General features: G+C 43.1%; 3 protein-coding genes and 1 long non-coding RNA gene across 5 annotated transcripts; 3 read left to right on the plus strand and 1 right to left on the minus strand.

The window, feature by feature from the left end:
• The first annotated feature begins 3862 nt into the window (after nt 1–3862).
• Nucleotides 3863–25803, plus strand: LOC309532148 (putative lysosomal acid lipase/cholesteryl ester hydrolase). Its single transcript, XM_082222157.1, has 9 exons — nt 3863–4132; nt 4686–4803; nt 12032–12230; nt 13017–13126; nt 15103–15242; nt 18256–18402; nt 20960–21031; nt 22859–22930; nt 25544–25803. Exons 1-9 carry the CDS (start codon nt 4004–4006, stop codon nt 25775–25777), a joined length of 1221 nt encoding a protein of 406 aa, XP_082078283.1. The 5' UTR covers nt 3863–4003; the 3' UTR covers nt 25778–25803.
• A 12540-nt stretch (nt 25804–38343) lies between these two features.
• Nucleotides 38344–62018, plus strand: LOC309532149 (putative lysosomal acid lipase/cholesteryl ester hydrolase). Of its 2 annotated transcripts, none has more exons than XM_082222158.1 (9): nt 38344–38553; nt 39485–39602; nt 49280–49478; nt 50015–50124; nt 53150–53289; nt 55620–55766; nt 56462–56533; nt 58363–58434; nt 61684–62018. In XM_082222158.1, exons 1-9 carry the CDS (start codon nt 38425–38427, stop codon nt 61915–61917), a joined length of 1221 nt encoding a protein of 406 aa, XP_082078284.1. In that variant the 5' UTR covers nt 38344–38424; the 3' UTR covers nt 61918–62018. The 2 variants fall into 2 exon arrangements, with proteins under 2 accessions (XP_082078284.1, XP_082078285.1); XM_082222159.1 differs by having other exon boundaries at nt 50015–50076.
• On the minus strand, nt 50852–52955 carry LOC309532205. The gene is made up of 2 exons (XR_014219648.1): nt 51591–52955; nt 50852–51553 (listed from the first exon to the last, which is right to left on the minus strand). It is a non-coding gene; the product is annotated as an uncharacterized lncRNA (long non-coding RNA).
• A 15969-nt stretch (nt 62019–77987) lies between the features above and the next one.
• CH25H (cholesterol 25-hydroxylase) lies at nt 77988–79528 on the plus strand. The gene has a single exon (XM_082225210.1). The coding sequence runs from the start codon at nt 78056–78058 to the stop codon at nt 79016–79018; it is 963 nt and encodes a 320-aa protein (XP_082081336.1). The 5' UTR covers nt 77988–78055; the 3' UTR covers nt 79019–79528.
• Nucleotides 79529–144179: the final 64651 nt, after the last annotated feature.

The following is a 144179-nucleotide window of genomic DNA, read 5'->3' on the forward strand; positions in this document are numbered from 1 at the left end:
AATAATAATAATATATTTATACCCCATACCCCACCCATCTGGCTGGGTTTCCCCAGCTACTCTGGGCAGCTTCCAACAAAGTATTAAAATACAGTGGTCTGTTAAACATTAAAAGCTTCCCTAAACAGGGCTGCCTTCAGATGTCTTCTAAAAGTCTGGTAGTTGTTCTTCTCTTTGACATCTGGTGGGAGGGCGTTCTGCAGGGCGGGTGCCACCACCGATAAGGCCCTCTGCCTGGTTCCCTGTAACTTGGCTTCTCGCAGTGAGGGAACCGCCAGAAGGCCCTCAGCGCTGGACCTCAGTGTCCGGGTAGAAGGATGGGGGTGGAGACGCTCCTTCAGGTATACTGGACTGAGGCCGTTTAGGGCTTTTAAAGGTCAGCACCAACACTTTGAATTGTGCTCGGAAACGTACTGGGAGCCAATGTAGATCTTTCACAACCGGTGTTATATGGTCTCGGCGGCCGCTCCCAGTCACTATTCTAGCTGCTGCATTCTGGATTAGTTGTAGTTTCCGGGTCACCTTCAAAGGTATTATTATCATCATTAAACTGTGTATTAAAGTAGAAACATGAAGAGTTGTAGCCAGCACTGCACAAATGGAGTTCCACTCATGCAAAAGGTCTTGCCTTGACTTACTTATTCCCACCAAATCAGTTCCAGATGGTCCTGCAACACTCTGGAGCAGCTTTTGAGGATGCACAAGAAGCTGCAGGGGGAAGAAGAGTACATGGAATTCCATTTTGGAAGTAGAGGCCTGTTGTATGAGTGGAACAGCAATGTTGGATGCAAACTAAAGTCTTTGTTATGTACAGAATTGAATAGGATCCAAAATGCAGCAGTCTGGTCCTAGAACAATCAGATTCAGAATGCAGCAGTCTGATTGGTCCTAGAACAATAGGATCCAGAATGCAGCAGTCTGATTGGTCCACAGGAGCCACCCAATCCAGCTCCAGGTGGAAGTGAATCAAGAACCTGATTGGCCTACAGGAGAATCCCAGAATTCGCCAATCATGTGGGCCCATTGTGTAAATAATGTATATAAAGCAGACATTTTGGAGGAATTTCCATTCCTCACTACTATGAGCTGAATAAAGAGCATGAAATCCACACTCGACTCCAAGTATATTTCAGTCTTCCTAATGTTTCTTTGGGGTGTTGCTATTTCCTTCTAATTTGTGAATAAGTAGCACCCTGTCAGTTACATAACTGGCTGTTGAAAGGTGGTTGTTGCTGCTATAATGATAGCCACATCCCAAGTTTTCAAAGGGCCCTGAGCTAAAAAGTGTTGCCTAAACCATTTGTGGTTCAATAACCTTTCGTGCCTTTGTCTCAGATGGTGTTCTTGGAGCATAATTACAGTTGCAGGAAAACATTTTCTATGACTTGCCATGAGGGGTGTGCAATTTTAGTGTGCATGTTTTAAAAAAACATTTATAGAGAACTACAGTAAAAATCATAACAAGAGTCTATGTCAAGACAGAGGTTGAACTGGAAGATGGAAGGAAATCCACTTAATAGTCTGTTTTCCATTAATTCCCTACTCACCACCCAGTCCCCATACATTAAAATAGGAAACATTGACACAACCATCAGTATATAATTTCTGACTCTTCCCATAACCTCATAAATAAATGTTCAGATATTCAAACTGGCTCTATGAACCAATCTCTTATTTAAAAAACAACATTTTGAAGAACGCTTTCTCTCCCTTAGAACATCAGAACATAAGCAATGGAAGCAAATCTGTAAAATTCCAAAGAAAAATGAAACAGGAATGGGATCACCTCAATCAGCCATAGGAATTTAAACTGGATGTTCAAACTCTGTCCCATTTCCAATGGATCCTCCACAGGGTCCAAGTTGGCATCATTTACTCAAAAGCAGAGACAGGTGTGCTGGGACTGAGAGAAAGAAAGCAACTCCCTCCCCAGAGGGCAATTTGACTTATGACATCTGTGCCATACAAATACAATCAGGTTCTCATTTCATTATGAGAAAATAATTCATTTTTATTTCTGCTTTCAAGTGTCTTTATTATTTTAGCCATCTAAACCATAGGTAAAGGTAAAGGGACCCCTGACCATTAGGTCCAGTAGTGGCCGACTCTGGGGTTGCGGCGCTGATCTCGCTTTATTGGCTGAGGGAGCCAGCGTACAGTTTCCAGGTCGTGTGGCCAGCATGACTAAGCCTCTTCTGGTGAACCAGAGCAGCGCACGGAAACACCGTTTACCTTCCCCCCGGAGCAGTACCTATTTATCTATTTGCACTTTGACGTGCTTTTGAACTGCTAGGTTGGCAGGAGCAGGGACCGAGCAAAGGGAGCTCACCCCGTTGCGGGGATTCGAACCGCCGACCTTCTGATCAGCAAGTCCTAGGCTCTGTGGTTTAACCCACAGCATCACCCGCAGCCAAGGCAAAAGCCTACAGCACACAATATTCCCAGGCGGTCTCCCATCCAAGTACTAACCAGGCTTGACCCTGCTTAGCTTCCGAGATCAGACAAGATCAGGCGTGTTCAGGGTAGTATGGCCGTAGACATCTAAACCATACTTTGATAATAAATACTCACAATATAAAAAGGAAGAAAAGGAGGACAAAGAAACAAATAATAACAAACTACATCAAAAAGAAAAATGTTACATAGATAATTATCATATCTGTTTAACAATATAGCTAAATTATATCTATTCTTATTCCCCAAATACATGTCATTCCATGCTATTGGGCAATAGAGGAGCATGGCTTCTAATTCTTGCATTAAATGAAGCCATTGCATGCACTTTCTGGGTGTGCATGTAATTGAAAGGCATCATTAAGAGCTGGATCCTGGCATCCTTTACATGCTAAACAGGAAAGGCCAAGGGCAAGATTGGCTTGTGCATATCCTGATTTATTAAGGGTAAGTAACAGTTTCAAAACACCTCTCTTGGGTAGTTTTGAGTTATACATTATACAATATACATGAGGTTACCAGTAATTGCTGTATTGATTACAGTCCTGTGGAGAACCAGTGACCTCCAAAACTCTCTGGAAAATTCTAGAAGCAGATTCACCCCATGGAGTGATTGGGAGGTGGCTGCCTCTCTGTGTGGTTGCTGTTGTCATGTAATCAGCTTTCTCAGAAGGTCTGTTGTGCATGCCAACCACATTTGCAATGTGTTCTTTTTCATCTATCCAACATTAACTCCATATGCCTGGGACGCGGGTGGCACTGTGGTCCAAACCACTGATCCTCTTGGGCTTGGTGATTGGAAGATCAGCAGTTTGAATCCACGCAATGGGGTGAGCTCCTGTTGCTCTGTCCCAGCCCCTGCCAACCTAGAAGTTTGAAAGCATACCAGCGCAAGTAGATAAATAGGTACCACTGAGACGAGAAGGTAAACAGTGTTTCCTTGTGCTCTGGCACTTGTCCTCTCTGCACCAGTAGCAGTTTAGTTATGCAGGCTACTTGACCCAGAAAGCTTTCTGTAGGCAAAAGAAGGCTCCCTCGGCCTGAAAAGCGAGATGAGTGCTGCACCCCACAGTCATCTTTGACTGGTCCAGGGGTCCTTTACCTTTACCTATTAACTCCATATGATTATGGTCTGAAAAATAATGTGCCTCATGCCACCCAGATGAGCTTTGAATCAGCTACCTGCAGATTGAGCATTGCACTCTTATCTGCTGTACTAAATGATCTGTTACACGTTGACTAATCTTTTGTTGAACTGAGACTGCAGTCCTATGCCACTTGCCTTGAAAGGTGCCACATGGAAGTCAGTGGAAATACCTTCTGAGAAGTTTGCGTAAGATGATATTGGGAGTTGGGCAAGACTGAACCAATGATATCAATTAGAGAGGATGTTTCTGTTCCTTCCAGGAACGTGTTGTACTTGGTGAAGTGTGGCAACCTATTTAAGCCACACTATCTGCCAATTCATTCTCCAGTATATGATATAGGTTAAAGCTCATATTCTTTAATCCAGCTTTGTGGAGCCCAGTCTTGTACTCTACGCAGAAAGATGGATTTGCTTCCATGCACATCAAGGATGTGCCTCTTCATAATGGGGGCAGGATTGGTCCAAGCCCTTGTTACTTCAGGAATATTTATGAAAAGAAGAACTGTACACCCAGAAGCTACTATGGATGTTGTAAGCCACCTATCTGTTATTCTTTTGTTTGCTTAACTCAAGGCATTTATGGTTATTAGTGCTGCTTAATTGTGCTATATTCCACATACCTGAAATTTGATTTTTATGGAATGCTGGGATTGCCGGGGGCAAGGAAATGATGATGATGGTGATGATGATGATGACAATGATTTTGAAGTATGTACCCTGCCCTCTTAATGCATCATTGCTCAGGGCAGCGTGCAGCATCTTTTTTTGTTTTTTGTTTTTTAAGCATTCCCAAAGTAGCTCCCCACATCTGCTTCGCGTAACCCCAGCACTCTTTGGGCTTCATTTAGGTATCAGCAGTAGCAAGTTTAGCATCTTGCCTATGCATTATTATTGCTCAGCAGCATGAAGAAAAATCATTAAGTGGTTCACAAAGACCTTCAGCATTTTTCAAGTGGTCCAAGAGGATTGGGTGGAGTTAGGGAACCATTGCTATTAAAGATGTAGTCTTCTGTGGGAAAGAAGTGTCCAGGAGTTTTACACTCCCAGCCAAACCTTGCCTTTTCTTTTCTCCCTTTCCGCCAAGGGTGAAATGATTTCCTTCAGAGGATATCCCAGTGAGACATATGAAGTGGTGACAGATGATGGGTATATCCTGAGTATTAACAGAATTCCTCATGGGAAAAGAAATAACTGGGAATCAGGTGAGTTTTTTGAGGTATTTATTATGTATACATGGAAATACTGTGAGGACTTTAAAAATTATTTAAAAAATGATAAGTTTTTGCTTTGGAATTTGTTTACTTATTGCAAGAAAACCTCAACAATCTGTTTGGTTGGGGTGATTATTAATATGATTTTATTAATTATATGTTTTGGTCCTATTTTTTCTATAAAATTCCAAAAAAGGCCATAGATTAGGTTAAACACATTTTAGTCCTTTCTTGAGCTATTAGGTACTCTGCATGGAGAATATGGAGGTATGCTATTGGGTGACAGAGAAAAGTCAGAACTGCTTTGCCTTTGTCTTCTTTTTTAATTTTTTTAAAATTAATTTTCACATTTAAACATTAGCATCATATAAACCATAAGAAACAACTTCAATAAAAATAAAAATAGAAAATAAAACATCTTCACACCATATTAAATCCATATTTTGGGATTACTCAGATCGCTTGACTTCCCTCCATTTCCTCTCCTAGTTCTTTTATAATATCTTATATTATACATGTCTATAATTTATTAAATTTATTAAAATTTCCAATTTTAAACATTCTTAATATTACAAATGTTTTTAAAAGCCTGCTATTGTATTAAGTTCTTTTACAATGTCTTTGTAAATATGCAGTAAACATTTCCCATTCTTTTTTATATTTGTGGTCTTCTTGATTTCTTAGACTTCCTTCCAGTTCATTTAGCTATTTCAGCATATTCCATTAATTTAAATTGCCAATCTTCTAACAGAATGAAAAACATATTATTACAAATAATACATAAAGACCAAACAGGATTTCTGCCAGGAAGACATATGAAAGAATATATAAGGACTATAATAGATATTTTTGAATATCTGGTAGTAAGAAATGAAAAACAAGCAGCAATTATGTTTGTAGATATGGAAAAAGCATTTGATAATGTTTCCTGGACCTTTATGTTAATGTCCTGGAAGAAATGAACTTTGGAGAAACATCTAAAAGAGGAATAGAAGCCATATATTCAGAACAGCAAGCGAGATTAATAATTAATAATGTAACTGCAGATGAGTGTGAAATAACAAAAGGGACAAGACAGGTGAAATATACTCAGAGTCGCAAAGTGATTTCATGCTCTTTATTCAGCTCATAGTGGTGAGGAGGAATGAATGAATGTCCCCTCACAGTATCTGCTTTATATACATTATTTACACAATGGGCTGCACATGATTGGCTAATTCCGGAATTCTACTGTAAGCCAATCAGGTTGTGGATTCACTTCTATCTGGAGCAGGATTGGGTGGTTCCTGCCAACCAATCAAACTGCTGCATTGTTCCAGGACCAATCAGACTGCTGCATTCTGAATCCTATTGTTCTAGGACTAATCAGACTGCTGCAATTTGGATCCTATTGTTCTAGGACCAATCAGACTGCTTCAGTTTGGATCCTATTGTTCTCAGTACATAACACCCCTCCCCTCTAAGTTCCAGTCCTGCCCGGGAGGTCGCATTCATAGTCCTCAAGGTATGCCGGCGGCCTACGTGTGCGTTGCGGCCTGTGGTGTTCCCTGGTCCGGGCCCCAGGTTCTGGCTCATGTTCCAAGGATGCTGGCTGTGATGGGGTTGTTTGGTCTGGTGCAACCGGCTCGCTCAGTCGTGGTTCTGGTTCTGGTGTCCTTTCGGCCTCACGGGTCCTCTCTGTATTTACTGATTCTGCCTCTCCTGCTGGCCCCTCCTGCTCTATGGGCCTCACTGTCCCGCTGTTCCCTTGGGACTCCTCTGACCTGTCCTCCTCCTGGGTTTCTCCCGGGAATCGTCGCCGTATCTGGTCGCAGTGGCGGCGCCAGCATTGCCCCCCATCCGTTAGCACCTCGTACGACACTGGGCCAGTGACCCTGGTGACTGTGGCGGGTACCCATGCCGGGCCTGCCCCAAAATTCTTTGCGTACACTGGGTCCTGGGCCTCGAAGGTCCGGGGGTTCCTGCCTTCCCCCACGACTACCTCATCCTGAGCTCTATCGGGGTGAAGGCGGTCCAATCTGATTGCAAGGCGCCGACCCATTAGTAGTTCCGCGGGGCTCCGGCCAGTCGTTGAGCTGGGGGTGCTGTGCTGTGCTAGAAGGAATGTGGCAAGGCGGTACTCCCAGTCCCCTTGCGTCATGCGGCGGAGGGTGTCCTTGGTGGTCCGCACCATGCGTTCTGCTTGGCCATTGGTGGCAGGGTGGAACGGCGCTGAACGGATGTGGCGGATGGAGTTCTGTGCTGTGAAGGTTTGGAATTCTCCTGACGTAAATGCAGTCCCGTTGTCTGAGACGAGAGTGTCAGGGAGCCCGTGGGTTGCAAACAGCCTGCGTAGTACCCGGATGGCTGCGGACGTGGAAGTGGACGGTACCAGTGCGACCTCCAGCCATTTGGTGTAGGAGTCCACCACTATGAAGAATGTTTTTCCCTGAAAGGGGCCAGCGAAATCCACATGCAGGCGTGACCATGGTGCTCGGGCGGACTCCCAGGACTGGACTGGGGCCCTTGGGGGATCTGGGCGGGATTCTTGGCAGGCCTGGCAGTGTTTGACCCAAGCCTCTATCTCTCCATCGATCCCCGGCCACCACACATAACTCCTGGCAAGGGCCTTCATTCTTACTACCCCTGGATGTGTCTCGTGTAGGGCTGTGAGGACCCTTTTGTGGAGGGGCTGGGGAACAACGACTCTGCTTCCCCATAACAGGCACCCCTTGTGGGCCGACAGTTCATGTTTGCGGGTTGTGTAGCCGGCGAATTCTGGCCCGGGGCTGCTGCAGGGCCATCCCCTCCACACCCAGTCCAGGACCCGGGAGATGACCCTATCTTTCTTGGAATGGTGTGCAACTTCTTGTGCCTGAATGGGGCGGTCAGGAAGCAGCTCCAGGCTCATAACCTCTTGTGCAGGTGCTGGGTCAGGGCCTGTTTCCGGTAGTGGTAGCCTGCTGAGGGCGTCCGCATGGCCCATTGCCTTCCCCGGGCGGTGAATCAGTGCATACTGGTAGCTGGCAAGGAAAATTGACCACCTGAGGACGCAAGGAGACAGCACTTGGGGGGTCTGCTTTTCGGGGGCAAACAAGCCAAGCAACGGCTTGTGGTCAGTCACCACGGTGAAGGGCCGCCCGTACAAGAAATCATGGAATTTTTTTACTCCCTTCACGATTGCCAGACCCTCCTTGTCAATTTGCGAGTAGTTCCGCTCGGTTGCGTTGAGTGTCTGGGAAAAGTACGCCACCGGTACCTCTCTTCCATCCGGGAGTTGGTGCCCCAGGACAGCGCCAATGCCATAGGGTGAGGCATCGCATGCTAGCACCACTGGCAGCCTCTCGTCGAAGTGTGCCAAGACAGAGTTTGAGACAAGCAAGTCCTTGACTGCCTGGAATGCAGCCTCCTGGCGCTGGCCCCACACCCAAGGGGCCCGCTTGTCCAGGAGTCTGTGTAGGGGCTCCGCTACCGCCGCCTTGTGGGGAAGGAAGGAATGGTAAAAGTTCAATAGTCCCAAGAAGGCCTGAAGTTCAGTCTTGCTCTTGGGCGCTGGGGCATCACAAATGGCCCGTACCTTGTCCCCCGTCGGGTGGACCCCTTCTGCGTCCACCATACATCCCAGAAAGTCCACCTGAGGCACTCCTAGTAGACATTTTTCTCGCTTCACCTTGAGACCCGCCGTCTGGAAACGGTGCAGAACGGTGCGGAGGCGGTCCTCAAACTCCTCTGGTGTGGGCCCGGCAATCAACACATCATCGAAGAAGGGGGTGACGCCAGGAATCCCTTTAAGGAGAGAGTCCATTAGATTCTGGAATATGCCTGGTGCCACGCTGACCCCGAATTGCAGCCGCTTTACCCTGAACGCTCCTCTGTGCGTCACAATCGTCTGTGCCTCTGCTGTGGCCTCATCTACTGGCAGCTGTTGATATGCTTGGGCCAAGTCCAGCTTGCCAAAAATTTTCGACCCAGCCAGGGTGGCAAGGACATGGCTGACCACTGGCACTGGGTATGCGTGGGCCGTGAGGGCCTTGTTTATGGTACATTTGTAGTCTGCGCAGATGCGGACCGAACCATTAGGCTTGACGGGTGTGACGATTGGCGTTTCCCAGGGGGCATTAGGCACCGGCTCCAGCACTCCTTGCTCCACGAGTCGGTCCAATTCCTCGTCTATACGGGGTTTCAAGGCGAACGGGACCCGGCGGGCCTTGAGCCTGACCGGTCGTACTGCGGGGTCAAGCTGTAGCGCAATGGGGGGGCCCGTATACTGTCCCAATTTTCCGTCGAAAACCCCTGGAAATTCCTTGCATATGGCGTCCACGTCCACTTGTAAGCTAGTGTGGTTCACCCCGGTGACAGCTAGCCCCAGTGGTCCAAACCATGCCAATCCCAGTAAGCTAATGTAGGGGCCCTTGACCACAAGCAAGTCCAGTTGTCGCGTCCGCCCTCGGTATTGCACCCTGAAGGTCCCCACCCCCATTGTGGGGACCTTACGTTTCTGGAAGTCCCGTAGGGTGAATGGGGCCGGCCTGAGTTTGGGACCCCCAGTAGGACACAGTTTCCTTAAGGTCTTTGCCGAGATTATGGATAGAGTTGAACCCGTGTCAAGCTCCATGCGGCATGGGGCCCCCTCTATCTGTACCTCTACATAAATTTTCTCTACGTTGGGGTGGGGCAACTGGTATACCTGGCAGTCCGTGAGCTCCGTCGAGTTGCCTTGGTGCGTTGGGCCCCGGGACCTGGGGCTCTTGGGTTGGTCATCTGATGCCTGGTGTCGGGTGGGCCGAGCCCGACACACCCGGGCGATGTGTCCCGATTTTCTGCACTGCCTGCACTCTGCGTTGCGGAAACGGCAGGTCCTCCTCTCGTGACTCTCCCCGCAGCTTGCGCAGTTTCCTCCTTCTCGTCGAGGCAGCTGTGGTCTGTGCGCTGCTTGAGTGCGCTGCTGTACTCGGTGCACCTCCTCCCTGTCAGATCCTGAGTCGTCGGTGAGGTCTTCATGGTGGACCCTCGGTTGGGATGGCAGGCTCGGCCGTGCCTCTTGCGTCGACCTCTCGGCAGCTTCCGTTGCCAGGGCCTCCTCCAGAGCGACGTGGAACGTTAGGTCCTTCTTAGCGTAGAGGCGTCGTTGCAGCTTCTCATCCTTCAGGCCACCGACGAGACGGTCACGAAGCATGTTCTCCAGCTCTGAGAAGTTGCAGAACCGGGCGGCTTGGCGGAGAGAGGTCACAAACCCAGTTATGGTTTCCCCAGGGGCTTGTCGCTTTGCGTAGAAGGCATTTCGACGAGCCACCACTGAGGGCTGCGGCGAAAAGTGCCCCTTCAGCTGTTCCATTATTGTTTTGTATGGAACAGTAGCGACGTCTTCAGGCGCAAGGAGAGCCCGGGCGATTTCAAACGTCTCCTCTCCGCAGACGCTGAAGAATATCGCCCTCTTCTTGGCATCTTCTTCGTCGGTGACCCCTTTGGCTTCTAGGAGGAAGGTGAAACGGGAGGCGTACGCTTCCCAGTCTCCAGATGCTGGGTTGAATGGCGAGAAGCTGCTGTTGGCTGCCATTCTGAGTTCCTTGTGTCCCGGAGCTGAAGCCTGGATACACGGTGCGAGGCAGCAGTGCGGCAGGTGGCGGTGCTGCGGTGCTGTGTGTGGCAGTCAGCTCAGCGGGATCCCACCTTCGTCGCCAGTGAAATATACTCAGAGTCGCAAAGTGATTTCATGCTCTTTATTCAGCTCATAGTGGTGAGGAGGAATGAATGAATGTCCCCTCACAGTATCTGCTTTATATACATTATTTACACAATGGGCTGCACATGATTGGCTAATTCCGGAATTCTACTGTAAGCCAATCAGGTTGTGGATTCACTTCTATCTGGAGCAGGATTGGGTGGTTCCTGCCAACCAATCAAACTGCTGCATTGTTCCAGGACCAATCAGACTGCTGCATTCTGAATCCTATTGTTCTAGGACTAATCAGACTGCTGCAATTTGGATCCTATTGTTCTAGGACCAATCAGACTGCTTCAGTTTGGATCCTATTGTTCTCAGTACATAACAACAGGGGTGTCCCCTATCACCTTTATTGTTTATTTTAGTCTTAGAGGTACTGGTGAGAGATATAAGAGCAGATGATGATATTAGAGGAATAACTGTAGGAAATAAGTCTTATAAATTAAAGGCATTGTGGATGAATTAATGCTCATGATAGAAGACCCTGGTCAGAGACGAAGAAGAAGCAGGCACCAGCGGGGTGGGGGGGTGGATCTCCTGAACATAGAAGTGCAAGAAGCTGAAACAAAGAAACAGCTAGAGCAAACAGTTCCGCTGAGGCTGAGTTCAGACTTGGAGGGGGGGGGGGAAGTACAGTCAGCTCTTTTGAGGCGTGCGCCAAAGAGGTTGGAGGTCAAAAGGAAAGCCGTAAAGCTGTCACACTTGATGAACATGATGAATCGGAGTGAATTACCGGAGCTTGTGTTGACTTTGTAAACAGTGTACAATAAGGACCATAAAATCATTAAGCCGTGATTATAAACCAGAAGTCCCTTTGCCTCTGTCTCTAACTCACAAAGAAAGTGATCCCCGACCTGGTGATGACATATTAAATAATGTAAGGATAGAGCTACAGCCCAAGATAGGAAAAGAGGTGGTAAGGAAACACCAAGCTACTTTAAATGAATTCAGATCTGCAGGGCCTGGTGAGCTGCGGCCCAAAATACTTCTGCCTTGCATTTAGAAGATACTCGTTCCAGACTTGAATTCCAGACATGTGAAATTGCTGGCATGCTCTGCGTCCCAAGTTTATAGTTGGTGATACGCACTAGTGGCCAGTGAGGCCGCACATGTGGGGCATCGTTGCTCTCCTGGCTTCTTAACACATCCGTCACTGGTGATTATTGGGAAGGAGAGCAGAGGTGCGAGGTGAGGAGAGCTTGGCCAGGTGAGGATGCATCTTATTGGATGGAGACACTGAAGTTACTTATTGTAACTATGTTTAAAACAAGGAACTAGGCAGAGGGCCTTCTTGGTAGTGGCACCCACCCTGTGGAACGCCCTCCCATCAGATGCCAAGGAAATAAACAACTATATGACTTTCAGAAGACATCTGAAGGCAGCCCTGTTTAGGGAAGTTTTTAATGTCTGATGTTTTATTGTAGTTTTAATTGTGTTGGGAGCCTCCCAATGAGGCTGGGGAAAACCAGCCAGATGGGCTGGGTACAAATTCTTCTTCTTCTTCTTCCTCTTCAGGTCCCAGGCCCGCAGTGTTCTTGCAGCATGGCGTGTTTGGTTCTAGCAGTAACTGGGTGTTTAATATGGACTACAACAGCCTGGGCTTTATATTGGCTGATGCTGGTTATGATGTTTGGCTTGGAAACACCAGAGGTAACACTTGGTCCAGCAAACACATCAACTATACTGAGAAGCATCAAGAATTCTGGCTATTCAGGTAGAGTGAGCTTTCTAAACCTAATTTCTTGTTTCTGGTTCCAGTTTACCATTTGGGGAAAACTTTAATTAGTCACGCTCTTCCTATTGGAGCCATGTTTTTCCACCTCCTCTTATAATATATGATATCGAGGTATAGAAGTACATTTCCAAGTAAGTAAAATTGGTAGTTGTCCCTTTAAACAAACAAACAATTTGTTTGTTCCTGGGGAAAATATGGCCTTGGTGAAATGTGGCCTTGGTGAACTCCATAGAACAGATGATAGCAGATCAGCTTAACTTCAGGTACAATTAGACTTGATCTGGAGAGACTCAATATTGGTCCTTCTGAATCTCTGCTGGAATTTGAAGCTCCTCAGACAGACATGGGTTGGAGGGAAAGCAGAGTCCTCTCCTGCCCACAGCATAAGTACTGTTCCTCCTGAAACTGACTTTTTCAAAATGTTTTTGCTTTCCCCGTTGCAGCCACATGGTTGCTCTTAACTGTCTGGTGGGCATTTTCAGTTTGCAGTGAACAGCTCATAGTGTGGCCCTGCTTGCTAGTGAACAGTGAAAATGGAAATATATAAGGAAGATGAGTCATGGCTTAATTCAGATAACTGTTTCACAAATGTTCATAGACTTGGTGACTTGATGGATCCATGGAGGAGATGATCTCTGATCTGCCAGATCCAAGCCTCTTCTTGTATTGAACTGGTCGGAGAACAGGGCATTTTAGGCTTACACAATGTAGATCCCACTGCATATACGTGTCTGTTAAACATAGGCTGTTCCTTTTTCTTTGCAGTGTTGATGAAATGGCTAAATACGACCTTCCAGCTTCAATAAACTTTGTCCTGAACAAAACTGGTCAGGAAAAAATATTTTATGTTGGTCATTCCGAGGGCACCACAATGGGTAGGTTTGCAAGATTCTTAAACACATGCGGGTAATTCTATTTGCTACATAATTATATGTGCAGTTGCTGTTGTATATTAAATTCAAGAGACATCTTGCTCATGGTACAGTGATGTTCCATGGAACCTATGGACACCTATGGAGAAGCATCTTGAATAACAATCCCTACCTTTGGGTTTCCTGCACTGCGTGGACAGGCAGAGTCGCCAGATCCCAAGCGCCCCCCCCCCGGTCATGTGAAATAACAACTCATGACAACGTGCTATGGGATTAAATTGGCCACAACTTTATTAAATTTCAAATGTGGGTAGACCTTGGCTCAGGCATTGGGCGTTCTCCCTCCCCAGTCCCCAGCTGGGGACCTAGGGAGCATCAGGGTTATCCAGTGTGTGTGTGGGGGGGATGGGCTGGCTCTGGAGAACATATGTTCAAGCAGAGATAGCCGCCCCTGTTACGCCGCCGCCGCAGGGGAGAGCAATAACAACCTTTCGGCGTATGGTCAAAGCCTCCCTTCAGAAACCACCTGCCAATGCAGAGAAATTCCTTTCCGGCCATTTAACAGCGACCTTAACGTAGCAGTGCCCGCATACCTGTGAAGATAAGTTAACCTGCAAAACCTATGAAGAAAAGTTAACCTGCAAAAGAAGACATTAACTGAGGGTGGGTAGGGTGGGAGAAGCTCTGGAGCCAAGTGAGGATTCCTAGGTAAGATCCTCCCTCTATTGTGTGGGCAGGTAGTCCTTCCCCTACCTGGCCTGATCTCCTTGGCAACGCTTCCCCCAGGTGGGATTGGACAACTGACTGAGGTAGGCGGAGACCTCCAGGTATCCCACCTGAGGGAAGGCAAAGCCAAGCCTATGCTGATGGAGCCGCTCCAGATCTAGGGGCTGTGCGCATCCACGCAAAGGGCGCCCCCCCATTTTAAGCAGGGAGCGGTCATTTTCCTCCTTTGTGATATTTCCCATATAGGTGATGATTCAAATTGGTTAAGGGGCTTATAAAAAGTGGTTTGTCTGGACTGAGAAACTGTTAAAATCCTGGATTGCAAACCAGTATCAAGCCTAGTTTGCAGTCAGAGTTTAGGGAACAGTTTCCCAGTCTGGATGTAACAGCAAGCTATAGTTTAACAACCCCGTGATATAATGTGTTAAGGCCCCTGAGACAAGAGGAGAAGAGAACTTGTTGGCTGAACACTCCTTCTTGGTCTCATAAATCATAGTTCTATAACCAAAGCGGTTTGAAAGTCACCTCACCTCTGACTGTCACTTCATGTTTTATTGGTTCTTAGTACAGCCTAGAGTGGCTTGAGAAACCCAGACAGATGGGCAGGGTATAAATAATGAAATTATTATTAATGTTGTTATTAGCTATAGTATGTATTAAGCAAGTGAATTTACAGTTATTACACCACTGAGGAAATATATACAGCATTATAAAGTTTTAAGTAGGTCAGAAACAAGGCAGGGCCTTTTCTGTTGTGATGTGTAGATTATAATACACCGTTTCTAGTAGGGTTGCTACCAGCGGTGGAGTCTGCCTGCCTCCTAGTAGGGTCCTAGGTCAAAATAATCCCAGATCCTGATATTTCAGGGCTCAAACCTGAGACCTAGTGGAGTTGTTATAGGGGTGGCTCTTGGTGGTGTCAGAGAGGTGAACCCCAGGGATGTCATGAAAAATGGCACATTAATCATGGTCTCTGAGAGCATGTCATTCAAATAAAAAGCTACTGTTTGGAAATCAAGACAGAAACCTTAACTGAAGGGGTTGTTCCCAGCTACAGCTGCTCTACGAAGTACTAAAGATTCTTGCTATGAAGAGGTTGAATAAGAGTGGTACTGGAGAAGTCAGTATAAGGTGCATTTTCAGCTCTGCTGAAAGTCTGTAAATTTTGATAATATACACAATTTTGTTATTGGGTTTTTTCAAGACTGCATTGCTAACTCTATTTATTTTTCTCCTCCCCCCCCACCCCACAGCATTCATTGCATTTTCAACCATGCCACACCTAGCCAAGAAAATCAAGATGTTCTTTGCATTGGCACCAGTAGTCACTGTTAAGTATTTGACAAACACGGCTTTGACCAAACTTGCAATGGTTCCTGAACCTAAGCTCAAAGTATGTATTTCAGAAAAAATACTTGTTCAAACAACGGAATGCAAATATTGCCTAATGTAGCTAGTACAGTATTTGGGGATGTCTGTTTCATTTTACCTGAGGCTATTCACAATGCTCTTAGACATCTAAAGAGCTCAAGCTAGCCAATTCTGCAACTTGATAACACAGTGTTGCTTTGGCTGTTCTGTGCCAGGACTATTTTGGGGAAAAAAATGAGGGGCTGGTACTTCTCCCTTGCTGTATGTGTCATGGGTTCCAGTTTCTGCTGTGGGCAGAAAAAGAAAGGTGTTGGTATTCTATACTCATGGATACTGTTTGCATCTGGGGCCCATATTAAAGAATTTGGCGCAATTCTCTACGGTTCCTAATAAAATTGCCATGAGAATCTTGTCAGTATGGTGGCAGATCACACTTGTGGGTAACTTAGTTGCCTTTAAAGCAATAATGCTGAGCCGTTATCATATTTTTCGCCCTATAGGACACACTTCCCCACCCCCAAAAAATGAAGGGGAAATGTGTGTGCATCCTATGGGTCGAATACAGGCTTTCACTGAAGCCTGGAGAGTGAGAGGGGTCAGTGTGCACCGACCCCTTTTGCTCTCCAGGCTTCAGGAAGCTATCCGCAAGCCTTGCAAGCCCGGCGGGAGTTCCCACGGGCTCGCAAGGCTTGTGGGCAGCAGCCTGCAGCCCAAACCATGGGGCGCCCTCTGGAGGGCACCCCGTGCTTCGCGCAGGTGTCCTCAAGCCTTGCGAGCCTGGCGGGAACTCCCGCCCTGAGCTCGGGGGACAGCGGGGAGGCGCAGCGCCACCACCCTGCTGTTCCCCAACCTGGTTTGGAGGCTGCCAGCCCCACAAGCTCGGGGGACAGATATCCACAAGCCTGGGGAGACCGGCGGGACTTCCCGCCAGGGTCCCTAGGCTTGCGGATAGCAGCCTGTTCTGGGGGCTGGGGTCGGGGGAAGCTCGGGCATCCCCCGCCCCAGCCCCCCGCCTAGGGGAAAAATAATTCCCCCCCTTTATTCCCCCCCAAAAAACTAGGTGCGTCCTATGGGTCGGTGTGTCCTATAGGGCAAAAAATACGGTACGTGGGAATGTATTTATTACAGTATTGCTTTCTTTATAGTACAGTAAGCCTATGCTCCAGGGATCTAGTTTAATGGCAAAACCTAGTAGAGTCAAAACCTTTTGGGTTCAATGGCAGGTGGGATTGCCAAAGCCCTTTTTCCTGAAACCCTGCCCCATTTCCACCTCCCTCCCTCCCTCCCTCCCTCCCTCCCTTCCTTTCTTAGTTGCGGACTTACTTCCTTACCAACAAGGAATGGCTGTAAGGGAAGAGAGCCATGCTGATCAAATTACAGGCACATGCGCCCATTTTTAGGGCTCAGAGATACTCACTGATCATGTTGGAGGCTGTTTGCTTGGGTCCCCTGTGTTGTCTATCTCTTCCACCCTGCTGCTTTTAGCTCTGTAATCCATAAAACAACATTGGAGCATGGTCAGTTTTATCCCCATGCTACAGTCACCCTTGGTTGCTATGCTACACTCCTGTCATTTTCAGATTGGAGGACTAGCTACTTCTCGTATTCTTAGCCTAGGTTCAAGTCCGGAGACATGACATTAAATTAAGTCACTAGGCATACAATAGAGCAGTAACAGATAGGTAGCCGTGTTGGTCTGCCATAGTCAAAATAAAAAAATTCCTTCCTGTAGCACCTTAAAGACCAACTAAGTTAGTTCTTGGTATAAGTTTTCGTGTGCATGCACACTTCTTCAGATACCAAGAGCAGTAAGAGACTTTTGCTGAAATTACCGGGTAATTAAATGATTTCTAGCACATCTATTTAGCTCCTGGACATTTGTCAAAATGTCTGCATAACTCATGTGCTTTGTATATTTGGGCTCCTACTGAAATAGTATTCATGTTGTGGGAACCATTATAATCTAGCTTGTTCCTGAACCACTTTAGAAGGACGCCAAAAGTCTAGAAATCAATGAAGATGATAGACTATGCGGAATTACCAAAGCTGACAGGCAAAATCTGAAACCTGAGTGACAAAGCGTTCCAGAGAGATTGGAGTAAATTTATTCAATAAATAGACAGTTATTGTAAACATGTAAAGACACTTGCAAGACTGTGATAAATCTCACAAAGCTCATTGGAAGGAACTTTCTCCTTGTGCTTTAAGACTAAAATAACCAAGAAAAAAAGTGTAGGATTGAGATGGTATAAATGTGTGGAAATATGATGTTGTTATACAAAAACCAGATAACGGAATAGAGGGAAGCCGAGTGGTTCGGTAGAGCTATGAATTAGTAAAAGGAAATAACATGTTATAATAATGTTAAAAATGGAAAATAATAAAAAATATAAAATAAAATAAAGAAACCAATGCCCTTAGAGGCTATGTTTGCATAACTCATGTCTTTTGCATATTTGGGCTCCTACCTAAATAGTGTTCATGTTGTGGGAACCATTACCATGTAGCTTGTTTCTGAACCACTTTGGAAGGTTTCATTCCATTCCATTCCATTTATGCCCCAACCATCTGACTCGGTTGCCCCAGCCACTCTGGGCAGCTTCCAACATATATAAAAACATAACAAAACATTAAACATTTAAAAACTTCACTATATAAGGCTGCATTCAGATGTCTTTTAAAGGTTGTATAGTGACTTATCTCCTTGTCTTGGGGGCTGCAAAACTCCATACCCTTCATCATTTCTCTGGTGAAAATAGGGAACTTTCTGGGATCAAATCAGAAACCAGGATGGCTTCTGTAAATCTGGGATAGCCTATGGAAAATAGGGACACTTGGAAGGTCCAGAGGGTCATTCTGTCTGACTGTGCTTGTGGGATTTGAATGGGTATTCTATCCTATATGTCTGAGCGGAAGATTCTCATAACAGTTTTTTTTTTTTGTAATATTTTGTTTCTACTCGATAGAAGTATCCATAGGAAAAAAGAGAACTGACTAACAAAATAGCATATGTACTAATATTTTTGTTTTGGCAGAAAATGTTTGGAACTAAGCAGTTTTTAGCTCAAGACAGAACAATGAAATGGTGTGCTACTTACTTGTGTAACCGTTTCCCAATGGATTATCTTTGTGGCAGTGTTGTCTTCATCGGAACTGGCTTTAATGTGCTAAACATCAATGCGGTAAGATTTCTAATTACTTAATAGGTGTGTGCTCTAAAAAAAAGGTAGGTGTATGGAGGCTTCTCTGAAGTGATTTCTACTTGTTCCATTCATAACTTAATTACATTCAGACAAAACACAGAAGATACCTGCACATTTTGTCCCATCATTTTGCATCAATGATGGAGAGAGATCTATTTTTTAAAGGAGAGCTCAGATTCTGGACCACTAGTAAAAGCTTGTGTGGGTGCCATGGTGTCTCTTGCACTAGGAGCAGTGACATAATAAGCCTAATAAGCCTCATGGCTGTGCTCAAGTACAGCAGCACACATGTGCAACCACTGCCTATCCTCCCTCAAGGCCTCCCAGCGCATTGACCGGCATCTTCTTGCCTTTGCTGTGGCGTTGTTTAAACAGGGACCACACAGAGTGGGATGGGAAGGAGGGAAACGGACAGAATATGCGTGCACATTCAATCACATAACGACATCTGTGGCATCCAGGAGATTGCAGCCACAGAGATAAGAAAGGAAGAGTCATTCCATTGTCTGGAGAGGTCACTTCCTGGTTTGCATGGAGAAGCTGTTTGCGACTGAGCCCAGTGATGGAAGAGCAGAGCTGTACTGAGGCATTGCTGGGTGTTGAAATTTTGCACCCCTAAGAATTTTGCACCCTGGGCAACTGCCCCACAATATGCCACTCAAGGGAGTGTCTAAATCCCCTTCTTATGTGCAAAGCTAAAGTTCCAGAATACTGTACATTTCCACTGCCTACAAGATATTGGCCGTATAAAGCTTCCTGTAAAAAAAAGCACAAAGACTTCAGTAGACCTCATAGTCTCATGCATATTTCTTCCTAATCTGGGATTTTGTCTCTGGTGTAAGCACTGCATAATGGCTAACTATTTATTTAAGTATTTAGATATCACTATATCAGCAAAATGTATCAAAGCAGTTTACAACAGTAGAAATAAGATTAAAACCATTTCATAAAAGCATAAAAAGTGAAAAACAAGTTAAAATCAGAGATCAGTAACCATAGTGGTGGGTGTACTGGCAGAACAGAGAAGTTTTCAGCAGGCATTTCAAAGTTGGCCTAGAAGGTGCCTGCTGAGTATCTATTGGTAGAGTATTCTGCAGGACTGGGCTGATGATGTTAAAGGCCTAGATTCTCACTGTTGTCAAGTGAGTCTCACCAGATTATCTCAGTTCATGCAAACTAGTAGCATCTCACTAAGCACACTAGTAACATCTCACTACATTTGTGTGGATTTTGCGGGTGATCTTTATGAGGCTGCTTATTTGTCTTTGCCCTTTCTTGCTTCCTTTCCAGCCAATATTCCTCTAAAATTATTCATTATTTACATTCTAAATTTCATCAGGTGGTCACAGGGTGGGATACCATTTTTAAAAAAACAACAACATTTTTTATATGTGCTGTAAGCTGCCCGGAATGAGCGGGAGATAAATAATACAATTATTATTATTATTATTATTATTATTATTATTATTATTATTATTATTATTACAACAATAAATAGCAATCAAAAAACAGGCAATCATTTAATCACACACTTAGGTCCAATATTTGTATAAGGGTTTGTGTGCATATGCTTGCAAAATGGAACTGAACATTTGTGTGCATTGAAAGATGGTGCATATCAGCCCAGGAACATGAAGTGAGAAGCCATAAGTGCACACCAAGGCCAGGTTTGGTACTCAAGCAGCATAGGGTGAATTCATGTCCTGTAGGAGGAACATACACAATGCAATGCCTATTGCATCAATCATTGTTAGTAACCGTACCTGGATTGGTTCTAGTTGTACTGTATGATGAAAAGCATTATACTTAGGCTGTAATCTAACCAGAGAGCCAGTGTGGTGTAGTGGTTAAGAGCGGTAGTCTCGTAATCTGGGGAACCGGGTTCGCCTCTCCGCTCCTCCACATGCAGCTGCTGGGTGACCTTGGGCCAGTCACACTTCTTTGAAGTCTCTCAGCCCCACTCATCTCACAGAGTGTTTGTTGTGGGGGAGGAAGGGAAAGGAGAATGTTAGCCGCTTTGAGACTCCTTTGGGTAGTGATAAAGCAGGATATCAAATCCAAACTACTACTACTACTACTACTACTACTCTTCTTCTTCTTCTTCTTCTTCTTCTTCTTCTTCTTCTTCTTCTTCTTCTTCTTCTTCTTATCTTGTGCAAAGGTACATGGGATGAAGCCTGGTTGAACAGCGTACAATTTGCTTCTTAGTAAATGTGCATAGAATAGCACTGCAAGAAATTTGATATATAAAATGTAAAAAAAATGCAGTTAAGTTCTGGGACAGTTAAAACTGAAATGCCTTGCTCTAAGATAATTTCTGGGGTTTTTTTTGTTTGTTTTTTTTGTAACATCATATTGGGATTAGTAACCAGTTTAGAGCGTCAAGTTGTGTTGTTACTATGTAGACACGGATTCCTGTGTGATATCCCGATGTTGAGCTCTGGTGCACTGCTTTTGTGCAAACAAACCAAATGGAAGGGAAGTGGCTGTTGCAATTTGTGATAAATTAAGCTAATCACTTTGCGCTTTCTTACAGAGTCGAATCGATGTTTATTTATCACACTGTCCAGCTGGGACATCTATCCAGAACATGCTTCACTGGGTTCAGGTAGCACCGAAATCCTTCCGTATCGATTGAAGAATGGGCAATCAGGACAGGCTTTTACAAAGACTTTTAAGAATGAAAATAATAAATATGATTGAAAGAAAAATTCTTAATAACTCCGCCTCTCTTTTTACATATTCCAGAAATATGTTTTGTTTTTATGAGAAAGGATTTAAAGCTGAGAGAGTTTTATTGTGTTTAAATGTTTCCAAACAGGAGTATTTCAAAAGCTACAGATACAATAATATCCCCAATGGATTTGTTTTTATTGTCAAAATAGTCCCTCTGCATGTAGATGGACAAAATACTACATTTCTGTGGTATTTTACTGAATTGTGTCTCAGTGAAGAACCCAGTGCTACTGGAAGCTTTGCCCGCCTGTTTGGCCTCCAACTCCCATCAGCCAGGCCACGCTGCCTTTTGCTGATGGGAGTTGGAGTCCAAAGCATCAGGATGGCTCCAGGCTAGACCGGCACTTTAACTTAGTGTCATCTGAATTATTTGTATAGAAACACAAAGGTGGCTTGCTAAAGCCACACAGTAGAAGCTTGGAGCATCTAGCTAAGATGTCCTTTCTGATCGGATATACATGGTGGAAAAGAAAATGAATAATGGCTTTGGTAGCCCCTCCTCGCTGGACTGTCTTAAACCCATCATGCTAACCTATAGAGCTAAACATGCTGGTTATTTGAGGCTCATATATCCCACAATCAAGTTGTTTCTTCCTAGCCACTGCTTCCCTTGAAGCTGCTCTCTATTTTGGATCAATTGTGTGAAATAATCTTTAGGATGGAGTTGGTGTTTTCTAACTCTGATTCTGTGACTTAGTCTGCATTTCTAGAAACACTTCCCTGGGAATAAGTCCTATTGAATGGATCTGAATAGAAATGATTAGACAGATGTATTTACATTTTAAAGTGGCCTATATCAATTTTGACTGTGTCACAAGTGGGGAACCTTTTCCTTTGTTCCACAGCCCCAATTCTTATCAGGATCAGTTTCACATGCAAAGTTTAACAACAGGGTGGGGCATCCAACCTGTCAATTACCTATTAGAACAATCAAGGATGTCAAAGCTCCTTGCAAGCTGCTCCTTCTGGATTCCAATGCAAACCTCTTCCTGATTCACTTTAGTAACACTTCCAATGCAAACTCCTTCCTTAATCAGGACGAGGTTTGCATGGAATACTGCAGAATTTAAATGAGTGAGATCAGCTGATGGGCAAGTGGGTGTCTTTGTGGGAAAATGTTTGGGTGAGACTGGATCCCCTGGCAGACTAAGTTGGACTGTGGAGTGGAAATTCCTGATCCCCACACAATATTCTGATTTCTGAGCAATGGGATACCTGGGCTACTTATCCAACCACCCAACTTAATCCACCTGCCCAGAGGCAGAGAGGAGAATTCATATTAGATCTGAAGAGAAATTTTCAGCCCAAACCTATGTGTGTTTAATAAAGTTCCCCTAAGTTAGATAAGAGTTGCTTCCAGGTAGGTGTAAAACAGACAACTCATATCTAGTAGGACACATGTCAAACATTCTCAAGATATTAGATACACTGAGGAGACGTAGAAGGTTAAGCAGTACTAAAAAACAGCTCTACTGCTTTCAGATGTCTTTGTATAGCTTTCTTTGTATGTTTACATTAACTTTTGTTCTTCTCACTAAAGATGAAGTTAGACATTATTGCATAGCCTTAATCATTGCATGGTTTTTGACACGTTCAACATCATTGTTTATGCCGGTACCACGGTCTATTCATATCACACACTTCTATATCATCTGCTTTTCCCATTTGGTTTTTCAAAGTATGGCACACCTTTTTTCAGATTGTGAAGGCTGGGAAGTTCAAAGGCTTTGACTGGGGAAGCAAGGAAGCAAACATGGCTCACCACAACCAGGTAGGAATTTATCACAAATTCAGTATTTCTCTCTGTAGGCGTTTATATGAGGGTAGATACTGGGTAGCTTAACATAAATCCATAGACTGAGCATGTATCAAAAGAATCCATCTCCAAGGTGTGAACAATCAGATTAAAAAGAAACTCTTTAGATAGCACATGAGATGTTCTTGTAGTTCTTGTTAGAGATTTAGGGGAGGGGTCTCCCTAAACCCTAGAAATGAAAAAATGCTAGGATTTTGATTAACTGGGATGTGGATTAAAGTACAAGTTGCAGAGCTGTTCCAGACAGAAAATTCCTGACTGGCAGGCTTAGTGAAGACCAAACCTGTTAACATGACAAAAAGTGTTTATGGCCCATTGGGGATAGAAAGCTTTTAGCCTGGGGAATGAGATGTTGCCAAGGTGATAGAGTGTATTTGAGGGGACAGGAAAAGGGTGTTTTTGAGCAAGGGTTGCTGGGATGAAGAAGCAGGTAGAAGAACAGAGACCCATCTTGATCAGGCAGGCTAGAGGCTGCCCACACCACTTCCTCTTGAAATGACCATGCCATAAGATCTGGCCTCCCTCCAGGCAGACTCAAAGCATAAATAGATGAATAAAGCATATTTCTTAAAGCCATGGAAGTGTCCACCATGTCTTCAATTCCCCAAAGGGACAGAAACCCTGTATGGGTGCCTGGGACCCCATGGGCTATAGCCACCACTCAGCAGTGGGAGGAACGGGCACCTGACTTTTGTCACAGTATGCTCACCAAATCAGATCCAAATATCACCTTTGCTTATGTGAAGTCAAAAGCCAATAACTTCAGTTGATACAATAGCAAAAAATGTATCTCAAATGTAAATTTGTTGACAAATCTGCCATATGCCAGGTGTCTATCTTTCCTCCCCTGTCATATAATGAAGATCATCACACCAGTATGTTCTTTCAAATTTATCCCTCTACAGATTAGCTAACTAAGATATGTCTTGTTCTAAGATATGTCTAAATTTCAAGCCATACTTGAAACTTGCCAGAACAGTCTGTCTTGAAACTGCAATCATGTTTCTTCAGTGCTAACAAAACTGGTGCAGTAGGAAGAATCACAGTGATGGCAGTTGGGAATAATGAGTCAAAGACACTGAGCTGGTTTGTAGGTGACGGTAAGCCAAATCAAAGCTTGCCATGAATGCTGGTGTGGAAGAGCTTCCTGAGAGGAGATCTGGCCACTTCACCCTTCCCTTGACTCTCCTGCTGCTGCTCTTCTGCACGCTAATCCGTAGTTTGGTTTAGCAAGTTGCTCAACCCAGGCATGTGGCTTGTATTTTTCAAGACACTGCATGAGTTGTAAATATGAGAACAAACTTTGGTTCCATCTTGTGGTTTGTTTGGAGTGAGGCAAAGCATGAGCCTGGGTTCCTTCTTAATGCTAAAGCAGCAGTAGTGAGACCAGAGAAGGGTCAAAGTGTCTGTGCTTTCCTCTTAGGCAGAGTGCACATTCATGCTCAGTCATAGTTGGGCTTAATGTTACATGAAAACCATCTCATTCCTACAGAACAATCAGTAAATCCAGACAATCAGTGCTGGATTTACAGCCAGGCAGAGCAGCCTGCAGCCCAGGGTCTCGGCCACTTGATATTAAAAACAAACAAACAAACAGGCAGATGTTACTATCTAGGCTCAGTTGGTTAGTAACAGTAAGGACAAGAACAAAGTTCAGGTAGAATCTGAAGTTCATAGAATCACCAAATAACAGAGTTGGGAAGGAGGTCATTGAGTCAAACAATGCAGGAGTTTTTTGCCCAGTATGAGGCTGGAAGCACAACCCTGAGATGTAGATTGACAGGCATTCTGCACAATTTCCTCTTCATGGATGGATTATGTAGTAGATAGGTAGCCGTGTTGGTCTGCCATAGTCAAAATAAAAAGATTCCTTCCAGTAGCACCTTAAAGACCAACTAAGTCTAACTACAGACTGATATCTTCTTTCTTACTAAATGCAAGAACCTGGACATTTTACCCAAGGGTCTTAGAATTAAGAACCCTCTACAATCCACGTATCCCACTGAATATGCAAGAAAACTATGGGAAAAAAAAATAACTTAGTTGGTCTTTAAGGTGCTACTGGAAGGAATCTTTTTATTTTGACTATGGCAGACCAACACGGCTACCTATCTACTACTGGAACCATGGAAGGCACCACATTGAGCCGCATGAAATGGAAGTCCATCAACCTCACCAAGAAACTTGCACAGGTACAGAATGATATCTTCTTTCTTACTAAATGCAAGAACCTGGACATTATACCCAAGGGTCTTAGAATTAAGAACCCTCTACAATCCACGTATCCCACTGAATATGCAAGAAAACTATGAAGAAAAAAAATACACTTAGTTGGTCTTTAAGGTGCTACTGGAAGGAATCTTTTTATTTTGATGATGGATGGATTATGTGTACTTTCTTGCACAACTTCTGATGAATGCCCAGTTGTTACGCACATTAATAGTTCAACATGTGCATTAATGGTACAACCCTCAACTTAGATATGTTTGTGTTTTGCAAGTGTGTGTGTCTGAGCAGGGAGTCTTCGCAGACTGTTTTTAAACTTTTTTTTAATCTTCTCTCTTTAAGTCAACACCGCCTTTCTACAACGTACAATGGATGACTCTTCCAACAGCTGTCTGGAGTGGTGGTAACGACTGGGTTGCAGACTCAAAGGACATGGCCCTCTTACTGCCTCAGATCCCAAACTTAGTTTACCACAAGGATATTCCTGAATGGCAACATCTGGATTTTGTCATAGGCTATGATGCCCCACAGCGCATGTACATAGAGATAATGGATTTAATGCAGACTTATAAGTGAATGTGAAATATTCCTTCAGAACCCATCACTGTCAATCTGTGTTGATGAAAAGCACTACAAGATTTCTTAAGATTCCATTTCTCATATAGGTTCATCACAGTCTCAGTTATAAGAAAGATTTGCTTAGTAACCTTGCCTTTTCTAATTCTGTCAGTGACCATGGGTGTTCCTCCGTTGTTTTAGGAGAAGCTAAGATTCTTTGCTGCTCTTGCTTCATCATGCTGTGTAGCAGATTCTTGTTCTAGCACAGCATGACTATTGAGGGTAGAAAAAGTTCTTGTGGTGATATCCAACTCCTTTCCGATGAGGAACTGGTCCAATTTCAGTTGTTTCCCAGCCTTGGGATCTATCTGCTCTGGGATAGAGTGCTGCCTTTTCTTAGCTCCCTCAGCAGTTTCTGGTCTAATCTCTCTCTCCCTCTTCCTCTCTGCCCCTGAGTTGTGAACTTTAATTTGATTAGTTTCTCTCTAGATTGGAATCCTCCCTTAGTTAGCAGTTGTATTGCTGGAATTTTCTAGTTAGTCTTTCTTATCTCTAATTATTCACTTTGGATAGAGAAAACAGGAGAGAAGCACTAATGACAGAGGAGTCTCTGTTGGGATATGTCACTCCCATATTTCTTAAGAAACTTCACCCTGGAAAGAATTCCCTACCTTCCCCTTCTCTCCCCCACCTCTCTCTCTCCCCTTCAACTCGCAGTGTCTATGACAGCAGTGTCTCACACCAAATGTAACTGACCCGCAGAAAAGATGGGAAACAGAATTGCTATATGTTCGTTTGTTATCCATGAAAACACTTCCATAAAAAAACAACCATTGCTAGGATGTCTATGTGCAGTTTAGTAATCCCTCAGGGAATTAAATCTTTGCCCTCCTCAGAAGGATTTAAATCCATACATCTTTGGAGCCTCGAGGCTCCAAAAATAACAGACTGGCAAATCAAATTACACAAATTGGTGGAGATGGCTCAACTGACTAGTAAACTCAGAGGAAACTCAAAGCAAAAATTTGCGGAAAAATGGGATGGTTATAGAAGATATGTTAAAAAATGCAATAATAGTTTTGACTCCGTGCTAGCATTCGAGTGATAAAGGAACTAAAAGGAGGTGGATAACAATTAAGGATTTATTATGTTTTCAGAATGTATTAGAAAAATTATATAGAAAGGTTTACTGTTTTGTGTACATTCAAATGTAAGATAAAATATATGCAAAGGGACTTGACAGGAAGTCAAAGTTGAAGAAAAGATTTTGGAAGATAAACGGGGGAAAATATTTACTTTCATTATTATCATTTTGTGTGCGGGTGTGGGGGTGTGGGTGTCTGCACATATGTATGTTGTTGTATGTAATGTTTGGGAGGAAATAAGACGGTAAATAACAAATAACAAACTAAATATCGATGTATGTAATTTTTATTTCTTAATTATATTTAGTGGTAGTTTGGCTGTATTGTTTGTTGTAACATAAAATCATTCAATAAAAATTATTAAAAAAATAAAAATCCATACATCTTTAATGGGGGTATTGAGATGCAACTTAAGTTGCATTCTCATCACATTTGTCCTGATGAAGGGAAAAACCTTGTCACCAAACTTGCATAATAATGTATATCTGAAAGTAAATCTGATCGGCTTCCGGGGTTGGCCGCGAATGGCTGCAAAGTGGAGCCTTATCCTCTGGGAAAGGTTTGATCGCTTAAGAAGTCCTGGGGAGAGCATAAGGGTACTGTGTCCCCAAAAGAAGCCCAAAAGGAAAGTTTGGGTGTGGAGCTTCGGCTGCACTGTTTTGCAGATTCTCCCGTCCCATCCCGTCCCCCGCATGAAAAGACAAAGAGGGAGAAGAGACGGGGTTGAGAGACAGAAGCAGAAGAAGCAGACTTCAGCCTCAATTGAGAAGCCTTGAACTTTGGCCAGGACATGGCAACCTTTTGTGACAAATTTAAAGCCACATTGGATAAACTAAATTTTAAACAGTTGGAAAAGAGATAATTTGGCAAAGAGACGGGGTGAAAAAACAGATACCTGCTACTTTCTTGCAATACATACTTTGCATGGAAACAGTTTATAAATGTGAAATTGAGGAAGACACACTGCTAATATAAAAAGGTGTAATTTGGATAAATTGAGCTTAGATAATGGATATAGATATTTTAAATTGCGGTGGGCTAAAACTGAAAGTAATTCTGCTCTCTGGTAAACAGGCAAGGGAAAGTGGCTACATATTGCATCTAGTCTTTGTTCTAAATGGGATTTATATTTCTTTAATAGCGAAAACCACCCAGGTATTTATTTTGCTTAAAACTTTCAGAAGGGACTGACTGGAATGTAACATACTGAAAGTCTTAAGAATTTCAACCGTGGAGAGTCAAAACAGATACTGAATTGGAATTGTAGATAGAGACAGCTATTAGCGGGTGAGAGTTGGATACAAATATATCCCCTTTTGACTTTAGTTACAATAAAATTGATGGTTATATACTTTACATGCTTTATATCTGTTGTGGATCAGGCAGAGAGGAAACTGAAGAAATCAAAGTGTGTGTTTATTTTGGGGAGTGAAGATCACTCTGTATTGTTGGCAGACATTTGGGATTAGGTTGAATAGAGTTGAAGATTTTTTTGAACGTCTTATTTACCTCCTTAAGTTTTGGATTACAAATTTGGCCTCTGCTTTAGACTATATTTCGGAAAGGCGGTGCCAGAGCTTTGACAGCATCCCAGAGCCCCTGCGAGTAGACTATATTTTGGGATCAAAATTTGGGATGTACTTGGTGTGCACTTCTCTCACCGTTTTTGAGGTTGCTTATGGTTTATCCTCCTCCTGACCCTGACCTTGGAGTCGGGGACTCAGTTGCAGAGTTGGCTGAGAAGAGTGTTTTGTTGTGAAACCTGATTGCCTCAGCAGTGGACATTGTGTGAAAGCCCAAGTAGGATTCTAAACAAGGAGGGAGAACAGGGAGGGAGGTGAGAAAGGAGTAGAAGTGACACCTGGAGTCGAGGGAGGCAAATTGCAACAGAAGTTTTAACTGGGGAAATAAGAGTGAGGAAAGTAAAAATAAGTTTAAAGGAAGAGGAAAAATAAGTAAATATGGCAACAAAGACCAGGACAAGGGAAGAGAGGGTCTGTCCAAGACCCAGAAACCAAAATTGACCTTGCAGAATTAATTACAGATATGAGAAATAACATAACAGAACATATTAAAAATCTGGAGGAATAAATGTATAGGATGGGGGCCAAACTGAATGTAATACAAAGTCAGTGGAAGGGCTGGCAGGACAAATTAAAGAGCTCTCAACTAAAACAATTGATGAAGAGATAAGGGGAAAATAATAATGGAATTGGCAGCTTGGATGGAGGTGGAGAAAGAAGAGTTGGAGAAATATGTAAATGGGATCTTCATGATAAAGTGGAGAAAATAGCAGGGGACTCTTTAGTGATCCTAAACTCCCAGATAATTACAGGATTCAACAATCAAATTATGAGATGAAGTGATTCATAGAAAACCAAAGAGTGATAATTTTGAAAGAAATTCCAGCACAACTATTGAGGAAAAGGAATAACTATAAGTTCCTGAAGGGTGCATTAAAAAAATAAAAAATTCTGCTATAAATGGGAAAATCCAGAAGGTATTTCATTTACATACAGTGGGGAAAAACAAAGATTAAGACATTGAAGTGTGTGTGTGTGTGTGGGGGGTAAATATAGACCAATTTTCCTGCTAAATAACAATTACAGTGGAACCTTGGGTTGCGAACATGATCCGTGCGGGAGGCACGTTGGCAACCCACAGCGCTGCATCTGCGCACGCATGTGACGCGATCGGGCACTTCTGAGCATTCGCAAAGCATGATTTAGCGCTTCTGCACATGTGTGAGCATCAAAACCCAAAAGTAACCCGTTCCGGTACTTCTGGGTTTGGCACATCCATAATCCGAAAACGCGCAACCTGCAGCGATCGCAACCCAAGGTATGACTGTATAAGCTTTTTTTCCAGGATAATGGTGGAATATTTAAAACTTATTTTAAAGGAGGTATGGATAATGCAGAAGATTATTGTAATTTCAAGGAGATAGTGATCTGACATGGTCAACGCTTCCTGTCTATCTCTTATCAACTTTGGTTATCTATGTTTTATTACCTTTTCTATGCATTGTAAAAAGGTCTTTGACGTGTGGCCTGTTGGTAAACAGTATTGGTCAGTAAAAGCCTTTGATATATGGCCTGGCTTTTTGTCCTTGATGTACTGACATAACTGGACACAACATCCATAAAATATCTTAGTTTTGGGGCATCACAGTCAGAAGTTTGTCATAGACTGTTGGCCACAGTGCTGTGCATCAAAGGCTACCTGGAGGTCACTTCGCCACTTCTTCAGGGCTTCTCGGTGGCAGGTTGAAGTGCTACTTGATAATGTATATTTTGCTTGCTGTTTGGAATAAAACGTGTAATCTTCTCGCTCACTTGCATTTGTATAGCTTCTGAATCTAATTTTAGAAGAAGAAGAAGAAGAAGAAGAGTTTGGATTTGATACCCCGCCTTTCACTCCCCTTCAGGAGTCTCAAAGCGGCTAACATTCTCCTTTCCCTTCCTCCCCCACAACAAACACTCTGTGAGGTGAGTGGGGCTGAGAGACTTCACAGAAGTGTGACTGGCCCAAGGTCACCCAGCAGCTGCATGTGGAGGAGCGGAGACACGAACCCGGTTTCCCAGATTACGTGACTACCGCTCTTAACCACTACACCACACTTCTTTAAAAGAACCATCTTGCATTTGGCAAGTCAACAGATTTGCTACATTCAGATCAGGCTTGGTTTTTACCAGGCCGACAGATGAAAGACAATATAAGAAATATATTGGCTGTAATAGAATATTTGGAGGTGAGGAATGACATTTGACAGGGTCTCCTGGACGTATATTAATTGAAATGATGGACTTTGGACAGACCTATATGAATGGAATAGACGCAATGTATTCAGAACAACAAACGATGTTGATAGTGAATAATGTTATAACTGAAAAATGTAAAATAACTAAGGGAATGAGACAGGGGACAACCTTTAGAAGAAACCGAAATAATTCTCATATAACATACAGATCTTAAAGCATACCCCACAATACAGTACTTAATTTCATTGTTCTGTATGAGACAATGACAATAAAGATTATCGTATTGTATCATATCGTAATGGAAACATAAAGACACACCAGCATATTAAGAGAGATCAGAAAGAATTTGTTGATACGCCGCCATAAACTTCAACTTTGAAATGAGGCCCAGAGCCTTAACAAGACTACGTCGAATGAAGGAGGGATCAAAGAAAGAGGACTGCACTTCAAAATAATTGGACAGAGAATAATATGGAATAAAAATGCCTCCTGAGTATTAATAATATAAGGAACTGTTTAAAAAGATAGTGAGTCACCCAAATAGTGACTGATTGCTCTGAGAAGATGAGGACGGTTAAAATCAGAGTTATGAAAATGGAAAATAGTGAAAAACACAGAGACTTTAATGAGGACAGTATCTCTAGCCACCTGGAACATGGGGAATCCTCCTTTGATTTTTTTAAAATTATAATTGAAGTATATAAACTGATACACACTGGGGCAGATAAAATCTTAATTTCACATGCTGTATATGCTCATGGGGTCTGTACTGGCGGTGATGGACCAGGAATGAGATCATGGGGTCAGAGTAGAAAGCTTGATAAAGATGTTGTGGCTGCTGTGAAAAAGGTGGATTCCATGCTGGGGATTATTAGCAAAGGGGCTGTAGATAAAGCTCCCAATACGATCCAATATGAGACAGCAAGGCATTGAGGTGTTAGACCAGTGCTTGGAGGCAGTGACAGGCTGGATGTGGATCAAGTTTTTAAAACTAAATTCTGAAAGAACAGAGATGTTATGTGTTCCAAATTCTCCAGACTAGAAAGTACAAAAATGAAGTACCATTCCTACCATATAGGCGAAAAGTGAAACGGGCAACCTGTAAGGTGGATTTTGAGGTGGTGAGCATAAGCCCCTTGCAGCTTTAATTATAAATATACAGTTTGTGCAAAATCCATAATTAGGAAGATCCTAAGCAGGGAAGTTCCTGTTGCCTTTTGAATCTTAAGAGTGCTGCTGTCTTCTGCTTTAGTTTGGATACATTTCTGGAACAAGTTACCACTTTAAGCAAGTTGATGCAGTCTGATGCCACAAGATGGAGCTGTGGCCCTTATGAGTGATACTTTGTAACTCATTTATTACATCTTTAGCTGGGAGATGCTGTTCTTGCAACATAAAGAGAACATGAAAGAAACCATCCCTCCTTTTAAGTGTCTTAAAACAAGATTCCCAATATTTAGCCTGCCCCGCAACGTTGCTTCCCTTGCAGCAATCATTTTCTTTGCTTAAGGAAAATACCTTGTGGGTTCCTACGTGAAGATGCAGAAACATACATTTACAATGGTACCTTGGTTCTCAAACGCCTTGGTACTCAAACAACTTGGAGCCCAAGCACTGCAAACTGGAAGTAATTGTTCCAGTTTGTGAACTTTTTTCAGAAGCCGAACATGCTCCTTTTTGAGTGTCACACTTCCGATTTGAGTGTTACACCAAGGTCTGTCTGTTTTTGCTATCTATTCTGCTTTCTTTCTTTTTTTGCAGCTCTTTTTTGTTTTGTTTTTGTGACTGCATGGAACTCAGTTCAGCTACTGATTCATTGTGTCACTGCAGTACATTGTTTATTGCTTTCATTTTCTGGATCAGTGGTCTTGTTAGATAGTAAAATCCATGTTAAAATTCTGTTTTGCGAGTTGTTTTTAAAAGTCTGGAATCAGTTAATCCATTTTGCGTTACTTTCTATGGGAAAGTGTGCCTTGGTTTTAGAATGCTTTGGTTGTGGAACGGACTTCTGGAATGGTTTGAGTTTGAGAACCAAGGCACCACTGTACCAGACATAGTAGCTTTCTCCAGTACTGCATGCATTTTTCATAGGAAGTCTTTTAAAAAGCAAGTTTCAAGCCTTCGAACTCATTCAGGCCTGCGGGCGTAGTGTAATCATTTAGAGCACACTTGACAGGTGACAGCTGAGCATATGAAGCCTAGGAAGATTCATGTGAGAAACACTGAGATAGCATGGTTCCCCACTTCCCCAGGCACAACTTTCATATGTGGCGGCTCCTTCGCATGTTATGCTTGGCATGGCAGTCTCTTCACCCATCCCTCAACAGGACCACATTTGCACCATTTGCTTCCAATTTGACACAGCTAGGCACTAGAGTGCCCATATGCCTTACTTTCTAGAGAACACTCCTCTGTTTGAAAAGCTGCCTGGGCCCCAAGTCCAGTTTAAAGAATAAGAAAAAAAAAAACAGCAGGAGTCTTGGCATCATGTCCCATCAATGCATAGCATGTGGACAGGAGAATGAGCTGTCTTCCCCACTATGGTGACATAGATTTCATTTAGATTAAGAACAGAGGTAGAGCCTGCTGGATCAGGCCAGGTGCTCATCTAAGGAGTGCTCTGATGGTGTTTCCTGCTTGGCAGGGGGTTGGACTCGATGGCCCTTGTGGTCTCTTCCAACTCTATGATTCTAAGTCAAGCACCATCTTTTTACAGTGGGCAACCAAATGCCAATAGGAAACCTCAAAGAAGGATGTCAGCACAACAGCAATCTCCAGCACTCAATAAGTCATAGAATTATATAGGTGCACCAATAGCACTAAATATAGTAATTATTTCAAGATTTTCATGTATACACAGAGGCAAGAAACTTGAATTCTCTTTGGATCTTCTTTTGGTGATGAGTAAATGGCCACTTGTTGCTTGCTTCCCATAAGCATTCTGCAGTCAGTTAAAAAATGGTCAGTTTTGGAATGCTATAACCAGAGTTAAAGGGTCAGTATTACCACAAACTCCTGTCTAATGAGCTGTAGCTGCTTCTTCAGTCTTCTCCTCTTGCTTTTTGTTTTTTTTAAAAAATGAAAATTAACATTGTCCCAAAATATAGAGCTGTAGGACTTCTGGTGCGATTGCCATGGCTTTTGACACTCTCCCCCCCCCCCCAGTCGTCGTGCAATTTATCAGGGATAATATGGGGGTAATTATCCCTGGTGACCCCCCCCAGGGAAGGGGGGGATTTCTCACCCACAGGTTGTCCAATATCTGCCACTCACTACTTTTATTAAGAGTCCTCCTGGTTTAAAGTGATGGTCCATCTAGTCTAGTTTTATGTTTCCACTGTGGGTAAGCCAGATGCTTCTGGTGACTTTACAATTGGGAAATGAAGGAATCAGTTCTCCCCCTCCCTCCCTCCCCCTCCCTCCCCCCACAAGATCTAGGCTTTCAAAGGATATGGTTTCTAAGTATGAATATTCCAATTTCATTAACATGACTACTAACTCTGTGAAGTTGTTGAACATCATTTTCACAATAATCTCTGTGTTAGAGATACAGGATGCAAACTGTAGCGCTGATTGATCCACTACCAACCACATAATCTGCTCTGGATGGCTGTATTAGGTTTCTGTTATGCCACTGTGCAGTTCTTGGAGTGACAAGACTTTATTGACATTCCAGACTGTTGGAAGTCTCACGGGAGACAGATGTTGATGTTACTGGTTTCCTGTTTCTTTGTGTTCAGTTTGTTTTCTGTCTCTCACAGAAAGCAGATGCATATTCTTTTCTGTCCTACGTAGTTAGAAATAAAGTAGCGACGTAGCACATATTTCTGGCTCGTTCTGCTGCTGTCTGATACTCTGCATGTATGGAGAGTGTGCCTGAAGTCTCATTCAAAGGCTTAGGTCATTAACCACCGTTGGAGGAGAGCCTGGATGGGTTCCAAAAATACGGCCGAAAGAGTAGCCATTACAGCTCGGTTGTACGGAAGCTCCCATAGGCTGGAGAGCCTTCCAGATTTTTTTTTGGGGGGGGGGAGAGAGAGAAAGCAAATGCTTTGGGAGAATCTGCCTTTAACTACAGTTTTAGGTTTTACACAATCATTTAAATTATATCACTAGTAGCTAATTGATTTGAATATGTAGTCTGATCATCTGTGGCCAAATAGCATGGTGTGTGATTCCAGATATGTTGATATTTCTGTTTCTTCTGAAAGGCATAAAACACAAGTAAAAACCATTCGAGGTAGGCACAGAGATCTTGAGGTTCCTATCCTTCCTTCAGTCTGTCAGATGGAGTGAATAAAGTATTATTATTAAGTAGAAACATGAAGAGTTGTAGCCAACACTGCACAAATGGAGCTCCACTCATGCAAAAGGTCTTCCCTTGACTTACTTATTCCCACCAAATCAATTCCAGATGGTGCTGCAACACACTGGAGCAGATTTTGAGGGTGCACAAGAAGCTGCAGGGGGAAGAAGAGGACATGGAATTCCATTTTGCAAGTACAGGTCTGTTGCATGAGTGGAACAGCAATGTTGGATGCAAAGTCTTCCTAATGTTTCTTTGGGGTGTTGCTCTTTCCTTCTAATTGGCATCCTGTCATGTAACTGCATAACTGGCTGTTGAAAGGTGGTTGTTGCTGCTATAATGATCGCCACACCCCAGGTTTTCAAAGGGCCCTGGGCTAAAAAGTGTTGCCTAAACCATTTGTGGTTCAATAACCTTTCATGCCTTTCTCTCAGATGGTGTTCTTGGAGCATAATTACAGTTGCAGGAAAACATTTTATATGACTTGCCATGAGCGGTGTGCAATTCTAGTGTGCATGTTTTAAGAAACATTTATAGAGAACTACGGTAGAAATCATAACAGGAGTCTATGTCATGACAGAAGTTGAACTGGAAGATGGAAGGAAATCCACTTAATAGTCTGTTTTTCTTCACCACCCAGTCCTCATACATTAAAATAGGAAACCTTGACACAGCCATCAGTATATAAATTCTGACTCTTCCCATAACCTTATAAATAAATGTTCAGCTATTCAAACTGGCTCTCTGAACTAATCTCTTATTTAAAAAACAACATTTTGAAGAACGCTTTCTCTCCCTTAGAACAGCAGAACATAAGCAATGGAAGCAAATCTGTAAAATTCCAAAGAGAAAAAATGAAACAGGAATGGGATCACCTCAATAAGCCATAGGAATTTAAACTGGAAGTTCAAACTCTGCCCCATTTCCAATGGATCCTCCACAGGGTCCAAGTTGGCATCATTTACTCAAAAGCAGAGACAGGTGTGCTGGGACTCTGAGAGAAAGAAAGCAACTCCCTCCCAAGAGGGCAATTTGACTTATGACACCTGTGCCGTACAAATACAATCAGGTTCTCATTTTATTATGAGAAAATAATTCATTTTTATTTCTGCTTCCAAGTATTTTTATTATTTTAGCCATCTAAACCATACTTTGATAATAAATAAAAGGTAAAGGTACCCCTGCCCGTACGGGCCAGTCGTGTCCGACTCTAGGGTTGCGTGCTCATCTCGCTCTAGAGGCCGTGAGCCGGCGCCGTCCGAAGACACTTCCGGGTCACGTGGCCAGCGTGACGAAGCTGCAGCTGGCGAGCCAGCACCAGCGCAGCACACGGAAATGCCGTTTACCTTTCCGCTATAAAGCAGTACCTATTTATCTACTTGCACTTAGGGGTGCTTTCAAACTGCTAGGTGGGCAGGAGCTGGGACTGAACGACAGGAGCTCACCCCGCCGCGGAGATTCGAATCGCCAACCATACGATCGGCAAGTCCTAGGTACTGAGGTTTTACCCACAGCGCCACCCGCGTCCCTTTGATAATAAATATTCACAATATAAAAAGGAAGAAAAGGAGAACAAAGAAACAAATAATAACAAACTACATAAAAAAGAAAAATATTACATAGATAATTATCTTAACCACTCATATCTGTTTAACAATATAGCTAAATTATATCTAATCTTATTCCCTAAATATGTGTCATTCCAGGCCATAATAAATAAGGACAATGTCTCCATCCAGCTACTAATAGGCACAGCCTCCTCTTTTTTACAAAATGTGAGTTCTAATAACGTTATGATTTTTCATATTTCATCAAGCCATTATTATATAAAAGATGCTGTAGTTTTCATCTAAGAGTTTGCAGTTGCTGATTTTGCTGCTGTTGGCAGAGTTATGACCATTTCCAGATCAGAATCAGGTACCAGGAGAACTTTCTTTTTTTAAAAAAGAAATATATCAGAACAGACACATATGCACTGCCTGTTGACCATCAGCACCACAGCAAATGCTGCTGAATGTGTGTTGAGTTGCAGTTTTTTCTGTAGCAAGTAGGAGTGTTGGGATTTTCACTCCTCTTCTTCAGTTTTCCACCTTTCTCTGTACAACAAACATGTTTTGCTTTTTGGTATTTCCCCAACTTGTGTTCCCCTGTTCTATAGCTTTTGTGTTCTTTTGGAAGCCATGTTTTCCCCACCCACATGCTTCTTTATTCTCAGTTGCCCCAGTTGCTCCCTCAGTTGAGAGCCAGTGTGGTGTAGTGGTTAAGAGCTGTAGACTCGTAATCTGGGGAACCGGGTTCGCGTCTCCACTTCTCCACATGCAGCTGCTGGGTGACCTTGGGCCAGTCACACTTCTTTGAAGTCTCTCAGCCCCACTCACCTCACAGAGTGTTTGTTGTGGGAGAGGAAGGGAAAAGAGAATGTTAGCCGCTTTGAGACTCCTTTGGGTAGTGATAAAGTGGGGTATCAAATCCAAACTCCTCCTCCTCCTTCTCTTCTTCTTCTTGTTCCTGTGGACTACATATCCTGCTGGTACTCACAAAATGGTGACTTAATATAAGTCAGAAGATATGGGGCAATAGAGGAGCATGGCTTCTAATTCTTGCATTAAATGAAGCCATTGCATGCACTTTCTGGGTGTGCATGTAATTGAAAGGCATCATTATGGCATCATTAAGAGCTGGATCCTGGCATCCTTTACATGCTAAACAGGAAAGGCCAAGGGCAAGTTTGGCGTGTGCATATCCTGATTTATTAAGGGTAAGTAAGTGTTTCAAAACACCTCACTTGGGTAGTTCTGAGTTATACATTATACAATACACATGAGGTTACCAGTAGTTGCTGTATTGATTACAGTCCTGTGGAGAACCAGTGACCTCCATAACTCTCTGGAAAATTCTAGAAGCAGATTCACCCCATGAAGTGATTGGGAGGTGGCTGCCTCTCTGTGTGGTTGCTGTTGTCATGTGATCAGCTTTCTCAGAAGGTCCATTGTGCATGTCAACCACATTTGCAAAGTGTTCTTTTTCATCAATCCAACATTAACTCCATATGCCTTGTGCTCTGGCACTTGTCCTCCCTGCACCAGTAGCAGTTTAATTTACCTGCAAATTGATCATTGTACTCTGAACTGCTGCACTAAATGATCTGTTACATGTTGATTAAACTTTTGTTGAACTGAGACTGCAGTCCCATGCCCTCTTGCCTTGAAAGGTGCCACACGGAAGTCGGTGGAAATACCTTCTGAGAAGTTTTCATAAGATGATATCGGGAGTTGGGCAAGACTGAACCAATGATATCAATTAGAGAGGATATTTCTGTTCCTTCCAGGAACGTGAAGAGTGGCAACCTATTTAAGCCACACTGCCAATTCATTCTCCAGTATATGATATAGGTTAAAGCACATATTTTTAATCCAGCTTTGTGGAGCCCAGTCTTGTACTCTACGCTGAAAGATGGATTTGCTTCCATGCACTTCAAGGATGTGGCTCTTCATAATGGGGGCAGGATTGGTCCAAGCCCTTGTTACTTCAGGAATGTTTATGAAAAGAAGAACTGTACACCCAGAAGCTACTATGGATGTTGTAAGCCATCCATCTTTTATTCTTTTATTTGTTTAACTCAAGGCATTTATGGTTATTAGTGCTGCTTAATTGTGCTATATTCCACATACCTAAAGTTTGTTTTTCATGGAATGCTGGGATAGCAGGCGCAAGAAAATGATGATGATGATGATTTTGAAGTATGTACCCTGCCCTCTCAATGCATCATTGCTCAGGGCAGCTTGCAGCATTTTTTTGTTTTTTAAGCATTCCCAAAGTAGCTCCCCACATCTGCTTCATGGGACCCCAGTGCTCTGTGAACCCCATTTAGGTATCAGCAGTAGCAAGTTTAGCATCTTGCCTATGCATTATTATTGCTCAACAGCATGAAGAAAAATCCTTAAGTGTTCCACAAAGATCTTCAGCAATTTTCAAGTCGTCCAAGAGGATTGAGTGGAGTTTGGGATACATTACTATTAAAGATGTAGTCTTCTGTGTCCAGGACTTTTACAGTCCCAGCTGTCAGAGAACTGGACTTTCTGACAAGCAGTGAAAGAGAAGGCACAGAGGAAGGGGGGGGGAGAAGCAGTTAGTCACAGGAATTTGACCTTTGTAGACACAGAGATGAAGAGACACAGAGAGCAGGAATTCATCTGCAAGGCTCTGATAGTGACACAGACACAGAAATAGATAGAATGCACTCACCCTGATCACGTAGACTCATAAGATTAGCCGAGAAGCGTGAAAATTACAGGAAGTGGAGGTGGGGGTTTCCCTGTTGGGGGAAAAGGGGGCGGAGCTCAGTCCCGACAACAGTGGCATTGGAGGAAGACTGAAATTAGTGGAGTTCCAACCAGGGCTTTTTGTTCAACCAATAAATCTTAATTAATCAACTGCCGCCTTCATCTCATGTGTGTGGGAGAGACCCAAGCCTTACACCAACCAAACCTTTCTTTTCTCCCCTGCCACCAAGGGTGAAATTATTTCTTTCAGAGGATATCCCAGTGAGACATATGAAGTGGTGACAGATGATGGGTATATCCTGAGTATTAACAGAATTCCTCATGGGAAACGAAATAACCGGAAATCGGGTGAGTGTGTTTTTTGAGGTATATATTATGTATACATGCAAATACTGTGAGGACTTTTAATTTTTTTGTTAGAAAAACAATAATTTCTTGCTTTGGAAACTTTTTACTTATTGCAAGAAAACCTTATACCAGATGAATCTAATTTCTTTTTCTGATGGAGTTTTTGATGGAGGTACAAGTCTGGTGGAACAAAGGAGTGCTATGGACATTGTGTAAGGTTTTTGACAAACTCCCCCTTGATATTCTTGCAGAGAAGCTGGTAAAATGAATACAGTTGTACCTTGGTTTTTGAACAGTCTAGCTTTTGAAAGTTTTGGCTTCTGAATGCAGTAAACCCAGAAGTGACTGTTTTGGTTTACGAACTATTTTTGGAAGCCAAATATCTGACAGGGCTTCCACAGCTTCTGACTGGCTGCAGGAGCTTCCTGCAGCCAATCAGAAGCCACACTTTGGTTTCCGAACGTTTTGGAAGTCGAACGGACTTCCAGAACAAATTCCGCTCGACTTTCAAGGTATGACTGTACTGGATAAGGTAACTGTTGGGTGATTTTGTAGCTGGTTGACTGACCAAACCCAAAGAGTGCTTACTAATAGTGTCACGGTCCAGGTTACAGGCAGTTGGAGTCCCGGCTTGGTATGTCAGGACTGGGTAGAAGACAGGACACAGGAATCAGCAGTCCAGGTCAGCAGTCCAGGGGTCAGGAAGTCAAGAGTCCACGAATCAGGAAACCAGGAGTCAGGAAGCCAAAGCACAGCTAGGTGGGTAGCGTGTTGCTGTGGCAAAGAGACAGAGGGAAATGCTGCTCCCGGCCCTTGCCACCAGGTGCTATGAGTCTTCTGTCAAGGCTCACCTGTGAGGCCGCGCCTTGCCCTTCCAGGCCAAACTCAGGAAGGCCCCAGTCCTGCGAGGCCCTACCAGTCACAGCGTCTGGATCCTGCATGCACTCCTGACAAATGGTTCCTTATTAGCCTGGAAAAAAGTGATAAGTAGAGTGCTGTACAGTGCTGTCCGGGTCCATTGTTATTCAACATCTTTATAAATGACTTGGATGAAGGTACTGATGGGATGTTCCTCAAATTTGAAGATACTGAACTGGGAGGGGTATCCAATGCCACTAAAGACAGAATTGGGATTTGAGTTGCTATTAACAGATTGGATAACTGGCCAAAACTTTAAGTAAGGATTGGGTGGCCATCTATTGTGGATGCCTTGTTGGGATACTGCCAGGGAGACAAAGTCCATCATGGCCCCACGTCGCCTCCGGACGTCCATCGATCTCCCGTAGACACGCAGTATCAGCAATTAGCGACACGAGCTCCAGAAATAGCTTGCCACATTCCAGGGCTGATGCATGCTCTTATCAGCAGATAATGCACAGTGAAAGATGCACGCAGGAGAGCATTGTTTATAAGTTTATTCTGCGTTAGTCAGAACAGAGAAAAACATGACTGCCTGCTTCAGTGTTTCAGGCACCGAGAGAGAGAAACGAAAGCAATAGAAAACATAAACTTCCTGTCAACAGGAAATACACAGACTCTGTGACTCACAAAGCCTGCTCCCTTTTTAAGGTGGAACGGAAATATCCTAACATCCTCCCCCTTTCCGTGTAACCTGTAGTACCTGTGGTTCAACCCAATTGCAACCTCTGTACATAAACCTTAAGTTGTTCTCTGTTAACAACCTTAGACAATAGATCAGCAGGAATTTCATTTCCTGCCATGTAGGACACCTGAATGAATCACAGAATCATAGAGTTGGAAGAGACCACAAGGGCCATCGAGTCCAACCCCCTGCCAAGCAGGAAACACCATCAGAGCACTCCTGACATATGGTTGTCAAGCCTCTGCTTAAAGACCTCCAAAGTAGGAGACTCCACCACACTCCTTGGCAGCAAATTCCACTGTCGAACAGCTCTTACTGTCAGGAAGTTCTTCCTAATGTTTAGGTGGAATCTTCTTTCTTGTAGTTTGGATCCATTGCTCCGTGTCTGCTTCTCCGGAGCAGCAGAAAACAACCTTTCTCCCTCCTCTATGTGACATCCTTTTATATATTTGAACATGGCTATCATATCACCCCTTAACCTCCTCTTCTCCAGGCTAAACATGCCCAGCTCCCTTAGCCGTTCCTCATAAGGCATCGTTTCCAGGCCTTTGACCATTTTGGTTGCCCTCCTCTGGACACGTTCCAGTTTGTCAATGTCCTTCTTGAATTGTGGTGCCCAGAACTGGACACAGTACTCCAGGTGTGGTCTGACCAGATCAGAATACAGTGGCACTATTACTTCCCTTGATCTAGATGCTATACTCCTATTGATGCAGCCCAGAATTGCATTGGCTTTTTTAGCTGCCGCATCACACTGTTGGCTCAAGTCAAGTTTGTGGTCAACCAAGACTCCTAGATCCTTTTCACAGGTACTGCTCTCAAGCCAGGTGTCACCCATCTTGTATTTGTGCCTCTCATTTTTTTTGCCCAAGTATTGCACTTGAATGAGTCCTTTCTGAATACACTCTCTTGCACGATATAGCTTAATCTGCAAGTACTTGGTTCTTTGCTTGTAACTCTCTGAGTTCAGCAAAGTCAAACAGGATCTATTGTCTTGATACACTTGTATAGGACATTTCACACAAACACTGATGTCCTTAAACAGTTGCATCAACCATTCACAATCCATGAGTGAAAATGACAGAGCATTGAGTTCTGCTTCACAGGAACTTAGGCTTACTGTTGTCTGCTTTTTGCACAACCAGTCAAACAGACAGTGGTTGTACATGTAGCATACTCCAGAAGTGCTTGTAGCATCCGTGGTGTCACTTCCAAAACTTGCATCTGCAAAGATTTCAAGACCTCCAGTCTTCTGACTGGTGAACCTCAGCCTGTAGTGCAAAGTCCCTTTCAAATAGCGGGCTATGCGCTTCAGAGCTTTCCAATCCTGAACAGTAGGATTGTTGGCATGTCTGCTAAGCAGGTTAGTGCTTACAGCTATGTCAGGTCTTGAGCATCTAGCAATGAAATTCAACTTACCTAGAATGCATCTGTACAGCGTAGTGTCAGAAAACGCTTCAGCAGTACTATCTACCTGGTAAGCTTCACCATCGGTGTGTCTGCTGGGTTTGCATCAACCAAATTCAACCTGGTTAACACATCAGCAATTTTCTGTGTTTGGTGTACCAGAAAATTACCTGCTCGGTCCCTCTCCACCTGTAGAGAAAGATAGTTGGATACCTCACCAAGATCCTTCATATCAAAGTGCTCCTTCAGCTGAGCTAGGGTGCTTTGGTACAAAGGCTGATTCTTTCAAAACATCAGAAGATCATCAACAAAACATAAACAATACAGTTTGTTTTGCCCCTCCTCCTTGACAAACACACATGGATCAGCTTTGCCCTGGTGAAAACCTAGAGAAAGCAATGTCTCAGTGAGTTTTGTGTTCAAACACCTGGCACTCTGCTTGAGACCATATAAGGATTTCCGCAGTTTACAGACCATTCCCTTCTGTATCTGCATTCCATCAGGTGGAAGCATAAACAGCTCCTCCCCCAAAACCCCATACAAAAAAGCTGTATTAATGTCATGATGGGAAACATGCAGTTTCTCCTCCGCAGCTATCTTGAGCATCAGCCGAATGCTCTCATATTTGACGGTGGGAGAGTAGGTCTCATGGTAATCCTGTCCTGGTACCTGTGAAAAACCTCTGGAAACCAATCTGGCTTTGTGTCTGACAACCTTGCCATTCTGGTCTGTCTTGGCCTTGAAGACTCATTTGGTGCCAACCAGTCTCATCCCTGGGACTACCGGTACCAGTTCCCAAGTTTGGTTCCTATTCAAGGAATCAACTTCAGCCTTCGTGGCATTAAGCCAAGGCTCAGCATCTTTAGAGGCTAACTCCTGAACCTCTTTGAAGCTTGAAGGTTCCCACACCTTCTCTGAGCTACTAAGAACAGCAGTTGCCGTCTTAGCAAACTCATCAGCAAAACTCTTTGGAGGTTAGCCTTTCATGGCTCTCTCAGATCTGCGTACTAGACGCAAGTCTTCTGGACTCATCTCCTCTTTCTTAGGAGAAAAGTGACCAATGGTGAACAGTGGTTCTTCCAGTTCATTGTCAGACGCATAAGATGGTCTGACTGAGGCCTTTGCGCTTTTGTAGTCTGCTGTGTCATCACTGTCGCTGACATCAGCATCAGCGCCACCCACTGAGCTGGAATCCGAACTCTGATTGTCACCATCCTCAGCTTCCTCCGCTTCCTCAGCATCATCTGCTTTTTTCACATCACCTTCATCTTCTTCTGGGTAACTCTGAAAAATTCCCACATTTCCCCCCCACTTAGGATTGTACTCAACACTCCTTGTGAACTTTATGGACAGAGTCGGTCATCCATACCCTGTATGCACCTTTTTCGTACCCCATGAACAAACCATGTGCCCCATGCTTCCCTTGTTGCTCTGTGGGGTGTGTACCCACATGTCAGAACCGGATTCTCATGTGCTTGATGTGAGGTTTCTTACCAAACATCTTCTCATGGGGAGTACAACCAATAGGTGATGACAGTCTGCGGTTAAAAGTGTAAACAAAAGTCTACAGAGCCTCCCCCCAAAACTTATCAGGGAGATTGGCATCATGCAACAAGGTTTTCAGTCCTTGCAGCAACGTTTGATTTGCTCACTCCACAAGCCCATTCATCCATGGTGATCTAGGCGTTGACAAGTCATGCTGGATTCCCTTCTCAGTCAGGAAAGCTTCAAACTGCTGAGAAGTGAATTCCCCGCCTCGATCAGTAAACAAACAACCAATGCATTTACCGTGAACATTCTCCAACCAAGCACAGAATGCCTTGAACCTAGGAAATGCTTGCGATTTCTGCTCGAGCATAAACACATGAATGTACCTGGAAAAAGAATCAATTAGAACCACGAAGTACCTTGCTCCACCCAAAGAGGGTGCAAGTGGACCAACCAGGTCTGCGTGGACTAGGTGGTAGGGTTTGGAAGCCTGCCTGCTAGACTCCTTGCCTTTTGGAGCAACCTTCACCTTGTTCTCTGCACAAGATACACATTTCATGTGAAACTTACAGGGTTTGATGTTCAAACCCTCAACCAACTCTGGCATCTTGGCCAGTGCCTGCCAAGACAGGTGACAAAATCTTCTGTGTGCATCATGAATGCATCCTGCATGAAGAACTTTGTTAGTTTGTGCAACACAACAAGAATCAACATTAGACACAGCAACAGCTTTGTCATCATAAGTTATATAGAACAAACCATCTATAAACTTTGCATGCAAAATGTCCTCTTTGCCTTTCCTGATGACACAGATGCTCCTCTTGAAGGAAATCTCAAAGCCACGCCCAGTCAGCTGTGGGACACTGAGCAAATTGTCTGCAGCACCTGGAACATAAAGTACATCTTTGATGGTAGTGTGCAGACTTGCCAGTTTCACAGTCCCTTCTCCTGCAATTTGTAACGTCTTTCCGTCAGCCAGGTGGATCTCACCATCTTGAGGTTTGAAAGAGATAAAGAGATGCCGGTCTTTTGCTAAATGGCGGGTGCATCCTGAATCCACAATAAATCTGGCCTTGGCCTTTGGAGCAGCTTTTGCAGCAAGCAAAACCTTGTTTTTCAGCGGCGTGGGCTTTTGCTGCTTGCCCCCCTGCTCCTGGCCATCAGACTTGCCTTTAGCCTTTGGTGAAGCTGTGCCAGCAAACAAAGCCTTGTTTTTCCCTGGCTTGGGCTTTCTACTCCCCCCCCCCCGCCTCTGGCCATCTGCTGACTTCTTCCTTTGTTTATTTCCAGTCTTTGGACAAAACTTCTGAGTGTGACCTTGGGTCCCACAGTTCCAGCACTTCACAGCTGCCAATGCTTTGGCTCCCCCTGGAGGCTGGAATGCTGTCCCACATTGCTCCCCCTGGAGCGCACAAGCCGACTCAGCTGCATTCCTCCTATCATATTCGTTTTGCAAGGTCACCAAGACCTTTGTAGCAGTGAGGTCTTGTGCAGGTAGAGTCGCCAGCTGACTTGCCATGGCATGGTAGCTTTCATCCAGGGAGTCCAGGATGAGAATTGCAAACAGGCATATTGAAACCTCTCTGAGTCAATTCCTGTCTGAGATGCTGCAAATGTAAAATGTGGGCTCTCAGGTCTTCCCCTGGCTCCAAACGCTTCCTGTGCAGCTTTCTGAAGTAAAGCAACACAGACCCAGCCTCTTGTCAGAGATGACAGGCTCTAAGCCCCTCCCACATCTCACGGGCACTGGCCTTGCCAGCCAGGGTGATTAACTCTTCAGGAGCTACTGAGAGCAAAGTTATCCCCATGGCTCTTGAATCCTGTGCCCTCCAATCATCTGTCACAGGGGCTGGGGGGCCATCAGAAATAGTATTCCACACACCAAGCTTCATCATCTGGCCCTCACAGTACCTTGCCCAGGTCTGATAATTGTGGCCATTTAGCTTTGGTGGACACGGAGCAGCTTCTAAGGATTGTAAAAGATCCATCTCAGCTATTCACTTGAGCTGTGAGCCCTTTATGCCTTCAAAGACTTCTTATCTCGGCAGCACATTAATCATGAAGCCTCTGGCGCGGCTCCCAGACCAATTAACCAGCCAGAGTTCAAAGACTCTTGCCGCGGCAAAGAGAAAAGCCTTATTTTCTTTCGCTTTTCCCACATACCTCAACGCAGTCTGTCGCAGTCTTACTCTCCTGTAAGTGCCGTGAATCTGGGCCCATAACCTGTTGTTGGGATACTGCCAGGGAGACAAAGTCCATCATGGCCCCACGTCGCCTCCGGACGTCCATCGATCTCCCGTAGACACGCAGTATCAGCAATTAGCGACACGAGCTCCAGAAATAGCTTGCCACATTCCAGGGCTGATGCACGCTCTTATCAGCAGATAATGCACAGCGAAAGATGCACGCAGGAGAGCATTGTTTATAAGTTTATTCTGCGTTAGTCAGAACAGAGAAAAACATGACTGCCTGCTTCAGTGTTTCAGGCACCGAGAGAGAGAAACGAAAGCAATAGAAAACATAAACTTCCTGTCAACAGGAAATACACAGACTCTGTGACTCACAAAGCCTGCTCCCTATTTAAGGTGGAACGGAAATATCCTAACATGCCTAACGAAATGAATTTCAGTATGGGCAAATAATAATAAATAATAAATTTTATTTATATCCCGCCCTCCCGAGCCGAAGCCGGGCTCAGGGCGGCTAACAACAATAAAACAGTACAACAGTACAACACAACACAACACAACACTCTAAAATCATTCATTATAAAATCAATTCAAATCAAACCAATGGCAATGGCAACCATTGGGCCAGAGCTCCGCGAAGATTGCCAAAGGAGGGAGTCAGGCTGTGCCCTGGCCAAAGGCCTGGTGGAACAGCTCTGTCTTGCAGGCCCTGCGGAAAGATGTCAAGTCCCGCAGGGCCCTAGTCTCTTGTGACAGAGTGTTCCACCAGATCGGAGCCACAGCTGAAAAAGCCCTGGCTCTAGTTGAGGCCAGCCTAACCTCTCTGTGGCCTGGGACATTCAAGATGTTTTTATTTGAAGACCATAAGTTTCTCTGTGGGACATACCAGGAGAGGTGGTCCCGTAGGTATGAGGGTCCTAGGCTGTATAGGGCTTTAAAGGTTAAAACCAGCACCTTAAATGTCATGTCCTGCACAAATATAAAATTGGGAAAACCTGGCTTACCAGTGGTACGTATGAAAAGGATTTAGGAGACATAGTATACCACATGCTGAACACGAGTCGACAGTGTGATGAAATAGCAAAAAAAGCTAATGCTATTCTAAGCTGCATCAACAGAAGTACAGTGACCAGGTCAAAGGAAGTAATAGTGCAGCTCTATTATGCCTTGGTCAGAGTACACCTGAAATACTGTGTCCAGTTCTGGGCACCACAATTTAAGAAAGATATTGACAAATGCTTTGGAGTGTAGGACCTGAACCAATGGCTTCAAGTTACAAGAAAGGAGATTCCATCTAAACATCAGGAAGAACTTTCTGATGGTAGGAGCGGTTTGACAGTGGAATGGACTCCTCTGGAAGGTGGTGGACCTTCCTTGGAGATTTTAAAGTAAGGATTGGATGGCCATCTATCGTGGATGCCTTACTTGATATTCTTGCATTGCAGAGGGTTGGACTAGATGAGGGTTAGCCTCTATTATTCTGTGTGTGCAGAGGAGGATGGCAAAGATGATAAAGGGTCTGGAAAACAAGCCTTACGAGGAACAGTTGAGGGAATTGGGTCGGCTTAACTTAGTAATGAGGAAACTGAGAGGAGATATGATAGTCGTCTTCACATATCTAAAGGGCTGTCCCATGGATGATGGAGCAAGCCAAGGGATTCAAATTATAAGAAATCAGATTTTGACTAAACATCAGGAAGAACTTTCTGACCATAAGAGCTGTTGAACAGGGGAACAGAGTCCCATGAGATGTGGTAGACTATCCTTCCTTGGAGATTGTTAAGCAGAGGTCGGATGGGCATCTGTCATGGATGCATGCGTTGCAGGGGGTTGGACTAGTTGATTATTGGGGTTCCTTCAACTCTAGAAATCTATGATTCTATATGTACTTCAGCCATCTAGAGTGAGTCACTGCCAGATTTATTGAAATTTTTTTAAAGGCGAGAGCTAACAGGGTAAATGTAGACACTGCCAGCTCAATTTCCCAATGTAATTATGTGTGTTCTTTGCAGCTTTTACTTGGGCGAGAAGATCAGTCCAATGAAAATGTGGTAGGAGAGCTTGAAGGCGTTGCCTTTGTTAAGCTTGATTAAAGGATGATCTGAAAACTGAGCAGCAAAGGTGGTGCAATGAAGGAAGGGCAGATGGACTGAGCCTCCTGCTTCCAGTGCCAAGCTCCATTATAAGTCAATAAATAAATAAATTGTCCAGTAGCACCTTATAGACCAAGTAAGTTTGTTCTCGTATACGCTTTTGTGTGCATGCACACTTCTTCAGATACATGCACATGAAAGCTTATACCAGAACAAACATAGTGGTCTATAAGGTGCTACTGGACAATTTTTTATTTATTTTATTTATATTTCAATTGCGTCAGTCCAACACGGCTGCCTACTTTAATCTCCATTATCAGGTTCAAAGATCAAGCAGTAAATTATTTCAGCTTAATCAACACTCTAATCAATACTTTAACAAGCACTGCTACCTACGATTGGTCCACATAGTTGAGCTATTCATACGATACCAGATAGATGAAAGCAATCATTCACAATATTAAAGCTAGTGTTCTGATTCCTCATACAGTACTTTTAAATCAAATGTGACAAATACTGAACTGATGATTTATGTTGATTCTTAAAAATACCTCTACCTTGCTTTCCATATTGCATTTAGAAGATACTCATTCCAGACTGAAATACCAGACATGTGAAATTGCTGGGCTGCTCTGCATCCCACGTTTATAGTAGGTGATACACACTAGTGGTCAGTGAGGCAGATCAAGCGGGGCATCATTGTTCTCCTGGCTTCTTAACACCAACATCACTGGTGATTATTGGGAAGGAGAGCAGAGGTGCAATGTGAGGAGAGCTTGGCCACGTGAGGCTGTTCTGGGTCAAGCTGCCTGTGCCTTGCCCTTCCCTTCTGCATCTTATTGGATGGAGACACTGAAATGACTTATTGTAGCTATGCTTATAACTATTCACTTTTAGGTCCCAGGCCCGCAGTGTTCTTGCAGCATGGCTTGCTTGGTTCTAGCAGTAACTGGGTGCTTAATATGGACTACAACAGCCTGGGCTTTATATTGGCTGATGCTGGTTATGATGTTTGGCTCGGAGATGCCAGAGGTAACACCTGGTCCAACAAACACATCAACTATACTGAGAAGCATCAAGAATTCTGGCTATTCAGGTAGAGTGAGCTTTTTAAACCTAATTTCTTGTTTCTGGTTCCTAGTTTACCCTTTGGGGAAAATTTTAATTAGTCATGCTCTTCCTAGTGGAGCTATGTTTTTCCACCTCCTCTTATAATATATGATATGGAGGTATAGAAATACATTTCCAAGTAAGTAAAATTGGTAGTTGTCCCTTTAAACAAACAAACAATTTGTTTGTTCCTGGGGAAAATATAGCCTTGGTGAACTCCATAGAATAGATGATAGCAGATCAGCTTAACTTCAGGTGCAATTAGACTTGATCTGGAGAGACTCAATATTGGTCCTTCTGAATCTCTGCTGGAATTTGAAGCTCCTCAGACAGACATGGGTTGGAGGGAAAGCAGAGTCCTCTCCTGCCCACAGCATAAATACTGTTCTTCCTGAAACTGATATTTTAAAAATCTTTTTGTTCTTGTATTGCACTGGACAGAGAACAGGGCATTTTAGGCTTACACAATGTAGATCCCACTGCATATACATGTCTGTTAAACATGTTCATTTTTCTTTGCAGTTTTGATGAAATGGCTAAATACGACCTTCCAGCTTCAATAAACTTTGTCCTGAACAAAACTGGTCAGGAAAAAATATTTTATGTTGGTCATTCTCAGGGCAGCACAATGGGTAGGTTAGCAAGATTCGTAAACACATGCTGGCAATTCTATTAGCTACATACTTTTATGCGCAGTTGCTGTTGTATATTAAATTCAAGAGACATCTTGCTCATGGTACAGTGATGTTCCATGGAACCTATGGACACCCATGGAGAAGCATCTTGAATAAGAATCCCTGCATTTCGGTTTCCTGCATTTTCCTCCTTTGTGATATTTCCCATATAGGTGATGGTTCAAATTGGTTAGGGGGCTTATAAAAAGTGGTTTGTCTGGACTGAGAAACTGTTAAAATTCTGGATTGCAAACCAGTATCAAGCCTAGTTTGCAGTCAGAGTTTAGGTAACAGTTTCCCAGTCTGGATGTAACAGCAAGCTATAGTTTAATAACCCCGGGATATAATGTGTTAAGGCCCCTGAGACAAGAGGAGAAGAGAACTTGTTGGCTGAACACTCCTTCTTGGTCTCATAAATCATAGTTCTATAACCAAACCGGTTTGAAATTCACCTCACCTCTGACTGTCACTTCATGTTTTATTGGTTCTTAGTACAGCCTAGAGTGGCTGGAGAAACCCAGCTAGATGGGCAGGGTATAAATAATGAAATTATTCTTAATGCTGTTATTAGCTACAGTATGTATTAAGCAAGTGAATTTACAATTATTACACCACTGAGGAAATATATGCAGCACGATAAAGTTTTAAGTAGGTCAGAAACAAGGCAGGGCCTTTTCTGTTGTGATGTGTAGATTATAATGCACCATTTCTAGTAGGGTTGCTACCAGCGGTGGAGTCTGCCTGCCTCCTCCCACTCAGTGACCTTACAGCTGGGGGGGAGGAGGCAGTGGGTGGACCGTTTGGGCAGCACGGAGCCTGTGCACGCTCAAGACACCGCACTTCTCCCAGGAGAGATGCGTGGCTCGGGCACACTGCAGCCGCGCAGTGGGTGCAGCCTGGCATTTTGTCACTCCCCTCAGTGGTGACACCCGGGGCGGCCCGTGTCTACCTCACCCCCCTTCCTCTGGTTGCTAGGTCAAGATGATCCCAGAGGTGGACCCCAGTGATGTCATGAACAGCTACTCTTGCTCCACGAAGTACTAAAGATGCTTGCTATGAAGGGGTTGAACAATAGTGAGACTGGTGCATTTTCAGCTCTGTGGCTGGGCCCACAATTCAATTGCGTTTTGTTTTAATTTCCCCATTGCAAATAGCTGAAAGTCTCTAGATTTTGATAATGAACCCAATTTGCAATGGGGGTTGAATAATTTCATTTGCAACTGTAATTCTGCCTTCAATCCAGATTTTAGTTTGGTAAAATCCTCCATTTCCTTAAACACTCTGCTCCCTCTTCCATCATGTCATTGATTTCTGTTTTGAAAAGAATTTCTTGGTTTTTTCTTTGCTTCAAACTAAACTAAACTAAACTAAACTAAACTAAACTAAACTAAACTAAACTAAAAACTAAACTAAATAATAATCACCTCCTTTAGTCTAGACTCTGCAGTCTCCACTTCCGTCAATTTTTGTCTTTACATCTTTTTTATACCTACCACCCACTAATTCATCTTTCTTGATGGTAAAATTTCCTTGCCACCCACCAGTGTTCAATGGAAGGAGAATTCAGCTTGTGCCGTAGAACCCCCTACCGCCCACATGGAATCATGAAACACCCACTAGTGACCTAGTGTCCCACTAGAAACCAGGTTGACAATTCCTGGTCTAGACTCTCCAGTCTCCACTTCTGTCAGTTTTTGTCTTTGCCTCCTCTGACTTATTTGAGAGCCATCCAAGAATTGCTCTGGGGTTTCTTTTTGAGGGGGGGGGGAGGCAGGAAGTCTCAGCTATGGCTGTTACTCTTCATGTGCTCTTCAGCAATACACCTTATGTCAACCACATATGCACACTCTTACGGCTCTCCTCCTCTTGAGCCCAGCCCAGTTCCTTTTCTTCCTCTGCACTCCTTCCCACCACAAAGCCCTGGAGATGGAGGTTAATGAGGAGAGGGTAGAAGTGAAGGAGGGAAGACCCCCCCCATGCGCGCGCTCCAGAGAGTCAGTGTTACAATTTACAGCCAGCTCTTGCTGAGCTTAAGCTTGCAATCCCCCTGGAGGGACCGGGCAAACCTGGAGACTAGGTCAGCCCTAGAGCCCTGGCAACCCTAATACCTATAGAGTTCTGGTTTGCTGCTTCTCTTTTAAACTTCTGGCCTTTCTATTCTGTCAGTTTTTCACTGTGATTTCATGCACCTATTCCACTTCATTAATACTTTGGAAAACGATATGTGAGCTGAAACACAACCATCCTTCCAAATACACCCTTCTCTAGACTTTGAAAAGAAGTTCTGCATCCAAGAAATGTGCACAAAAATCATATACTAGGGTAAAAATGCATGAGTGGAAATATATACAAAAAAGCATTATATTTGGAAAAAGTGTTTTGCAGAACTGTGGGTACTAGATAAGATGGCAGACAAATCATGCAAGCTTCAAGAAAATTGCTCTAAAATGATTTTCATAAGCACTTTAAAAATGGGTGGGGAATCATCACCATCATTTTATTTGTACATCTCCTTTCCACAGTTAAAACAATGCTCAAGGCGGCTTACAATATGAAAAGATTTACATAATTACAAATATAGCAAAGTAGTCATAAAAATAAATAAAACACATTAAAAACTACATAACCAAACCAAACAATTTCTACATAAAATTACAGATACAAAAAGTTAATACCAGAAACATGGAGAACTAAACTTCAGATTTGCTTATCCTCAGTTTTAGCTACTATTATTGCTGTTGTTGTTTTATTTCACTAATCTTGTACGTCGCTTTGAATTTTTTTTAAAAAAAAGCTTCAGATTTAATTATAAATAAATAAATGTTTTGACTTGAAATGTTTGAATATAAATGGTCCCTCGCAGGGCATACAATTCCGTGTACTTGATTGCTTTTGCATTATGAGAAAACCGGGTTTAAGATTTTGTTACTGGGTTTTTTCAAGACTACATTGCTAACTCTATTCATTTCTCCCCCCCCCCCAGCGTTCATTGCATTTTCAACCATGCCACACCTAGCCAAGAAGATCAAAATATTCTTTGCATTGGCCCCAGTAGCCACTGTAAAGTATTTGACCAACACAGCTTTGACCAAACTTGCAATGGTTCCTGAACCTCAGCTCAAAGTACGTATTTCGGACAAAATATTTGTTCAAACAACAGAATGCAAATATTGCTGGATGTAGCTAAGTACCATCCTTTTCAGTCTATGGGACGCCCTCATGTATAAGATGCCCCCTATTTGGGGGGCCCCAAAATTTAGAAAATAGGGGCTTTGGGGAGAGGATTATTTGGGGGGGGGATGCTGAAAATCACTCACCCACCGGAACACAGCACACAACCGCTCATGTTGCAGCTGCCCAATTGCCGCCACTAGCCCTTCCAATTCCACTGTCGCAGCCAATAGACAGCTGCCCTTGTCACAGCAAGCAGGAGTGTGATTGGCAGCCTCTGGCAGCAATGGGGCAGCTGATAGGTGGTTTCCCCTCGTGTTGCTGAAATCGCCGCTTACAGTCTCAGGCTCGTGCCAAAAAACCATTCGCCCATCCCTTCTCAGCAGTACCCGTGTATAAGACGACCCTAAATTTTGAACCTCATTTTTGGGTCAAAACAGGTCATCTTATATACGGAAAAATACAGTACTTGGGGATGGCCTTTCCATTTGACCTGAGGCCATTTATAATGCTCTTAGACCATTAAAGAGCTCAAGCTAGTCAATGCTGCAACTTGATAGCACAGTGTCGTTTTGGCTGTTCTGTACCAGGACTTTTTTGGGGTAAAAAGAATGAGGGGCTGGCTTTTCTCCCTTGCTGTACGTGCCATGGGTTCCAGTTTCTGCTGTGGACAGAAAAAGAAAGGTGTTGGTATTCTGTACTCGTGGATACTGTTTGCATCTGGTGCCCATATTAAAGAATTTAGCGCAATTCTCTATGGTTCCTAATAAAATTGCCATGAGAAACTTTTCGGTATGGTGGCAGATCACACCTGTGGGTAACTCAGTTGCCGTTAAAGCAATAATTCTGAACAGTTACCTGGGAATGTATTTATAACAGTATTGCTTTATTTACAGTACAGTAAGCCTGTGCTCCAGGCATCTTGTATAACGTCAAAACCAAGTAGAGTCAAAACCTTTTGGGTTCAATGGCAGGTGGGATTGCCAAAGCCCTTTCCCCTGCAACCCTGCCCCCTTTCCACCTTTCTTTCTTTCTTTCTTTCTTTCTTTCTTTCTTTCTTTCTTTCTTTCTTTCTAGTTGCGGACTTAATTCCTTATTAACAATGAATAGCTCTAGGGGAAGAGAGCCATGCTGATCATATTTACAGGCACATGCGCCCATTTTTAGGGCTCAGAGACACTCGCTGATCATGTTGGAGGCTGTTTACTTGGGTCTCCTGTGTTGTCTATGTCTTCCACCCTGCTGCTTTTAGCTCTATAAATCCATAAAACAACATTGGAGCATGGTCAGTTTTCCCGCCATGTTATAGTCACGCTTGGCTGCTATGCTACACTTCTGTCCTTTTCAGATTTGAGGAATAGCTACTTCTCATCTTCTCAGCCTGGGGATGAAGTCAGGAGACACGACACTAAATTAAGTCACTAGGCATACAATAGAGCAGTAAGGCACTTTTCCTGAAATGACTGGAGAATTAAATGATTTCAAGCACATCTATTTAGCTACTGGACATTTGGCAAAATGTTTGCATAACTCATGTCTTTTGCATATTTGGGCTCCTACTGAACTAGTGTTCCTGCTGTGGGAACCATTACCATCTAGCTCGTTTCTGAACCACTTTAGAAGGACTCCAGCTGCACGTTGTGTACATGGCAAGATGCACCTGAACTGCATCACGTCTCTTAGATGGCTCTAATTACAATGTCTGTGTCTTAAATATTGCAGAGGATCATAACCTCCAACATTTCTCCTATAAAAAATAGGGACATCTTTTTATTTTATTTTATTTTATTTTATTTATTTATACCCCACCCATCTGACTCGGTTGCCTCAGCCACTCAGGGTGGCTTCCAACATATATGAAAACATAACAAAACATTAAACATTTAAAAACTTCCCTATACAGGGCTGCCTTCAGATTTCTTCTGAAGGTTGTCTAGTGACTTATCTCCTTGTCTGGGGGGCTGCAAAACTCCATACCCTTCATCATTTCTCTGCTGAAAACAGGGACATCCTAAGGAACAGTGGAACTTTCTCAGATCAAATCAGAAACCAGGATGGCTTCTGTAAATCTGGGATAGCCTCTGGAAAATAGGGACACTTGGAGGGTGTCTGACTGTGCTTGTGGGATTTGAATGGGTATTCTATCCTAAATGTCAGAGCGGAAGATTCTCATAACAGTTTTTTTTTTTTGTAATATTTTGTTGCTACTCGTTAGAAGTATCCATAGGAAAAAAGAATTGACTAACAAAATGGTGTATGTACTAATGTTTTTGTTTTGGCAGAAAATGTTTGGAACTAAGCAGTTTTTAGCTCAAGACAGAACAATGAAATGGTGTGCTACTTCCTTGTGTAACCGTTTCCCAATGGATTATCTTTGTGGCACTGCTTTATTCCTGTTTAATGGCTTTAATGTGCTAAACTTCAATATGGTAAGATTTCTGATTACTTTATAGGAGTGTGCTCTAAAAAAAGGTAGGTGTATGGAGGCTTCTCTGAAGTGATTGCTACTTGTGCCATCCATAACTTAATTACACTTAGACAAAACACAGAAGATAACTGCACATTTTGCCTCATCATTTTGTGTCTATGATGGATAGAGATTTATTTTTTAAAGGAGAGCTCAGAGTCTGGGATACTAGTAAAAGCCTGTGTGGGTGCCATGGTGTCTCCTGCACAAGGAGCAGTGACATAGCATGGGTTGCCAGTGCCTGAGACAAGGCAAGTATTGTACACCCTAGCGCCTGGACTGTGTGCTGTGCTTGCCCCATGGAAAGAGTTAAGTGGAGTGACCAGAGAGACTCCTCTCCACCACTGCTCAGATTCTGGGGCACTAGTAAAAGCCTGTGTGGATGCCATGGTGTCTCCTGCACTAGGAGCAGTAACATAGCATGGGTTGCCAGTGCCTGAGACAAGGCAAGTATTGTCCCCCCCCCTGGACGGTGTGCTGTGCTTGCCCCATGGAAAGTGTTAAGTGGAGTGGAGTTACTATGTAAACATGGATTCCTGTGTGATATCCCGATGTTGAGCTCTGGTGCACTGCTTTTGTTCAAACAAACTAAATGGAAGGGAAGTGGCTGTTGCAATTTGTGATAAATTCAGCTAATCACTTTGCGCTTTCTTACAGAGTCGAATCGATGTTTATTTATCACACTTCCCAGCTGGGACATCTATCCAGAACATGCTTCACTGGAGTCAGGTGGCACCAAAACCCTCTCTTCTGTTTAAAAACAGTTTTCTGTATTGATTGAAGAATGGGTGATCAGGACAGGCTTTTACAAAGACTTTTAAGAATGAAATGAATAAATGCGATGAAAAGAAAAAATATTTATAACTCAGCCTCTCTTTTTACATACTCCAGAAATATGTTTTGTTTTTATGAAAAAGGATTTAAAGCTGAGAGAGTTTTATTGTGTTTAAATTTTTCCAAACAGGAGTATTTCAAAAGCTACGGATACAATAATATCCCCAATGGATTTGTTTTTATTGTCAAAATAGTCCCTCTGCATGTAGATGGACAAAATACTACATTTCTGTGATATTTTACTGAATTGTGTCTCAGTGAAGAACCCAGTGCTACTGGAACCTTTGCCCACCTGATTGGACTACAATTCCCATCAGCCAGGCCACGCTGCCTTGTGCTGATGGGAGTTGTAGTCCAAAGCATCAGCATGGCTCCAGGCTAGCAAAGGCTGTGTCTTCATATCGTTGGGCAGGCAAGGCAGTGCTATGATTTGGGAGCACATGATCTTGAATGCAGTAGAACAGAACAATCTGACAAAGAGGTACAAGTCACAGACTTGTAGCACTAAATAACATGGGTTTGTTTTTTTCCTATCTGCGGTAGAAGAGGCATTGTAGAAGCGCATTGGAACCTGACTTGTTCATGAGAGTCATTTCTGTTGGATATTAATGCTTGTTTGTAAATGGTTTAAAAGAATAAAAGGAGAATTCCCTCCATGTTTTTATCCAGGTTTGGGGCAAATACACTATGGTGAGGGAGCCCCAGCAGAAATTTAAAATCACAAAACATGGAAATATAGGCTGTTAGAACTTTTAAATATCTCCCTTTAAGTTTCTTCCAAAACTCCCCTTCTTTCCCTTAGCATAGAAAAAGACCATATGTTTGGTAAGTTATAAATGGTTTATTTACAGAGTCATGTGCTTTCCCATGTGCATGAAAAGACAGGCACTTTAACTTAGTGTCATCTTAATTATTTGTATAGAAACACAAAGTTGGCTTGCTAAAGCCACACGATAGAAGCTTGGAGCATCTAGCTAAGATGTCCTTTCTGATTGGATTCACAGGGTGGAAAAGAGAATGAATAATGGCTTTGGTAGCCCTTCCTTCCAATGTGAGGGGGAATAACCTAGTTAAGTCTGGCTGGACTGTCTTAAACCCTTCATGAATTAACTAGGGTTAAACATGCTGGTTATTTGAGGCTCATATATCCCACAATCGAGTTGTTTCTTCCCAGCCACTGCTTCCCTTGTACCTGCTCTCTATTTTGGATCAATTCTGGGGAACCTTTTTTTGCTCCACAGGCCCGATTCTTATCAGGATCAGTTGCACATGCAACGTTTAACATCAGGGTGGGGCCTCCAATCTGTCAATTACCTAATGGATGTCAAAGCATCCTAATGGATGTCAAGGATGTCAAAGCTCCTTGCAAGGTGCTCCTTCCAGATTCCAATGCAAACCTCTTCCTGATTCACTTTAGTAACACTTCATTTCTAGTAGGACACGTGTCAAACATTGTCGAGATATCAGATAAACTGAGGAGGCGTAGAAGTTTGAGCAGTACTAAAAAACAGGTCTACTGCTTTCAAATAGCTTTGTGTACCTTTTTTTGTATGTTTACATTAAGATGAAGTTAGACATTATTGCATAGCCTTAATCATTGCATGGTTTTTGACACACTCAACATCCCGGTTTATGCCGGTGCCATGGTCTATTCATATAGCACACTTCTATATCACCTGCTTTGCCCATTTGGTTTTTCAAAGTATGGCACACCTCTTTTTCAGATTGCAAAGGCTGGGAAGTTCAAAGGCTTTGACTGGGGAAGCAAGGAAGCAAACATGCTTCACCACAACCAGGTAAGAATTTCTCACAAATTGAGTATTTCTCTCTGTAGGTGTTTATATGAGGGTAGCTACTGGTAAGGCTTGGCCACAGGTACTCGTGGCAAAGGCTGCTGCTCATAAAACACATGGTGGATAATATGAAGTTCCAAGGTAAAATTAAAAAGTCAAGGGTAACAGATTTAAATGAAGTTTATCACCAGGTTCTACATACACAAAATTAAACGGTTGTTGTGCCCATAAATATATTAACTTATTTGTTTATGTAAATCCAAATAATATTTCTTAAAGCCACAGAAGTGTCCGTCATGTCTTCTATTCTCCAAAGGGACACAAACCCTGTATGGGTGCCTGGGACCCCATGGGCTCTTGCCACCACTCGGCAGTGGGAGGGATGGGCACCTGACTTTTGTCACAGTATGCTCACCAAATCAGATCCAAATAGCACCTTTGTTTATGTGAAGTCAAAAGCCAATATGTTCAGTTGATACAGCTTTGTACAAAATAAAATAAAATAAATGGCAACCATCTGTTAAAGCAATGCATACAACATGGAACCATATCTCAAAAATAGGAACATATGCAAATAAACAAACAAAAACACAAACAAATGGAAAAACTTGCCAAAATAACATTTGACAATGCAGTGGTCATGGGTGGTTTCAATGAACTCACGTAAGAGGATCTGCTATTACTTTACCAACAATAGCCATTGCATGGATAATCAGGTTTCTGTTTCCCTCTTCACTGAGCAGCAGCTGCAAGTCATGGGACTATGTTTTCATTCTACAGTCCAGATACTGTTGGGTTCCCACGGGAAAGGGAGACGGGATGTGACGTACACTGGTTTCCTGTTTCCTTTGTTCTGTCGTTCTTTGTTGGAGTTGCTCTCTGCTTCTCACAGAGACAAGATGTATATTTGTATGCTCTCTGCATAGCTTAGGAATAAAGCTTTTAGCAATGTAGCACCATACCTGCCTCATCCTTTCGTTGCGAACACTGGATGTATACTCTGCTGGGCTCGATCCAAGATGAGCCGTATCAGCTCCAGATGGGCCGGAGCTGAAAAATTCTAACATCTAGCTCCATTTCATAAAAATTCCATGCATTGTGTCAATACAGTGACAATAATAATAACTGGAATGGCAAGAAATGTGGCATAATTTCCAATAAAAGTACATCTTCAACTTGTTGTATAACAGTCACCCATTTTATGTTCTCCTTAAGTCCACCAGGTGCTACTGTTCTTAATCTATAGATTCCTCTCAATATATTTATATATATATATAAAATATTGTCCAATAGCACCTTAGAGACAAACTAAGTTTATTCTTGGTATAAGCTTTCTTGTGCATGCACACTGTGTATCTGAAGAAGTGTGCATGCACATGAAAGCCTATGCCAAGAACAAATATAGTTGGTCTCTAAGGTGCTACTGGACAATTTTTTTTATTTTTTTATATATTTTGACTGTATCAGACCAACACGGCTACCTGCCTGAATATAGATCCCTCGTATTTCCTTCCTTTTAAATTGTGTCTATAATTGTTTCTCTGAACCATGTATGTTCTCAAAGCACCAATACTTTAGATTTAGCATCACGCTGCTCCTCTATACAATGTTTAAGCAATGACACATTGAGTTTTTGGTCCTTATGCAACTTTTGCATTCCCCTGTCCAGATCTTAATCTTTATTGTGACCATGCTAATGTGTGAGGGCATTATCTTCATTAATCACTCCCTTGAGTATTGTGGTTATATGCTTCATTAAGGTGATAAATTTGATTAAAATCAGGATTGCTCAAGGAATTCTTTTTACCACCATTACAACTCCCACATGGGAATTGGCGCAGCTTGATAATATCTAGGGGGTTAAAGAGGTTTTGGATTTACTTTAGGATATGCCAAAATATCTCTTAAATTTGATGCACATTTACTATAGGGAATGGTCTCCAGGTTCCCTTGAGAATATCTAATTTCTATATCCCAAAAATATATCTCAAATGTAATATGGGGATGTAAATTTGTTGACAAATTTGCCATATGCCAGGTGCCTATCTTCACTCCCCTGTCATTTAATGAAGATCATTTTTCTATAAAGCAATACATCACACCCATGAGGATTGCTTCCATTCTTTCTTTCAAATTTATCCCTCTATACATTAGCTAACTAAGATATAAGTCTGGTTCTAACAGCCATACTTGAAATTTGCCAGAAGAGTCTGTCTTGAAACTGCAATCATGTTTCTTCAGTGCTAACAAAACTGGAGCAGTAGAAAGAATCACTGTTGGGAATAATGATGACTGTTGGGAATAATGAGTCAAAGACACTGAGCTGGTTTGTAGGTAACGCTAAGCAAACCAAAGCTTGCTATGAATGCTGGTGTGGAAGAGCTTCCTGAGAGGAGAGCCTGGCCACTTCACAATTCCCTTGACTCTCCTGCTGTTGCGATTCTGCACACTAATCCCTAGTTTGGTTTAGCAAGTTGCTCAACCCAGGCATGTGGCTTGTCTTTCCCAAGGCACTGCATGAGTTGTAAATACGAAAACAAACTTTGGTTCCATCTTGTGGTTTGTTTGGAGTGAGACAAACCATGAGCCTGGCTTTGTCCTTAATGCTAAAGCAGCAGTAGTGAGACCAGAGAAGGGTCAAAGTGTCTGTGCACTCCTTTGAGGCAGAATGCACATTCATGATCAGTCATAGTTGGGCTTAATGTTACGTGAAAACCATCTCATTCCTACAGAACAATCAGTAAATCCAGACAATCAGTGCTGGATTTACAGCCAGGCAGAGCAGCCTACAGCCCAGGGTCTTGGCCACTTGATATTAAAAACAAACAAACAAACAGGCAGATGTTACTATCTAGGCTCAGTTGGTTAGTAACAGTAAGGACAAGAACAAAGTTCAGGTACTCAAAAAATCATAGAATCACCAAATAACAGAGTTGGGAAGGATCACAGAGGTCATTGAGTCAAACCCCCTATAATGCAGGACTTTTTTTGCCCAGTATGAGGCTGGAAGCCAAAACCCTGAGATGTAGGTTGACCGGGCAATCTGCACAATTTCCTCTTCATGGATGGGGTATGTGCACTTTCTTGCACAACTTCTGATGAATGCCCAGTTGTTATGCACATTAATAGTTCAACATGCGCATTAATGGTACAACCCTCAACTTAGATATGTTTGTGTTTTGCAAGTGTGCGTGTTTGAGCAGAGAGACTTTGCAGACTGTTTTAAAACTTTTTTTATCTTCTGTCTTTTAGTCAACACCACCTTTCTACAACGTACAATGGATGACTCTTCCAACAGCTGTCTGGAGTGGTGGTAACGACTGGATTGCAGACTCAAAGGACGTGGCCCTCTTGCTGCCTCAGATCCCAAACTTAGTTTACCACAAGGATATTCCTGAATGGGAACATCTGGATTTTATCATAGGCTATGATGCCCCACAGCGCATGTACATAGAGATAATGGATTTAATGCAGACTTATAAGTGAATGTGAAATATTCCTTCAGAACCCATCACTGTCAATGTGTGTTGATGAAAAGCACTACAAGATTTCTTAAGATTCCATTTCTCATATAGGTTCATCACAGTCTCAGTTATAAGAAAGATTTGCTTAGTAACCTTGCCTTTTCCAATTCTGTCAGTGACCATGGGTGTCCCACTGTTGTTTTAGGAGCGGCTAAGATTCTTTGCTGCTCTTGCTTCATCATGCTGTGTAGCAGATTCTTGTTCTAGCACAGCATGACTATTGAGGGTAGAAAAAGTTATTGTGCTGATATCCAAGTCTTTTCCTTTGAGGAACTGGTCCAATTCCAGTTGTTTCCCAGCCTTGGGATCTATCTGCTCTGGGATAGAGTGCTGCCTTTTCTTAGCTCCCTCAGCAGTTTCTGGTCTAATCTCTCTCTCTCTCTCTCTCTTCCTCTCCGCTGCTGAGTTGTGAACTTTAATTTGATTAGTTTCTGTCTAGATTGGAATCCTCCCTTAGTTAGCAGTTGTATCGATGGAATTTTCTAGTTAGTTTTTCTTATCTCTAATTTTCACTTTGGATAGAGAAAAGGGGAGAGAAGCACTAATTACAGAGGAGTCTCTGTTGGGATATGTCACTCCCATATTTCTTAAGAAAATTCACCCTGGAAAGCATTCCCTACCTTCCCCTTCTCTCCCCCACCTCTCTCTCTCCCCTTCAACTCACAATGCCTACGACAGCAGTGTCTCACACCAAATGTAACTGACTTGTAGAAAAGATGGAAAACAGAAATGCTATATGTTCCTTTGTTATCCATGAAAACCTTTCCATAATAAAACAACCATTGCTAGGATGTCTATGTGCAGTTTAGTAATCCCTCAAGGAATTAAATCTTTGCCCTCCTCAGAAGGATTTAAATCCATACATCTTTAATGGGGGTATTGAGATGCAACTTAAGTTGCATTCTCATTACAGTAGTCCTGATGAAGGAAAAAGCCTTTAAGTCATTAAACTTGCATAATAATGTATATATGAAAGTAAATATGATCTTCCCAAATTTTGTCATGGAGAGTGGGGTTGTTAAAACCTTGCTAACATCTGTGGCAACATGAAATCTGCTTTTAGGAAGCTTTTTAGAAACAAGATATTGGGTAGTAGTCAACTAGGTTTTCCTCAGAGTAGACTCATTGATATTAATGAACATGACCAAGTTGGATACTACCCCACTCCCCATAACAGAGTTAGGAAGACCAGCTCTCATTCAGAGTGCTCCAAAGCAATAAACCTTCGTCTTGAAAGCAACACGATGTGTCACACTTACTTAAAAATTGGCACCTTGGGACTAAACACCATTTACTTGGAAATTATTTCTTTTTTTAAAAATTGCATTGATATCAGTCCCTAGTTGTTGGAATGCAAGATTTGACCATGTATTTGAGTGTTGTCCTCGGTGGACCAGAGCTGAAGTTTCCACTCTCCATAAATGCAAAGAGAAGCATGGAAGCAACAAGGAAGACAAAGGGGGCACATAATTCTTCTGCAGTGCTGCTACATTCAGTCCAGTAAATATTGCCACTGCAAGGGCCTAAAGTGACATCCACTCCCACCCTCCTTCTCTTCTATAGCCCCTCCTTTAACCCCCCCAGCCATTTACCACAAGCACAATTGCTCCCGAGAACCTTCCTCCAACCTATATTCCTCATCTTTCCTCCCAATGCCTCATCTTTAATCTCCTCAGTGCTAGAAACACCACCTTCCAGATCTACTTGACCTCTTCTCAATTCCTCCTCCTCTCCAGCTTTCTCTTCCCCTTAACTCCCAGCCAGTTCCACTGTTCTCTCCTCTGGTTCCTTCTCTTTCCCTTCCAGCCATTACCAGTGGACTAAAACTGCCATATTAACCTGTTCTCGCTTGCCTCTCTCTTGCCCCCACCGTCACACTGTTTTCTCAGAGCAACTTCACCCGACCCCTACCATTAGAACCTTGGATAACAACCAATGAAAACAGAGTGATGACACCTTACAATAGATCTACTGTATTGGCCAGAATATAAGCCTCACTTTTCTTCCAAATCCTGACTGTGAAAAGTTAACGTACAGCTTAAATCCGCAAGCTTACAAAAATTGGCTTTTACGATATGATTGCTGAAACAGGCATACGGTAAAACGGAATGAGTGTGAGTGCCTGTGGAATTTTAAGGGAGCAGCTTATATTTGAGTATTGTCTTTTTCTCTCCCCCCCCTTGAATTTTAAAGGTGTGGCTTATACTTGGGTGTGGCTTATATTCGGGTCAACACAGTATATACACCCACACACCTATAAACACCCACACCCGGACTTCCGGTGAACCGCAGCCACAGGAAAGGAGTGCGAGGCTGCTCTTCGGGGGGGGGGTCTCGAACAACGCAGGGGTCTAGAGCTGTCACAAAGGCTCCGTAGACCTCGAAACCCAAAAAGGATTATCTTGGGGGACAGGTACCTGGCGGTGCTGCCGGTGCTCCCCTGTTTTTCGGACATTTTAAATCAAGTTTGAGGACAGGATTGGAGCTGCAGCATGACAGGGAAGCAACAGACCCCGTGTTGTGAAGCCTCAGGCTCCAAGCGAAAGCGGCAAGCCTTCAACAACAATTAAGAAGCTTGGTCATAACTAAAACAATAACAGACTGAATTTAAGTTAAAGAAACCAGCAGAACAAAGATACTATGATATGAAAGAAGAAGGAATTTGCTTTAGCGGTAAGAGTAATTGGCGTGTAACGGAAGACTGGGAGAGGAGAGGGAGTAAGACTGTAACTGCCGAGTGGGCGTTGTGGAGAGACCTCAGATACAAAGTGTAAAAATCTGAGGCAATGGACTGATTGAAAACAGTTGAATATTTGAAAAGCGGATAGAAACATTTCTGCTCTACCCTGGTTGGAGCGCGCTACGCCAGCGACTAAAAGGGACTGTAATTTTTCACCCAGTCTAGGATATTTAAGTGAGACTTTGTTCCGAGTTATGGCATTTTGTATATACCTCCCTCCGCCTAATGTGTTCAAGCTGAAACTGTTTCTTTTTATTATTTGGGGTGCTTAATTGACTGAAAGCTGTTTGTTATTGAGAGGAGCGGACACGACGAGAGGTTTGGGAGGAGAAAGTGAACCGTAAGAGGAGAACTTTGGAAAACAGTGGAACCTCTCGCCGCCATTGTGCTCCATTTCCTGTTTTTCTTTTAAAGCGGCACACAGCTGTAATCATCTAGGAGAAGATAACCTTGGCGCCTTAAATATTTAACCTATCGCTACAGAAAATGGGGAGTAAATGGCTAAGTCGAAAGAAAAGAAAAGAAGACTTAAACACAGTACCTTGCAAGATTTTACGTTCCCGCTAGATCCTGCTGCCTTTCCGTGGCAATCTCTCGGTTTAATTTTGACTCCCCTCCATCTTTTCTGCTCTGGCTTCGAAACCCGCCTCGTACTTCATCCCTACTTCCTGGAAAGTATTGAGCTGGAAGTTTCCCACCTCCTTTTCTCCCCCTTGTGTCTTGATGTTCTCTACTTTATTTACTCTCTAGGATTTAAATCCCGAGAACTTTCTTCCCCTTTCATTTGCTTTTTGTGACTGTAAACGATCCATCTAACTGGTCCCCTAGTTGTGAGTGGAGAGAGACTTCATACTGAAGAACTAAAAGGGAGAATGCAAGTAAAGCGCCACTGTGTGGGGCCAGAAAGGTACTACATTGGGAAAACAAAGAAATTTCCTAAATTACAGTTGAGCGACCCCTAGGGGTGGGAAAAACTTTTTCTTTCTTTTCTTTTCTTTTTTCTCTCGTTAATTAAGACTAATAGATATACAAAATGAAAAAGGGGACGGGAACGCCTGCTGAAAGGAGACCATCCAGACAAGAAAATGGGAAAGAGGGGAAGGAAATTAAGGACTATGATAATTTGATGGCTGAAATAAGGAAAGAATTTAAACACAATGAACAGTATATTGAGAAAAAATTACTGGAAGTACAGGACTCATTGAATAAGAGATTAGAAGGGGTGGTGGGAGAGCTAACAGGAAAAGTAAAAGATTTATCTCTAAGATCCAAAGTACTTGAAGACTCAATGAAAAGGGTTCAAAAAGATACCAAAGAAAATAGGAAAGATATGGACAGGATTAAGACAGAGGTGAAGGAGATAAATAAAATACAGGAAGAGTTACTGGGTAGTGTGGCGATGACTCAAATGAGACACAAGCAATCAAACCTGAAATTTAGGGAGATCCCTGAGGAACCAAATGAAAATATACGATCTAAATTGGTTAGAGAATTGGCAGTTTGGTTAGATATGAAGGAAGAAGACATAGGATATTCAGTTGCAAATATTTTTTGGATAAAAACAAAATCAGCCAAAGCCAGAGGGAAGAAACTGCCAGGAGATGTCCTGGTTATGTTTAACTCTCTGGATATGAGAAATGAAATACTAAAGTTAAACTATAATCAAAAACTATGTATTGAGGGTAAGCCAATTATTATATTTAAAGAGATTCCTTCGAGATTTCTTTGTAAGAGAGATGTTTATAAAAAACTAACTAACCAACTGAAGAAGAACGGGATCCAATATAGATGGGAGTTCCCGGAAGGGATTTCATTCTATTTCAAGGAAAAAAGATTCAAACTATCCAGCTCTCTGGAATTGGATAAATTTGCAAGAAGATATAAGAAGGAACTGGGAAGGTTGGGAGGGTGGGAACCAGAAGGGGTAAAGATGGGGGAAGAGAGGGATGGAGGTGAAGAAAGTGGAGAGGGAGAAGGGGAGGAAAACCTAGACGAAGAAAAAGAAGAGGAAGAGACAGATAACAAGGAACAGTAGATCTAACTTAGATTCAACCACTTACTGATTGTACATTAAAAATGACTTTAAAAATAACCTCGTGGAATGTGAACGGGCTCAACAATAAAAAGAAAAGAAACCAAATTGCTCATGTATTGCTTAAAAAGAACTTCGACATAATTTGTCTACAAGAAACTCATGTAACAAGAAAACATAAAAGAATTTTAAGTAATAAGAAATTAGGGTTGGACTTTGTAGCATCGGATAATGTCAAGAAAAGAGGAGTGGTATTATATATAAAAGAAAAACTTGATCCAAAACTAATACATAAAGACGAAGAGGGGAGAACGATAGTCGTACAGATCACCCATCAAGGAGAAAAGATAATTGTGGTTGGGATGTATGCACCCAGTGGCAAAAAATCAGCCTTTTTTTCTGAACTAGGTAACAAATTGTTAGAAAGGATGGACCAACAATTGATATTGATGGGGGACTTTAATGGAGTGGTTCTCCCAAACTTGGATAGATCAATAAGAAAACAGGAAATGAGGGAGGGCAAATTACCGAAAGCCTTCTTCGAATTAGTGGAAAATTTGGGACTAATTGATGCTTGGAGATTTAAAAACCCCACAATAAAACAATTTACTTTCTTTTCAAACCTAAATTAAAGCTGGGGGAGAATAGACCATATGTGGATTTTGAAGGAATTGACGCAAAGAGTAATTAAGACTGAAATCCTCCCACAAATCTTATCTGATCACAATCCAGTATATATGGAGGTAAAAGGAAAAGACTTTAGAACATTAAGGTGGAAAATGAATGAAAATCTATTCAATGATCAAAAGATAGTAAATAAAGCAAAAGAGACAATTGAGGAATATTTTAAGTGGAATCTGAATAAAGAAACATCTCTAGAAATGGTGTGGGACGCTGGGAAGGCCGACATGAGGGGTTTCCTAATCCAGAAAAATAGGATCTCAAAAAAGAAAAAAAGAGAAAAGGAAAGAAGAAATCTTATTACATCTCATGGAGAATGAAAGACAATTAACCATTAAACAAGGAGATGAAATAATAAAACAAAACATAAGGATGCTACAAGCTCAATTTTCTATGATAGTGAACCAGGAGATTGAATGGAGGATCAAAATGATGAAACAAAAGAACTTTGAATCAGCAAATAAGATAGGAAAATACCTGGCATGGCAATTAAGAGAGAGGAAAAAACAAAACATGATATGTAAGATAAGGGATGGAGAAAGGATAGTGGAGGACCCAAAAGAGATAAAGAAGATATTTCAGAAATATTATAAGGAATTATACAAAAGAGAAAAAGAGATAGATAATGAGAAGAAGATTACTTGAAAAAATACCAATTGCAACAGATCACGACTGAAGAAAGAGAATATCTAAATCAGACAATTACAGAGGAAGAAATTAGGAAAGTAATAAAAAAAATGAGAACAGGAAAAGCGCCGGGGCCAGATGGTATCTCGGCTAAATATTATAAAATATTAAGTGATCAACTTTCCCCAGTGTTATGTGAAGTCATGAATAATGTATTAAAAGAAGGGAGAATTCCAAACACCTGGAAAGAAGCGTATATCACCTTAATCCCTTAAAAAGATACAGATGGCTTAAGGGTAAAAAATTATAGACCTATCTCGTTATTAAATAACGACTATAAACTATTCTCAGATGTACTGGCAGAAAGGTTAAAAAAAGGCTTAAATAAAAGAATCCATAAAGACCAAACGGGTTTCCTCCTGGGGAGACAATTGAAAGACAACGTAAGAAATGTGATAGACATTATTGAATATTTGGATAGTAGAATAGACAAACAGGCGGCGCTGATCTTTATTGATGCCGAGAAGGCATTTGACAACGTCTCCTGGCGTTTCATGAAGGAAAATGTAAAAACGATGGGAATTGGTGAAGGATTCAGAAAAGGTATTGAGACTATTTATCAAGAGCAAAATGCCAAACTTATAATAAACAACAATATATCGGAGGCCTTTGATACGGTTGCTAAGAAGGTAAAATATTTAGGAGTGTGGATCACAGCAAAAAATATAAACTTATACAAAGATAATTATGAGGCTACTTGGAAGGGTGTCAAGAAAGATTTAGAAATCTGGGAGAGATTGAAACTTTCCTTCTTAGGGAGGATTTCGGTTATTAAAATGAATGTCCTGCCCAGAATGTTATTTTTGTTTCAAACTATACCAGTAATGAAAGGACTAAAACAGTGTAAAGATTGGCAAAGGATCTTAGCGAGATTCATTTGGCAGGGGAAAAGATCACGAATAAAAATGAAAATATTGGTAGATAAAAAAGAAAGAGGGGTTTTTTCTTTATCAGATTTGAGTTTATATTATGAAGCGGCTTGTTTAACGTGGGTGAAAGACTGGATAAAGCTAGAGAATACTGATATCTTGGATTTAGAGGGCTTTGATAACAGGTACGGGTGGCACTCGTACCTGTGGTACGAAAAGGTGAAAGTTCATAGAGGCTTTCTAAATCATATAATTAGAGGACCATTATTTCAAGTATGGGAAAGAAATAAGAACCTGCTGGAAAAGAAAACTCCATGGTGGATCTCACCAATAGATGTCTTAACTGTCAAAAAAACTAACATGGAAGGGAAAAAAGCCACCTATGAAGAACTTATCAATAAAACTGATCAGGGCATAAAACTGAAGCCCTGTGAGGGGGTAAAGAAAGTACTTACGGGGTGGCTGCAATACCATCAAGTGAATGATCTGTTAAAAGATGATAAAAAGAAACTGGGATTTGAAGATAAAAAATCTAAATTTAATGTGGAAGTCATAGAAGGTAAAAACAAAACATTATCTAGGATGTATGACCTCTTACTGGATTGGTATACAAAAGACGAAGAGGTGAAGGAGGCCATGATAAAATGGGCCATAGATATTGGTTACAACATTGACTTTGTAAAGTGGCAAGAATTGTGGAATGTAAATATGAAATTCACGGCGTGTACGGCACTAAGGGAGAATCTCTGGAAGATGATTTATAGGTGGTATCTCACACCAGTGAAATTGGCTAAGATTTACAAACTGAAGATTAAGAAATGCTGGAAATGTGTAGAGGGGGATAGTGAGTTCTATCATATGTGGTGGACATGCAGGAAAGTAAAAGGCTTTTGGGAACTGATTTACAACGAACTTAAAAAAAAATTTAAATATACTTTCCCCAAAAAGCCTGAAGCTTTCCTGCTAGGAATAGTTGGCAAGGAAATCAAAAAAGAGGACAAAAATCTGTTTCTATATGCCACAATGGCCGCTAGAACTATGTTAGCCCAAAGCTGGAAAACGAAATTAATACATACTATAAATGACTGGCAGATCAAGATGATAAATTATGCTGAACTAGCTAGAATAACAGGAAGACTAAGAGACCAGGATGACCAGAAGTTTCATGAAAATTGGAATAAATATCTGACATATATAAGAGACAAGTATAGAACTTTGATGACTCTGGCAGGGTTAGAATAACTCTAACAGTGTTTGGCAAATATGTAAAGGAGATAAAACACGTAACTTCAGAAATTATCTGATACTTACCAATGAAGTGAAGGGAAGTCTGAGGCTCGGCGGAGCCTAAAATAACTGTGTACTATATATATGATTCTTGTAACAGCTATGTTATATGCAACTTATGTAATCTAGACTGTATATATGTATAATCAATGGAAAATTAATAAAAACGTATAAAGCGGAAAAAGGGGGAAAAATATAAACACCCACACCCACTAGGAACCATACTTGCAGTTACGAAATAATGAAGAAACCTGTGCACTATGCATAATAATAGTAGTAAAAATAAGTAAGTAAGTAAGTAAGTTTATTTATACCTCACCCTCCCTGGCCAAAGCCTGGCTCAGGGCAGCTAACACCAATAAAATTACAATAAAAACATAATAGGGGGGAAAAATAAGCAACTTAAAATACAGGTTAGAATGCAATTTAAAATGCAGCCTCATTTTAAAAGTAGCCCATAGGTCAAAACTGTAAGGGGAGGGAAAGTTAAGGGTCAGACTGAGTCCAAACCAAAGGCCAGGTGGAACAGCTCTGTCTTGCAGGCCCTTCGGAAAGATGTCAAGTCCCGCAGGGCCCTAGTCTCTTGTGACAGAGTGTTCCAACAAGTCGGGGCCAGTACTGAAAAGGTCCTGGCCCTAGTTGAGACCAATCTAACCACCTTGTGACCTGAGACCTCCAAAGTGTTATCATTTGTAGACCTTAAGGTCCTCCGTGGGGCATACCAGGAGAGGCAGTCCTGTAGGTACGTGGGTCCTAGGCCGCATATGTTTCTAGGTTTGGGGGGTTTGGGAGGGTGCTGGGATGGATCCAGAATTGGCCCCCACAGTCACTTACGGACTCACTGTTAAAACTGTGTTTATGGAAGACAATCTTACTCTGCTACGAGTGATTGCCAAAGAAGAAGGAAGAAGAAAGAAGGAAGAAGGAAAAGAAGGCTGAAGGCAGAAGGCAGAAGGCAGAAGGAAGAAGGAAGAAGGAAGAAGGAAGAAGGAAAAAGGAAGAAGGAAGAAGGAAGAAGGAAGAAGGAAGAAGGAAGAAGGAAGAAGTTTTCCTGTAGATATGATACTCTGGAAGGATCTCTCCAAAAAAGAGATGGTCAAGACAATCACTTTTAGTCACAAAAACCACATGGAGCAAGAAGCTGTACAAGACCAGAGAGAAATAATGCAATTACTTGGGTATCCAAAATGTCAGAATTTCTGTAGCATTAATTTCAAAACAGATGACAGGAATGTCTATAAGAATAACCAGTTGTGTCAGAAATGCTTGACAATTCAGAACAAGTGGTTTAAATTTTGGATCCAAGAGTTTTTATTTTACATTAATTAATTAATTAAATTTCTGTACTGCCCTTCATACGAGGATCACAGGGTAGCTCACAGCATAAAAACACAAAAATAGTAGCAAGTTATTTCCTAGTGCCCACTCCTCAGTATCCAGGCAGTCCCTGGAAGTTCCTAAACATTGATCCACTGTCTACAAAGGAAGACTTTTGGGAGTGTTTAGACATCCCTGTGCCTTGTTATGCATCAATATTAGGTAAAGGTAAATGATCCTTGGATGGTCCAGTCAAGGGAGCTGGCATTTGTCCACAGATGACTTTCCAGGTCATCTGGCCAGCATGACTTAGCTGTTTCTGGTGCAACGGAACACCCTGATAGAAGCCAGAGTGCACGGAAACTCCATTTACCTTCCCACCGCAGTGGTACCTATTTATCTACTTGCACTGGTATGCTTTCAAACTGCTAGGTTGCCAGAAGCTAGGACAGAACAAGGGGCGCTCACCCCGTCAAGCGGATTCGAACCGCTGACCTTCCGATCGGCAGGCCCAAGAGGCTCAGTGGTTTAGACCACAATGGCCCATTTCCTTGTGCAACCACTCTACACCTGCTAATCTCCCCATCCTTTTAAATAACTGTCTGTTCATTTTCTCCATCAGGTTTCCTTGACTTAGGTTTTTGGTAAAGAACACGTTCTTTGGTACCTAGAAAATGTCAGTAATTCTGATGCTAAGCTCACACTGTTAACTCTTTTGTGCATTCTCAAATCAGAGGTGGGGATGGAAAACCCTTCTGCATTTCTGAGTTGGGGGTGGTATTAACTCAATACTCTTGCTGTCAACCTCTGCCATAGCAAATTGGTGGGATTAGGATGGAAAGTATAGTTCATTAATGTATTGTATCTGCATTGAATGAAATGGGTTGAGAAATGGCCTCGGCCCAGTATTCCTGAAGGAGTGTCTCCACCCCCATCGTTCAGCAAATTGAGGTCCAGCTCTGAGGGCCTTCTGGTGGTTCCCTCACTGTGAGAAGTGAAGTTACAGGGAACCAGGCAGAGGGCCTTCTTGACAGTGGCACCCACCCTGTGGAATGCCCTCCCACCAGATGTCAATGACATAAACCATTTGACTTTTAGAAGACATCTGAAGGCAGCCCTGTTTAGGGAAGTTTCTAATGTTTAATCTTTTATCGAGTTTTTAATATTATGCTGGGAGCTGCCCAGAGTGGCTGGGGAAACCTAGCCAGATGAGTGGAGTGTAAATAATAATAATAATAATAATAATAATAATAATAATAATAATAATAATAACCTCCATACAATAGTGCCATTTCATCAAGACCTCCCTAAGCCTTCTCCTAGCCCATGTAACCTCTAGCTGTCCCAGCAGTGATCCAATGGAAAAGTGGTACCAACAAACACAGTATAGCAAGTAAGTGCACTTACAAAAGGGGGGAAGTGTTCTTCAAGTCCCCCCCCTTTGCTCATTGTTTAATTTCACACACACACACACATATATACACATATATATTCTTATCAGGTAAAATTTATACCTTCTTACTATCTAATGCATATGGTAAAACTAAGAGAGAGGGGGGAAACAGGAAAGAGAGAGGCAAAAGAAAAAAGAAATGGGAAAGTATAGAAAGAGATAAGGGAAAAAAGGAGGACACATAGAAGAGAGAGAAAAGAAAGAAAACCTCACAAATATTCTAAAATCCCTGTATTACATTTCACAATATGGACACTTCAGAGCAACATACTTAATCCTTAAACTCTGGTTTCTATTCACATCATATATACTTTTCACCTTTTACTAAGTAGCTTTCATTGTAATGGCGAAATCATTAGTTAAAGATCCTAGACAGAGGAGTTTTTGTTGCTTTTTTGAATCTCATAGTGCTGCCACTTTTTGCTTTAATTTGGATACCTTCCTGGAACAAGCTACTATTTAAAGTGAGTTGATGCTATTTGCCATCAAAAGATGCAGCTGTTGTACTTACAAATGGTGCTTTGTAACTGCTCTGTAACATCTTTAGATGGAGGATGCTGTTTTTCAACATGTATCAAAGAGAGAGACAGAAACAGAAACAGTTACAAAGAGAGCCAGAGACAAAGAAACCTTTTGCTAATGCCTGAAAGCAAGATTCCCAATATCTAGCCAACCCCCTAATGTAGCTTCTTTTGCAGAAAACAAATGTGATTGCTTAAGCAGAATGACAATAATTTGTGGGTTCTTGTGTGAAGATGGAAAAGCATGCATGGATCAGCTCTAGCCGGTACATCCACCAGTGCAATCATATTACAAAGAAGACCTTTTAGAAAACAAGATTTTAGCTTGGGGCCTTGTTCACAAATGCCTGTATAGTGCGCATCATGTCGGGTACACCCAGTAGGTGGCAGCAGAGTGTGTAAACACGGTCTATAGGAAAGCACTGAGATCTGGGATGTATCTCCTCCCACCTACTGAACACGATAGCTCATTCACAAGTTATGTTTGGTGCGGCAGTTGCTTCACCCCTCAGAAGGGCCACATTTTCAGCATTTGTTCCCATTCTGACACAATCAGGCACGTTAAGCCAATCACCCATCTCCCACTACCCTTCTGAGAAAAACCTCACCCCACCCTCCCACTATATATAAGGGTCTGGTGACTTCTGTTTCAGCGTGAAGAAGTGTGCATGCACACCAAAGCTTATACCAGAACAAACTTAGTTGGTCTCCAAGGTGCTACTGGACAGGGTTTATTATTATTATTTTTAAATTTATTTCGACATAGCTCGTACGTCATTTTATTCAGTGACGTATTTATTCAATGATGTATATACTATATACCCAAGTTCATTTTCCTGGATTCTTAGTGAAACAGCTTTAAAGGCAGTTTTTACCCAGATTCTCTTCCACAAAGTATTGTCTAATGGCTCACCCAAATCGTTTCCCCATCACGTCTTTAGAGTTGTGCAGCAGGGTGGAACCAGTGGCCTTCCAGGAGTTTTTGGACTCCAACTCCCATCAGTCAACATTGCCAATGATAAGGGATTATGGGACTAGGAGTCCAACAGCATCTAGGGTATGGTTACCAGATTTTTTTTCAGTGAATTATTTATTTATTTATTGAAGCTGAGTAGCAACAGGGAGTCAGTAGTGGGGATGGTGAGGCAAAAGACCCTGGGCCCAAGCACACATGCATATTGTATAAAGGTGCAAAGCCCTTCTTTCGCACCCTGTGAAACATAAATGCACAGTTTTTTAAAAAACTGGACAAGAGCACGCCGCACGCCCGTGACTCCCGAGCCTCCCCCAATCTCCTGCCCCCTTCCTCCTTTGTTCTGACTGATCAGGGCAGGCTTGGGAGTCACAGGTGGGCGGCTGTTGCCCAGTTGTTGTTTTTTAAAAAATCTCTGCACATTTATGTTTCACAGGGTGCAAAAGAAGGGCGTTGCACCTTGCCTGGCAGAGAAACCACACACCTTGTGCCCCTGCTGGGCAACGCCTGCCTGCCCGTGACTCCCAAGCCTCCCCCGATCTGTCAAAACAAAGGGGGCAGGGGGCAGGAAATCTGTACTGCTGGACGTCCCTGGTTCCCCTTCAGCAGTGGTGGTGGCAGTGAGCAGCTCCTGAAGCCAGCCAGAGCCAACTGCACTATCAGGTTGGCTCCGGGCTGCTGAGATTACCAGCGTCACATTTCCCGCGGACAGATTTGCAAATACAGGGACTGTCCCCGGGAACAGAGGACGTCTGGTAACCCTAATCTGATCCAGGATTTAGAAACACAACATCTGAACACGAATGTAGTTAATAGAACTAGCAATTTCATTAAGTTGTTGAATCTTTGTAAAACATCTTGGATCCATTCCAGTCTGACTTCTGACCAGGTCATGGCACTAAAACTGCCTTGGGCACCCTTGTTGATGACATCTATCAGGTGAGAATTATGGATAGTGTGACCCTGCTTGTCCTCCTTCATCTCTCCATAGCTTTCAATACTGTGGACCACAGTGTCCTTCTCAAGTATCTCAAAGAGGTGGGAGCTGGAGTCCCTATACATCAGTGGTTTTGCTCTTACCTCTAGGGTTGCTTCCAGAATGTAGTCATGGGAGGTTCCAGTTCAGCACTATGGGAGTTGTCCTGTGGTACCACAGCATACCATATTGTCCCTCATGCTATTTAACAACTTTAGGAAGCCTCTGTGATTTGGCATGAAGTGTCCGCAATATACAAATGACACCCAGCTCTAGCTCTCTGTCTCATCTGAATAAGAAGAGGCAATTGAGGTGTTAGACCAGTTCTTGGAGGTAGTGATGAGTTGGATGTGGGCCAATAAAATGAATGCCTGAAATGACAGAGGTGTTATGTGTCTTGGAGGATTTTTAAGATTAGAAGTGCTTAATCCTTGACACATCCTTAATTTCCTATAGCCCCAAGGGAAGTGAGAAACAGCATTTATAACAGACAAGGTAGAGTTTATTCCCTTTGGGGGAATCATTTTGATTCATTAATAGTTTCTAATCCCTCAGGATTAGCACTGCGTGCACTAGTAAGGAGTGCCCTGCATATTTAATTGTGTCCAGTAGATGGCAGTGACACTTAATTTCCACAGTCCCTTCAGAAGTTAAAGTTTTGAACCATTTGTTCCGGTAATTTCTTCCAACAGTCATGTCATGGATGACGCAATATACCCCTAGATTCAGTTGTGCCAATAACCTCAAGTGTAGAGGACAGAGAGATACAAGGCTCTTCACAATTTCCCCTCGTTTATGGTCTTTAACCATAAGAAGTGGGGATAGTTCTGGAAGACTTGAACTGTCAGAGGACATTGGTTCTCAAAGGGGTGGCATGAACTTGACTGTAAACCAGTGCTTAGTACAGTAGAGCACTACAGCTGCTAGTACTATTATTATGATTTATTTTATTTTGTCTCTGTTAACATTTATAGCCCACCTTCTCTCCAAGGGGCTCAAGGTGGTGTTCATGGTTCTCCCCCCTCCCCACCATATTCTCACAACAACTCCATGAGGTTGATTAGGCAGGGGGATTGTGACTGCCCCAAGGTTACCCAAAGTTACCCAGGCTGAGGCAGGATTTGAATTGTGGTCTCCCAGGTCCTCAGCCAACAGTCTAACTACTACACCACACTGACTAAATTACCCTTTAAAATCCTATCCATGGCAACTAAGAAGTAACTCCTATTATGTTCACTGGAATTTACTCCCAATTAAGTGTGCATGGGATTGCCACTTGAGTGTTATATATGAATGACTTGCATGGGTTGCATGCATAAATGGGGGAGAAATCCAGTTCAGTTCCTCTTTAAAGGTGAATCAACCTAATTTGCACTTTCCAAAACAATACATGAACTGAAACACAGTCATCCTTCAGAATTCACACTTCTCCGAATTTTGCAATGCAGTTCTCTACCCGTCTAATGTGTACCCCCAAAAAAGTAAAATGTTGATACAAATGCATACATGAATTAAAACATGCAAAAATACACTGTAGCAGGGGAAATGGCTTTGCAGAATGCATATACAGTGGTACCCCTAGTTGCGGACACAATCCATTCCGGGGTGCCGTTCGCACCCTGAAAAGTCTGCAACTAGAGCGGCGCTTCTGCACAAGCACAGAGCATGATAGAGCACTTCTCTGCATGTGTGAAGCATGCAGAATGCTTCTGTACAAGCGCCACGTGGTGAAGCGCACGTGTATTTTTGCCGCATTCACAAGCCGAAAAGACGCAGCATGAACCTAATGTAACATGAGGTATGACTGTATTAGGCAAAGTTGCATACAATTAGGAGAAATTCACACTAAAATGTTGGTGAGTTTTCATGAGGACTATTTTCTTAAAAAATCACAAACAGATGTGGAAATGAAGTGTGCCAAACTTAAGACTGGAAAAATGGGGGAAAGAAACAAAAATGGACACGACTGCCTAGCAGCCCTAGTTATGTGCTGATCCCTATTCCAGATGGGTGGGGTATAAATAAATTATTCTTATTCTTATTCTTATTCTTATCTGATAGGAATTGAAGTTCAGCAATAGCTGGAGGGCACCTCATTGGCTACCCCTGCTCTAGTACATGCCAACAGTTGAGAAGCCAGAAGTTAAGTTTCCAGGTTTTGTTTTTAGACTCTCGTGCTTTCAGTACGTCTCACGAATCTGAGAATGTGATTCACTTCTTTCCCAGTTTTTGAAACACACCCTAGTCAGACTGTACTGGTTTCATTTGCCTGGAGGTTGTGCATGCATTCCTCTTTTATTTCCCTATGCCTTTGCATCCTGCAGAATGTCATTTCTTTCACAAACTAGCTTGGATAAGCAACAGGCTATACAGGCTTGCGTCCAATGGAAAAATTCAATGGAATGTGCAGAAGAGGGGACGTGGCCAAGGGCAGTTCAGCCAATGGGAAACAGATGAAATAAGCAACGGGGAAATTCCTTTGACACGTTTTGCTTTCTTTAACTTTGAGAAAGAAAGGAAACTGCACGGGTTAGTTAAAGGAATTTCCTCCCCCTTCTTTTGTGATGTCATATGAAGGAGTGGATGAAAGAAGGCTGGTTAAAAGGAGCCCGGTTGCAGCAGCAGCAGCAGACAGACAAGCAGCGGCAGCAGCAGCAGCACAAGGCAACATGAATTCCAGTGTTCAGAACAGAGAGCTGCTCAGTTGTGATGGGCTGGAGGACAGGGAAGGCATGCTGACTTTGCAGCCGGTTTGGGACTTCATCGTAACGCAGGAGGCTTTGCTCAAGTCACCCTTCTTCCCAGTGCTGTTCAACTTTACGCTATACACAGCTTTTTGCCTGCCATTCATCGCTCTGGACTTCTTCAGCACTCGAGTCCCAGCCTTGAGAAAGTACAAAATCCAGCCCCAGAGTTCTCCCACTCTGAGTATGATGGCGCTTTGCATGACTCAAAACGTCTACCACCACCTGGTCTGCATTTTCCCAGTGACTGTCGCTCATTGGTACTGGAGACCAGTGAGTTTGCCAGTGAAAGCTCCTGCCTTGCCAAGGCTCTTGCTGGACATAACGCTCTGCCTGCTGCTCTTTGACTTCCTGTATTTCCTGTGGCATCTGCTCCATCACCGGGTGCCTTGGCTCTACAAGACCTTCCACAAGGTCCACCACAAGCACATCTCTACATTTGCTCTCACCACCCAGTACGCCAGCATGTGGGAACTGCTTTGGCTGGGATTTTTTGCTGGGATCAGCCCAATGCTGCTGAAGTGTCATCCTTTGACGGAGATGACATTCTTCATTGTCAACATCTGGTTTGCGGTGGAGGATCATTCTGGCTATGACTTGCCATGGTCGACCCACAGACTGGTCCCATTTGGTCTGTATGGAGGAGCACCACACCACGATCTCCATCACTTGAAGTTCAAATTCAACTATGCCCCATACTTTACTCACTGGGACCGTCTCTTTGGAACACTTTGCCATGCTGTCGGGGAAAATGACATGTCAGAGAAGCTGGCCAGAAGCTGAGTTCAGCCATCCTCTCCAGATTAACCATCTGGAAACAAATCCACACCATTGCACTGAATTTATTTATATTAATGTATTTATGGAACAGTTTTTGTGAAGTATGCATAGCCCTATGGTTGTTTGGAACAAGCAATTTTAATGAAGCCATCGGAGAGAGGCTATCACTGTGAGTCCATTTTCTTTTGGCTATCCAAGCTTTTATAAGGCTAATGTGTATGCTCAATGTGTATGTAAGAGAGTTTCTGCTTGCTGAAATGAGAAGATGAGTTGTGAGAGTCAAATTAATGCTTATTATGATTCCTATGGAATATATCTTGGCTTCATATTGGAAATAAAATATGGACACACAAAGAAAAATGAAGAAGAAGAAGAAGCATCTAACTTGATAACATTTCTGATGACTGTCAATAGATCTAATGGATATGCGATTTGTTATAATTTGTTCAGTCAGAATTATTTATGTTTTATTATTTTATACTGGAAAAATAAATATTTATATTGTTCCATTTCCCCCTTTTGTGTTTATTTTCCACACTATTTTTCAAAAGCAATGGAATAGATTTTTCTAGGTGATCAATTTGACAACCCAGTCTTATGCATGCCAACCCAAAAGTGACCTTTATTTATTTCCATTTGACTTACTCCCAAATACGTGTGTCTAGGATTTCAGTTGTAGATCCACATGATACATTTAAAGGATATTCAACACACATTTAAAGCACATGGCTTCCTCCAAAGAATCCAGGGTACTGTAGTTTCTGCCTCACAGAATTACCATATCTAGCACTCTTAGCAAACTACAGGTCCCAGAATTCTTTGAAATACGTCATATTAAATGTATAGTCTGCTTACACAGCAGAAAGAGGTGATACAAGTGGACCACACCACTTTAGACTGCATGGGTTCCACATGTGAAAAAGCTTCCTAAAATTAAAACAAAAACACAATCTATTATAACCAGCCCACTTCTTGCCGTGTTGATCTTCTACCTGCAGCTTCAGGAGGGCATTAAATCATGTGATATCCACCCTCCATTGGTAGTCTGAATTTGAAGAGCCCAACTACCCCTTTGAAACCTTATTGTGTCATTCTGCTACATGTGAAGATCAAGCCTCACAATGTAATCCTATGCATGTTTACTCAGAAGTAAGCTCCCATGAATTTTCAATGGGATCCTCTTGGATCAGTGCATGAAGAAAAGCATCCTCAGTTTCCTAAACTGTGATTTCTGCCATCCCCTCCAGCTAATCACACTGCATTTAAAGTTCATTCATAGGGATATAGACTACATCAGTGGCAGAATCTGGAAAATATTCTTTTTAGGGAGGGAAAAAACCAGTAAAAGCTCCTTCCTAAATATCCTCCTTCCTAAACATTTGTGCTGGCCTATTTGCATACGATGCTGGTGTACCGCTGTTGCAGTGATGCTTATATAGCTGCTTATAACCTGTCCTAAGCATTGTGGTGAAGCCAAATCAGCATTTTTCTATAGGGACTGTTCCTTTTTAACTTTCAGTATCCCCCCTCTCATCTCTATCTATCTATCTATCTATCTATCTATCTATCTATCATCTATCTATCTATCTATCATCTATCATCTATCATCTATCATCTATCTATCTATCCATCTATCTATCTATCTATCTATCTATCTATCTATCTATCTATATCATCTATCTATCTATCTATCATCTATCATCTATCTATCTATCTATCTATCTATCACCTATCTATCTATCTATCTATCTATCTATCTATCTATCTATCTCTATCTATCTATCTATCTATCTATCTATCTATCTATCATCTATCTATCTATCTATCATCTATCTATCTATCTATCTATCATCTATCTATCTATCTATCTATCTATCTATCTATCTATCTATCTATCTATCATCATCTATCTATCATCTATCTATCTATCATCTATCTATCTATCTATCTATCTATCTATCTATCTATCTATCATCTATCCATCATCTATCTATCATCTATCTATCTGTATCTATCATCTATCTATCATCTATCTATCTATCTATCTCTATCATCTATCTGAAATAATTCAAAACAGTAAAAGAAAAGGAGAAAAGGAAAGGACCGGCGATAGCAGAACATAGAAGAAAAATTAATGGGAACTTCCAGTGCAGCAGAATTTCTCAGACCTTGGGCTGAGACCCACACATGGGACTTGGGCCGCTTTCAGTTGAGTCTCAGTGCCACAGCCTACCAATTGCTTCCTCATTTACCTGCACCATCCCCACTAGCCATGTCTTTTGGGTGGACCAGCAAGTGCTTGCATGCTGGTAAAGATGGCTGAGAGACAGAGAAGTTTGGGGGTGGGGTGGAAATGGAAGGATTTAATAATTTCCAAAGACAAATCAGATATCAGTAGAAAATGTCAGTAACCGCCAGCTGTAGTATGGCAATCTCTGCCTCCGGAATTTTGTGACTGTTGGGCTCTCAGTCTTTGTCAACCTTTCCAAGTGAGCCCTGGGGGTAGAAAGTCTGAGAGCCCCTGCAGTAGAAGGTTTGGGGAAAGGCATCCTATAGAAATGATTAACAAATATTGTAATTAACCCAGCCCTATTTCTAATGAGATATTTGTGGGTGGTGGGCATTATATCTACATACTTATGGGTGGATATGTTTGTATGCCCCTCTTTGCAGTTGTTGTTGTTAAAATTGGTATACCACCCTTCATCCAGCAGTTTTTATTATGAAACATTAGGCAGGGAGACATGGGTTTGCTGTTTTCATATGAGTTCATGGCTAGCTCTGTGGGGATTTGACCACTGGAAGCAATGATCAGAATCCAGCACTGAAACCACTTACTATATACCCACCAACATTTTAACCCTCCAATATCTGGGACATGGCTCTGTTCCTGTGTGAGTTATGTGACCCACGCAAGATCACCTAGCCTCAAAAACGCATTTTGGGGCAAAATGCATGGGATCACAGCCTCACGCCATATCACGGAGCCCCAAAACACATGTTTTGGGGCTCTGTGATCTCACACAAGGTCATGATCCGGCATATTCTCTTGAACACATTCATTTTTGGGCTCCAAGATCATGCATTTTTGGAGACCCACAGTGCCCCAAAACCGGATGCCCCGATTTTATCAGGCCAGTTGCTGGGGAAAGTGTCTAATGCATCCATTCCTCTTCAAGAAAACAAGCCTTTATGTTTTGAAATTCCCAAATCTAGGAACATAGGAAGCTGCCTTATACTGAGTTCGACCACAGGCCCATCTCCATGCTGTATCTAAATTGTGCAGCTGTTGTTCTCCTGGGTATCAGACAAGGGTCTTTCTCTGTCTTACCTTGAGATGCCTGGGACTGAACATATCCTTACTGGACTCAGTGCATCTATACTGGAGATTATTGGGATTGGATCTGGGACCTTTGATCTCAAAGCATATGCCCTGCCACCGAGCCATAAATCAGATGATGAGACCTTTAGACACACTTCTCCTGTTTTAGTACAGCAAGTTTCAGGACTGGCGCCATATTGCAGCTATTGGATGTTTTTTAACTGTTTTAGTGTTGTGGCTCACCCCTGACATGGATGGCACAATTTTCTCCATGTCACTCCAAATGCCTGGGTTGGTGTTACCTTCGTGAGAAGCCAAAGCACACCATGTGTGATTATATCTTCTGCATGGACAGCTCTAAAAGGTGCTGCAAAGTTTAAGTGGTGGCTGTAAAGTATAACTGGCCTGTAAAATTGCCTGGGTGGAGGCAGCATTTAAATAAAATAGATGGGACCTGAGTCATTTGCAACATGGGTGCAGCACCCATGTGAAAGGTCTCACCAGAGCCCTGTTTTCCAAACCTGCATCAGAGACCACATTCAGAGTTGTACGAGGCACAGGAGACCTGCACACACAGCTTTCATATTCCCACCCAGCTTTCTCTGCCTAGGCCTTGCAACAGGTAGGTAGCCGTGTTGGTCTGCCATAGTCAAAAATAATAATAATTAAAAAATCCTTCCAGTAGCACCTTAGAAACCAACTAAGTTTGTTATTGGTATGAGCTTTCGTGTGCATGCACACTTCTTTGTACCTGAAGAAGTATGCATGCACACAAAAGCTCATACCAATAACAAACTTAGTAGGCCTTGCAAGCTCCTTTTGCCCCAGGCATGAAGAGTGATGACTGGATACAAAGCACTGAACGGCTAGTTGCACTTTTTTGTATTTGAGTAAAGGTGGAAGGCTAAGAGGGGCAAATAAAAACAGTTTTCATAGTTGCAGATGAATTTTGTGGTAGAAATAAAGTGTGGCTTAGGGGGAACAGAGTGATGTACATCACTGTTTTGATCTACTGGCTTCTTACACAGACTGCATTGTCTCACAAGTCTGCCCCTCCCTTGCACTCATCAGCAGAGGCCCATCATCAGAGGTTGGATTGGTTGGAGTGAAGGACAGGGCCAAGGCCGGGAAATGCAGTTGGTCCCTCTTTTGGTGTGCTGCCAACATCTTTTTGTTCTGCCACAACTTTGACTTGGTTTACATTCCTCTTCCTCTTCAATGTATGGGTACTGTTTTTTTGGTTTTTTAAATCTCTTTTGGTTTGGTCTTTTTTGTTTTATGGAATGCATATTGTTTTAATTGATGGTGTACAACTGAAAGGTAGGACATACACTTATACACCCAACACTTATGAGTACAAATGGACTGTGGAAGTAATTAAGATAGCTATCTACTGATCTTCACAGCTGCTCAGTTGGTGACTTCCTGGATCTATGGAAGACTTCCTGGATCTATGTACAGTGGTACCTCTGGTTACGTACTTAATTCATTCCGGAGGTCCGTTCTTAACCTGAAACTGTTCTTAACCTGAAGCACCACTTTAGCTAATGGGGCCTCCCGCTGCTGCTGCGCTGCCACCATGCGATTTCTGTTCTCATCCTGAAACAAAGTTCTTAACCCGAGGTAATATTTCTGGGTTAGCGGAGTCTGTAACCTGAAGCGTATGTAACCCGAGGTTACATACGCTGTAAAAGCAAGTTAGATCTTTTTCCACTGCATCATAGGTTTGTGCTTCACACACATACATACCACAGCCATGGGAGGAACAGCTTGCCATGTAGAAGGTTGAAGTCTCCCTCAAAGCAGTGTCTTCTGGTTCAACATGGAGCAGAGCTGGGGAACCTGTGGCACTCCTGATGCTGCTGGACTACAACTTCCACCATCCCTGATCATTTGCCATGCTGAATGAGGTTGGTGGGAGTTAGAGTCCTAAAACATCTGGAGGGTTCCTCCGCCCTGGCACAGAGTAAGTGAAGGAGGCACAGCTTTGATGGAAAGCTGACCAATGGGTCTTCCCCTATGCCCAAGCTTCAGATCAAGGGGAAAATGATTTACATTATGAAAATAGGTCAAACCACATAGGCATGGTACTTCCTGTTTGACATGCTTAAACCAGAAGCTGTCAGAGATTTAGTAATAGTTTATTCTATTTCTCTTTGTACAGTAACTAGTCATTCACCAAATGTGAACACTTTCCGCAAAGCTGGTGGGTGTGCCGATGGTTTTGAGTTTTGATTGCTCATGCTGTTGTTGCCAATATATCCCTACTTTTAACAAATCCAGTTAAGTATCAGAAATAAAAACTCCTAGAGAGTTCACACCATCTATATAACGTTAAAGGCAACATGTTTGATCTTGCTCTGCTTTCTTCTTTTCGACAGTTTCGAGACCTGGAGCCTTGAAAATGCTTTGCCTGATAATGGAAAATTGTTAGAATATTTCATGCAGCTAGTACTTTTCACAGGGCTTTGAGCAGGATTAGATTTAGGGACTGAGACCCAGGCTCAGCTGACCTGGGCAAAAAGTTCATATTTACTTTTAGAACTGACCTGCATTACCAGGATTTCAATGACATTTTAAAAATGGTTGTTTTTCACAGTGAAAAATACAATACTGCTGTGCATTCAAACACTGTACTTGTGATAATTCTAGCGTTATCATAGTGCTACAAAAGTTGAGTTCCACCCCCCTACACACACTTTCTGCCAAGTGGTGGCAAGAGCCCCGAGGCACTCGCCTGGGGTTTGTGCTTCGTTGGAGAATTGAAGACACAGTGGAGACTGCAGTCTCCAGCTAGCACAGCTGATAGTCATGGAACATGGAAACTGTAGTCCAATAACATCTGCAGGGCAGTGGCGTAGCGTGGGTTCTCAGCACCCGGGGCAAGGCAAGTAATTTGCGCCCCCTAACCCGTGGATTTTAGCACTCGAGTCTCTTCCGCGCCCCCCCTAGATGTTGTGCCAGGTGCAGCAGGCCCTCCTGCACCCCCCATGCTACGCCACTGCTCCCACCACAAGTCTTCAGGACAGCCATCCGAAGGCTGGCGCGGGGAGAAGGTCTCTCCGCCCCACCACCAGCCTTCGGAGAAGGTTCGAGGACAGTGGGGTTCCTGCTTCCTCGAGGAGGGCCGGCCAAACGCGCCCCCCAAATGTTGCGGCCGGTGCGGCCGGCACCCCTGGCACCCCCCATGCTACGCCACTGCTGCAGGGCTACAAGTTAGGCTGTTTCCAGGTGGTAGGCAGTCATGATGCTAACTCAGTAGTTGTGCACTAAATTAGTAATGCAGAAAGCTAACCACATGGGCACATACAAAACCTACACATGAAACGTATTGCAAGAAGTAATTTTCTATGTAATTTTAGAACAAATCACTCCTGATCTGCCCATGATCTCAATGGGTGTCTTTTGCCTAAATGCCACCCATTGTAAAGGGCACCAGGAAGTCAGAATCTGATTATATGGATCATCACTACTGGAGCTTGTGGTGTGTTTGTCTAAGCAATCAGGATGCGCTGCTGAACAACATCTGAGCCACATCAGAGAAAGAGAGAGAGACAGACAGAGAGAAAAGCAGTTCAAATCCTGTTGGGGGAAATATATATGAGGGAAGGGGTGCAGTGAGCAGTGACATCAGGCACAGATGGTGGGTGACAACACTTCCTCCAGGTAACAATGGTGATTACATTCGACTTGAGGGAACCCAGCAGGGAAGGGGGAAATATTTCAGCTGCTGCTTTTCTCTGCAAGATTCTTTTAATAGTATGGATGTCCATAAAGGAGGAAATGCAACAAGACAAAGAAGATGAGATGCTAGCTTTTGTGTGTGCATTGGTCACAAGTGTCTGATTTGTAGGTCCATTATAGGAGCATGCCTGAGTGTACAGGGGGGTCTCAGTTTAGAGCAGTGGAGGCTGGTCCATGTGGGCACATAAGGGCACTGCCCCTCCAACCTCAGTCAGCCCTGCCTGCCTGCCTGCCTGCATACAGACAGCCCAGGACTTGACAACACCTGTCAACTTCCCCTTCGTCCTTAGTCTCAGCGTTGACCATGTAGAATTCAGCAGCGAGGAGGAGGATGGTGGCAAAACTAGAATTAGTTGTCTCTGCTTGCTATTGGCTCTGGTTCTACCTCCTGTTTTCTGCCCTACCAGTCACAATGGGCATCAGCCACTAGTTCAGAGTATCTAAATGCATCTGTCTAAAGGCACAAGCAGAACTGTGAATGAGCCCTAACTCCCATCCCTGGCTACCTATAAGGGCTCATCCAGATTTCCTTTCGTGCTGCACGTGTCTGAGTGTTTTTTTCCTGGCACTCACAGAAAATCCAATTGCCATTTGCCCCAATTCAGCAGCAAAGCATAGGGTTTCTCGGGGAAAGCTCTGGGTCAAACAACAACAACAACAATCACTGCCCAGAAGTGGAGTTTTAAAGCCCAGACCTGTGCCTAGAAACATGGCAAAAAAGGAAGTCTGGATGAGCCCTAAATCTTATAGGAAGGTTGAATAAAGTGCAAAAGCAAATGCTCTTGTGATCTATGACTCTCAAAATTTTCTGAAGCCTTTAATTATGAACTCCAGCTATCGCTTGATCTTTGCGTGCTGAGGTCCCCCAAAACCCCTACCCCAATAACTCACACATCACACATAATTTTTGTTTAAGGTTTTTGGCATACTTTTGGCCACAACTTTATTTTCATACAAATTGAGAGTGGTTGCTTAGGCATTGGTTATGACTATCTGTCCCCCCCGCCTTGGGGACAGCGCTGACTCCCGTGAGTCAGCGTGTGGAGGAACAAGACCAGGGACAGCTGGGACTGCGACACAGACCCTCAGCTATTCCCTGCTTGTTCCTTGGGAACTTACACGGCCCGCACCCTGCTCCAAGGGTTTGGACGAAGGGATGGTAAGCCCCAGAATTCCTTTAACGGAATTCCCAGCAGCAGCAGCATTGGAGGGGCAGGCACAGCCAATCCATACCCCTCCACCAACCAATTTAACCAATGCCTAACCGCCAACCTTACAAGTTGTGACGATTTGCTAAGCAGTAGGCAAAACCCAAAAGGCACACACTAATCAGCCAATTGGAAAAATTCCTACTGGGCCCCCGCACCAAGGCGAACGACCCCATGACAGGCAGAGCAAGGTCAAGGCGCAAGCCCAAGCAAGGGAGGGCGGGCGGGAGATCCGATGTCCACAGCGAAAGAGAAAGAGAAAGCTGTGGACCTTGCTTAAATAACCACTGATCCCACCCCTAAATTGGCAACATCAAATTTACCCCAGTAACACCATCCTCCAATCTGCTCCAGGCCCCTTGAATCTAATACTGCCTGGCAACCAAGTGGAGTTTTGTTCGGCCCCATCCGCAACACGTGCTCTCTTTTAGTGAGAACACGCTTTGCGTGCTGAGGTCCCCCAAAACCCCTACCCCAATAACTCACACATCACACATAATTTTTGTTTAAGGTTTTTGGCATACTTTTGGCCACAACTTTATTTTCATACAAATTGAGAGTGGTTGCTTAGGCATTGGTTATGACTATCTGTCCCCCCCGCCTTGGGGACAGCGCTGACTCCCGTGAGTCAGCGTGTGGAGGAACAAGACCAGGGACAGCTGGGACTGCGACACAGACCCTCAGCTATTCCCTGCTTGTTCCTTGGGAACTTACACGGCCCGCACCCTGCTCCAAGGGTTTGGACGAAGGGATGGTAAGCCCCAGAATTCCTTTAACGGAATTCCCAGCAGCAGCAGCATTGGAGGGGCAGGCACAGCCAATCCATACCCCTCCACCAACCAATTTAACCAATGCCTAACCGCCACAGAGCCTTAGCTCACCGCCAAACCACTCACAAATGCAACCCTTCCTTCAATCCCAAAGCAACCATAGCCAACCAGGTGTCGTTCCCTATATGGGAAATATTCACCCTAAAGCTGGCAGCAGCCTTGAAGGTAATCACAGGGTGCAAAATCATGGAACCACCTGAAGCAAAGCCTATTTTACTTTATTATTTTAATTATTATTTTATTTTATTTTATTTTATTTTACACTTCCTTATTAACATGCTTCCCGGCCTCTTTGGTGGTAGTTTGTCTAGGCACTGGTTCCTGACTAGCTGCACCTGACCTCAGCAGGGCAGCACTGACGACTGGGCCCCACCATATCGTCAGTACCAGCAACATTGTGGGGGAGCAATGAATCCCAAGGCAATCGCATCCCGCCAGGTGTCGTTCCCCATAGGGGAAAGATGCACCCCCCATCTGCCCCAAAGAGGGGAACAGTCTTGAAGAAAATAGCAGGGTGCAATATCACAGAACCACCTAAAGCAAGGACCTATTTTATTTTATTTGTTATTTTATTTTATATGTTATTTTATTTTATTTGATTTACTTTATTTATTTTATTTTCCACCGCCATATTAACATGCTTTCTGGCCTGCTCGGTGGTAGTTTGTCTAGGCATTGGTTCCCGACTAGCTGCACCTGACCTCAGCAGGGCAGCACTGACGACTGGGCCCCACCATATCGTCAGTACAAGTAAACAGCGTGGGGGAGCAATGAACCAGGATCAGACTCAAGCTCACCCCAAATGCTCCCAGGGACTCTTGCGTGGCCCTACCCCTCGAAAGGGGTTGACAAAGCATGGCAAATCCTTGGTTTCCTTTAATGGAATATCTTTGCGCATTGGAGGGGACAGGTGCTCCAACCCCCCCCTCCAGACCACCTTGAACCAAATGCCTTAAATTATTTTGAGTCCAGGGAGAGCTGCCATCAACTCAATCCAAGCCCTCTTGCATGCAGGAATGCAAACTTATGCTGGAGGAAGACAGCAAATCATTCTTGCCCAGCTGTACCACCAGCCCTGCGGGAGGACCTGCACAGGTCACACTCGACCGCACCAAAGGAAGGACCTCCTCCCAAAGCATTCCCCATCTGGACATCCAGTATATGTCCACATGGGCAGGAAGACTGAGATGGCGCCCCAGTCCAGACTTGTCAGCGCGCTTGCCAGCCCAGTGTACAATGCTGTGGCCCAAATGTGCACCACTGCTCCTATGAGAAAAGGAAATAACAGACAAGCATCAGCACAGACATCATTGTGACACTTCCTGATATAACCCTTGTCAGTGTCAGACTTCCAATGACCCGTATTCACAATCCTGTCTACTGACAGGCCCCCAGTGTGCAGCCGTTGCAGCAGCACCCAATCGTAAGGAATGAGGAGTGTTCAGTGGTAGGCAAGCCACAGGCCGTAATAACTGGTGCACGGCGTAAGCACATTAATGCCTGGCTAACGGGAACCCATTTTCATGCACTAGGAGCGGGCCAGCCCCCAGGGAATAAAAGCCAAATATTCTGTTATCCATAACTGGGCAAGGGCCCTCCTCATCTGTAATGGGAAGCCTGATTGTGGCACTCCTGCCCACTAAGTCTGTTTTAGAGTTCCCAACTCTAATGACAAGCTCCAAAGCAGATAAGGAAAAGTCCTGAAGCAATAAGCCTCCAGACTCTCAGCCCTGTGCTGGCTCCAACAACCATTTCCCCAACCCTCAGTGCCCAAAATGCAATGGAATACTGAAAGGAGTCTCGCCTTGATCTTTTACCAGCAGACAAGTTTTAACTTGTTGCAGATCCTGCCTAGGTAAAATTGACCGACTTCCTGCCCACTGTCCTATGAGGTTGGAGCCTATTCCAACCTTCCAAGGCCCTGCACATTACAAACTTTATGCAAGGGTCTCTGAAAAATAAAGCTTCAGTATAACAGACATTGCAGCGGACTGAATTCTTATAGTTATAACAGGACGCCCAATCTGCGGCAGGTGGACCAAATACTGCAGGATCTGCTCAGAGGATGGGGGCCAGTTCATCTGAATGGCCGAGGACTGCCAGCTTAAGGCTAAGAAATCCATCCAGGCCTTCCCATAAGAGCTAAAAGCAGAAGGGGAAATGGAAGCTGCTGCTCTCTGTAATTACTAATTGTTGTCAAAATGCCACAGGTGGTCTGGAAAAGTCTGGCAATAGCTGAGTCTGGAGCCCAGGATCTGAAGCGCTCCATCTGAAAGTGGGATAGAGTGTCAGAGACATCATTAGAGGATCCCGTAATCAGGAGAGCAGAAAGCACAATAGTAAACCTTAAGCGGTGCAGCTCAAAAGCATGAGCGGAGGGGCGGAGACTCTGCTGGAGCGTGAGAACTGTTTAGCCAAGACGCTCACCACTACCTGGTTATCAGACCAAAAGCAGATCCGATGGTCACTGAACTCCTCGGGCCACATGTGAACTGCTACTACAATGGGGAAAACTCAAAAGTTAGGTCACATGATTGCCTCACCATACCGGGCTTGAGGCCATGGCTTTGCACACCAGCAGCCCCTGAAATAAAAAACCAAAGGGCAAAGATCCAGCAGCATCAGCATGAACCTGAAAAATCCCTGTGCAAGTATCCTGCCATGGCCAACTACTATTGCATACATATAGGAATTGCAACCATTGCATGAGATCCCATTGCATGAGAAAGGTAAGGGGACCTCAGGCCGCAGGCAGCCTGGCCTAGTGGGAAGGGAAGGGGCGGCCTGGGGCAACCACTCTGCATGCAAGATTAATTAAGTGACCCAGCAAGATCGGATCTGATGAAGCATCACTTGCTACAGAGGAAGTATTACAAAATAACTTCCTTCAAGGCAGACAGCTTCTCCATAGGCAAGTGGTATGTTTTAGCAACGATATCCAACTGGATCCCTAAATAAAATGGGAATATGGGCAAAAAGTATTGAGGTATTGCTTGCCAGCTTCCAGCCCTGCTTGGGCAGGGGGCATCTTGTGCTGCCATCATAATACGTAAATTTACAGGGCCGACGCTGGCCAGAACCGCTAAAAAAGTCCCGACAAAACTGCCGCCGTGCCAGCTTCCTTTTCAGACACACACTGTGCAATGCAAAAACACACTCCGTGCGGTGCTCACACAATCCATGCAATGCAACTATACTCCGTGCGATGCAGCTACACACTCCGTTCAATGCAACTACACACTCAGTGCAAAAAAAAAAAAAAAACTCCGTGCAATGCAAAAACGCACTCCATGCAATGCAACTACCCTCCATGCAATGCAACTACCCACTCTGTGCAATGCAACTACACACTCCATGCAATGCAACTACACACTTCATGCAATGCAACTACACACTCCGTTCAATGCTACTACACACTCCGTGCAATGCAAAAACGCACTCCGTGCAATGCAAAAACGCACTCCATGCAATGCAACTACCCTCCATGCAATGCAACTACCCACTCTGTGCAATGCAACTACCCTCCATGCAATGCAACTACACACTCCGTGCACTGCACACACCCTCTGTTCAATGCAACTACACACTCCGTGCAATGCACTCTCTGTGCAATGCAAAAAAAAAAAACCAAACCACACACACTCTGTGCAAATGCCACTACACCCTCCGTGCAATGCACACACCCTCTGTGCAATGCACACACACCCTCTGTGCAATGCACTCACACCCTCTGTGCAATGCGCACAACCTCTGTGCAATGCAAATGCAAATCTCTCACGCAATGCAATGCAAATGCAGCCCGTGCAGCGCTGTGCCCTGTAACGCACAGAGCAAACTGCAGTGCGGGCACACAAAGGTGCTTTCTCCCGCTTGCATATTGCAAACGTGGCGCCTGTTACATCCCTCGCAGTGAGGGAACCACCAAAAGGCCCTCGACACTGGACCTAAGTGTCCAGGTAGAGCAATGGGGGAGCATGCAGCTGTCCCATATAGGGACCAATCCTGCAACCTAGGCATTACCGGCACTATGCGCTGACCAGCTGAGTTATCCAGGATGATCCCTAAAGACCCGGGACAGCCTCACCCTGACCCCTGTAGAGGTCCAAGGTGATGTCTGAATCATGATCCCTGCTCCTCTTTGCCCTCCTCCTGGATTGCAGCCTTCGAAGATGCTTTCTTCTGGAAGAAGACACCTGGGGCGTCCACAAGTCATCCCCTGCAGGAGAGGCAAGCTCTTGAGGCATTTGCAAAAGCCCAGTCATAGTCCGCAAAACTAAACAATGTAAGGAACTGGTGAAACCAATGCTTCATGGACCACATGGGGACACTATTCAGGCCGGAAACGCTTCCAGGCCATCGAATTCTAGGGCAAAGCCCTAGGATCACCTGCCAGGCCAGGCATAAATGTTTCCAGTGAAATAGCAGAGTTGAAGCAGCCCACAGCTTGTCCAGGTACCCCTGCTTGCCCTTTTAGAGGGAAGCACCCCTTCAAGAAACCCAAAGTTCTTTTATGGACCGAACTACCCAGCAACAGAATAGCCCAAAAGGAGCAGTTTGTTTTGTTTTGTTATAACAATGGCTAAGAGGGGGATATGAACCCTGTCTCCCAGGTCCTAGTCCTACACTTTAGCCACTAAACCACAATGGCTCGCCTCTAAAATGGCAGTCGCCACTATCAGGGCAAAACAAACTTAAAGAAAATAAACTTGTTCAGAAACAGCATAGTTCAAGAGCATATACAGAGTGCTCATAGTCATTGGAGGCACAGAGAGCCTCTGCCGCCCTCTGATATACATTAGCAGCAACTGAGCCTGCAAGCAGGTACATTCTTATAGAGAGGTCAGAGACTTAACAATTAACTGCTACCTGTAGCATACTTAGGCTCGGAAGTTATGCCCAGGCCGAATAGGGCTCCATGCCTCTGCTCTTGAGAATCTTAGTCTCATAGCAATATTAAAGGAACTCAAAATAGTGCTCCCGCCCAAGGCTAGATTAAAATTTGGCCAACAGCGCTGCACACACCCAAATAAAGCCAACCTTCGGGGGTGCTGTAAACGAAAGTGATTCCAGCTAAGCTGGGAACAGCCCTGACTAGCCCCACAATTTACAACAGGAGAAATGGGGGAAACCTTTTTGCGAAAGAAAGGCAAGCCACAGATACAAGGAGAATCTTCCCACAGGGCAGGGTAAGGGGTGGGGTGGGAAATTGAACAGGAAAAAGGGGAATTAAATTATTTAAGGGACTAAAGAGGATTAAAAGAAGGGGGAAATAAAGAAATGTAACCAGACAATGAGAAGTTTGCATCACTGTCCTCCAGACAGTCCAAGTGCTCCATGAGATCCGATGTCCACAGCGAAAGAGAAAGAGAAAGCTGTGGACCTTGCTTAAATAACCACTGATCCCACCCCTAAATTGGCAACATCAAATTTACCCCAGTAACACCATCCTCCAATCTGCTCCAGGCCCCTTGAATCTAATACTGCCTGGCAACCAAGTGGAGTTTTGTTCGGCCCCATCCGCAACACGTGCTCTCTTTTAGTGAGAACACGCTTTGCACCCTAAAGGTGTCTTCTAATAGTGCCTGCTGCTTGCGTTCACTTCCTTATGACATATAAGGGCTGCAGGAATATTGTAATGTGATCCTGAGGCGGAAAGGTGTGGCTGGCGGGGAGACAAGTCTCTCTAAGCAAAAATGTGGGAGTTTCTACAGAACCAACCAGCAACAAAAGAAAACTTCCTGTGCTGGCATTCATCTTTGAGAAAATTGGCACCCTTTCATATGACCTTTCAAAGACTCAGGAAGGAAGAAGAAGAAATACTGAACACCTAGTTGTATCAAACTAGGACTTGGGAGTTCAATCTCCCACTCTACCATGAAGCTCGCTGGGTGACCTTGAGCCACTCTCTATCTCACAGCCTAACCAACCAAAGACGGTTGTTGTGAGGATAAAATGGAGAGCAGGGAGAACCAAGTGTGGCACCTTGAGGTCCTTGGAGGAAAGGGAATGAGCCTCCATCAAGGTAATACATTTTAAAACATAATCATACTACTTTAAACAGGCATGCCTTCCCCCAAAGAACCCTGGGAACTGAAGTTTGTTGACATTGATTGCCAAACCACTCTGCTAATTGTAGATGTGTGAGGGGAATAGAGCTCTCCTAGCATCTCTTAGCACTCTTAACAAACTACACTTCCCATGATTCTTCGGGGGAAGTCATGATTGTTCAAAGTGCTCAGAAACTGTGTTAAATGAATAGTGCAGATGTGGCCTGAATTTACATAAAGGAGTCTTTAAGACATATCTTAAATGAGAGAGTGGCCAATGATGATTTCTTAGTTGAACATTGAACCAGAAGATGATGATGATGATGATGAAGAAGAAGAAGAAGAATTTATACACTGCCCATCTGGCTGTGTTTCCCCAGCCACACTGGGTAGCTCCCAACAGAATATTAAAAACACGACAAAAGATCAAACATTAAAAACTTCCCTAAACAGAGCTGCCTTCAGATGTCTTCTAAAAGTCAAATGGTTGTTTATTTCCTTGACATCTGATGGTAGGGTGTTGCACAGGGCGGGTGCCACTACCAAGAAGACACTCTGCCTAGCTCCCTGTAACCTCGCAGTGAGGGAACTGCCAGAAGGACCTCGGCACTGGACCTCAGTGTCCAGGCTGAACAATGGGGGTGGAGATGCTCCTTCAGGTATACTGGGCCGAGGCCATTTAGGGCTTTAAAGGTCAGCACCAACACTTTGAATTGTGCTCGGCTCGAAAATGTACTGGGAGCCAATGTTGCTCTTTCAGGACCTGTGTCATGTGGTCTCAGTGGCCACTCCTAGTCACAAATCTGGATTAATTGTAGTTTCCGGGTCACCTTCAAAGACAGCCCCACGTAGAGTGCATTGCAGTAGTCCAAGTGGGAGATAACTAGAATATGCACCACTCTGGAAATACATAAATATATAAAATCCTGAAAAGTAAATGGTCTATTGAGGAGGTATTCTCACACAGTTCATTCTGTTCCTAGATGACTGCTGAAACACACAGGGCTCATCCAGACTTCTTTTTGTGCCACCTTTCTAGGCACAGGGCTGGGATTTAAAGCTTCATGTCTGAGCCTTGATTGATTGATTGATTGATTGTCCTGGCACTTTCTCCAGGAGTACCCACATTTAACTGCTATATCAGAGCAAACAGCAGCTGGGTTTTCTGCTGATTGCCATTTGCTCCAATTCAGTGGTAAAATATGAGTTTCCCCTGGAAAAGTGCTATGCCCAACACGCATGCACACGCACACACATAACTCAAGACACAGAGCTTTAAACCTCAGTCCTGTGCCTGGGGGACACAGTGCAATAGGAAGTCTGGATGAGCCTATAGGCAATTTGTGATCATTTCTCAAAACAAGTGTCTTTGTATCTTAATTCTTCCTCAATTTGTCTTGATATAACAATGTCACTCATCGTTTGTACAAGAGCAAAGAGTGAAGTTATGAAGTGCAGTGGATCCGGGTGCCATAAAATGTGCTCAAAGAAATGTGTTCAGCAAACCCAAGGGCTCAAACTTGAAGCCAAGGTGTTGACAGAGATGGGTGTTGCTTTCATTTAGGACATTTGGATGCAGCAGGAAATAGGAGTGGCTGTGAAGTAATTGACTGTCTCTTCCAAACAAGGAGTGATGTAACTCTGGGTGGCTCAGCCTCACTCCCACCTCTGAAGCTATGTGGACCCTTGGGCATGAGAGCATTCAGGTCATCGCCCTAGGCTGTTCATATCATAGTGGGCCATGGATCACTCTTGGCGATTGCATAAGCACATGAAGCAACAGGATGCGCAAGCATCCTGGGGACATGGAGCTGAAACAGCCACAACCTAAGAGGAAAATGGTTTGATGAGCTGTAGAGCTTTGCATTTAGCAGGACCAAAGTACAAGACCAGATTTGAACATAATGCCATCATGAGAAAAAATGCTTTCCTCTTGGGTTGAAACAGTAGAGGCATTTTAGCTGAGCAATTCACGTTTATAAGATATGTTCTTCAGAGCAGGTTGTTATACGGTTTTAATGACGATGGCTCTTTACCCATTGCTGAGTTTCTTGCATTTCTTAGGAATGAGTCTTGGTTAGGTGGACAACCACTGTGACTGAATTTGCACGCTTATTTTTTTATCTGCTGAGCTTTCCTCAGTTTGCCTATGGCATATTTACTTATTCACCATGTTTGTGGCTGACATCCCAAACCTCAGTCCTTTCTGGGCCAAATAGGTTGTTTATTTTGTATACTGACTAATGCAACAAATGAACCACATGTGTGGCTGATGGCAAAAACCAAGCTATAAGGAGCTGGGGGTTTCCCACCCAAAACTTTCTGGCATCTTCTTCCTCTGCAAGGCATCTGGACTCAATAAAAAGCTCTGAGGGGGCTTCAACTTAGGGCTCTGTCTGGCCCTAGGCAGCTGCTTTATTCTCTTCAAAGTTCAGAGAAATTCTATAGGAGTACAGTATTGCTACACTGAGCATGGAACTTATTACGTAACTAATTTCCCTGTCTTTGCTCCTCATAATTTGTAGCTGCTGGTGAGCATTGGGAAACTTGGTGAGCAAGATTTTTGTGGTTTATTCTGCTTAACAATACAGCAAAGAGAAGACGTTCAACACTGACATCAGCTTAATGTTTGGGAACTACAGGTAACCAGCTTCTAAGTTAGCCAGCAACCAGGCATATTTCCTGCTCATTTTACCTACTTGTAGTGAGGGACAAATGTGCAGTATCTCTAGACAGTTTGGCTTTGTACTTTAATACAGTGTGTGTGTGTGTGTGTGTGTGTGTGTGTGTATTTGACTGAAGCACGGGTGTGGAAGAGGTGCTTAATCCTTTCTCTGTAGATCATTTTTCTGATCAACATTTGCTCGCTGTCCTTGTTTTCCTGCTTATAAGGAGAAAAATACTGGGGTCCCTCTACATTTTCTCCAGTGAGGACAAAAAGAGCTGGGCGGGAGCAGTTCTAATCAGAAAACTATCTTGGGAAAGCCTTAAAAACCCTTCCCCTTGGATCTGCTCAGATCAGATTCAAAGCCTTGCTGCAGCTGCATTGAAACAAAAGTTTAAAATTATTTTGGGGCACTTTATAAAACCACATAAAGATTCCAGGCAATAATGCGCCTGAACAGAGAGTCATGTAATCGTCTGGCCCTGGTTTACTTTAGCTATGTTTCCTTGTAATATACTTCATTTGATTTTGGGGTGTTTTATGGCCTTGGGAGCTTTCAAAGTACAGTATAGACTCAGAATGTCTCTACTTATAAGTGAATCATGTTTTCATTGGAACATATATGATAAGTGAATTGTGTTTTCATTGGAATATGTATAAAAGTTTTTCCAACATTAATTCTGGAAGAAACAATGGATGTAACTAATGAATTTTTCATTGCTTTTGACTAACACGTTGCTTGTTCGATCCTGTTACCCCTGGCAATTGAATGCTTCCAGAGAAATGTGGGTTTCAGTATGTAGGTTGCTTATGAAAGGTCACAGTACTTCCCATAGAAATAACAGCAATGAAGTTCCTGGCGTAAATATCTACCACTTGTGTATATTAGCAGCAATTCAAACTGACCAGCATTCATTCTTCCCTGATAAAAAACTTCATCATACTCCAGCATCCCTAAGTTGGACAACTTGCAGAAGGTTAGCCTGGAAGGCAGATGCTAGAAGTAGTTCACAGCTTCATAAAGTATAGAAAAAAGAGAGATTTGAGCCAGGCAGAAACGGCTTCTGCAAATTCTCCACCCTATTTGTGGGGGTGTCAGAATTGATGCAGGGCATTTCATTAAATATTCCTCAGCTGTTTAGGATTTTTAAAGTAATCTGTGTTTGTATGTGGTGAGGTAAATTAAGATATTTCCCAGAAAATTCATTTTGTGGGAGGTCAGCTCAGTTAATACTGGATGAAACTATATTGTTAGTTTATATTAATGGGTGAAAAATGTTGTGGATGACTGGAAAAAAGAGGGACCAAACTAGGGTTCTGGGAGAAATGATGTAAAATCAGTTTGCATTTACAACTGAACCTAATAAATTGGCCCTTTGCGAAACAATAAATGGACAAAATTTTGGAATTTGAAATCCTAAGAATTTTGCAGTGCACTTATGCAGCCAAGTAATGTGTATAGAAATGCATGGGTCAGGGGAAATGTATGCATAAAAATGCATATTTTAGTGAAAACTGCATTGTAAAAGTGAGCACATTTGCAAAAACTGCATACAAGCATGTGTATATGAGGAGAAATTCACACTGAAATGCTAACAAAGTTATTTAAGGACTTTTTTCTTTGTAAAAAAATAATCGCAAACAGATGTGGAAAGTGGAGAACTGGACATAAGGGTGGGGAAAGTAAAGAAACCAAAATGGACAGATTTGCACAGCGCTAGCCCAGGTCCTTTCTTTCTTTCAGCAATATTATAAACAGATCTATGCTTAGCTCCACTTTATTCATCAGCTCTAAAGCTGTCTTGGGATGGGGAGAAGGGCTGAAGTCTTTTGTCACACTATGAAAGGGATGCCACCGGATTCTCACTCAGAGATCCCTTTTGAAGCACATCTGCCAAGTGAAGAGAAGGGAATGATTTTGAAGAATGGTTTGCTAGACAGGTATTTTGCCTTTGTTAACAATAAAGATTTTTGTGACATCTTCCCACCAGCTCTTTCCCAAATATGGGACAGAATCAGGGTCCCAGCAGCAGTAAACCAAGAGTACACTCAGTTAACAAATAATCTTTGTACAGCAAGCACCACAATTATGTAGACCTGGTTATTTGTTTGTTAATTAATTAAAGGCATTTCTAAACAATTTAGTGGTTTTTTTTAAAAAATCTCAAAATAGCATTCAAACACAAAAACAGTAAAATAGCATGATAAAATCCAGAACAGGAGCAATTGTGTTGTGTTCAAAAGTTGTGTTTTCTATGTATTATTGGTTATAAAATAACCTTTTGGGATTGTTGCTGCAGTTCATTTTAGAAATTGGGTTCCATACCTAACTGTATATAGAAGAAAGAGATGCAGTAGACTGCTACCTAACTGTCAAGAAAGAGCAACAACAGTAATTTCTTAGTATCCTACCATCAAAATTGCCATCTCAAGGTTTTAGGAGTTGGATGACTATAGGATTGCAATAGTCTACCTTTAAAATAAAAATGCTAGCAGTATTTGAGATGCTAGAATGTGTTGTTGCACTTATAAGGTTGCCCATGAGGCTTGCTTCTCCTTGGTCCCCATAGCTTGGATCCTGCATCTTTGTGCAGTGTATCCAGGTAGAACCGGAAATGGGTGACAACTAATGATCCTAAAACGGGGATGGAGACTGACTGACTCTCCAGAGGTTATTGAACTCCAGCTCCCAGCAGCTTCAGCCAATATGAACAATTGCCAAGGATGATGGGAGCTGTAGCTGAGCAACAGCTGGAAAGCCACAGACTCCCCATCCCTGTCCTAAAATATGGCCCTAGAAACCAGACAATATCTGAACAGGAAGTCACATGCTTCTGAATACCAGTAGCTGGAAATGGCAGGAGAGGATTGTGCTGTTGTGCTTAGGTCCTGCTTGCGGGGTTGCCATACACATCTGGTTTGTCACTGTGAGAATAGCATGCTGGACTATATGGGCCATTGACATGATGCAGTAGGACTATTCCTATATTATTATGTACTTATATCTGTGTACAATACATTAATACTAGGAAAACTAGAGAGGGTGACATAAATGTTCAATTGATTGTGAAAGAAAACTGCAGTGCTGTCTAACTTCTCCCTTTCATTTTTCTTAATTTTTTCCATCACCACAGACCCTCAAGACAGCTTACATTTTTTAAAAAAACTACTGTGAAATTTCATTGAACCACAACTAAAACAACTCAACGCACCCCCAGAGAATTGTGATCATCGCACTATTTCCTTCTATATATCCTGCTTGCTAACCTTACAATAGTTCCCTCTATTGTATAGCTTAAAATATAGCAACAAGTCTAGATCTGAAATGTCTGCATCCATTTATCATCTTTGTGGTTGGCTGTCATCACTGCTTATTTACCCACAGCATTGCAAAACTTTGATTGCTAGCCATGATCCTTACAAGAAAATGGTCTTTAATGGGTTGACAGCATTACGATGTATGTTGCACAATTTGATGTGGTTTTGCGAGTGTAGCCAACTGGAAAGCCTTCACTTCTTGGCCCCATGTCACTTGTCCAAACAATTTTTGGCATTTTTTTCTCTATTTTCATGTTGTGCTTTTAAAAATCTTGATTATTTGGGTCTAATATTTCAGGCAAGCCTTCTTTAGTTGAATGACTATGTGGCTTCCCATTATGAGAGTGTCCCAGGGTGAGCCTAGGGTTTACATGCTCCTTTTCCTTTCCAGCTTGGAGAAAACAGCAGTTTTTGTTTACAACTTTTGTTTGTTGGGCTACCAAAACTAGGATATGAAACCATGGTTTGAGACTACTCGTTCTGAACTTCCTCTCCCCATGCACAAAGGAGGAAGGAAATAGAGTTACAGTGGGAAATAATTCTCCTAGCACATTTGAGCTAAATTGCCCCCAGCCAGTTGTGTTCTAGAAGGGCTAATTCCATGAACCTGAAGAAGTACTTTGCAGGTGGGTATTGATGTACATGTCCCAAGCCAGTGTGGTAACAGAGTGAGAAGCTTGGTTGTTCTTTGGGGAAAGGCCATAGCTCAGTGGTAGATCACCTGTTTTGCATGCAGATGGTTTCAAGTTCAATTCCAGGCATCTCCTGGTAGGGCTGGGAAAGATTCCCTCTACCCTGGAGTGCCTTTGCGAGTCAGTGTAGACAATATTGAACTAGGTGGATCAAGGATCTGATTCAGTGAAGAAGAAGAAGAAGAAGAAGAAGAAGAAGAAGAAGAAGAAGAAGAAGAAGAGGAGGAGGAGTAGTAGTAGTAGTAGTAGTTTGGATTTGATATCCCACGTTATCACAACCCAAAGGGGTCTCAAATCGGCTAACATTCTCCTCTCCCTTCCTCCCCCACGACAAACACTCTGTGAGGTGAGTGGGGCTGAGAGACTTCAGAGAAGTGTGGCTGGCCCAAGGTCACCCAGCAGCTGCATGTGGAAGAGCAGAGACGCGAACCCGGTTCACCAGATTATGAGTCTACCGCTCCTAACCACTACACCACACTGTAAAATAGCTTCCTATGTTTCCTTTATGACTGAACTTAGTCAATGTGTATTTCACTTTTAAATTCATTTGTTTTTATTTTAGTGATTTGTATACTTCTTAATCACTGTCATCTCTAAGTGTTGCACATGAGACTCGACACAATGAAACTCGAAATGAGTTAAGACAATAAAATCAGAATTCAGCTGAAAGCCTGTTGGAATAATAATAAGAAGAATACATTTGAAGCAAGTGCCGGATGTTCAGCAGGGAAGGTGCTTTGAAGTAAATCAATTGGCAGAATCAAAATGCCTGGCAATTCATGACTCAGGAGTAGAAATATATTTTGTTTGTTTCTCAGCCTGAGTCGGCTCATGATATTTGTCGCACTGAGCCTTGTTCCAGCATTCTCTTTGATAGGAATGGGGAAACTGGGGCTCTCCAGAAATTATTTTTAACTCCCAGCCAGCATGGTCAGTGGTCAGGAATGATGGATGTTGAAGTCCAACAACATCTGGAGAACCACAGGTTCTCTGTCCCTGCTCACTGACATCACAAGGGATCTGCTTCCAGTATCTTCTCTGACATTACTGAGGATTCCTAGAGTGCCCACCTCATCTTTGGTTCCTATAAAAGCTTTCCCAAAGCAACTGGTTGGGCGGCTTATGCAGTTTAGTTAATTTTGCTCTCAGATTACTATTTGCCCTGTCTTTTGGTTTCCTGAGTGCCCATTACTTCTGATAATGATAAAAAGTAATTATTTAGGCTGAAAGTATTGCATAAACAATACCTTGAAGTCAGAACTTATTTTTTTGCGGTATTTTCTTGGTATAGCAAGCCACATTTCAGCTGATGTCAGATTACAAATCTAGTTGGCTCTCTCTTTCTCGGTTCAGCTCATTACGAATGTTTTCCATTATATTCATAAAATAAGCTCTTCACTTCTGAGCTGCTAAGCCAAATCATGTTAATCATTTCCAGTGGTTTACTTTTGTCTCTCAACATCCCACACCCCCGGTCCTGACAATGGCACGACACTGAATTTTGTTTCCTACTCTCACCATTTGAGCCTTCCTTTATGAATCATTGTCGTGTGATACCTGTGGAATAAAACACCTTCGTCAGCAAGAGCTGGTGCCTACTGTATTTGAGTGCATGGGATCATACAATTAAAAGACCTGCCCAAACAGATATTTTAAATGTATCGGTCCAAAATGTCTTAGATGCATGGACATAGCAGGTGACAGAATTTCCTGTTCCAGAACAGGAAGAGAACAGTGGGAATTGGAACAGCATCTGAAGCAGCCTTCAACAATCTTGTGCCCTTCAGCCCCAGGGGATTGTGGGGTTGTAGCCCAAATACATCTGCAGGACACTTGAACTGAATATGAATGCTGGGATTTATGGCTCCATCAGGGGTAAACTTCAGTCACCAGGATTCTTTGGCTGGTGGATTTGCTTTATGCAGCCCCAGTTGCCTTCACTGATTTACCTTAAATCGCAGGGTGTCAAGGCTCTGCCAAGGCTTCAGGAAAGCTACTCCTCCCTGGTTGCAGCAAGAGCAGAGAAAACATGGAGAGACCTTTTTAATGAGTTTTATTCAATCCTAATAGCGAGAGACGAAAGAACGCAACAAGCCTTAGCATGGCGTTGCTCCAAACTGGGCTCCTCCTTCCTCCTCCCTAGCAACAGCATCTCGCCTTACGGTGGCCACTTGTGATCAAATGTCTTTGAGTCCTTTGTCCCTGGACTCTTAACGAACACCACATTCTGGGAGAAGGGGGATCAGAAATACTTTCCAGTGGCAATGTGTCATCTGGCTGCCCTGCTGCAGCCCCCCCTCCCGGTCCCTTCTTCTAACACTTCCCAACTTTTCTGTTCGTCTCTCTCTGAGCTGTGGCTTCCCTCAAACCCCTCAAAGCCTTGCTGCAAATCAAGGCTGTCTCCCTCTTCTCCTGCAGCGTCAGGAGAAGGGTGTGCGTGACCACCATTCCTCCTCCTCTATCTCGCCCTCTAGAGTACCATCCCAGACATAGGGTTGTAGCAAGGACATTTTGAGGTAATAACATATTGTAACAGAAGCTAGTTCTTTGGGATCAGATGAGTAAACACACAAACAAACAAAATCCACCTTCCTGACATACACACTTTATTCCATGAGCGTCCTCCCCACTTCATAGCCTCATTCTGAAAGCTGTCTGGAAACGAAATCAACTCCAGAAAATGATGACTGATGCTGAGTTTGCACACTGAATTAATGTTTGCATGGGTGGACGCTAGTTGTTTGTCTTCAACTGAAGATGAAAAGTCCCAGCAGAGTAAGGATGGGCTGAGAGACACTGCTGCCCTCGGCACAACCTCGTCAGGGTTGTGACAAGGTCATTCAATGTACTGACAGCAATTGGAATCCTGGTATGTTTTCATCTCAGCATGTAATAGCTAAGCATTTTTAAAACCATATATGTACAAAACACCAGTTATCAAGTCACTCAGGGCTCATCCACAGTTATCTTTCACCCGGCCCTTTCTAGGCACAGGTCACACTTTCAACCTCTATTGTGTGAAAGCTTCTGGTTTCTTAACAAAAGTTAAATTAAAGCATTTTTTTTCCAGCAGCTTCTTACTAGGAATTACAGGTACCGGTATTCCAAAGGAGCACAAAAGACTCTTTATGTATGGAACAACAGCTGCTCGGATGCTATTAGCCCAGAGAAAGAAGACAAAATCCCCAGCAGAGAAGAATGGCAAATCAAGCTGATGGACTATGCTGAGATGGCAAAGCTGACGGGAAAACTCAGAAACCAAGAGGAGAAAAGAATTATAAAAGAATGGGAAAAATTTAAAAGTTACCCAGGAGACCACTGCAAGCAGATGGAAACAAGAGCAGGATTTTGACTCACTTGTGGTTGAAAAAATACTATGGACAATATGGTTTAATATAAAAATTGGAGTATGGATGAATATGCAGGTATAGATGCTTAAAATAAAACTCCAAGGAAGGAATGGGGGGGGGGAGCCTCAAGATTCAGGGAATCTCTTTTTATAGATATGTTTTTTACTAGTTTGTGTTTATTTGTATTTTGTATTTGTAAAACCAGTAAAATTATTTTTAAAATAAAATAAAACAAACCTCTATTGTCTGAGCACTTTTTAATTTTTTTGCCCTGTTACTTTCACCAGGAAAACCTACTCTTTAACACTGAATCGGAACAAGTGGCAATTTGGGTTTTACACAGATGGCAGTTTTCAGCGATAAACAGCAGGTTTTCGTGTCAGTGCAGGAAAAAAATGCTCACACACACACAAATGCTTACCTGTGCCTAGAAACATGGTATTAGTGAGGCTAATACAGCTTCTCATTGCAGTTATGCTTAATACCCATAGCTATGGGAGTCAATGGGACACCAGCCCCTCTTGGAATATACATCTCTCCTGCCATTATTATTTTTTTAATGTTGAATTTAGCCCCTTCACTAAGGTAAATTATTCAAGCAGTATTCTGTCCATTTGTCCTGCAAAGGACATGGAAGGGAATTGGCAAGATGGCTCTGGTTCCTGAATCAGTTAACCCCTACAGACCCGAACACATGCTTGTATGTGCTGTTCAGGGAGCTGCTCTTGCGTGCTGCTGTCCTCGACAGTGGAGCCACTTCTGGTTAGCAGGCCTGGTATAAATATTCTATACATACATACATACATACATACAAACAAACAGTGGCCTGGTGGAAGCCAGGAATAACTTCCATATGAACCTCCTCCAAAATAAAGGTTTATGAACAAAGCTGGGCTTCCTCTTCCAATCTGCGTGGAAGAAGCTGGGTCTTTTAGTCATGGCGGCAGAGGTTTTGTTGTTTATCCTCTTCCCTTGTGACATTCTGGAGGAAAGATAAAACCTGCTGCATTTTGGGGAGCTAATCCCTTTGGGTTGTTTCTCATTTGCTTTGATCATTAGGATTATTTTGTCACCATTTTATTGGTTGTTGGGTTTTTTTAGAACAGTTTTTAATGTGTACACTCCTTTGGATATTTATGGCAGCCCCTAAATCTTGGCAAATAAACTCTCTAAAGGACCTAGGGCATTAATGTGAAAGAATAGCAATAAGTTGGAAAGTGGTGTGTTGAACCATATGGTTGGGGTTGGCGTCTGCCAACTTTTGCGTGCCCTTGGAGCCATTGACCTCTGCTTACTCAGCCTGTGGAGGAGTAGACAGTAGATGGGAAGTATTGCAATTGCCACCAGGAAATGGATGCTCTTCTCGGGAAGCAAGCTGCTGCCGTCTTCCTTGGAAATTTACACACATTCTTTGCATGTGAGCTGTAGTAGGCCTAAAATAAGTCATTACGCGATATCATTATGTGGTTGATGACCGTCACACAAACAACCTTTGGGCTGTTAACTCTGGTTTTAAGAATGCATCCCAAGGAGCTCCTTTAGACTAAACCAGACCGTCTAGCTCAGCATAGTCTACCCTGACTTGATGAAACTTCACAGTTTCTCTCCAGGTTTTTCTGATGGGGTCTCTCCCTGTCCTACCTGGAGATTCCTGGCATTCAGCCTGTGACCTTCTGCTTGCAAAACAGGTGTCTTGTCACTAAAGCCCATCATTAAAATCCCACTTCCCCAAACTGGAAGTTTGGAGATCCCCCCCCCCCAATTTTTTTCCAATTGCAGAGTTTTTCCGTGTGAAACCATACACTACTGTATCCTCCATAAAAATAGGGACACACTCGTATTGCCCCCATTTCTAACTAAAGCCTTCATTCCTTTCTGCACAGTGCTATTTTTTGTGATGGCACAAAGTACTGACACCTCCTATTTTTTTGCTGACACACACGGCTTTTTTATCAAGAGTACCGGCACCTCCTTTTTTTACCAAAAAGATAAAGCACTGCTTATACAATATTTAACTGCTATGTGTGGTATCCTTTTGTTCCCCAATATCCCACCCTCTGCCAGAAGCTAAGAGCAGGGCTGGTCCAAGACATTTTGCCAGGACAAAATGGCACCCCACCCTCATTCCACATACAAAGGTTGTCTGGACTGATATTTGAGCTTGACTCCAACAGGGGTGGTTGAACAGATCAGCGTTGAACAGATCAGGTAGTTGAACAGATCAGAGGACAGCAGGATAGCTTACAGGGCTCGGGGCAGTCTGCAAGGCACGCACAGTGTTGTACTCTACCTGAAGAAAAGAGCTTTGGGCAGTGGCTTCAGGAGGAATGACTGGCTGCTGCCACAGCTGCAGGATTTCGAGAGGACATTTGCACAAAGTCCTACCTAAACTGGCACTAAAGTCTCCTGGGAAGATAACTTTGCCGATGTGAGAAGTAAAGCAGTGCCAATGCTTCTCCAAGCCAATGCTTTTCTCATATGTATTTTATTTCTATTGTTCAGTAAACAAGTCCCAGGGCCAAAACATAAAGTCATTTTTATAGTGATTTTTCTGACAGCAAATCCAGTATTTCAGTGCCGCAAGGACTTTCTGAACAATGTATTTTTTAAAAAGTTTGCCACAGCTTACTGATTGCAAGCTGAGTGGTGTCCAGGTTCCCACTCATGGCCGTGGCCAGATCAGACAGGAACAGGGTTTATGCACAAACAGCCCAATGACATGATGACTTTTATTGCAGATAAGCGGTTTATTGAGGAAGTTTACATGTTAGGACAAACCCTACTGATGTTGCATACATGAAATAATGGCGGAAAGGGGAAGAATTTATGATGTGGAATAATTCAAAGTAGCTGAATAAAAAAGGGAGGACTATAAAGAGGTGAGCATTCATGTGGAGCATGTGACCATCATGATCCAAGCAACCTTTTCTTTTATAACAAGGGTGGGGAACCTTTAACAGAGGGCCATGTTTCCTTCTAGGCAAGCTTCCAGGGGACACATGGGTATAAGTGGGAAGAATAACAAATGTCAACTAGACCTTTCTATAGTAGGCTAGTTTCACCACCCTCTATCCTTAATCCAGGCAAGGGTCATGGTCAGAGTTCAAGGACAAAAAGACTCAATGAAGGAACAAAGGAGGGCTGGTGAGTAATGTGGCCTAGGAAGGAGAAGGGTGGCTGAAGAGGAGGTGTAACCTGGGGCAAATCCCAAGGGCTAGACAGGGGCATAGAGGGATGTGTTTGGCCTCCAGACCTGAGGTTTCCAACCCCTGTTCTATAAGCGGCCTTAAGTCACTAAAAAGACTTTCATATCCTTGGTCTTCTGAACAAATTCATGGGTTGAATAAAGAAAGCAGGATATTTTGGCTGTAAGATGCTATGGCAAACCCCATGCTGGTGAGCTCTGTGGAGCTTGTCAGCTTTAGAAAGGCTAAGCAAATCAATCTCTTAAGCTTAAGCCAAGAAAGAGTATTCTTTATGAAATTGAATATCAATACACATATCAAGGCTTTGAGATTAGACCACTGAAGAAGCCCGGAAAACTACCTTGGGAGTGTGCTACCTGCAAGCCCCAGTAGAAGGGCCCCATCAGGGGTGAACAGCAGCCTTACTTGGACTGCCAGGGTGAAACAGGTGCAAAACGCCAGCACCCTGTCTACAACTTCATTAACATCCATCTACAACTTCACTAGCATCTCTCAGTATTGTGAACAACATCAAACTTACCCTTTGTTGGTATCTTTATGAACTTACCTAAAAATATAAAGAAAACAAGAGACTGAGTTAAGCATTTGAAAAATCCATCAAAAACAGACATTATAAGTTCATCTTAAGTTGGGTTGTTCATAAGTCTCTGTGGCTTTACACAAGGTTTTGTATTTTTCTCAAAAGATTGATAAAGAATGTATAATTATTTTGGTAATTATTGTATGTATATTAGTCGCCAATGTGTTGCATGAGTCGTACCATTTCTATCAGCAGCACAGGTTGCATTTTTCTAGCATTGGAAAGGCCATCTAGCAGTCTGCTGGTCAGGGGTGGAGCAAGGTGGGGGCGGATCGCCCTGGGTGTCATCACTGAGGGGGGTGACATTTGGCTCGCCGCCTGCCTGCGACTCCCACCTACCCCAAGTCATCTTGGGAAGGGTGGGAGCTGCAGCGCTTTGCCGGCAGCTTTCCCCCCTTCTGCCTTCGTTTTGACAGCCCCACATTCCCAGGCTGCTGGAGGAGGCAGGCAGGCAGGCAGGGAGAGGATGGGAAGGAGGCAGGCGAGCAAACAAACAAACAAACAAACAAGCAGAGGGTGGAGTGAAGGAGAGAAACAGAAGCTTCCTCAACTCAGGACCCAAACCCTGTAACCCCCCAAAAGCTCAATAACTTTGGTCAATCCTTTCCTTTAAAAATCTGAACAACTCTTGGCAATGACAATGGTTGGATCACAGCCAGTCTGTGAGTAGTTCGCTGTCTTTTGGAGTCCAACTAGATTTCAATGTGTGTGTGTGTGGGGGGGGGGGGTTACAATAAATTTTCTGCACCTGACCTTGCTACGCCACTGCTGCTGGTACTCGATTGTTGGATTTAGCAAGTTGAAACTGAGATGAGCAGATAATGGGAGAGGTGCCCCTTCAAATACTTGGCCCCTGAGATGTTTAGTACTTTATAAAGTGAGCACCTAACACCAGATCTGGTATTGCCAATAGCAGCTTCTTAAGGATTGCTGACATACAATCCCAACTTGCAGCACCGATCAGTAACCTGGCAGTCACATTCTGCTCCAGCTGCAGCTTCCAAACAGTTTTCAAGGTCAGCCCCAGATAGAGTGCATTGCGGTAGTCTAGATGTAGCTACCACGGCATGCACTACTGTAGCTAGGTTAGAGAGGGTCACGCCTGGCAAGCTCCTTGCCAGTGGGGTTACCTGAATCTCAGGTGACAATGATGGCCCTAGAAAGCTATGAACATTTTCCTTCAGGAGGAATGCAACTCCATCCAGAGCAGGCCATCTACTGACCTCCTGGACCTGGAAATGGCCCACTATCAGCGACTCTGTCTAATTAAGATTCAGGTTATTGGCTCTCACCCATTGCTGCTTCCAGACAGCAGAGCAGCCTCTCCTGATTGTGGTGGAAAGGAGATATAGAGTTGGGTGTCAAAATGAAGAAAACAAAACAGAAGCTGAAAAATTGGGAAGAAACAAGCCACCACTCATTTTCCTGTTCCCTGCCCAGGCCCTTACACCTTTAAACCAGTATAAATGCTAAGCAGATGAACAGAAGTCTCCAGTGCAACTGTCTGGAATCTGTGCTGCAAATAGGAATTAAACCACTGTGATATGGTGCCTCTAGTTCCAGAACTTCTGAGCTGATCAAAAAGAGCCAACAGGTCACATTGTCCCCCATATCTCCCCAGAAAAAGAAGAGAGCAACAGCATTGTCACGAGGGCACTATCTCCCCCACTGTGGCCTGGTCTCCTTGGCAACGCTTCCCCCAGGTGGGATTGGACAACTGACTGAGGTAGGCGGAGACCTCCAGGTATCCCACCTGAGGGAAGGCAAAGCCAAGCCTATGCTGTTGGAGCCGCTCCGGATCTAGGGGCTGCACGCGCCCACGCATAGGGCGCCCCCCATTTTAAGCGGGGAGCAGTCATTGTTGAACTGATTTTGATGGCCCTGTCCCAAAGTTTGGTGGTAGCAAGCTGATGACTTCTCCATTTCTTCACCCAGCAAGTGTGAACATGCACAGAAGTATGTTATATTGCAAAACTCGGGGGGGGGGGCTCTTTCCTCATCTAGAAACTTCCCCTGTATCCTCAGCCTACCTCACACATTGGGAACAACAGGCTTTAATTAATTGCTTGCTATTGTTGGTTAAAAGCTTTCAAGCACCTCTCAGAATTTAAAAAGTCAATCATTACAGCTTAGACAGATGTATTGTGGTTTACTTTTGTCCCTTTGTTTGTCCTGGAGTTTTTCTGCTTCTGAAATGATTCACAGTTATCATTAGCCCTCAACACGGTCGCTGTCTATATTGTCTGTCTTTGATTAGATCCAAACTTTAAACCTATTTGTGGTTGCGCCAGCTTGTTAAAACCATTTGGCTCCATTCTTGTGAAGCAGCCTGAATAATACTCTTTGGAGGCAGTGAGATATTAGCCAAAAGTAATTTTAAGGGCAAAAGAGAGGGAATGTACAAGCAGAATTCCAGCGGGAAATGAGTGGTAGGCTCAACAGAGACTTACTGGAAGAAACAGATTGGCAGTCCCTGTGGGAAAACAGCTGAAAACTGGCTGATTCCCAGTGAACTTTGTTTTCTCCATAAATGGACAGATACCAAGAAACAAAAAACTCTCACTTATCATATTCTTTTTTCCACGCTCAGCCCTTATTGGACTCCCCCGCCCCCGGTTGCATCTCCCCATTATGTTGGTGTGGGTGGTTGCATACCCTCCAATATTTATCCAATGAAAATAGGGATGTCCTATTCAATCATCATCATCATCATCATCATCATCATCATCATCATCATCATCTTATATTAAAAACATAATAAACCATTATGAAACTTCCCTATACAGGGCTGCCTTCAGATGTCTTCTAAAGGTTGTAAAGTTACTTATCTCCTTGGTTTGGGGGCCGCATAACTCCATAACCTCCAAAATTTGAAATAGGGACATTCTAAGGAAAAGTGGGACATTCTGGGATCAAATAAGAAACCAGGATGACCTCTGTAAATACGGGACTGTCCATGGAAAATAAGGGCACTTGGAGGGTCTGTGCGTGTTTTGTTGTTGTTGTTTTGTTGTTGTTGTTCTTTTTTAATTAAAATAAAAAAATAAAAATTTATATATAAATATACAAATATTGCTATAATACAATAATAAGGGGTTAAGAGTAGTAAGGAAAAGAGGGGATGGAACAAAAAGGAATAGTAACATTGTGATAGATAATTAAATTAATGTGGCAGAGGTATTTCTTCTGTCATTCCACAACTGAATACACAGGGTCCATCATTCAATAATTTGGTAAGTAGGATACAAGACATTCCCATTATATATTAGCTTTATCAGCAGGGCCACCTGCCATGTTTTCTTCAGCCATTCTGCAGCAAAGGTTCTCTCTTCAACACAACTTTTGAAAGGTACAGGAGTTCCATCCTCTCCTGTATCAGGTCACCTCAAGTCAAAGAGGGGGAACCTGAGGCCTTTCAGAAGTAGTAGGACTCTTAACTATAAATTGTCAAGCATAAGGTGAGTGACAGGTGCCCTTCCCAAGGCCTAGGTGCAGCAAATTTACTCAAAAAACCTTGGACTGCTTGCAGTTAGAAAAGTGACAGGAAAATGCACTGTGTGAGATGAACAAATAATTAATGGGTAGGTGTTTAAGGACCCCAGAAACAAATCAGGATGAATGCAGGATATATGCTTATTGTTATATAGTCACCCCTGCAAACAAATCAGAATGAAGGCTCAGTAAAGACCAGATGCAGTCTAATCTTTGCATAATATTTGTGTAACAAATCAGGATGAATGCTCAATAAACAGGATGCTGAGAGGAGCACTTCTGAGATCAGAGTGTAAGATTTGGCTTGAAAATCTTATTTTTAACCTTCTAGAGATGGCAATATCCTAAAGTGGTATAACTGATTGCAAAGATATTAACTACCAAGTTGTCATATAGAAGTCTCCCAAAAACCTATTTTGAGCCAAAGCTCTTGGTCAGGGACAATGTAGTGATAAAAAGTCCAAATTTTTATTTTTTTATTGAAAAATATTTAAATTTGGAAGTAAGAAAAATTACCTGTTTGTTTATTTAGTTATTAAGAAGCAGTAAAATGTAGGCATCATTAGTATATCTCAGTGGGAATGATCCAGCTCAGTCTGAGCACTTTTGTTTTCATGGGACTGAATGTCAGTTACACATGTGACTGCAGTGCTGAGAGAGAACATGGAGATAACACTGAACCATTCGTGCAAATAAGTTTCACTTTTAGAGAAAGAAATGGGTGCATTTAACAGCTCTCCTCTTGATTGTGCAGGCAAAAACTACAGGCATAAACTGGTCCAAAGTTATAATATAAAGACAGCCCACGGTAGAGTAGAATGAACTAGATGCAGAGCATGTTAGAATTCCTGCTCCATGGTTTCAGTCATGGGATTGTTGTCTATCACATGATGGTATATGTTTTGACTTCACAGAGTAGGAAGTGACGGAGACAGGATGTTTGTGTTACTGTGTTCCGTGAAGTGGGACTATTGTCCTTTGTTCTTTTTTCTCTTTGCTGTCTGATGCTAGAGAGAGAGGGAGCCATGTTGCAGTGCTCCGTGTGTGTTTATATGTAAATAAAGTAGATTAGCCAAAATGCTGAGTTGCTGAGGTCTGTTACACATGATGTGCAAACTGTGCGGATCCCTAAGTGTGCCGGTGTCAGTTGGCATCGATCGCTGTGATGTTTGGGCTGAAGAAGCTCCTGAACAATCGACCAGGAGGGAGAAAACATGCCAGTCAGGCATGTGTCTCTGCCAGGGTCCTACTCGAGTGTAGGCTGAACTCCTGACAGAGCACCTCCTCCTCATTCGTAAAAGGGGGTCATTGGAACCTCTTACCCTCAAGCCCTTGGCCAGCAAATGTGCACTCTGTCAGCCAGCCAGGCATTAGTGGCTGTGAAAGAACCTTCCAACTACCACCCAAACTTCTGCTGGTCACTTATACTTGGAATAGGACAACCACTTCTGCATCAGGCAGAAAGAGGAAATGTATCACACACGGGGGGGGGGGCGGCACTGGTTTGCATTACATTTCCACATACTAATTTATTTGTAGAGTTGCAAATTTAGAAATGATTACTATAATTTCACTGCTGAGACAGCCCTCTCTAAAGCAGGGCACATGACCCAACTGCATGCACAGAAGGGGCGATCAGGTTCATATATTCAGTTCTCTTGGACGAACAGCTGCATCCCAGTGCTTTTCAGTTCATATAAACAGAATGTCCTGGATAAAAAACAAACAGGAAATTACTTGTGCATGTTATAACACACATGACATTGGATTGTTCCTCTTCTCCAGCCCATCTCCCTCATGTTGTTAGAAGCAAATTACATAACCCACTTCCATTTCCTTTTAAAAGAGGAAAGAACATCGAGGGTTTTTCATAAAGCCAAGGCTAAATGGTGCTATTTAGTCAATGCCTGTTTTTTATTCAGGCAGCCCATCTCTTTTATTCTGGATTCTCGTGGTTGCTGATTTTGTTACTCTTGAATGGAGATAGAGACAGCCACTGACGTCTTGAAGGATGAAGCACACCTCTAAATAGTCAGCACAGTTCACTGGGCACAACAACACGAGTGTGTGGTGCTTGGTAGAATTTAATTGTGCTAGATGGTGTTGTCCTGTTCCTTTGAGTTAACAATTACTCACCCCCTGTAAGTTCCAGGAACCTAAGTGCCATTGTGTACTTTCATATTTTTTGTGTGTGCAAGTATCTTTAAATTTGCTCATTCCCCTCTCCCTTTCAAATATATTACAGGTGTATTTAGTTCATCAGACCCAAATTACCCACATTCATTTTTATCCTGTAAGGTAAAAAATGCATTTTGAAAGAAAACAGACATGCTTTTAGCTGAGATGAAATATTGCCCAGTTCCTTAGGATACCATAAACAATACCTGTGTTATACTGTCAAATATGACTGCCTGTTCTTGAAAGATTATACATTTAGTACTCTGTCACACAGACTACTTAAAACAATGAACTTCTTTTTAAAGTATTTTAGTTGCAGTGAATACATTAATATTGCCCAAAGAGCCCTGCAAGTAGCTTCACTGTCTATTTTAAAAGCCAATTCATTTTTTATATGTGTCTGCATGTGCACTTGTGAGGGAATTTAGAATACTATTATATTTATAAATGTGGTGGAGTCATCCACCAGACCCCATACAAAACCTTTTGCCCCTTCAAGCAAAATTAAATATGTACCTATAGCAAGTTCCACTCCTTGTATAAAACCACAAACTTGCAGTACTGCTGCAGTGGCTGGGCTACTATAGTTGAAAATGAGGTGGTTTGCTCAGAAATAACTTTTTCGGCTACTGAGGTTTTAATATCTCAAAATAGACACTGCAACAACGACTTAAGATGTAATGGTTTAAGCTACATGCGAAGAAAAACCCAGGGTTTGTTGTAAGACTCACTCTTTCCTCTGGTTAAACCAAGGCTGATTTAATCTGTGCCCCACTTTACAGTGTTTGTTATGCAGACAGCCTCTCTGCTAAAAACCTGGACTCAGGAATCCTGTTTACAAATATGTCCTAACTAGAGGGACAGTGAGCATCTCTTTGGGAGAGAGGGGTGAATTTTGCTCTATTCCCTCCTGACAACTGCTTCTGTTCATGTATAAGTATATTGTTATGAGTTTGGGGAGTGGAGTGGGCTATATGCTGAGACCCTTCTAATTCCTGAATAGAGCAAGTGTTAAAATCTAATCAAGGATTCAAATTGTTGAAATAGCCAGACAAGTTTCTTGAAGTATAGGCCATTAAGGAAACAAAGGAAGTTTGGCTATGGGAGAAGAAAAACCCTCTTGCGGTGTTGATGCGGTCAACCCCTCCATTATAGGCTCAAGTTGTATAGATGTGTAAATAAACCATATACCCTAAAGACACTGCAGTCTCCGCTATCCTTCATTCAGAAGGGAACATGAATCCTGGGTAAGCGTCCTGAACTCCTGGAATCTTGCACCGCTTGGAGATTGGGGTGGCATGCAACAAAATTTGCATATGTTGGCTGCTTTTCTCTAATTACACACTCTGGTCAACAACATGGTGCCCACTTGTCCACAAGGAAATCCTTTTCCATTGGTTAAAGGCTGGAACTCCCCCACCCCCCACAAGGACTTACTGGATTCCCAAACTTCCCCTTCTATAAAACCCTGTGCTAAGTGCACAGTATAGCAATTTCCTGGGAATGTTGCCTGCAGTTTTTGAATTTAGGGCTTCTCTTCTTCACATAGATTCTGAGAGTATAAAATCCCACTAGTGTGATTATCAAGTATATGGAAAGATTATAGAAACCATTTTATTTTTATGTTATTCTTATTATGTCTGTCTTGAACGCCTCTCCCTTCAGCTGCACAGAACATCCCAATAGATTTAATTTGATGCATGCAAATCTATGTGATTTATTTGGGTTAAATCTAGATTTTGGGGGGGGGGAATTTGATGACTGTAAAACATTATTTGAGCATTTGTCTTCTTAGCAAATTATTTATTGTATGATTCCATCCCCCATATATGGATGTATTTTTATATGTATTTTAATTTTGTAATCTCTCTCTCTCTCTCACACACACACACATTCATATGTGTGTGTGCATGTGCGTGTGCAAGAAAATTATTGCTGAATTTGGATTTATGTTATAACTGGTAAGTAGCTGTGTAGAAAGCTCCCCTTTCTCACTTAGTTTCTCACCTTAGTTTCTCACCTTGCCCCTAAAGACACCTCTTCTCATCTAAGCTAGCTCCATTCTTCACAGTGAACAGGAAAATATAGGGCTGGTTACAGCCTGTGCAAAAAGCAATACACCGCATTATCAAATAAAAGTCATTCCATTTAGATACTTGAGGTTCAACTGGAAATTAAGGACTTTCATGCAGTCCGTCAATATTGTCATGAATTCAAGCTTTATCATTATTTATAACCCACCCTTTCTCTGAGGAGCTGAAGGCAACGTATGTGATTTTACCCTCACAACAGCCCTGAGAGGTAGGTTAAGCTGAGATTGGTCCAAGGTAAGCCGGTGAGCTCTATAGCCAAGTGGAGTTTGGTACTTGGATCTCGCTAGTTCTAACCCAATATTCAAACCACTTCACCAAATTCTATAAGTAGAACATGCAGCAGCAGGAGCTGGGTGGAAACAACACTGAAAGTAAAGTGATGTGTTCCACTGAAATGCCGTGGCCTGTTTGCGTACCATAGAAACATGGCTCTGCATTTTGGGTGCCTGTTTCATCACCCCAAATTGGCACCTTTTTATGGTGAAAAAATGAATGGCTAGGCATTTGTTACAGTTCTATTGTATACACAGTCTTTCAGCATTTTTTTAAAAAAGGCAGCTCAGTTACAAACTCACTGCAATCTATTTGAAACAGAAATAAAACAAATGTAAGGATGGGCGGTGAGGGCCAGGTTAGGGACAATAGCTAGTTGGCAACAGCCCATTTAATCATGCTGGAAAAATGTTATTTTAGGAGCCAAGTTTTAGCTATTTTCAAGTAGACAAGCAGGGAGGCTAACTCTCTTTGGGGAGTACATTCCAGTGTAGTCATTGTAGTGGAAGAAGACCTGTTATCAGTGCTGGATTTATGTATAGGCTAAGTAGGCTGAAGCATAGGGCCTCTAAATCTAGGGGGCCTTGCCTGCCTGCCCGCTCCCCAGCAGGCAACCTCCCCTCTCCCAAAATTGCAAACCCAAGACTTCATGCGAGGGCAGGACAACTCAGGCCCAGCAACTATGAGACTCAGGGCTAGCTAGTGGGACCCAATTTGACGCAGTGGGGCACAATTTGATTTATTGATTTTTGTAGGGCCCCAGTTCACAGCCAAAGTCCGCAAAATCTTATAGATATAAATAAAATCCATCTAGATTTCCCTGGTGCGGGGGCCCCCATGGGGCCCAATTTGGCCAAATTTCTCCAATTGCTTTAAGGTCAGCCCTGATTAGACTGTGCAGGGGTTGGACTGAAAACCCTGCACCTTCTAGGTCCCTGGTGTCACTATTCAGCACCTTCTAGGTCCCTGGTGTCACTATTACAGACTCAAGGACTTGCTATGGAAATAAAAGGTGGGGCACTTATTGGAAAACAGTTTTGTCACCTCTCCCCCCCCCAAACCCCAGGATGATGAGCCCAGCCACCTTTTATTCACAGTTGCATAAGCATTACACTACAGCATGGCCATAAACCTGTACGTTCAACCGCTGAAATAGACATCCAATATGTAGCAATGGAGATTTATGTTACTGCTTTATGAATGAACACTGTGTTTTATTAATGGACTACCTAAGAGCCTAAGAGACATGGAATGCTCTCTATTGGAGTTTCCAGGTCCAATATAAAGACCATAAGAAGGGAAAGCAGGGACCTTCAAGTTTCCAACAGCTGTTAAGCAAGCAAGCAAGCAAGCACACAGGTCACCTTTGTCACAAGATGCCTATGTCCTGGCCAGGCCAGCACCCAATCTTGTTTTGGTACAATCTTGTTTGTTCTCAGTAACCAAAATTATATTATCAACATATACAAACAGAAAAGTTGTTTCCCTTCATTTGCAAGGAATCATACAAAACAAAGTGGCACTACTAAAGAAAAGTTCCAGGGTGGCAACAGAAAGCAAACTAAAAATGCTTTTGCAGTTCATCAGAACTATCCAGCAATATCAAGTTATAGGAAAACTGGTGCTATTAACAGTAACTCTTCTAGTTGGTTAATTGATTTGGCAACTTCCATGCACATGGCATCTGATGCTAATTCCCCCCCCCCCCTCCCCGAAAAGAGTTAAATGATAACTCATCAGAAGCAGCTGCAGTTGCAAATGGAAACAATATATCTGTGAAAGGAAGAGGAGCAGGTTTGCTCAGGTGTGTTGCAGGTAGAAATACTGTTTGTAATGAAGTGAGAGTAGTTTACTTGCTTGAATTAACAAATAAGAAAGTTTTGAGAATTTAAATTCTAGATTAAAAATGATTACTTAATTGAGAAGGGGATTGTAACAAAAGACTGGGGCCTAATTTGAATAGTAGAGTGCCTGGTATCTGGTGGGCAATCTCATCCTTTATTTCCACATTGCGGCTGCAGACCAAAGAACTCATCAGGCTATGAGCCATGAGATTCAGGTGTGGGTCAGATGCCTTGTCAATACCAGTAGGTATATAACAGGAAGACCCAGCCTGCGGCCTGCCCCAAAATGTTTACAAAGTTCAGCTATTGCAAAAGTTTTTCAGTGTTAATTTTATGCATTTTTTAAAATCACCATGGTATTTAACAATAACATCTTAGGTCCTTTACAGGAGAAATTGTGAATTGCAGAATTTTAAATACCCATCATCATCCTTGGCTTCACTCAGTTTTGTTTATAACACTTCCATTTTCTTCTAGTCCTGAGGGTGAGGGGGTGGGGAGGGGCTTCACAAATGGAGGAGCCCAGGGCCTCTCTAGGGCCCTGCATTTTATATATCAACAGTCACCTAATGTAAGACAGCAAGGGGGTCATCAATGGCGTTTCAATGGGATAGAGGTCCAGATGAAATTCTCTTGAGCTCAGGCTCAAAGAACTTCCCAGGCTCATAAAGCTGGCCCAAATGAGAGGTGAACTTTTACAGCCCTTGGAATTTATTCCCTGCCTAAATCAAATTCTGAGCTACAGAATAATTCCAGGCTTCCTTCCCCTCAGCCCATCCATGCCCTCCAAACCCCCTGCTGCTGTGGGACCACCAGCAGCAATGCATGGAGAGAGGATGTCATGTGTATTGTCCTCCTCCACTTTCATTTTTCTGGTGCACTGATTAACAGCACACTGGGGTGCAAAGCCCTGAGGCCTCTGGGAGATGTAGTTCTCCTAAGACCGACTGTAATTGCTAGCCCTTGCCATCCTAGAGGATCATCACCAGTCCTGCTCCTTCCAAACACCTCCCTCTTCCTTCATCTATCAAGTAGTGGTCAGGACCAGAAGCACATAGAGAGGAGAGGTATGTTCCCCTGCTTCCTCTTTGTCTTTGTGGGACATTGCAGTGTATTTCTTACAAGGGTTATTGTAATTGTCAGTCCTCCCCACCTTCTAATACAATAGCCCTTAAGGAAACTACATTTCTCATCACCCTCTCAGCCTTGTGCCCTGGATCACAGCTAATCTGTGCCCTAGAGAGATGAATTGTGGGAGAAAGAATCAGAAAACCTGGCAGCGTGAAACAACAGCATTGCTACTCACTGAAAAGTGATGGATAAGAAGCAGAGCTGGGAAGTTATCTGAAGCCACTTTTCCACTCAGTTGCCTTGCAGTCTTCTATGCTCCCCTTAACTTTCTTCTCACCCGCTTTTCATATTGTGCTTCATATTGTGTGCACACATAGGGAGAAAGGCAAAAGTGCATATATAAAATGGAGAAACCTGCGCAACACTGCTGACCACCCGCCCCCCCCGCCCCCACAAACTGATGTAGAAATGTGGAGAATGAACATGTGATTGGAAAAAACGAGAAACCATAATTGTCACATTCACCTATTTCTAGTCATGGCATTAATTGGCAACAGGCCACCATATCTATCGGATATCCTTTCCCAAAATGCTTGCAAATTTGCATGACGTACATTTTTCTACACTCCCTTTGACCCCTACTCCTACTTTTAAAGGGAAAGGCGAAATAATGAGATATGCAGTTGTTGCCAGTGGAAAGTCAGCCCCATTACCCTACAATGGGTGTTGCTTCCCAACTCTGACAATGGTTCAGAAATAAGTTGTGGTATGGTTCCACCAGCTACCAAGGAGATCCAAAAGGGTCTGATAAGATTCTGCAATCTGGTGTGTTCTACTCTGCAGTGACCGACTTTTAAATGCTAGAAATCTTTTGAAGATGCTATTAGTCATAGCCACCTCTGTAGCTATGAAGCTTCATAACCATGAAGCAAAGGAACACATGACTCAGATCCCTGACATTTCATGCATTAGAAACAATGTTGTTTGATTGTGCACTTTTATTGCTTAATCATAAACTCTTCACAAGTCTGCACTAAGTACACTTGATGCAATTTCTTGGAAATACCCTAAATGTTTCTGTGAAATCTAAAGTAGGTGTTTGTAAAAAAAATAAATCTCAGACAATTAGACGAACGAACTCAATTCCTTAGAAAAGCAGGGGTCTTTTTTAATCATCCAAGGCAAACAAGGAAATAGTAAATCAATAAATCATGAAATGGTTGGTGGAACTGGTGGTGACAAAGTACAATTTGTCAAGAAGCATATGCAACAGAGAGAACATTATGTGCTCCTCCTACCACCATCTTCTCTCTCAGAGTTTGTAGGATGAACTTTCAGCTGATAAATCGGCCAGTCACTGAGCTCAGTGCTTTGTCAAGCCAGCCTTGGTGGATTACCAACACAAGTATGAAAATCTGATTGATAATACTAGCCATTCATTTCCCAACTTGCTGCTTCCACAGAAGCTGTGATGGATGTAGCCCTAAGTGCAAGAGAGATGTAGATAAATAGCCAGGCACTGGTCATAGCCAACATCACAGCTGTTGCAACCTTGCTAGGGAGCCGTGTGTGAAACAACACACAGAACTGCTTTGCCTGGGGGAGCTGTTCTTGGTTAGACTCCAAAGAAAGCCTCTTGCGATATGCTGCACACTTCCCTAAGCAATGAGAAGTCCCAAGGGCAGGGTTTTGAAGGAGGGATTGCTGGAGAAACTACTGGTGTTTTTGAAAGATTTGCTTTAGCTATAATATGCAGGCAGGCAGCCTGCAAACTCCTCTTGGGCAGAAGATCCCTTACCCTGGGGGTGGGAAACCCTTTTCAAGCCAAGGGTCGACTCCCAGGGGTCACAGACCAGTGCTGTGCAAGCAAAAGAAAGCAGAGCAATGTTACCTATGTACCTATGTTACCTATGTACCTATGTACAAGAGATTTGTTTCTATGCACACTTGTACATCCCTCCCTCCAGGGCAGAAGAGGCATTAGCAGAGCTCAGGGACACATTCCAGTCAGGAAAAACACCCAAGGAAGGTGCAAAAAGCAGGACCTGTAGAAGTTATTTTTGGGAAGGTGGTGTGATTTTGGAGAGTCCCAAGGGTCAGAATGAGAGGCTTGGGAGTTGTTTGGAGTGATGAATTGGGGCCACTGGGCTTAACATTCCCATCCATCTATTACTCCATGCCAGTTTCCAGAAAGAGGCACAAGATTCCTTAAGATGCTTTGAGCTCTGTCGTTTTTACAGGTCCTGCAATTTCTCATTTTCCCAATCTTGAATTCAATTCTTCACATCTCGTGGCAATTTGTGATTTATTTATTTAGAAGAATCCTCATGGAAATTCACCATCATTTTAGTGCGAATCTCTCATAATATATATTTTTTCTATGCAGTTTTGACAAATATGGACACTTTTCCCCAAGCTATTTTCCCTTATAGAATGCTTTTAGTGTGTTATACCAAAGCATTCTTTATGCCAATATATGCATTGCTTGGCTGGAGAACTGCGCTGCAAAATTCAGAGAAATGTGAATTTCAAAGAATGGTTGTGTTTCAGTTTGTGGATTCAGCCACATTATTAAAAATGAGACGTTATAATTGCATTGTAACACTGTGGCATCAGATGGCGCTGTAGAGCTGAAATCGGAACTCTATTAAATTTTCCATTGTGAGGTTTAAAATGCACCCCCCGGAGCATTTTCAGAGCATTTTTAATAGCAATGTAGATGCAGCCTGTCTATTGTTTCGGAGGGTGCAAATTAGGCAAGTTCTTTAAAAGTGAGCTGAATCAAATTTCTTCTTCATCCCTACTTCACAGGCATGCATGCCTTCATCAGTGGAAGGAAAAGCATATTTTCAAAGTTCTGGTGGCTGACACTCAGGAGAAATTGTCACCTATTAGCTCCCACCCTCCAACCATTCTGAGCAAGTAACATGCAATCTGCCTGACAAAAGGAACAGCTGGTCAGAGGCCATAACACTATTCCTAAAGGCCCTTTAGTATCTTTTCAGAAGGTGGGTGGGGTTTCTCTCACTCTCCCACATTTCAGACCACACACCTATATCTTCAAGCCAACTCTGTGGTTCTCATGCTGAGCAACTTAATAGTATAAGCTATTAAATAGGTTTATGTCCTTGGTGTGCATGCCAAGGACCACACACGGTGACTGTTTGACCTGTGTTGCTGAGATCATTGATGCATTTAGTGGAAGTGCAACCATACATTTGAGTTTAATCTTGTATATATCCAAAAGGGGATATATTTCCTGGGACACTTCCTCCACCCCCCTGCAACCCCTATCCTTCAGCCCTGAAATCTGAAATTGCACCCTTCTGATTCGTACCTTCAAACAGGAGGGAATGACTAAAGTAGAATCAATGGTCTTCAACCCTTTCAGGCCTGAGGGCCATGTATGTAGCTGAGTAGGAGAGCAAGTGACTTGCATGCAGAAGATCCCTGAATGAATCTCCAGCATCTCCTGGTGGGCCAGGGAAAGACCTGCTCTCTGATACCCTGGAGAGCCACTGCTCATTGGTGTAGAAAATGGACTCAGTATAAAGTAGATTCACATGTTCCTAAGTGGGAATAGTTGTGTGGACCACCTGGATCATCTCTGAATTTCATGGCACTAGTAAAACTTCAACATTAACCATACCAGCTGTAACATTTTCATAGCCCCCATGAATCCCTCAGCGATCCCATTAGTCTCCAAGAGTGGATCACTCTAATACAGCAGATGGTTAACCACTTATCCTGGTCCTGATCTGGTATCGCAATTAAATCTTCCAGACCCCTCCAAGATTCCATCAATTTTGGTGTCAGCAGCAATCATCAACAACGACAACAAAACCCCACAACACAAAGAGACACACAGCACTGTGGCGGGTGATCTCTACCTAATGAAGATAAATATCATGAAACACCCCACTTCAGATCACAATCCTCCTGCCTGGTTTAGGAAACCAAGTTCAGAAAGTCTTTTGTCACATGTTTTGGGATGGTTACAAGCCCCAAGGGTTGTGATGGTGACCATGAAACCCTGAGCAGCCCTAACAAGAATTTTGAAGCCTTATGGTTGGGGATGGGCAGATTTGTCCATTTTGGTTTCCCAACCTTTAGTTCAGTTCTCCATGTCTGTTTCATGTTTGTGTATATATACTTAAAAACTAATGAAGATTCATCAGCATTTTAGCTCAAATTTCTTCCAATATATACTTTTCTGTGTGCAGTTTTGCCTCGGTTTGGTTTTGACTAGAAAGAAACTGAAAAGCTGACCCTAGAAAAACAGAAACTAGAAATAGCCAACTTCTTCATTTGGTTCCTGTATAGACATGCTGAAGACATACTCTTTAGTTCCCAAGTTTTGAGAATCCGTCTCTAACCCAATTTCACATCCAGTATTAGTCATACTCTTTTGATCTGCCTTGCTGGAAATTTCATTTTGCTTTCATGGGACAGAGCACAGTGCACCTAAGAGGATTATTTCATATTGCAGCGAGAGAGCCTATGAAGGTATTAGGTGAAATCCCTGATCTTCAATATGAGCTGAGTAGGGATGCCTGAGTCATTTGTTCCTGGAAAATTATGAGGTGAACTCAAATAATTCACATGTCCCACACTCTTGTGAAGATAGCAATGTAATTGTATGTCCTGCCCAAGGTGACTAACTCCCAGGAGCAGAACTAAGGTAGAATGAGAACCAAAGATGCGTTAAAATAGGCCACAGCGTTCATGATTACAGCAAGAATGTGAGGTTACCTAGGCATAAGACATAGACAGGTTATTAGAGAGCCCATCTGCTGTCCCTAGGTTACACCTGAGCCTGTCTGCTGAGGCCACGTCCTGGGAGTTGCCAGCACAATGGTCTCCACTGTGTCACAGGCCAACCATCTAGATTCCAGTGGGCAACTAGGGCTGAGTGATGTAAGGCCTGTGCAGCCTCCAAGACTCTATAATGGGGTCCCCCTTTGTTAATGATCCAGCCCAATACCTTATCTCACCAAAGCTGTGGCAGGAATAGCAAAATACTTATCAGTACAAACTGGAGCACTGCTGCAGTCACCACTGTCTCTAGGTAAGCCCACTAGAGACCACCAGTAGAGGAGGGGACCCGTTGAAAGGCATGTTGGCCTTTCAATAGGTAGTGTGTCCTGGGGGGAAAATGCACTGATTGCTTTCTTCTTAAGTAGTGCAGTGCAAAGCAGCACCACGTGGTGAGGTCCAGTGCTCTTTTTTTCTTCCAGGCTGTCCTCCCCCCTGCCTTTTATCTTTTGATGTCCAGTGCATGGCTTGTCTCTAAAACATCAGGTATTCTGATTACATGGGCTGTGTGCGTGTACGGAAAGGGCACTTTCATTCATTATTGTCCCCAGGTTGCTGGTGGTGGTCCAGGAGGGAGAGCAGCTGCTTCCTGGCTGCATCCCATCCTCGAGGTGGCAGGTAGGGAGAGAAGGATGAATGGAGGAGCAGCAAGAGAGTGACCAGGCACCCCTCTAAACACGGAGACAGGGCAGCAAAGAAGAAGGAGGAGGTATTGTTGTTATAGTGGAGCTTAGAGTGAGTAGTTGCTACAGCCAGGTCTAGCCTTTCTTGTCTCTTGCATGTACAGGCCAGTTAGGAGCATCTTACATGTGTTGAAAAACAAACAAAACCAAATTATATTGGCAATGTGAGTGAGGCAAAGAAGTCATGTTATTTACTCCATGATGGGGAAGGAGTCTGGAAGAGAAGGCTAGGAAGCCTAAAAATGGGTACAGTGGTACCTTGGGTTACAAACGCTTCAGGTTACAAACGCTTCAGGTTACAGACTCCACTAACCCGGAAGTAGTACCTCGGGTTAAGAACTTTACCTCAGGATGAGAACAGAAATCATGCGGTGGTGGTGCAGCGGCAGCGGGGGTCCCATTAGCTAAAGTGGTACCTCAGGTTAAGAACAACAAGCTCTGGCACAAAAAAATTGCAAGCGCTTCTATTTCCCCACACACACACAAAGAGAAAAGAAAAGAAAAGAAAAGGAGAGAAAAAGGGAGAATTTACAGGATTTGGAAGTAGGTTCTCCTTAACTTTGGCCAAATGCAGCAGATTCTGCATTCTAGGAGAGGTAGGGAGAGAGTTATGCTGAAGCTGGCATGAACTGTTGTATCTTTTCTTTTTTTAAAATGTGGATGTGGATGAAGCATGTGATGCTTTGTTTTTAAAGAAAAGGCTTGTGGCTACGATCCAATGAGCTTCACAGCAGTTCCCAGAACTCTGGGCCTAAGGGGCTATACTTCAATTATAAACTCTGTTTCTTTTGGAAAGGGCAGAGCACAGTAGGGTTATGTTACTTTTGTCAAAATCCCTTCATTAACAATATATCTGTGTTTCAGGTTTTATAAGGGTGCTGTAGCAAGCACAAATTCAGCGCCGTTTCTGAAGCAGCTGTGTTTTGGGAAGTTGTGTCATCTGGGTAGGATACTGGGAGAGAAGTCAGGGCCCCACTCAGCAGAAAGAAAAGGAGGGCTGTCCTTGTGTCTCTTTGGTCCACCCCCTTCATTTCTCTGTTCTGGGAAACATGGGAGCTGGTTGCAGCAGGAGAGGGAGACTCTCTGGAATCTTCAGCAGCTGCCCTCCGCTCTGCCTCTTGACCCCACTCTGCTTCTGCTTCTGCCTCTGCCTCTGATTCTGGACTGCTCTCTGCCACAGCCTCTTCCTGCTCACTAAACCCTGTTGCCTCCTCAGTTTCCAGCACCTCCTCCCCCAGTATTTCCCCTCTGACCACTCATTGTCATCCCACCACCAGTCTCCAGACTACGAGCCTTCTTCCCTTGTAGATTCCCCAGATAGTGCCTCCCACCACTCCTCTGTACCCAGCCAGTCCATGACAATTGCCAAGTACCAAGAGGGAGAAGGGCAAGGCCGCAGGGAGCTCTGTGCAGTGCAGGTGCAGCAGTGGTGTTCCTCCTGTTGCCGTACCTATGCTGTGCCAAAATTGCTTGCCACTTTGCCCCTCTCCTTGATTACTGGCAGTGATGCTCAACATTGGGAGCACATCAGCCACACTACTGTATCGACTGCTACTGCTATGATAGTTCTGATGATCTGCCACACTCTGCTGTGCCCAAGAGCAATTTCCCACATCTTGCACAAAAAGGAAATCATGCCATGCCTATTGGAATATTGTACAGTCTTGCATGAAATGTCCTGTTCAAGGGATAGCCAATGTAGAGCCCTCCAGATATTGTTGACTACAACTCCCATCATTGCCAGGCACCCAAATACATGGAGGGCACCATGTTGCCTTCCCCTACTTTATTTGGATAGAGCTATAAATGATAGGCTAGTTTGATTCATGAAAGCCCATCACGGCCACAGCATGCAGAAGCAAGCAAGGAAATGACTTGGTGTCTGTTTCAGTTCCTTCCCCTCATCACATATACCCAGGCTTTCTTTAGAAATGTGATCAGATGGCTAAAAACAATAAAAAGCAGAAACTAAATGAAGGTTCTGCTTCGGTCAGTAATTTCAGCTGCCGTTGAAGAAGTTGGCAATTTTCAATGGCATTACTGTCAGTTACAGATAGGTAGCCGTGTTGGTCTGCCATAGTCAAAATAAAAAAAAATTCCTTTCAGTAGCACCTTAAAGACCAACTAAGTTAGTTCTTGGTATGAGCTTTCGTGTGCATGCACACTTCTTCAGAAGTGTGCATGTATCTGAAGAAGTGTGCATGCACACAAAAGCTCATACCAAGAACTAACTTAGTTGGTCTTTAAGGTGCTACTGGAAGGAATTTTTTTATTATTACTGTCAGTGCGAAGGGAAGAGTTAGAAATGTGCTGCCCTAGTATTTTAATTTTTAAAACTGCTCATTTTAATACAGCTTTTTACTCAGGATTCTGGGCACAGTTTTTACAGAGGAAGAAGATCCATTTAATGGCCACCAGGTGTGAACATCTGATGCAAGATTGTGTCAAGGTCACTCTGTGCAGAAATTCACTGAGTAGCGGCAAGGTTTTCCAACATGTACACCCTCTACTGCTAGGGAAACATGCATCTAGGCCCTCTCTGAAGGAAAATCTACCCCTTTTTTATCCATGCCCTTTTGTATCAAAACTGGTCTCTGATCTGGGTCTAATGGAAGCCAGTGTGGCACAATGGTTAGGGAGCAGGGTCTGAATCCCCAGTCAGCCCTGAAGCTCACTGAGTGACCTTGGACCAGTCACCATCTCTTAGCCCAACCCACCTCATGTTGTGAGGATGAAATGGGGAGGAGGAGAACCATGTACACCATCTTGAGAGCCTTGGCAGATAAAGGTGGTATAATAATAATAATAATAATAATAATAATAATAATAATAATAGGAGCATGAATTGCAGCACCCACGTTTGCTGGTGGGGGGGCCTGTGACTCTAATGGTTGATATTAGGGTGAGGCAAATTAGCTTTGTTTTGTTCTATACTGAAATTCTTGAAGGTGTCTTTACACTGATAGCCTTTCTTAACTGTCTTTTCTTGGTAAAGGGTTTCTGTGCTTGCAGTAGAACCACCTTCAATAGTTTTAACCCAAGCTCTGGTGAGTAGGTAAGTGCCTCTTTTTTCTGCTCTTTTAACCTTTATTAGTTGTAGAAGTAGTTTGTGATTTGATATTGCATTGATTTTTAAAGTGTGTCATAATGTCACTTCTGAGCACCTTAAAGTATGATTCAAATACTGCATATAAATAGACACATCAGTCTGGTAGGGTTTGTACAGGTGGATTGCAGCAAAGCAAAATAATACGAATGACCAAGCAGAATGTAGTGAGCACTCTCTACAATGGGGAAATCCTCAGCTGATTTCATAGGGACAGAAAGCACTCTGTGCCTCTGTGGTGCCATGGGAAATCCCAGCAGCGTGAAAATTCCCTTCCTCTGATTGTTATGCAGAGTCAAAAGCCATGTCTAAAAAGGTGGATTGTGAAATGAAACTGTACAAACAGCTTTGAGTGGCAGGTTTGGGGGGTTGTTTTTAGTCCATTGGAAATCAAGAGTGAGTGGTTAATAATAACACTGAGAGAAGCCAGATGCAAAAGAATATCCTGCACCTTTGCCAAGATACACTTGCTGAAATCCTTTCTTTTACACAACTATTAAAGTTGCAGGAGCCCCCACCCTTTTTTTACCTGACCGCTCCATATGTATTGCAATATTAATATGCCCATCAACTGTCCCAGAGAAAAGGAACATACCATTTTTTCTTGTGGTGGGAGGTGGCCAAATGGCCACTGCAATCTTGCACAATTTTGGGCCACACTCTTGCCCTGAAAAAAGCCCTATCTTGCACCGCACCCCTAATCAAACATTTTCGGGCACCATGCTGGAAAAAGTGGTGGTTTGGGGGGGGCACACTCTTGCGTGGGTTATGCGACTCACACTGGAATGCAGCCCTGGAAGCTGGTGTCCCAGTTTGGAGTCACTTTATATTGGAGGAGATGCACTAAGGTTATAATCACAAGACTGCAAAATTATTGTAAAGGTGAAAGAGAGAGAGAGAGAGTACAGAAATGAGAAAAGAAAAGCTAGTGCTGTGTCAAAATCTATCCTCTACTTTCTAGAATCCACATCCCCACCTTTCTCTACCCCCAAAAAAAGTTTCCATTTTTTTCTGCCTCATTCTTTGGTGCTTTAGAAATTGGTGCAGCCAAGACATTTTGGTCTACAATTTCCCTGCTGGCTGGGGCTGATATGAGTTATAGTCCAAAACATCTGGTGGGCCTTATGTAGGTGAGGGGTGAGTTAGAGCAAGGAGGGCAAATGTTATTCTGATTTGCAGAAAAACTTATCCCAGGATGAGTGTAAGAAAGCATTAAAAACACACAACGAAGCAGCTCAACTTCAGTCAAAAGTTGAAAAGCATCAATTCCCATAGCTTTCCCTAGGCAGGTCTGTGATGCTTTTAAGAGCTGCGTGTGAAACATTAAAACAACATGTGAAATTTCTGCTCCCACCACTGCATCTCCATGCTGGAAAGACTGTTGCCTTGCACGCCAGCACAGCAGTTAAATGTCTGCACAGAAAGTCTATTCAAAAGACTTGGCAAATTGACCTTCATGGTATGCTCTCCCTGGTAAGCCCAAATCCAGGAACGATGTAAAAATCATATCCTGTTTCTGCAAGATACTTTAGAATTCTCCCTCCACCCAGCAATACACACACAGGTTCAGTGAATGTGTGAAAAGTGAAGGGGGAATGTAGTCACTGGAGTCTGTGCAACGCACAAAGGAGCCTCTGCATCCTTACAGCAGAACACATATAGGCTTCCTACCTGCTCAAGAACACTGACTTGAGTCTTTTGGAAAGCCACAGATGGATCACTTGCTATTTTCCGCCCAGGGCAAAAAAGCAATGAGGGAACAAGGGGGGAAAGTCAAGCCACTCTGCCCCATCTCAACAAGACAATGTGATCATTGGCCTACAGTTCCCATCCCTCCCAGACTGCTATCCACACTTGCAGGAGCTTGTGGAAGCTGGAGTCCAATAACAGGAATGACTTATCAGAGGACAGAGCACATGACCTGCATGTAGAAATCCCCACTTCAGTCCCTGGCATCAGCCAGATTCCTCCTTCATGTCTGTGGGAAAAACCCTGGAGAGCTGCCACTAGCCACAGTAGAACAGGCTGTCTTGGATAAGGCGACCTTATACTTAGAAGTCCCACTTCTACCGAATGCATTGAAAGAAAGCATATAATGATAGATGCTTCCTCTGCTTCCCCTTTTGTACTTCTCAGTGCAACATTTCTACAAATTAGCAGAATAGTTAGTTCGTTCACCCTCAGATCTCCCTCAGTTTGTTCTGCTATTTATGTCCTGAAAAGCTTGCTTCAGCCACTTAACAACTGTTGTGTTTGTGGCTCTTTCCCCCCTTCCTTGCAATCATGGGTTACTAATCTCTGTTATCAGGTCTGTATGGTAGGGGTGGGGACCTGTGGCTTGCAGATGGAGGACTCCAACTCCCACAAGCCCCTGTCAGCCCAGCCAGAAGTGAGGGAGGATGGGAGCAGCAGTCCAACAACATCTGGAAGACCGCAGTTTCTCCATTCATGCTCTAGATGATATGACATATGATTAAGCATTAAGTCATAATACTTATGTGATAGGGTACATCTAGTAGTAATCATCATCATCATCTAATGAATGAACATTTCACCCTTTTGATTCAGCCACTTATTTACCTTTGAACTTGATTATCACTTTTAGGTGATAATCAAGGGCAAAAGTCTCCATATGAGCCCATGGAAGCCACTGTCAATCAGCGGGCTAGATGGACCATGGTCTGATACAACCTCCCCCCACCTGTTGTTTAATAAAATCTTTAGCCTTCACCCCATTTGTGTGTCCATTGTATTTGGAATCCAAAATGGCAGTGCATGGGCCCCCTGGCATTGCAGAGGTTCTGCAGCTGAAGCGTCTGTAACCTGAAGCGTCTGTAACCCGAGGCACCACTGTAGCAATATACACATCACACAGTAGGCCAAGAATAAACCACAAAGAATAAGTGAGATGATGATGATCAAGGGACTGCAAGTGCTCTGGTAGACAAGAATGATTTTAATTGTTGGCAGAGAAACATCAATATTGAATGCTCTACAGCAGGGGTGGCCAACTTCCAAGAGACTACAATCTACTCACACAATTAAAAACTGGCAATGATCTACATATATATATATATATATATATATATATATATATATATATATATATATATTTGGGGGGGTTCAGGTCAAATTTGTTGAGCATTTTTAGGGAGGGAAATCCTGTTGGGGGGGGATCAGGATGAAGGAATAGATAAAAAAGTAACTCACCAAGAGATCGCTAATGAAACAGTCAGCCTCGCAGCAAGAGCTCTGTTTTCCAGTATAGCGATCTAGATAGCGGGACCAGAAGGAGAAACCAGCAATTGTCCTCAATCTACCAAAACCTCCCAGGGATTGACCAGTAGATCACGATCGACCAGTTGGACATCCCTGTTCTACAGTGACTAACAGGATCAGCTGGAAAGTCTCTTCCAAGTGACGGGTTTACTTAAGGCTTAAGGCACAAAGTTACTACATAGTCTTAGGCAAGATGCTGCCCTCAGGTGTCACTTTTGTTCCCATTCTTCTACCACGATGTGCAAGTTCTCCTCACTGACTCAGCTGATGCAGGTAACAGTTCAGTAGTGGGGAAAGGGAGGGGGGTTCAGTCCTGCTACAGCTGCAGTGGCCCATGGAGAAATCAAGGACTGACAACATCCACGGAAAGCTGACAAAGAGAGTACCATTCTGACCACACGGTATGGAAATCAAGCCATTTGCTAATCCACTGCTACATCATTCCTGATAGGCAGCCATTCAGTCTTGGTCCTGAAACCTCTACAAAAAAGAGTCTGTCTTCTACTGTTCAGTTTAGCAAGTGTTGCTTTATGGGCATATAACCATGTAAGGCATGAGCATCCTGTCTTCTATGTAATGAGAAGAACACTAGGACACATCTGGCACCCAATAAGAAATTCAAGCAAGGCAAAGATTGGTAGAATTGGTAGAATATGCCCCATCAGTTTGTCTAACACTCTTTTAAAGCCATCCAAGTTGGTGGCTGTCACTACATCGAGTGGGAGTGAATTCTGTGTCTTAACTGTGTGCTGTGTAAATAAGTACTTTTTTTGGTCTGTCTTGAATCTTCCAACGTGTGTGCATGATCGTCTATATTATATTTATTTGCCAGACACGAACATTCTCCAGGCAGCTTACTGTTATAATGAAATAATGCAATGATTAATCAGTAGATTGAAAGAATTAAAAAATAGATATATGAGATCTTTGGAAGTCTTAAAAGGCCTGGGAAAATAAGACAGGTCTGTTCCCGGCATTGATAATATCCCAGAGAAAGAGCCAGGATATAACTCGATCCATGTGCTCCTAAAGGAATGCATTTCTTGGCCATTCTTACTCTACAAATCTACATTGATTTAACAATCAATCTCCTGCCACCCAGCCTCCTCAATGACCCTGGGAACTATAGTTCCAAATTATGGTTCCTAGGATTATTGGTGGGGCCAGACAGTCATGATGGTGAGAAGCAACATATGTTTGTGGTGTAGATAAACACTGTGGGTGGCATCCCACAGTTAATTCTGCTCAGATTAGAAAATAATGGTTGTGGCTAATTTAGCTCCACTCAATTTAGTTGGACACAAGCCAATGTATTCACCCATCCAGGCAGAATGATGAGTATCTTTAAAGCTGTGTTTATGGAAGACAATCTTACTCGGCTACGAGTGATTGCCAGAGAGAAGACAGAGACCCTGAACATACACGGGTGCATTGTCCTTCAGCCAGTGGGTTGAGTTGCAGACATGGGCTACATTCTGAGCTAAGTAAGCCCCAGTAGGAACACTGCAACATTATTTTGAAAAAAAGGAAAGCACTTCACATGGCACACAAACGATGGAATTTGCTACCACAAAAGGTAATGTTGTCCGCCAGCTTGGAAAGGATTAAAAGAGGATTTGACAAATTCATGGGGAATAAGGCTATCGGTATCCAGAAGGGCTATTTTCCACCTCCAAGATCAGAGACAGGGTTCTTCTCAAACTGTCGCTGTTCTGTGGGAGGCCAATTAAGCTCTGTGTGATTGAAGTGGATTAAAGTGCTCTGTCGGCCAAAGGGCAGCTAATTCACTTCAAAAGAAGAGATGGACTTTTTGCCGTTAGGGAAGTGCCAGGGAAATGCATCAAAGAGTGTGGGATGAACAAATGACTAATGGGAAGACATATGAGCACAAATAAACAGAGCAAGATGAATGTGAGATGAAAACTTAACAACTTAAGAAAAATACCCAAAGAAATACAAGATATAACATCTGTGTAGGCTTTGTGCTAGCAACTCAGGATGATTGCTCAACAAGTAGGCCATCTCAAGGAGCTCCCAGTAGCCCATGGAATACCAGTTGTTGGGGAACATGAACAGGAGAGAGTGCTATTGCACTCACATCCTCCATGTGGGCTTCTCATAAGCATCTGGTAACATATTGTGTTCTTATGGAAAAGAAACACAGAGAGAGACACAGAGTCCAAAGCAGAAGGAAGATCGGGTTCCTGTACCTTTAATGGTTGTAGCAGAAAAAATAATTTCATTGAAGGTGGATTTTCTCAGCTATGCATAGCTAGCTACATCTACTAAAAGTGTACATGTTTCGTAGTTATTTTGTAGGTATGCAGCAACCCTCTTTTCCCTTCTATCTGGGTAGGGCACTCTAGAGAACTCTTTTTAAAAGAAATAAGTCAAGGGTTTGTCCCAAGTTGTAGTTAATCTTGGATCCTCAGTAGGAAAAGATTAACATCTACTGCATTAGAACTTGGCATTTAACAACAGTCTCTCCTCTTCTCTTTCTCCTGCTGGGAAATCAGAATTCCATGCTTCCTATTTCCTGATTTGAAATCCAGGCTAGCAGACAGGACTCTTTTGAGTGGGTGGTTTAAACATGATGTGCCAATTCCTGTTCTTGTGCTGCAATCAGAGGGGAAGTCCTCTGACATTGTGTCTTGATGGTGAATGGAAGCTAGAATGGGGTGTGGTGTGGAAGCCCAAAGTGGGTGGGAACAGAACAAAGTACAAAAGCATTATCTGACCTGAAACTTGTGGCAAGTTTGATCATGAAATAGAAAACAAACTGTATAACAGGAAAGTGTGTGCATACGTGCATGTGATGTGCTCCTTCTCTCTAATATCTGGGGACAGAAGAAAATCACTAGGCCTTTCACAGCTAGTGAAGAAAGAAGGCCATGTTTGAGCAACAAACACCTACCTGTCTCTAGACCAAAGATTCTAGAATTTTTGCACCCGTAAAAGAATTACACCAGTCTGCCCTTTGCAAGTTCTTGTGCACAAATATGCTGGAATCGAAAGTTGCTTAAGAATAGAACTAACATGGACACCATATCTGTAATTCCTACTGTGGGCAGCATATTTTATGGGAGAATGTGTTGGATGGTTGTCAATAATAATAATAATAATAATAATAATAATAATAATAAATTCCAGCCCTTGTACTGTGTACAGTTTGCAGCTCTTTTACTCTATACCAGGGTTTCCCAAACTTGGGTCTTCAGCTGCTGTTGGACTACAGCTCCCATCATCCCTAGCTAGCAGGACCAGTGGTCTGGGATGATGGGAACTGTAGTCCAAAAATACCTGGAGGCCCAAGTTTGGGAAACACTGCTCTATACTGTTTCTTGTTTTAGAACTGGTGCCCCAACCAGGTGCAATTTACCATATGGCCCTTTCCTCTGTAGCAGTAGCCCGGATAGTAGCAGAATGTGACCCTTTCCTTCCTCTTCATTCTCCTCTTGTCTAAGACAGGAGTTGCTAACATTGTGCTTGCAGGCAAAATGGTGCCCATGAGGTCTTCCCCTGGCACAAATAGAGCTTCTGAGCCCCTCATTTAGTTATGAAGTAGTGAGGGTGGTTATCGATTTTCTCCCTTGAAAAATACGAAAGGGTCGAAGGAAGAAGTTGGAAGAGTGATGCTCTTTTCCACTTCCTCTTTCTGCTTGACATATTTTTCAAGACTCAGATTAATTCTATTGGATCCAATTTTTACCCAGATCCCTTGGAAAAGTGAGATGACTGTACTTTGGCTAGTATAGATAATAAACTCTGTTCCAATGAAATAATTACGGTAAGCTTTGCTCTTCACTGCCATTTAACCATTAAGTACTAAGGGCAAAATCTGCACAAAACAGTTCTTGCTTTTTTTGAAAGCATGGTTAAACAAGGGACTTTAACCATGAAGACCAAGAAGCCATGGGACAATGATTTGGAATGTTCAACCTATATAGATCAGGGCCACATATGAGCTTTCTCTCTCTCTCTCTCTCTCTCTCTCTCTCTCTTATTACTCTTTGGCCAACAAGATGCTGTTTGTGCTAATCAGCAGCTCTGGGGAATAAATAAGAGCTGGGGGGGGGGTTAGCTGGAAGCTGGTGGGGTGCCTTGAGCTATATCAATAGCACGTTGTGGATTGGTAGCTGCTTTCAAAATAAAGGTGGTCCATTTAATAACTTTTTAAAACAACTTGTATAGTGTGCATTTGGATAGTAAATGGAAGAAACAGGGTCTAATCTTTGGGAAATGAGCTGAGAATATACACTCAAGCATTTGTAATTATACAATGATTTCCAGTGCATTCTGTCAGGCTACACAGATGTTTGTTTGTTTGTTTGTTTGTTTGTTTGTTTTTTAAAAAAATATTAAAGATTTTCATGAACCACAAAAGAACGTGCAATCTCTCTCTCTCTTTATGTTCAGGTTGTGTTTATAAGTAAAAAATAATAATCACTCAGTCTAAACTATTATTTAGAGAGGATCTGCAGGATCACATTGTCAATCTCTACTGGCAAATGCATTTATGTTGCAACCCCAAAGATGCTTAGCTGGTAGAAAGTCTCACTGAACTCAGTATGATTAATCATGAGAAGACATGTGTCAAATGCTGTTGCTTCAGATACTGTTGGGGGTGTTCTTTTTAAACTAACCACATGCACATGTCATTCTTTCACCTTCTGTCCTTTGTTAGCCTAAATATGTGGTTGGGCAAGGTGAGAACAGTGTCAAAGGAGTAAGTTGGCCCCTCCATCCTTCCAGTAACTATTTTAAATACATGGGCATGCTCCAGATGGGTTTTCTGTTAAAATAAAAAGGACTCAAATCAAGCAGGCAACTGGGTGCTTAAATCCTATCTGTTGCAATGTGATTTAAACATGCCTCCTTAAGAAGACAAAGTGTTCAGCAGAATGCTAAAATCTACCATGGTGACTTATAAGCAAAGAACTTTTTTTTTATGTAGTTGCATGCGTAGGTCCTACGAGCATTTCAAAAAATGTTGATCTCATGTTACTTTTGCTTTGTGATTGGTTTCCATTTCCCATTTGCCTCTCCTTGTTGTTGCTCTGTTCAGATGTTTTTTTATTATTTCACTCTCTACTCAGCCTCATCTCTAGATTGTATGGGGGTGGGGAAGGAAAAATGTTTAAAAGCACAAGAGAATACATGCAGAATGGAACACAACGTGATTAAACATGACAAACACACAAACAGCATTACAGTTACTTCACACCACCCCAGTTAACACCCATCGCCAAACGGCAGCCCAAATAATGCTGTTTTGCTGAGCTTTCTGAAAGTTCTGCATCTCAGGTTTGGAATCTGGAAAATCTCAAGGGGAAGAGTGTTTTAAAGCTGGGAGGATAATTTTTCCAGTTGTTTGAAATGATGGGCAGTGCAGCCAAGACGATTAACTTGGTTCAGCTTAAATGTAATGATGTAATATAGGGGAGAAGGTGGTCTCCAAGCCAGGTGGGGGGCATGTGGCCCTCCAGATGTTGTTGAACTGCAACTCCCATCAGCCTCAGCCAGTCTGGCCAGTGGTCAAGGATGGTTAGAGCTGTAGTACAACAACATGTGGATGGCCATGTGTCAGTGTCAGATATAGGAGCCAGCTGTATGTCATCTAGCCTGTATGCCCACTGTCTGTCATCTATCTCTCCCTTCTGAACTGTATTTAAACCAGGTTCCATGGAGTGAGGCCAGAGCAGCAACAGAAACCTTATCATCGGTCAACTCTTATTTTGCTATGGAGTTAAAGATTAGGTTGTTTTGTAATATTGAATTTATTTGATGTTTGCCAAATTCTTTTTGTCACGTAACATGTTCTCTGTTTTGGTATATTTTGGATTTCAAGTGCTTTGGCATTTTGATGTTTTGAATGATTACTAGAGGATGCTTTGGGCAGAGGTCATGGTGGGGAAAGTGGCTTGTAAGTGAAGCAATCCCTCAATTTCCCAACCTTGCGAGTTACATAGGCTCCAAGCCATTCAAGGAAGGTTGTTTTTTTTTTACTATACTATATCCCACACCAATTACAGCTTCAATACAACCAAAAGAGTCTTTAAGAGAGTGTATTATTGTAGTCCAGCCTCAATATTGCAAAAGCATTAATGAATGCCCCCAGGACTTAATCATATAGAAGGCATCATCATATGGGAATGTGAGCACCACTCTAGCTTATATTTCTTCTTTTTAAAATTTTCACTTATTGATTGTGATGATTGAATGAAAGACTTGTACATCTTTCAGATAAAGCATTCCTGGATGGAGGATAGACAGGTGTGTGCAAGTGTGTGTAGAAACTGGCCCACTGTATAAAGGCAAAGTTCATATTAGTTCCTTCGCTCACTTTTGCCTCTGTTCCCATCTACCATGCACATGTGGGCTGCAGCTCTTGTGCTCTCTACCCTTGGAGCTACGAAGGGCAGTCCTTGGTCACTGCTGCAACTTGGGCTTTCAGAAATGATAGGTCCAGGTATAGAGCAAAGAGTTGTCTAAAGAGACTAGGAGATCAACTGCTATTCTATCCAGTGCAGATGGAGGCAAAGGCAGTTTGCAGGCTCTTTATACTTAGGGGAAGTTGGAGTAAAAACAGTCTGTTCTGATGCTCTTTTTACTCCAACTTCCCCTAAGTATAAAGAGCCTGCAAACTGCCTTTGCTTCCATCTGCTCTGGATAGAATAGCAATTGATTCACCCATAATCTGTGAGTGTCCTGCTGTAGCTAAACATGCCTTTCTTCTAATGCAAGTGACAGTCTGTGCTTTTCAAAAAAAAATCAGATCTAATTGATTCAAGATTTTCAGCCTGAAACCATTCCTTCCAATGACCTTATTGTTTTCCTCTAACCACCACCTACTCTAGTGACTGGTCCTTATAGATTTGTTACTTAATATGCACCCACTGCTTCCAAGCAATCAGAGGTTCATTGTGTACATATCCCCTGCTTCCCAGATTTTTCCTCCTGACTACTAGTACATGACTTTATTGCTAGATCTTTCCCCTCCATCTGCTAACAATTTGAGAAAATGCAGCAAGAGACAATCATGTAATTTCTTTTTGTCCAAGAACAACTATATTGTGCAAGTACAGCTTGTTTGTTGGTCCCAACCAAGTCTCTGTTTGTAAACAGTTCTTAAATGAAGCATTGTTCATTAGCTGGAGAAAAACAATAGTCATCATTGTTTAAAGAGATTTGATGGTGGCATAATGGAGAGTACCAATAATGTTCACTTACTTTTCTTTTGCTTCACTGTCATTCTTGCTCATATACTTTTCTAGGGCAGGGAAAATAATTTGAGTTGCTCCGAAGAACTGCATTATGTGTTTGATTGTAGAACAAGAATTAGTGTGCCCATACGTTGAACAAGCAACAATGGCTCTCTTGACTGTTTCTCCCAGCAGGAACATGAATGCTTAGTAAACCATGTGAGAAATCTGACAAAAACAGTAACAGGAGCAGAAATGTTCCCTTATTTGTCCCATTCCAGAAGAGAAATCAATCCAGCAAATACAATCGGTATTTGCTGCTGCTGTTGCTCTCCATCTGTAAAGGATATGTAATTGGTTACTCCCCCTACCCCACAGTTGCATTGTGTTTCCTTTGTAATTAAATGAATGGGGTGGAGTAACAATGCAAATTACATAAATGCAGGGCTTTTTTCAGCCAGAACTCAGTTCTGGCACCTCTTTTTCTAGAAAAATAGCATTGCATAAATGTCACAATTTCACCATAGCAGGCAGCAAGATGATTAATATATATTTTGGCTGAAGATGAACTGCAACAGAATGGAAACAATGCTGCATGCAACAAATACAAGGTTGATCAGAAAACAATGCCTTTTTATACCCCTAGTTATATGCACATTCTCACATGCTAGATTGACAGCTGGCACTGGGTGGATTGACCATTTTATGTTTGTGCTTTGTTCTGGTTATCTCCTCCCATTTGTATCTAATTGGACCCTGAGGTGAAGTTCAGTGGGTGGTGACTAGGGAAGGGACCTTTTTAGTGGTGGTACCCTGGTTGTGGAATCTCTCCCAAAGAAGCTTATTTTGCACCTACTCTGGAGTCATTTTGATGTGAGGCAAAGAGCCTTTGAACTTTCCAGGCCTTTTGAAGGTCTTGGAGCTGATAATATTTAAAATTCTGTTTAAATCTGCTTGTTTTGTTTTGTTTTAACATTATTTATATGTTAACATTTTAGTGATGCAGTAAGCTACCCAAAAAACAATGTTATCAGGTGCCAGTCATCAAATGCAAAGAAGCCAAGTAATGCATGTGCAAAATAGGCCCAAGAGTTGCCTAAATATATACTGGCCCATTCCAGTGTCTTGGAATCATAGAGTTGGGATCTTGTAGGCTCTGTAGTACAACTTCCTTCTAAATGCAGGAAATCCAGAGCTAGAGCATCTTCAACGGATGACATAACGGTCTCTCCTTGAAGAACTCCAGTGAGGAGTCCACCACCCATCTAAGTAATTGGTTCCATGGTCAAACCATGAAGAAATGTCTCCTAATCTTCAACCACATTTTACCATCCTTAAACCTCTGATCCTGCTCTCTGGGACATGGTCTTCCTATGACTTGTTCTCGTTTACGTGACTGTTCCTCAGGTATCTGCACAGTGCTATCTTGCCCCCACCAGTTGCTTTTTCTCCAGGCTAAAGATACTCAGTTCTTTCAGCCTTTCATTTTTTTTCCATGCTGTTATCTTCTGAACCCACTCCAGTCTGTCTTCATCTTCTTTAAAGCCAGGAACATGTAATGAACACACAACCCCAGGTGAGGTCAAACTATGTCAGAATGAAGTAGAGCTATTATTTCTAGGAAATGATGCTACTATTGATACAACCTAAAATCACACGAGCCTTTGAGTTTAGACTTGGCTTTCTTTTTCTTCCGCACTCTTTTGTGTAAACACAACCTTCCTTCTCCGGCTTCATGTTATGTCTGTAGCTTAAATCGTCATTTGTACAAACACATGCCTCTCTTCTTATTGCTTGCTTGTTTGTTCTATTCTCGGAAAGTAGCCAGGAATGTGTTGTAGCAAGCAATCCACGCCATCCAGGTCCTCGTTATTCCTTCCACTTCTCTATTATCCTGAAGTTGTGCTCCTTGTAAAGAAGTAACTGAAGGTGTGCCAGGCAGAAAAAACCCCAAAATATTATCTTCCAGCCGATCTCTAGATAGGCCACACAATGGGTGTCTGACTTCCCTTCCACTGTAAAAAGGATGTGTTGATGTCTGAAAATGTTTAGAAAACTGTGTTTAGCTTACCAGGAAGCTATTGGCTGACATTCAGTGTCATTTGGGAAGCCGGAAGAACAAAAAGGCAACAAGTGTTTCTGACATCCCCAGGAGATCAGTAAGTCATTTCCATCAGCTACTCCACTGAGTCTAGGCTTCCCTTAAATTCAACCATCTACTGACTAAAAAGAGCAGTGGGTCCCTTCCCCCCACTTTACATTCCTACTTGAGTACATCCATGTGGAGACATGTGGAGTAACCAAAGACCAGAGCACAGACAGTTAAAGCATCAACATGTAAATAATTAGCGAACATAACATCCAGAATAAGTGGCTATTCTGATGCCCAAAAAACTGGCTGTCCTTTTACTCTCCATCCAATCGCATGCCCTCATTTTCTCTTTAGCATCTCTCTTTTTAACTACCTCCAGCTGTCAATCCCAACAGAGACACTCTCTTATCTGTCACTCACTCTACCTCTACCCAGCATTTCATCACATTCCTGTCCTCACTCCTCCATTATGGTACACCAGGGACGGAAACCTTTTTCAGCTCAGGGGCATGCGGACCTTCTGAGGGTCCATTGACTGGGCAGAGGCAAAAGTGAAGTTTTGTGGGTGTGATTTTGCACATAAGGCTACATTCTAGCCAGCCATACCACTATACATCTCTCCATCTCGGGCAGCAAAAGGCACAATCACAAAAGGCATTGCCACAAGAATACATTCCAGCCAGACAAGATCACTTAGAGTACAGAGCTGGGCCAGTGACATTTGTCTCCTGGCAGAGTCCTGAGGGCCCAACAGAGAGATATGGGGGGCCAAGTTTGGCCCCTAGGCCCAGTGGCGTAGCGTGGGGGTGCAGGGGGGCCGGCCGCACCAGGCGCAACATCTGGGGATTAGGGTTAGGGGGCGCAAATCCACGGGTTAGGGGGCACAAATTACTTGCCTTGCCCCGGGTGTTGACAACCCACGCTACGCCACTGCCTAGGCCTGAGATTTCCTACTCTTGCTGTGTCCAAAAGACCAATTACACCAGGCCTAATATTCTTACACAATGACTTGCTTCCAAAAAAGTTTCCTAACTGGCAGGTCTTAAGAGCTCTGTCTTCCCACACTTCTGAAAGCAACTGCCCATGTCACTCCACACACAAATCATTTCCAATTTTTAAAGTAACATCTGCTGAGTGGTGGTGAAATAAGCCAGGGCGCATGTGGAAGTTCTTGACATACGTGGAAAGGGCCCTTTGGGTTCCAGCTAAAGTCAGCGGCGTAGCGTGAGTTGTCAGCACCCAGGGCAACGCAAGTAATTTGCGCCCCCCTAACCCCTAACCTGTGAGTTGCTGCTGGCGCTGCCGCCCAAACGACGCCACTTGCCCGGAGGAGGAGGGGGGCAGAGAGGTGAGGAAAATGCAACGGCCCAGCAGCTGCAGCAGCACCGGCGGAGGCGGGGCTGTGAGGAGGGACTGCCTGGCGCGTCCTCCGCGGCGAGCGCTGAGAGCCGCTGCCTGCCGGGCGCCTTCAGCCCGGACACGCGCACAGCTCGTCGGTTCCGCGAGACATGCGGCTCCGCTACAGCCTGCGCCCGAGGCTCTTCGGCGACTCCGGAGGCAGCGAGCGCGCCCCCCCCCAGATGTTGCGCCCGGTGCGGCCGGCACCCCTGGCACCCCGCACGCTACGCCACTGGCTAAAGTTTGGCACTCAGGGCTTTCATAAAATACATTAATAATTTGAAGCTGGAAGCAACTGGATTCTGCTCTTTTAAACAGCAGCAGCAGCAGCAACATCTTACAAAAGAGTTATTGGGGAGAGGGGAAGAATTCTTAGTGATGTGCACTACATATTTTGTATCTTGTAAATGTAATAAGATCCTGTATCAGTTTTGGTCTGTCTCTGTTACAAATAAAAGAATATATGGTCAAAATGATTCCAAAGTATGGTAGGTGCAAAATGAGCTTCTTTAAGAGAGATTCCACAACCAGGGTGCCACCACTAAAGAGGTCCCTTCCCTAGCTGCCACCCACTGAATCATTGGCAGCTGGCCATCCAACCTCTGCTTAAAATCCTCCAAGGAAGGAGAGTCCATCACCTTCCAAGGTAGTCCATTCCACCGTTGAACAGCTCTCTCCATCAGAAAGTTCTACCTAATGTTTAGTCAGAATCTCCTTTCTTGCAATTTGAATCCACTGGTTTGTAAGTACTTCCGTTTATTGATATTTTTTCCCCCTTTATGAAGCAACCACATCTGCTGGCATAAAACAGGACCAACCCTACCATAGCAGAGGGAAGTAGATATGCGGGGGAGGTCAACATCCCTCCCATTCCTCTAGAGAATTTTAAGCTAGCCTGCCTTGTGCTCCCAAAGCTGGGCTGCTGCTCCCAGATGCAGGGGAGGGTGCCGCTGACAGCACTAGTGCTGAAGAAGAAGAATTCTGCTGTCAGACCAACTGGATTCTATACTCAAAATGAGTGGGGGCTCCAGGGAGCAACGTGTCTTGGCACGGCCCTGGACTAACGTGGTAGAAAACGTTCCCACGCATATGGATGAAAACCATGATTGTGTGGAAAGGGTTGAGTTTTCCCTGTCTCTGTGATCCACCATTCAACAACTTTGTCAATCTGGTTGCCATATGGTGCTGTCTAGTCTACTTGCCTTGGAAGGCTTCACTGTCTGATATTGCAGTGCAGAGCTGCACATCTGATAGACGAAAGCCAGAGTTTTTAGTGTGGTGTGCTGTGATTTTGGACCAAAATCAAACCTATCCAATAGACTTGCCCTTCAGAACAGCTGCTGAAATGTAAAGGCAAAATATTGTTTTGGACCAAATCTGGCACCTTCCTGATGCTGTTGTGGGCTTCAGTTCCCACCCGCCCTGCTCATGGGCTTTGGTAGCTTAAGGGAGTCGAACAACATCTCTACAGCGTATTGAGCTGGCTAGTCTTGTGCACATTTACCAAATGGGCATACCAAGCACATTTAACATTGTGGCCCTGTTTCCTGTGCATCACTGCCTTCGGAGAAGTCAGCTGGTGAAGACACAGCCTAACTGGAAAAGTTTCCTGTTTCTCCGTTTCAGAAACACGCTGACTATTTAAGAAGGCAAAGTGCATCCCTCGTGTATGCCAGAAATCTCTTCAACTGTTTACTCTTTGAATAAAAAGAGAAGCTACTTCATGAGGTTTTTTTTATTATCTTAGATTAGAGAAAACCAGTAAAGTATACAATAGTTGTTGAATCCCTCTTCCTGGCTTCCTTTCATTTCCCCAAAATGACATTAAAGCGGGAAACTATTATTCATTTTCTTCTTTAATAAGTGCTCAAGGTTTCCATATACAGTGGTGCCTCGCAAGACGAAAATAATTTGTTCTGCGAGCCTTTTAGTCTTGCGATGTTTTTCGTCTTGCGAAGCACGGTCCATCACAACTGCGCCTCTTCAAGCGGTTTTAAGAAAAAAGCGCAAGACGTTTTCGTCTTGCAAAGTAAGCCCATAGGGAAATTCGTCTAGCGAAGCAATGCAAAACCGAAAAACCCTTTCGTCTAGCGAGTTTTTTGTCTTGCGAGGCATTCGTCTTGTGGGGCACCACTGTAGCTTTTCCACTGTACACATGGGTTCATGCCAAGCTGCAACACCTTTAACATCCCATCAAACACGGTAGGCTATCATAATTATTACAACCATCACATACGTATTTACAATAGCATCATTAGGTCCACTCCACCTCCATTGCTGTCCCTCCCCTTTGCAATAGTATTTTCAAGACCAGAAAACATTGGGCCCCAAATTTCTTGGTGCACCGTGTGTGTGTGTGTGTTTAAAAAAAATCACTAATCCCTTGATGCTTTATAAAACTATCATACATATCCCAAATGAGATAGAATATTTTTAACTTTGAGGATGTGTTTTCCTAGAATATCTCTTTGTCCTGTGCTTACTGTACACGGTCATGCCATTTCCTTTTGTGAATTTACAATAGGTCCATGGCATTCCAAAGCTGTGTCCACAACCAGGCTGTTTCTTGACCTCTGACCAAATGTTCCACCTCTGTTTCAATTAAAAGAATACATGCAGTGCAAAACAGTTATTATTCCACCCCCCAACAGTTCTGTCTTGAGACTGATGTAGAAA

Source organism: Podarcis vaucheri, assembly GCF_965113315.1.
Source record: "Podarcis vaucheri genome assembly, chromosome: 5".
NCBI lineage: Eukaryota > Metazoa > Chordata > Lepidosauria > Squamata > Lacertidae > Podarcis > Podarcis vaucheri.

Excerpts from the sequence above, each read along its gene's own strand:
- LOC309532148 (XM_082222157.1), top strand. The coding sequence starts at position 4,004 with ATGGATTTGCTTCCATGCACATCAAGGATGTGCCTCTTCATAATGGGG. Across the intron at positions 13,127-15,102 it reads TTCCGAGGGCACCACAATGG|CATTCATTGCATTTTCAACC; the intron begins GTAGGTTTGCAA and ends CCCACCCCACAG. Across the intron at positions 18,403-20,959 it reads ATGTGCTAAACATCAATGCG|AGTCGAATCGATGTTTATTT; the intron begins GTAAGATTTCTA and ends GCTTTCTTACAG.
- LOC309532149 (XM_082222158.1), top strand. The coding sequence starts at position 38,425 with ATGGATTTGCTTCCATGCACTTCAAGGATGTGGCTCTTCATAATGGGG. Across the intron at positions 38,554-39,484 it reads CAGAAGCTACTATGGATGTT|GGTGAAATTATTTCTTTCAG; the intron begins GTAAGCCATCCA and ends CCTGCCACCAAG. Across the intron at positions 39,603-49,279 it reads ACGAAATAACCGGAAATCGG|GTCCCAGGCCCGCAGTGTTC; the intron begins GTGAGTGTGTTT and ends ATTCACTTTTAG.
- CH25H (XM_082225210.1), top strand. The coding sequence starts at position 78,056 with ATGTCATATGAAGGAGTGGATGAAAGAAGGCTGGTTAAAAGGAGCCCG.